Raw genomic sequence first — 144,179 nt, forward strand, 5'->3', positions numbered from 1 at the left:
ATGGTGAGAAGCTCAACCAGGGGCCCGGAAATTAACATGATGTCATGTGGACTTGTTTATGAGAAATAGAAGAGCAAAAGTGTTAGGCCATGCCTGAGAGTGGGCTCTGGGAAAGATCGAGGACACGGGCTGGAGGATTTTCAAAGAGAGAAGCCCACTGTCAGCAGGAGTCCACAGGTACCCTACAAGGGGAGATGGGATGGAAAAAGACAGAGGGCATGGCATGGTCAGAGGTGCTCAAGCATGAGTGAGGCCAGCCTGGAGTGTGTAAATCCACACATGTGTGTTGTCCAAAGCTATCATGCACAGGCTTCAAAATGTTCGCACCCCTATAATCGTTCTCTGAATTCTATTTTCCCTTTAGTTCCATGGGGTAGCCTCATATGGTGCTTAGCTTGTGTATGTGGCGGATCACAGCCACCCAACCAGGCAGGTACTGATACTTTCTCCATCCTAGAGGCTCACAGCAATGAAGCAAGTGGCCCAAGGTCACCTAGAGCCGGAATGTGAATAGGCAGCGGGGTCCCTTAGCCTGTCTCCACAACAATCCTGCCTCCATGAACATCACCAGGAAAGGGACTCAGTGTGTGAAGACCCTGATGTTTCCAACTGGGCACTTGCTGCCTTGGGGTGGAGGCACCAGGCCACTGGGGATGCTTTCTGGTGCTCATGATAGTGATGGCTACTGCCAAAGGCTCTGGAAGGAATCCTGGCTTGCAGAGGAACGAGGGGCCTTGGAAATAGACAGCTTTGTGTCCTTGGCTTTTGTCAGCTTCTGAGCTTGCCTCCAGGAGAAGGTGAAGTACAAACAGAAAGAGAAAGAAGAGAGAGAAAATGAGGACTGGGAGAAAGCAAGTCAGCTACACATCCTTTGCACTCCCCTGGCTAACACAAAGGCAGAAGTCTTTATAGCGAGCCAATCAATGGCCAGTCAGAGCACTTCTTTTCATCCAGAAAAAAATCGATCAGTCAGTCTGCACCAACAAAGAGAAGCAACAGGACAGCCTGGCTGATGAGTGCTTCTTCTGGGAAAGCTAGTCTGTGCAGTTATTCATTTAACCTTCACAGCAATGCCCGAGGCAGGTGCTGTAATTAAACCCATTTGGGGAATGTATTCTGCCTGGCCAGAGAGCCCGATATTTAAAATTAGCTATTGTTGACTGGGAACCCCGACCTATGACTCGCTGTTTCACGGCTTGGCTGCTAGTAAGAGTATGATGGAGCTCAGTATTCCCATCTGTAAAACGGAAAAAGAATCCCAAACACTCCTTTCTGCTTAGGGCTTAGAACCCAATGCCTTATCTTCTGCTGGGTTTCCTGGTCCCAGGCAGTCAGCTCAGCTGACTCTCCCAGCAGCCTGCAGCCTGGGACAGGCCCCGGGCTTTTGGCTACTGCTTATAGCCAACCTCCCACAGGATCTCTAAGTGAGCATGTGTCCTTGCTTCCTGCCTCTTGGCATAGTGTTAGGTGGAGGCGGGTAGAGCCCCTATGGTGCCTGGCTAAAGAAGAGGAGGGGAGCAGCAGATGGTGAGCAGAGGGCCCTGGCTCTACCCGCCCTGGTGCCTGTCACCTGCCTCTCTTCCCCTGGCTACCACCTGGTGCACTGACAGCCAAGCCCGCAGCCCAGCCAGACAGCCAGCAGCCTTAACAGACATGGTCTGCTGCTGCTCATAGCTTTTGGTTTTGAGTTGGTGTTTGTATTTTGCTGGATGGGGATGTTCACATCCTCTTGTGTCCCCTGCCCCATACTCGGGTGCTGAGTCAGAGGCCCTGGTGCACTGGGAGGGGGAGAGACCGGCTGTGCACCAGGGCAGCATCCACTCCAGAGAGGAGGCCAGACTCTGGGACTTCATGGAGGACTTGGGATGGATTAGTGACCTCCGGAGTGGGCCTTTCTGGACCTCAAACTCCTTCCTGTACTCTATGGTGATTCCAGCACAAGCCTCAGGGCCAGATCCAGCCAGCTGACTCTTTTTGCAAATCAAGTTTTAAAGGAACGCAGCCATGCCTATTTGTCAAAGCTGCCTCCTTGCTGCAGAAATGACCAGTGACAACAGAAATCATATGTGGCCCATAATATTTCCTATGTGTCCCTTTACAGATGAAGTCGCAGATGTTCTCGCAATTACAGGGTGATGGAGAGGCTTGCTGCCCACCTGCGAGCTCTAAGGACAATCTGACAGGTGTCTGGTAGCTGCGTGTGCTCAGAACTCCCGCAGGGTTTGATCTCCATAACAATGGACGGGTTACTGCATCTTCACCCGGCTGGGGCCAAGGACAGCAGGTCATAATCCAACACCCCATGTTCTTGTAGTGAATACAGAACTACCCTTACTGCTGCATGGGATGAATGATCCCATGAATGATCCTATCAGCTCAGGCCAGGTGCTACCACCACACCTGCACAGCTCATGTCAGCCACGGTTGCCCATAGTGAATTGCAAAATGATTCTTACAACTCCTAGCATCACAATGGCTGCAAAGGAACTATGAGGGTTAGTGGGTACTTGGTGGGTAGGGGAGGATGCAATTAACCTTGAAGTAGATTATGAAAAAAGACCTCCAGGAAGGCATATGGCTGGAGGCTAGCAGCTGATGGAGGGCAGACCCCAAACCTGAACCCCGTTTGCCTCAAAATCTAGTATCTGCCCTAAAGCAAGTTGCACATTTTCTCTGAGTTTCAGATTTTCATCTACACAAGGGATTATTTTTTTTAAATACCTTTCTTGGCATCATGCTGTTACATTTTGCTATGTGCATATCTGAACTCCTCTTTCTGCCCACTCACTAATCTTTTAGATAATCTAGACCAGAGGGCACAGATGTACACATATGTCACCCCCCACCCTGCCAATGGATGTGGCAGACATCAGTAATCAACCACTATACTGCATTCTGCCATGTTAGGCTTAAATGAGGCCTTGGGGTCTTCAGCACAATATTTCAGTTGGGATATGACCCCAACCTATATCCCTCATCAGGTTCCCCCCTTGATAGTGGAGCTAAGCTATGATCCCTGTAAGGTCAAGAACATTTAATTGAGCATTGGGGAAGGCCCTGTGCTAAGGGAATAGAGAGGGGAGTCACAGAAGTTTGACTCCAGTAGAATAAATAGCCTGCAGTGTGGGAAGTGGCATGCAGGTTCTGGATGACCTCTGCCTCCTCTGCACTGATGCCCGAGATATCTGTGTGTGAAAGAGAAGGAAAGAGATGGGCAGGGCCTAGAAAGAAAACATATAGAACAGTAGTTTCACGGTGATGGACATAGACAGTGATGGTCTAAGATAGCTGTCACTTTGGAGCCCATGGCTACTGTCACTGTGGAATGCCCTTACCAGGTGTAGCTAGGGGAGGCATGGGACATGGGCAAGTGTTGGGCTTGTACAGCTTCAACATCAGCACCAGAGAATACCAGCAACAACAAAGGGGCCTCCAGTGGAATCCACAATGCACCAGGTTTAGAAAGTGGCTCGTGTGGTTGCTGAAACTTTCATGAGTGGTAACGGAGCCCTCAGCACAGCAAGGCAGAGCAGGTGAGCAACTGAGGTCAGGTGCTGTGAGACCTGCACGTACAGGACCCCCACGACTAGCTGGGAGGAAACTTGAGGTGCCATAGGACTCACAGGAGACAGACACCTTTTAAAAACAGTATTGAGAGAGCTCCCCTCCAGCGCATCCTTGGCAACCCAGAAAACAGCAGAGTTAGTGTGGGATCTTGAGCCATCACACATCTCATATTATTTGTCGAGAAGTAATTTATATAAGTCAGTTCTGGCATTGTGCTACAATGAAATATGCATTTGGTCTCCAGAAGTGATAAGAATGTCTTTTGTATGCTAATGAGATGACTTGGTGTCTGACAGTGTCTGGCGGTGCCTGCGTGGCTCCAGGGTGGAGGATGGTCACCGCAAACTCCAAGGCATGATCAGGGAATTAGGGCTTAGAGCACCCATTGCTTGCCAACCTTTGAGGAAAGAAAAGAGGCCAAAGGATTATGAGGCTTTCATCAAAACCCTGAAGGACTGGCTTCCGGAAGTTTTCAGACAGCTAAGTTACCCCTGGAGGATAGCCGCAGAAGATATGCAAGTTCTACACGGCTTCTCTCCTTCCTCATCCTGTGTACCCATTCCATCTGGCATTCATCCATAACCTTCCAAACAATCCCTGGAAATAAGCAAACAAACATAAGTGAAGTGCTTTGCTGAGTTCTGTGAGCCACTCTAGCAATTTAACCAAACCCAAGGCAGGTGTCACCAGAATCCCAACTTACAGGCAGCAGAGCAGAAGCACAGGTCAAAGCCTGCACCCGAGACTGGCATGTGAACTGTGTAGGACTGACCCCTTGCCCTGTAGAAGCAGACACAATCTCCAAGAAGATAACATCAGAGTTGGACTGAATTCAAGGACACTGACCTTGTATCGGCTATAGACCCTATGCTTGGTATGTGGGGAAATACCCTAATACATGTGGGGTTACACTATGTTCTGGGTTGTGCAATGGTGACCAGACAGTAGGGAAATGAGCTTTTGTTTTTGCTCTATATCAAAGAGGTCTAGCCCTGACATTTAGTAGCTGGGTTCCACCTTCACTGTGTCCTTGCTGGTCTCCAGTTTAAGTTAGTGTAGTACTGTTCCTCATAAAAAGGCTACAGCAATGAATAAAGGAGTGAGTCAATGGAAAGATGGGTAAAGGGATAGATTGTTGAGAGGACAGATGGAAATATGTATGGATGGGCTGACTGATGGACAGATGAACGGATGGCTGGATAAATGGACAGAAAAATGGGTAGACAGATGGCTGGATCAACTGGCGGACAGGTGGGTGAGTGGATAGATGGATGGACAGAAGCACAGATGGATGAATGGACAGTCTTACAGATGGATGGATGGTTGGAGTACCATGCCTGGATGCCAGCAAGGACATTCTTTTGTGAGTAATCATCGTTTGCATGTGGCTTTCCTCCCACTCTTCTCTCTTTTACTTCCTTTCTCCCTTTGTTGTCTCCACTCCTGGCTTCGCCTCCATTGTGAACTTCCTTTCTCATAGTTTCACTGTCCCTGAGATCAGAATGAAAGGCTGGGTCAATTTTCCATTAATTCATTCATTAATTAATTGGGTCAATAACTGTTCATCGAGCTCCAGCTGTTCCTTTGTCCATTCCTGTGGTGCCGTGACAAGATGTTTATTGAGCACAGGCGGGGGTGTCTGATGCGGTGCCAAGAGCTAACTGAGGGGGAAGCACAATGGCCTAACCCACTTCCAGGCATCCAGCAAGCAAGACAATGACAAAGACCAGCCAGCCATGAGCTTGTGGGGGGCCCATGGGTCCCATCCTGATTGTTCCCTACATTCAGGTGGTGAAGATTGACATGCTCCCAGACCACAGTCATGTGAGTAATCCTACATGTACAAAGGCAGCCAGGCCCTCTTTCCTCGCTGACTCCATTTATCCCGCTTGTCCTAGCTTGCCAGGGACCTCCCCTTCAGTGGTTCCTGATCCTGCCTGGATCGGGGTCCTCAGCCCTCAGGGTCAGAGGCCATCTCCTAGTGCAGCTGGTACTCCAATGCCCATCATGGGAGCACCTGTTCAGTGCTCACTGTGCCCACACCTCCCACAGCAGCCTGCCCTCTCTGCTCCATGGGCGTCCTGCCCTGCCTCCACTAGTACAGATTCGTGTGGGCAGCTCTACTGGATGCACTTTGTCCACACTGCAGAAGTCAGAGCTGAGGGTGATTCTAATTCGTCTTGAGCCTCATCCTTTTGGTTATGCGAATCATAGCTTAAGTGTTCCTTCTCAGGAGGCACACTTCCTATAAATACAAATTCCAGTTCCTCAACTTCTCCAAATCCAGCTCTCACCACCCCATAGAGCTTTCTCTGAACAAGCTAGTTTCCCTATAGAATGGTTGATATGTCCCTAGTGTCTGCGCTGAATATTACAAAGAGGGCTGCTTAGCTGAGCTATGCCTGGCTTAAAGACTCTTTATATTCCTCCTGCAACACCCTAAGCTTGCATCAGCTATCTATATATTAGTGACCGAATTTATTACCTGCTGAAACTACCAGGCTTTCTGGATGCGAATAAAACGTAGTTGAGGGCCTGGTGTGATAGCCTACCGGCTAAAGTCCTCGCCTTGCACGCGCCCAAGAGCCCATATGGGCACCCGTTCATGTCCTGTGGCCCCGCTTCTCATCCAGCTCCCTGCTTGTGGCCTGGGAAAGCAGTTAAGGACAGCCCAAACACTTGAGACCCTGCACCCACATGGGAGACCAGGAAAGAAGCTCCTGGCTTCTGGTTTCAGATCAGCGCAGCTCCGGCCATTGCGACTGCTTGGGGAGTGAATCAACAGACGAAAGATCTTCCTCTCTGTCTCTCCTCCTCTCTATATATATATCTTTGCAATAAAATTAAATAATAATAAATTAATTAAATAATAACTGCAATAAAAATAAATAAAATCTTTTAAAAAAACATAATTGAGTTCTTTGTTAAGATTAAAATACACCAAAAGGAGCATCTCACAGACAATCGACTGGTGTTAACAGGAGGAAAGCTGAGGCCTAGGGAGGTTAAGATGCTATACAAAGGCTTGCAACTCCAACAGTGTCAGAGCCAGTGGAGGGGGGTGGGGAGAGGGACACAGCACTCCTCGACCTATTGTCTCGGGCTGACCTCCCGATGGGTGGCTTGCCTCCCGATGGGTGGCTGACCTCCCAGGACATGACTGCACCTTCTAACTTCAGCTCCATTTTACTCACTTGAACTGTGTTGTTGGATTTTTTAGTCCAAGCACAGCCCTGGGTGTAGAGCTTTTGGATTTCCTCTTACTCATGACATTCCATCTGTCGAGGTCATTTCCAGCCCTGCTCTTGCCAGGTTGGCTGTGGCAGGTGCTCCCTGCCTCGTCAGGCTGATGGGTGGAAGCGCCTTGGCTCCAGGGGCTTTCTGTGCTGTGGTCCCTGCCAGCTCCTTCCGCGACCTCATCAAGTGCTTCTGCCGCCCCTTCCCGGTTGTGTGGCTGTTGCCTTCCCAGGGAGATTCTGTCGTCCTAAGCTACCTTCCTGTCTGCTTACCAGAAGCCTACAAGTCCATTTCAGATCTTCTCAGAGTACGGAGTAGGGGCAAAACATAATGGAAGGGATGTTTAAAAGTTATTTACTTACTTATTTGAAAGGCATAGTTTACAGAGAGCCAGGATGGGGTCAGCCCAAAACCAGGATCCTCTTTATGGTCTTCCAGGTGTGTCCAGGGGCCACAGTACTTGGGCCATCCTCCTCTGCTTCCCGGGTGCATTAGCAGGGAGCTGGATCAGAAGCAGAGCATCTGGTACTCGAACCAGCACCCACATGAGATGCTAGCAACATAGGCAGTAGTTTTGCCCTCTATGCCACAACGCCAGTCACAACAAAAAGGATTTTGTTTTATTTTGAGAAATAGCCTTTTCTGGGAGTTTCATATTACACTGAGAAAAAATTCCTGGACTGGGCACAGCCAGCGATGGGACCCTCGCCCTTTATGGACTCACATTGTTTCATTCCCCTTAGTTTCCTCATCCATATAATGGAAGGAGATGGAAATCCACAGCTCATGAGCACCTGCCCTGCCCAGGCAGCTGTGCTGGAGGCTTGATTTACATTTGCCTTTTATGCCATCATCACCACAAGGTCATCCTCACTTTATAAAAAACAGAAAAAACTGGTGTCAGAGACGTTAATTTGGCCAGGTTTATCCAGCTAGTAAATGGCAGGCTTTCTTTATCCCTGCCCTCCCTTGTTGAGTTATTGTAAAAATTAGAAAAAAAAAATGTAGGCAAGAATGTGAAGCTGCTTGGAAAAGCATGAAGCCCTCTGCAAACACAGGGAGTGTGATTAAAATATCGAGCTCCCCCGCTTGCTCTCTCTCCCTCTCCTTTTCTATCTCCTCCCTGGAGTGTCAGCAGCTGCCTTTGGTCTAGACCTATCAAAGAAATGTCATAAAACCATTTTTCAAAATGTCAAATGCCTGTGTACTTTAGCCCAAAGTAATTAAGCCCTTTTATTTTCTCCGAGTCACAATGCAGAACCCTGGGAGCTTCCAGAACGTGCCCTTTCTCCTCCACCCTGAACTAATGGAAATCAAGGCTGAAGGCTGAGCTTGCTGGGGACTCCACGAGGGCCCTTGAGGGCCATGGAGGCCTGACCTGGCTGTGGCTGGTCTCCAACAATGACTGCAGCATGCTAAATAACACAGGGGGGAGTTCTTCACCCTGGGGCTGGTGCAAGGACTCACCATGGCATGACCCTCTCCTGGCACAGCCCCTAGCTCCTCAAGGCTCGGTGAGTGGGTTCCAGAGGGTAGGCAGTCCTGCCACCTTCCTTCCTTCCACAGGGGCACAGCACAACGGCCCTTGGGGGGGCAACTGACATCTCCTGCCCCATGGAGGCTATTAGCCCGAGTTGCATCTTGGTGCACCCATTTCCCCACCTCCTCCTCAAGGCAACCTTCTCCTTTTGTTTTTCCTGACAAACAAATTAAAGTTTATGTTCCAACAAAGGGCAAGGCTGGCACGAAAGCCTGGGCCTGGCATTTCTCTTAGGATTCCTTTTCCCTGGCATTTTTTTTTTTAATAGCACAGTGTGGGAATTCTAGATACTGCCAAGCCCCGCCTGGGGAAACAGTGAGTTCTTCAAAATGTCTAGGGCCCTTTATAACCTGGTCCCACCCCAGCTTCTTGTCATTCACCGTGGGGAGAGGGCTGAGGCCCAGGAATGTGTATTTTCAAGCCTCTGATGTGTGATGATCAATGATTTGGGAAACCACTATCTTTCCCAAACTTTCTGCTTAGTCCCGCTTCCAGTTCATCTCTCTTCTCATCCCTGAGGCTGCACACAGTCCCCCGGACTTCATCCAGCAGGGATTTTTCCACTTCCTCTCATTATTCTCTTCCCCCAGCTCACTTTGCATCATGTCTCTGAGGATTCTGACCGGCGCAGCTTCCAGGAATGCTTTGTCATTCGTATTCCATTAACACCTTTGGCTCTCAACTGACACATAAATTAGTTATGATGTGAGTGCAGAAGCTGTAGGAGAGACCCCAAAGGCCAGTTTGCCTGATTGAACACCCAGAAATATGCTACTGTCTTCTCTAGCCGTGCGGGACTCATCTGTCCTGTGTGGCTCCTGGGGCCAGGACCCAGGCTCCTGCTACCTTGCCACGCATCCCTAATGCCTCCGTGCTTTCATTCCAGGTGGCTCATTACCATGTCCACACTCAAGCCAGTGGCAGAAGGGACAGTGGGAAAATGAACAACCATGACAGGAATTACCTAGAACACCTGTGAGCACATTCCAACACCCAGAATGCCATCACAGAGGAGCAGACATTCGCCTAGTGGTAAAGACACCTGCACCCCACACCACAGTGCCTGGTTCAAATCCTGGCTCTGGTTCCCACTCTATCTTCATGCTAGTGAAATTCAGGGAAGCAGATGGTGATGGCTGATGCAACTGGGCCTGTCGTGCACCACATGGAGGAACTAGATTCAGTCTCCAGTCCCTGACTTTGGCCTTAGTCCAGCCCTGAGCACTGCAGATGTTAGAGGAATGAACCAGAAGATGGATCTCTCTCTCTTTCTCTCTCTCTCCAACACACACACATCCTCTCCCTTTCTGCCTCTCAAATAAATTTTTAAAATAATAATTAGTTACTATTCAAAAAAGAACCACATACCACCTTTAGCTGCAATCAGGGTGAGAGAGTTCACTTCATTCTGCATCACTGCATGCCTTGTTTCTAACACTGGGGGTTCTCATGCAGAGAATGGCATGGGGAATTATCTAGCAGATTTGGCTTCTACTTGGGTTTGTAATTTCCAGTTTGTATCTGTTCCCATCTAGACTATAGAAGTTCTTGCCAAGCATCTAACCTATGGAAAGCACTAGAAGAGTGCTACCATGCAGCAAACTAGACCAGAGTGGTTGACAAAGTCATTTTTGTCTTAGTTCTATTACACACCATTTAGGGATTACTTCTTAAGGGCTCCAGCCCATAAGGCCATTCCATTCCTTTTTAAGGTGTCTTAAATATTATTTAACCATAGCCTTCTCATTTTGTAATGAGGAAGCCAAAAACCAGAAAGGATCATGACTTGTTCAGGACACAAAGCTTTGTAAAAAAAGAAGAACCAGAGCCCAGGCCTACCCCAAGCCACACACAGCAGTAAGAGACATCTCTCATCTCTCCACAGTGGGAAACTGGCTACAAGAAATACTCTTCCAATCCAGAAACTCGATGCATAGCCATAGTCCAGTGTCCACCCCGCAATCACATCAAATACAGCACAGAGACAATGAAACTCATCCAAGCCTTGAACCACTGAATCTCATTGGATCTGGTTATATGCACTTCAACTGCTAAGATGATCATTCAAGAGATAGAGCAGCTAATGCTGTGGTACAGCAAGTAAAACCACCATCTGTGATGCCAGCATCCCATAAGGAGCACCAATTCAAATCCCAGCTGGTCTGCTTCTAGTCTAACTCCCTGATAATGGGTCTGGGAAAGCAACAGAAGATGGTCCAAGGACCTGGGACCTTGTCACAGACAAGGCAGAGCCAGCTGGAGTACCTGGCTCCTGGCCTAGCCCTGACTGCTGTAGCCATTTGGGGAATGAACTGGCAGGTAGAAGATCTCTTTCTGTCTTGACTTCTCTCTGTGTTAAATAAATATTTTTTTTTTTTTTAGAATGTAGGAGCATTCAGAGCCTTAGCATCTAGAACCGTGAAAGCAGCCAAACTAGGGGAAGGAAGCAAAGAAGAGAGACCTGGGTGGCCCTGTTACCTGATCACAAGTGGCAGGACTGCCTGCTAGCTTCTCAGAGAGCATCCTGGCCGAGATGCCTGGCTAGAGCAGCTGTCTTCGGGGAATTTGGAATCCTGGCCAGACACAGTTGAATAGCAGCAGAGGAGCACATCTGTAACATCAAACAGAAGAAATGTCACACGGCAAACGGGCCATAATCATAATAACAGCCTCCCTTTATTGCTCAATTGCAGTGTGCGCCCCACACTGTGAGAGGTATTTATTTTATAGGCTTGATCTCATTAAATTCTCACGACAAGCTTCTGGGATTACTGAAGGTCACGCGGCTGGTAAGTGGTGATTAATTGTCAGAGGCGCCGTGTGAAGAGCATAAATTACAGAGCCCTTGGAAAGAGAGAAGTGCTGGATGTGGTCTGGGGGGACTCTGCGGGGCAGGGAGGGGGGACCTGGCTTCCGGGGCTGCATGGGAGGGGATTCAGCAAAGGTAAACCCAGAATATGAGACTGTAGTATGGAAGTCTTTGATTTTAGATTCTATATGTCATATAAAGTCATGTGTATATATACATGACAGAAAAAAAACTAGAAGGAAAAATTTTTGGCATTATTACGATGTCTCTCATCACAAAAGAGGAACATGGGTAATTTGATATTTTTCTTTACGTACGTATTTACCAAGTTTCGTTCAGTGAGCACACATTTTATAGTCCTAAAAATGCTAATTTTTACTTTTTTAACTTAATATTTCCATACTCTAGCAGGGAGCACCATAATAAACATCTCACTGTGCCTTAAAATGCAGGTCATTATCTCTTTTTCCAGTTTGCAGACACCAATATTCCAACCAAAATCATTGTTCGGTACCGGTTGCATCCACAGACCTTTCTGGAAGTTTATTTAAACATGTCTTCTTGGTTCCTTGTGTACACACCCAGATCCACGGCTTCCACTTGTATCCAAAATACTGTCGCAGGTCTCTCATTCATGAAGTCTCCCATTAATGTTGTTTTTTTTTTTTTTAAGATTTATTTATTTATTGGAAAGTCAGATATACAGAGAGGAGAAGAGACAGAGAAGAAGATCTTCCATCCGATGATTCACTCCCCAAGTGAGTGTAACGACCAATGCTATGCCAATCCGAAGCCAGGAGCCAGGAACTTCTTCCGGGTATCCCACACAGGTGCAGGGCCCCAAAGCTTTAGGCCCTTCTCCACTGCTTTCCCAGGCCACAAGCAGGGAGCTGGATGGGAAGTGGAGCTGCTGGGATTAGAACCAGCTCCCATATGGGATCCTGGCGCGATCAAGGTGAGGACTTTAGCTGCTAGGCCATGCCGCCAGGCCCCCATTAATGTTCTTGATAGTCATTTAGATGAGGTGTCTTTCCTAGAGCTATACATCCTCAGGGAATGGCACCCTTTTTGGGGACCAGGCACCCAAGCCCCTTTCAATCTCACCAACGAACGCAAGTGTGACTTTCAGGGTGTCAGGACTCTCTTTTTGGTAGAGGAACATAACCAAATCTGATGGAACCAAAAATCTGGCCACCAGTCTGTGGGTCTTACCTTCCTCCCTCCTGACTGCCTGGTTTGGTTTGGGGGCGTTATTTCTTTCTCTTCCTTTTACTGCAATACTTGGAATGTTGGCTGTGTAAGAGAGGCAGTGCATTAAATAAAACTTGATCAGAATCCCAGCTTGTCATATCCCTTGCTGCAACAGGAGCAGCAGAAAGGTTAATAACTGCGAGAGACCCCACACACACCTAACCAGAGTGCAGCTCCCCATCACCAGGTGACAATGAGGGACCCTCCATGAATGCCAATGACCAGGGATGTACCGGAGCTCAGCTCTCCATCCGTCATGGGGCTGACAGCCCGCGGAGCTCCGTGAGGAGCACACAGCCTAGTCTTGCCATTTTATCCGACGATGTGATCTATGCAGCAGGTCTGAGTGGGAGAGGAGCAGGGGAGCGGAGGAGGGAGATGGGATCAGCTTGCGCTTGGCAGGCTTAGGCAACAGCTCTAAATGGCTGAGGCTGGAGGAGAGCTCTACTGCACAACGAACTTGTTTCTGCTTGCAACTTTCTGGCTCTCAGATATTGGAGGCAGCACGAGCACACGGAGCTAATGCATATCCAGATGTGTGATTTCTGGACCAGCTATGGTAGGTCTGTGTAGAGGCAGGCGTTAGATGAGAACTATGGCTTTCGGTCTCAGGGTGTTTAGGTTCCATAAAGGTGGCTCAGGGCCCAGCAACCAGGAGATGTGAGGTTAGTAAATACTAGACACAGCTGTTCTTTGTAAGTTTGGGGAAGTTTATTTGTAGACTACTTAAAAACCAGCAGAGCAGACTCTTCTGTATGAATCCCAATCACTTCCCGTAACTTGGTGGCACAGTCACCATGCAAATAGCCATCTGTTTCAGTCACTTTAGCAAACTTTGATGTCATTTCATGTTCATGGACGCCCGGGTGAGGAACTCAGACATGCACGGCAGGAAATCTTTTTCTCTGTCCCCTGAGATCTGGAACCTCAACTATGAAGAGTCAAAGGCCTGGGGACCCCAATATTTGGGACATCACTTGCTGCCTCCCCTGATCTTCACAGCAGGAAACTGGAGCGAGCAGGCAGAACTGAGAATCGAACCCCAGGCTCTCCAATACAGGATGAGGACCTCTTTATCTTGGTGTCTTAAACCCTACAGTGAATGCTCACCCCTAAGCTTTTGTTTTCTAAGGTGAAATAAACTTTCTGATGAAAAGTACCCCTCAACGAGAGAACACATTGGCTTTAGGCTACAGTGTCAGCCTTTGGATACAGTGTTAGTGACTTGTCTCAGACACTTTCCAGAGGAGGTCATAATTGTGGAGAGGTGGAGAAAAGCATCTCAGAAGGGGAAGCTCACAGAGAGGAAGTGACCAGGGATGCTACCAATACACCTTTACACTCTGGTCTCACTCACTTTTCCAGCATCTTTCTCTGAATGTCTGCCCACACTTCACACTCACCCTCCAACGCTGACATGGTGTCTGCCTTCCTCAAGACCTGCCAGGTCCTCTCATGCCTCCACGCCTGCCCCTGCTTTCCAACTCCACCGTCTACTGCGTTGCTCACACCTCCATGTCCAGGTTAAAGTCTTCTCCTTAGGGAAACTGGCAGGTCTCTCAGGTAGTGTCCATGGTTGCTTCCTGCATGTTCCACGGGCATTTTGTTCAGGCTTTTTTCCAGGACTGATTCTGCTGTGTGTCTTCTAGTCCATGGGGCCCTCCGGGTAAGGGACCATTGTTACCTTGTTGCTGGGTTCTGTGTCACTTTCCAATGGCTGCTGCATCAATGAAAAGTTTCCAGTGTGGAAATGATACTCTTACCCTATTTCCTATAGCCCTTGTACCTTTTTACCCTAATTAACTATGTAAATATTGTCAAAAATATAATTAAAAAAAAAGAAAAGTTTCCGACTTCACAAGGCTCCCCCAAAGACTAACTCTTGTCCCAGGCCTCACCCTGTGTCCCTGGCTCTCTTTTGACCTCTCAGCTCTCATTTTATTTTGTTGATAAATTAGAAAAGAAAACATCTAGGTGTTTTGAAAATGAATGAAGGGAAACGCCTTGTACGAAACATCCAAGCATCCAAGCAACATTTATATGGCTTTGACTTTGCAAAAGATCTAAAATCAAATGTTGATGCATAAAAGACAACAAAAAATGCCAATTGTTTCTTACATATCTGCTATATTCCTGGGTCGAGGCTGGAGCCTACAAAGAGACATGACAAGCTTTGCCTTTTACCTTGTATTTCAAGGAATCTCTACATGTTTCCCACCCCCATTTTCTGAGAATAGTTGAGTTGAAAATGTTCTACTCTGCTACCCACATGGGAGACCTGGAGTGGGGCTCTTGCTCCTGGCCCCAGACATGGGTCCATCTCTGTCCCGTGGCACATGTTTGGAGAACGAATAAGTGAATGGGAACTCTCAACCTGCATGTCTCATAAATAAATATATGAAAAGTAATGAATGTGTGAATTGGAAGACAGATGAAAGCCTCTGTCTCTCTTGCTTTGAAGAATGCTGTCTGTGTCCTGCCATAAGCTGATGAAATCCAAACCCAGAGGGAGAATATTGTGGGGGAACATCGCCCTCTTTGCAGTTAGAGACAGAATCCTGGATGGAAGTAACCATTTGTGCAGCACTGTGTGTCTGTACCATGCCTTGTCATCCCGGCCTCCCTCGGTCTCTGGGTGAGAGTTTAATTATCCCAAGAGCTGCTAACTACTTCTCCCAATAAAATACAGCCCATCCTGTAATGATCAACTCATTATAATCCCTGGCACTCTGATTCTTCATCCTCGGCAGGCCAACCTCCTAGGCATGTGGAAGAGTGTAAATGTTAACAGCCTCATTCTTCATTGCCTATAAAAACTCATCTGAGTATCTAAGTCACAGGCGATGGTCTAGTGCCTACAGCCAGAGTTGTCATTCCGGCTCCTGGTGGCTGAAGGAAGGAGCGGCGATTCTCTGTGTGAGAATGTGTGGCATGCAGAGCTGCATAGAGAAAGCCAGGCCTCACTAACACGTAGACATAGTTCATCCGCAATGCTGCAAGGGGAGAAGCGACATTCCCCTGACATGATTGGTTTCCTCTCCTGTTGATTGGTGTCAGGCACTGGCTGGTCTGATTCATCAGAATTGTTTCTAACTCTTCACTCCATTCTTGAAGTCTACCAGACCTGGTGTTCAAAGGCAATTCTTGCTGATTTTTCTGTTACTCCTCTGATCTCTTAGCTCCTGCCATCTTTTACCAGCTGCCTCCAGAGATGGCTTCCTGACTCTTGCCTGCTTTCCTGAGTTGTAGTTTCATGATTTGCTGTGCTGATTGCTTTGCCCTGTGCCTTGCTGTCCTCTGGCTGTGGTTGCCAAGGTGACTTTGTCTCCTCCCAGATGGGTATAACTTTCCCCAAACCATCCCTAGCACTGTTGCTCAGAGGATTGACACCGAGTTGGCCATGCTGAGGCTAAACATGCCTGTTCTTCTGACATGGTCCCTGGCTGAGGAGGAACTAATCTTGTCTGTTCACCTGTGGTCAAGCTTTTGTCTGTGCCAAGTCTACGTCTTATCCTTTGACCCGAATCTTTTTTAAAAAGTTTTGGCTGGGCTCCCAGCTTCAGATCAACTCGGCTCTGGCCATTGCAGCCATTTGGGGAGTGGACTGTCAGATGGAAGATCTTTCTTTCTTTTTCTCCTTTTCCCTGTAAACCTTATCTGCATTTCCAATTTAAAAAATACATATATATTTTTAAAGTTTTGGTTATTTCCTTCCAAATGGAGACCCTCCTAGAGGTTGGAGTCCAGTGGCGGCCTCAGACCTTGCATCCCCAAACTTCTTATTGTCCTGTTTAGTGCATGTTGGACTATGGCTGCCAACGCCATCATGGAGACCTTGACTTTCCACCTGGGCTCTGACTTTTCTCTGTCTATCACATTGCTGGCCACTCTATTTTCCTTCTTCCCTTACGGCCTTCCTGACGCTCTCTGTTGGAAGACCTGTCCAAAATCCTGCTGTACTGCCTCATTGACGTAGGGCAGATCAGCTGCTCTGACAAGCAATGCCAGACTCAGTAGTTTTAGCACACCAGTGTATTTCCCACTTCAGTACAAGTATTTAACAGTCTATGACAAAATGGTCAGAAGACCACCCTTTCCACCTAGTGGTCTTTCCTTAGAGGATCTTGGAATCCTGCATGGGTTTCTCTGCATCCAGCCAGCCAGTGGATGAGGGAGGCGAGATAGCAGAGGCCTGGCCAAGAAGTGGTATTCATCGCTTTTGCCTCTCATCACTGCCTAGAAACCTAGAAGAGAATGTCTTCCTGAGTGCCTGGAGCAAGCAGCAGTATCCTTGGGGCAAACAGTGGAGGGATCTGTCTCCCCCAAATCTAGTGCATCTCCCTTCCCCTAGTTGACTAGCTGTCCAAAGTCTGGAAACACCAGGGCTCCTGGTTCCTCTGAAGCAAAACAGGATGTGGTCCAAGGATGTGTCTTCCCATTACCTGAGCAGCAGGTGAAAGCTAGAAGGGAAGGTCCTCGCGGGACAACCTCAAACCGTACATCATCTTGCAAACCGGGTTCTTTTAGCAAATGACAGTCTTCCATTTCTTTCAAGAAATGCTCATTTTTCCCTCCCAGGGACTTGTTAAGAGAATAGATACTCAAGTGATAGGTACTTTACAAATATCTAGTTGGAGGGGGGCAGGAGGAACAATTTAGACAAAACAGTGTAGATCACCATAGAAACCATCTTAGCACACACTGGGGAGAAGGAATCATTGTTAGTATGGTTCACATCTTGCGGAGATAGCCAATCAACAGATCCAATTTTAGACCCTTCAATCATGCCGCCTTCAACACACTGTGGTTAGTGTGGCCACAGAGCACGCGCTGGTGTTCCAGAAGCCTTTCTCTTACCCATCTCATCATCTCTAATGAAGGTAGTACTTCAATTAAGGCAACTTACTATTTCCACGTCGGTTAATTTGAAATCAGTAAAAGGTCAAGCTACCATTAACATTGAGTTTACCAAGATATTCTAGAAGTCTGTTTTATTCTGGCAGCAGAGGCTCGTAAGATCATACATACTTAGCTATAATGTGCACAAGGAAAGCAGGGATGGAGAGAAAAAAGCCATTCTTCATTACCCAAAGGCAGTAGTTCTTGGACTTTTCTGTCCTAACGTATGTGAGAAAGTCTACAGGTGTGGATGACTGTTGGTCAATAGTAATGATTCAGTATGACTTGGTAAACAAAACCAATGGGAGTTGCTAATGAATAGCTGATTCCAGAGACTTCTAAAGAAGATATCAGCAGAGAGTAGGGGCTGTTGCAAGGCAGGTTTAAGAGTCACCACAGTCCCCATGCTGGCCTTTCATCTGGGAAAAGCAAGGTTTTTTCAGTTACCTATTTTTTTTTTAAAGATTTACTTAGTTTTTATTTGAGAGATTTACAAAGAGAAGGAATGATACAGAGAGCAGGTCTTCCAACCACTGATTCACTCCCCAAATGGCTGCAATGGCTAAGGCTGAGCTGATCTGAAACGAGGAGCCAGAAGCTTCCTCCAGGTGTCCCACACAGGTGCAGAGGCCCAAGGACAGTATACCCTGTACAGATTTACCAGGCTATAAGCAGGAAGCTTGATAAGAAGTGAAGCAGCCGTGATATGAACCAGTGCCCATATGGGATGTTGGTGCTTGCAGGTGGAGAATTACCCAATTAAACCATGGTGCTAGCCCCTTTCATCTGCTAGTCTCACAGGCCTCCATACCCACCCATTCTTCTGGTGCCTAGACTTCCTGGGGGAAAAAATGAATGCCTTTTTTATTGGACAGCAAAGCCATAGTCTAATCTTTTTTTTTTAAAAAAAGAATTATTTATTTTTATTGCAAACTCAGACACACAGAGAGGAAGATCTTCTGTACAATGATTCACTCCCCAAGTGACTGCAATGGCCAGGAGCCAGGAACTTCCTCCAGGTCTCCCATGTGGGTGCAGGGTCCCAAGGTTTTGGACCATCTCTGTCTGCCTTCACAGGCCACAAGCAGGGAGCTGGATGGGAAGTGGAGCTGCCAGGATTAGAACCAGCGTTCATATGGGATCCTGGTGCAATTTAAGGTGAGGACTTTAGCTGTTAGGCCATCGCGCCAGGCCTGCCATAGTCTAATCTTACAGTTCCCAAACCTCAGTTTATGAGCTATGTACACTGAAGATTTCTGAGAAATATATTTTCACACTGTTCTGCACTTTTCTTCCTAACGGTCTTCCTAATACAGCTGTCCCTGTGCATCATGGGAAATTGGTTCCAGGACCCCTTGCAGATATCAAATCAGTAAATACCTGAGTGCCTTATATAAATGGTCTACTGTTTGCACATAGCCTACATACACCCTTCCATATCTTGCAAGTCAGTTCTAGATTATTAGTATCTGATACAACGTACATGCTATCCTTGTTATTCTGTATTGTTTAGGGAATGACAACTTTCTTTCTGTCTTTCCTTCCTCTTTTTCTTTTTCTGCAGACACATGTTGAGCATATCCTGTGGGGACTAGGTAGTCCCTGGAGTAACCATAGTATTTCATCTGTGTGCCTCTTTCCCCCCTCCATAACTTCTCTTCTTCCTGCTGTAAGGATTAGCTTTCTTCCTGTCCTCCTTCTCTCTGTGATCTCAAAAACTGTTCTCAAGAAAGCACAGCCAGCAGTTATTTGCAATAAGATTGTTACTGTGTTCCTAGAAGAGATAGCGTGCAACATTTGATCTTTCATTATTGTATCCAGTGACTCTCTATTCAAAACTTTTAGACACCAGGTTTGCAAGCAAGGGAGATAATCTCAAAGCAGTTCTTCTGTAAAGACTTGACTTCCTACTTGGAATCTGCATGGATTTTGTTCTTTCTTAGGCTCCTTTTTGTGATCAAAGCAGAATGGAGTTGAGCACCTTCAGAAAAGCATAACATTGCTTTTAGGATGAAGTCCCAAATCTTTCTCATAGCACCTAAGAACATGCATAATCCTGCCTTCTTGCCAACTCTTAGATGTTCGGTAAAGGAAATCCATATAGGAATTTTGTCAGATCTTTGATAAAAAAAAAATTGAATCTTAGTCTGTTTTGACTTGGGGTGTTCAGTCCCTTTCCCACTCCAACTCCCACTCTTGCTTCCACCTCATCTTAAATGTTAACTCAGACATCCCCTGATACCTGATCTTATGGCACCTACTAATTCCCATAGCACCTGTCACGGCTATGCTCAGAAAGTGTACCTCAGAGGCTTCGGTCATCACAAGGGTTCTACCTGTTATTATATAACAGACATCTATCAGAGTTCTGGGCCTGTAGCCAACACTTGTGGAGTATACGTATGATCCATCATAAGTGCTGTGCTTCTAAAACCAAAACTTCTCCTAGAGTTCATTTACTATTTGGCAATAAAATAGGGCGTACTCTTGCCCTACTGAGTGGTCACCTGCTGTTGAGGTCATACCATTTGGGGCAGAATTTTCACCTAGCTTCTTCTCTCATATTTGGGGTTTTGTCACTTCAATCCAACCTGTGAGACCACATGGCCAATCTCTCCCAAACCTCAGTCTGACCAGGCCACTTCTCGATTGAATAGCTCACGATGGACTGGAGTTGGTGCCGTACAGGCTTGATCTGGTCCTCAAGTCCGTCTGTAATCTGATCCTTTCCATTAGTTCTGTACTAATTTACCCTCTGAGGTGAACTATTTGTCCCAACAGGTGTTTTTACACACGGACTTTGAGCTTGCTATTTACAGTAGATATTCCATCCAGAAATGCCCCCTTATCGAGCTCCTCCCCATATGGAGAGCGCTACTCAGAGTTCCCTTTCTCTGTCTACCAGGGTTAGGACGCATGTGATGAGACCAATCCCAAACTGATTTAAGTAAAACAGAGAACTTGCCATACATAAGTAATTTTTTTTTCTGATTCTCATCTAGTCCAATAACTTCTACCCACCCCTCAAAAAAGAAATGGTGGGGTGCTGTTACCCTAGCTTGTGGTAAGGACATCTGAGTTTCCCTTAAGGGAATCACCCAATTCATGTTGCATTCCTGCAGTCCTGTGAGGCTCACTTCACTCTTATGTTCCAGTAGGAGTTATTTTTTCCCTCTGTGGAAAGTCCTCTCTCCATCTGCTCCCTTCTTTCTGCTGCTTCTGGCAGAAACTGTGACTTATTCTGTATGTTCTGCACAACTTACACCTGCTAGCCATGCAGTGTGATAACTATGCTTGACAGTGAATGTGTGAGGGGAGGGCGGAGAACTCATCTTTCTAGGATCTTATGGTCCAAAGACTTAATGTTTCCCTCCATTGCAAAGGAAATAAAAGATCAATACATCTGCGTTATGATAATTGGAATCACGGAGACGCAAATATATCTCAAACGTATTTTTACACCTGTAAGTTATCACCTGGTCAACTTATTATTTATTTATAAGTATTTATTTACTTGGCAAAAATTATTTTTTCACTTAAAAGGAAGATTTACAGATAGACAAGGAGAGACAGAGAGAGATCTTCCATCTTACACTGGTTCACTCCCTAGTGTAGCCAGAGGCTTAATCTGCTACGCTGTGGCATTGGCTTCATTATTGAGCGCTTTGTATGCATGACCCATCTAAGTGATTCTGAGATATGTAAAATGGAGTTAGACAACATACTAACTGGTCTTCCTTCCATGTGAGTTTTCCTCCTTTCCATTTTAATAGAGAAACTGCTCTCTTGATGAGCCTTAATTTACCAAGTTAAACAGGCTTCAGCAATACAGCATTATATTCCGAGAGGATTTCAATATTCTTGCTGTCAAACACACCTTGTTCTCACATAGATATTTAATGCTGACAAGATGTCAATTTTACTTTGACAAGGCCCCAATGAATGGAGTTTTCAACTTTTTATTCTTAGTCAATATGAACTATAGCACCTTACAGCTACAAATCCCTTATTCTTTGCTCTTTCGTTAATGTAAGTGCCAATAATGAGCAGGAAATAGGTTTTTAGATTTTGGTCCAGGAGTAAGAAAAGATAGAACATTCTTACGTTAGCAATGTAGCGCTTCATAACAAATGATTGCAGAATGTATTGGATTCCAGCAGTATTATATCATCTCAGAGTTTTTATGTGGAATCCGGGGGAGGCACAGCTAGGTGGCCCATGAAATTATGCCAAGGTTTTTGAGCTGGGACCAAAGTCAGCAGAAGGCTAAGTCAGGCTAGACTGTAGGTTCTTAGAGGACTCACTCACATAGCTGTTTGGCTGGAGTTGCCTGCCATGTGAACTCTGCTTCAGTATCCTGACACCATGGACCTGGGTACCTCTAAAGGGCATGATCAAAGAGAGATGGAGGAAGAACCAGCAATGCCTCTTATAGCCTGGTCACATACAGTTACTTCTGCTATACTGTTTTTTTAGATGCAGTCCCTAGACCATTCACAGTGGGGAGCAAAGTCAGCCTCACCTCTCCTAAGGAGGTACATCAAAGCTTTCTGGACATAGCTCAGATCCTCATCCCCACCCTCACATCTCTTCATTCTCCCTCTTTTTTGCCTAGTTATCTGCCAACAAAGGAATCAAAGTCAGTAGTTCCATCTGGGGCTCACACATGGCCAAATGAACATCTAGCCCTCAACCCTGGGGGTGACTCACCCAGAATTTCTCCCTTCCAATTGAAGAAAAACAGTGTTCCCTAAAACTCTAAAAGGATGGAATAGTTGGGTCTGAGAGAACTAGATCCTTCTTGTAAAGTCTCCTGCTGCAACTGTCCTCCAGGCCCTTGTTAAGTATGCAGGAGAACTGGAGACAACTTTCCCAGGGGACAGTGAAGGAGGGAGGGAAAAATTGAATTTGGCTTGTGAACTGGAAGAGAATGCCTTGGTTGTCCTCACTTAGGCAAATGGTCAGAATGCAAGCAGTAAATGCTAAGACCTGAGAAGGAAGCTGGCTGATCTGTGTTCCACTGCCGATTGGCAAACACCAGTCACAGATGGTGACAATGAGGGCTACGAATGGCCCCCAACTTCTGGGATCAAGCAAGTGCCAAAGCTGCACACTAAATTCACCTGCAGCCCCACTCCCCACAGCCCCCGCCAGGAGAGATGTGCAAGATCCGGGGGCCCAACCCCAGGCTTGGACTGCTAATGCTGAGATGAGGGTCCTTTTGCCCCCACCCTGAGTGGCTCTTAAGTCTGCACTGTGTGTGGAGTGGTGCGCTTGGCACCAGATGGAGAGGTTGTGGGAACAAAGCGTGACTGTCAGGCCACAGAGTGATGGAGCATGCCACCAAGACAGATGGTGAGAGCAGTGGCCCCGTCTGTGGGGGCTTGCTGCTTTTTCAGCACTCCTGCTGCCTGCATACCCTTCAAACTGGCCTCTTCAGAGTGTCTGTTTCTAAAGTGCTTTTACTTAGAAGTCAAATGGAAATGTCCTAAGCTTCTCTTCAGGCTGAGAGCACCTCATGGTTTCTCTATCTTCTTGTATTTAGGGATACCCAACTCTCTGATGCACTCATTAATAGGACAATTATAAAAGGTGAATTGACAAAGCTGAGAACCAGAAGGAAAGTTCCATATCATGACTCAGAGCACAGAATAAAATTTTCTTTCCAGTCCATTTCTGCTAGGGAAATAGCTGTGTGGAAACAGAACGGATGGGACACATGGAAAACCCAGAGATTTATATTTTGACATAAACTTATGCTGCATGTCACGATCCTACTAAGAAACCCCACGACTCCACAGCTACCTGCTTTCCTAAAAAGGTTTTCTTTATGGGCCCAGTGTGGTAGCCTAGTGCCTAAGTCCTTACCTAAATCCACCTGGATCCCATGCAGGGATCCTAATCCTGGCTGCTCCACTTCCTATCCAGCTCCCTGCTTATGGCCTGGGAAAGCAGTTGAGGACAGCCCAAGGCCTTGGGACCCTGAACTCACTTGGGACAGCCAGAGGAAGCTCCTGGCTCAGATCGGCTCAGCTCTGGACATTGGGAAGCGAACCAGTGGATGGATGATCTTTCTCTTAGTGTCTCCTTCTCTGTATATCTGCCTTTCCTATTTAAAAAGTTCTTTAAAAGGCGGGGGGAGGGGACTTCATTATGTGTTTGAAAGGCAGAGTGCCAGAGAGAAATGGAAGACAGAGAAAACAGCCTTCCATCTCTTGGTTTATGCCACTAAGTGGTCACAATGATGGGCTGGGCAAGGCTGAAGCTAGGAGCTTCTCCGGGTTTTTCACATGGGTACAGGGGCCCTCGCACTTAGGGCATCTTCTGCTGGTTTCTCAGGCACATTAGTAGGAAGCTAGGCTGAAAGTGGAGCAAGTGGGATTTTTTTTTCTTATTGCGTGCTGGGTTAGCAAGAGACATCTTAACCTGTTATGCATTCTAGCTACCATCTTCAGATTCAGGCACAGGTGGCCTCCTAGCTGCTCCTGGTCCCATTTAATACAGAGTCAAGTTCAATCTACTCGGCTAATTTCTAAGACTGCTTCCTCTGTAAGCTCACCTCCTTCTGTAAGAATCTTCCAAACAGGTCAATGCACGGTCAGGTTTGCTACGCATCCTCCTCTGCGCTCTGATTCATCTTTTTTTTTCTCCTCAGTTTTTTTTTTTTCATATTTAGGAGTTTATTGATTCACTTGAAAGGGGGGAGAGAGAGAGAGAGAGAGAGAAAGAGAGAGATCTTCCATCCCCTGATTACTCCCTAAATGACCTTAATGGTTAGGGTTGGTCCAGGACTGACCCAGAAGTCTAGATCTCCTTCTAGGTCTCCCACATGGGTGGCAGGTCCTGGAGTTCCAATAGAGGATGCCAACATTGCAGGCAGAAGCTTAGTCCACAGTGGCACAACACCAGCCCCTGCTTTTCTCAGAAAACCTCCATTTCTACAATGGTTTATAAGGACCCACTGTATTCCCACCCAGCTGAAGCCTCATAGCCGCAGCCATGTCTCCTCTGCCCCAAGACTTCTAAGCTTTTTCCGAGTCACTTAACTGGCACTCAAAGTGTGCAACCATGTGTGGCCATTTTTTTTTATGAGGCACAAGGTGTGGCTGTAAGATAAGGAGACATCAATATGCAACAGTTATCAAACCAGGAAAAGAGACTGTAAAAAAAAAAAGTCTGTGGAGTAGCCAGGATGTAGTTAGGCAGGGTGGGAGTGGGGGCGGTCAGCATGATCAATAGTCTGTAGGCAGGTCTCTGGGGGGGAAAATGCACTGTCCCCCTGTCCCCCCAAAACAAACCACTCTTTCATTGGGCACAAGAACTCTTTTGTAACCAGCAAGAGGGCAGCGGATTATGTGAGCAAATGGAACAGGGTGGTGGGAAAAAGAAGAGATGAGCAACTGGAGACATCTTTCATGTTCCTCCAGAAGTGTGATCCTGAGAAGAAAAGGCATTGGCTGGCTTTGTTCTGCTCAAAGGATGGGAGAGGAAAGAGTTCGAGGGAGAAACTGGCATTGGAGAAAGCTGATGAAACAAAATCTGGGCATGGTTGCTATGGGGGGATACAGGTGCCAAGGCTTAACCCTGATGAGGAAAAAGAGCGCTTCTTGCTGTGACCAGGAAGCCAGGAGGGTAAAGGTGGGTGAGGGCTGCGAGAGAGGCGCAATAATGAAGAGGGTGGCTGGCTGTCACGACAGAGGAGACACGCTGGGAAAGCCACATTTCCTGGGGCATGGCCAGATTCCATGCACTTCATTATCTGCTTCCATCCCTTCCTTTCACACTGATTCAGCGCCCCGCCTGTGCCAAACCCCCAGAGCACTGGGTGCTGCAGCGATAGGACTTTTTGTGGGATTTGGGAATTTGCTATGCTGTTGATTGGAGCGACATCCACCTCCTTACTTACCTGGAAGGTTTTTTTTTTTTTAAGTATGAGGAATAAAGACATGAATCCGAAGACAGCCTTTTGTCAGAGTCAATGTCCCGGGCTGGGGAACATGAGCATCTTAACAATGGCGCCCTGTTGGAAGTGGAGAGAGCGGAGAGGCCGACGGGGGTGGGGTGGAGGGGCGGCGTTCTCCCAGCCTCGGACGCGCCCGGTGCACCTCAGGATGCGCTGTAACCAAGGGCAACGGAGCCTCAATTTGCAAAGGTGAGGGAGTCGGCTTCCCTCCTCAGGTCCACTGGATCCCTGTACGGCGGCCGAGCAGGAGCAGGCACTCGCCCAGCCACTTCCACCTCGCCAGCTCAGCGCGAGCGCCCGCGGCCTCGGACTACCTCAGGTCACTTGTACCTCTGCCGGTAAGGGCGGGGAAGGGGCGGGACGAAGCGCCCTCCGCCCTCTGCCATTGGCGGCAGTCGGCCCCGAGTCCCGCCTGTCGCGCCGCCGCCCACTGGCTGCCGGGGCCGTCGCTCGCCGCGGCTGGGATCTCGCGGGAAGAGCGGCGGGCACGGCGGCGGCTTGGTCTCCCGGCTGCGCGCGGAGCGGGAGGGCGCTCCTCACAGCGGCGCTTCCTTGCGAAGAGCGCGGAGCTGCGGCAGCGCAGGCCTGGGCCGTCGCGTCCCTGCCGCCCGCTCGCCGTCCTCAGGGCTCCCCGGTCCGCTCGCCCTCCGACGCTGCCCAGGTGAGGAACGGCCGGATCGCGTGTGTGTGTGGGGAGCCGGGACGCCGAGCCGCCAGCCGGGCGGGCTCCGGGCGGGCTCCCGACGGGGGCGGCTCCGGGGACTGCGCGGCGCTGTCTGGTGGGCGCGAAGCCCGGCGGAGCCGGGGAGCGCGGGGGTCGGGGAGGCGGTGCGGTGGGGCGGCTGCCAGGGCGCGCCCGTGGTGAGGGGGCGGTTTACTGGGGGTGGGATCCTGGGGTTCTTCCGGCGCGGGGTGTGGGTGGCGGCAAAGAGGGTCTTAGGAATCGAGGAAGATTTATAGGGGTTTGAGGTTCTTAGTGGTGGGTGGTAGCCGGATTCCGGGACAGGGGTTCATTTTGCAGAGGTCCCGGGCTCTTGGGGGAGAGGGAGGGCTACAAGATGCAGTTTACAGGGTTCCGGGTGTGAGTGGGGGTCTTGGGCTCCTTTGAGCCGAGGTGGGCTTCAGTTTCGCAGTCGTGCGCTGAAGAAGCGCAGCGGTGTCCCCGGGTTTCGGGCACAGGTTCTGTTTATCTAGGGGTGAGAGGGCGAGGTGTTGGTTCTGCAGGGCAGGGGCGGCTGGGGGCGGAGGCCGGCATCTTTTGGGGGGTATCTGCTCTGCTGCTGCCCCCTGAGCGGGGCTGTAACTTGGCCTTGTCTCTGGTCTTTTCTGGAGCGACTTAGCGAGGGACACTCCCAAGCGATCCCCTCGGGGTGGGTGGCGGCTCTATGGTCACTGGGCAGGGCTGGGGCATCCTGGAGCGGTTTGGGTCAGGTCTCTCTAAAAGAGGTGGACTCAGCGCTCAGTTGGAGGAGTGATCCTTGTTGTTGCCTAGCTGGAGAAAACAGTGAGTGGGTTTGTTCCTGCAGTTTTCTTTCCGCTGCCCCGGGATCCCTGTGGGGGCGCGCAGGGCTCGCTGGTGCTCTGGGAAGCCGAGAGTGGCGGCGCGGTGGGTGGACACGCGGTCTGTGCGTTGTGTAGGAGGTGGTGCCCGCAGGTGCAGCGTGGGCACAACTCCTGTGCAACTGGAAGCTGCTGAGGGCGGGGACGCTGTGCGGCTTGGACTTGCCTTCCTGGGTGAGCTGCTTTGCAGATCCAGCGTCCTCAGCTCCGTCCTGAAGTCTTGGAAAGTCCTGTAGCGCAGGCAGTGGGCTCGGGCTTCAATGCAGAGGCATGGCTCCAAGTACAGCCTCCCCTCCTTCCCCCAAAAGAAAAAAACTGGAATTTGTGAAGTCCCAAAGCAGAAACCTTATTGGCGACCTGTAGGCATGGCTCATGCGGTTCCACAGTGTTGCTGTAGAGGCATGTTAGTTAATCTTGAGTTCTTGGTCACTAGCTGGAACTTTCGTTGAATTTCGCAAGCTACCTGTGTGTGTTTGTGGTTTTGAAATACTGTGTGGGCCTGAAAGTCTGGGCTGCTCTTGTCTGACAGTTCTGTAACCTGCGGAAACACACAGATTTGGGTGTGCTAAAGCATAGAATTTTATCTGCCACAGTCTTTTTGTGTGTGTGACAGGTTTTTTTTTTTTAATGACATTTCCTTTGCTTTTAGAATCAAAGGGATTAGGAATACTGTACTTTATGATTTTGTGGTCATTTTTAAAAGCAAGGGGATGTCAGTATTTGACCCTTGGGGAGGGCTGTTTTTGTTGATGCTGTGCAAACCAAAATACCGCATTGGCCCTCTCAGCTGTCATAATTGATCAGTTGTGCAGGTAATTTGATTGGAATCTTCTGGTGGAATCTTCTCCCCTCCCCCACTCTTTTTAAGAGAAGTGATCAGCTAAATTCCTTTTAGACTTTTTTTTGCCCCCCCTTAAAAAAAAACAGCTTTCTTGATTTTTAATAAGTGTAAAATAATGAATCAGCTAGTGCTTACCTATTAGGTGCCTAGAGGCTGGAGGAATATGGTCCCAGCTCACATGTGACAGGTGCTTCAAGAGGGGGAGGAAGGCAAGTGTGAAGCCAATGCAGAGAAATTATGATGCCACGCAGGAAGAAATATCCAGGGCACGTGGAGTTTAACACTCTTATTTTATAATTCCCAAATGACAATATCTTTAAAGTTTGTTACAGTAACCAGAAACCGAGTAAGTTAGTACTCTGCCAGCCAAATTAAGGAAGCTTAAGCTATAGAGAGTTGAGTTTGGGTGTTAACTCTGTTTTGGCTCTGAAGAGGCTTGTGTGTAAGGATTCCCATTCCCGTTCTTTGGGTTGGGAAATCCTTCAGGAAGGATGCAGAGGAACAAGAGACAGCTGTGTGTGTGTGTGTGTGTGTGTACATACATATGTATTTAAAATATATTTTACTTGAGTCTACTTCAGTCCGCTGAGTGACTCAACTCTAAATAGAGGAGTCCAGAAATAATGCTTTGATCACTGTCGAAATTTGTGAAATGTATTAGTCAGGCTTTTTGACAGTATTGTCGCTTCCCCCCCCCATTGGAAAGTCAGATATACAGAGAGGAGGAGAGACAGAGGAAGATCTTGCATCTGCTGTTTCACTTCCCAAGTGGCAGCAACAGCCTGTACTGCGCTGATTCAAAGTCAGGAGCCAGGAACTTCCTCTGGGTCTCCCACATGGGTGCAGGGTCCCAAGGCTTTGGGCTGTCCTCAACTGCCTTCCCAGGCCACAGGCAGGGAGCTGGATGGGAAGTGGGTTCACTGGGACATGAACTGGCACTCCTATGGGATCCTGGCACGTGGGAGGCAAGGACTTTAGCCACTAGGCCACCTGGCTAGGCCAACAGTGTTGCCACTTCTACCTGTGTGTCCTAATAGAGGAGAAAGGTATTTCAAGTATCGAAAAGCTATAAGGACACAAAGTGGAGTGAGAAGTGCAATAATGTAAGAAAAGACAAAGACAACTCTTACAACATGCTAAGGATGAGGAGTATTTAATTACACAGAGATAATACAACTTACAACCCTGTGTGTGTGGAAAGCATGAGGAGTATTTATACAAAGATAATGTAACCTTACAACCCTAACTTTAGTGTGTGTGTGTGCTTGTGGTGGAGGAACAGGCATTCTTCAAGGAAACCTTCACATCTAATAGATATGTTTTTCTTGTGAGATACATGAACCATAAAACTAGTTTTATAGTTTCTTCATTACACTGCTGAAAATGATAGTACCAAAGTGTCCTTTGAATTATTATTCAGAATTCTAAACTCATAAATGTGATATACTAAAGCAATTTCTGAAAAGGAAGTCATAAGACATGGATTCCAGTCTTCATTTTGCTGCTCGTAGAGTGACCTTGAATTATCTACGAGTCTCTCATTTTCATTTTCCATATATACAATCAATACAAAACTAAAACAGAAGACACTCCTGGTAGTAATCAATACCAGCCCCTTACCCAAGTTTGTACTGTGTTGATTTTTATGTTGTAGACCTGCACTATCATATAAACATAAAGGTACAGATCACGGAAGCGTGGCTCCTTCTCAGGATTTACCTGACTAGTCCTAAGTAACTTTTACATATCACAGCTAATTTTAGAAACCTTTTTAAAAGATTCATGGGAAATATGCAGCTCTAGAATATATGTTTGTGAAGGTGAATAGTGTCCTTGAATAGTTTAGCTCTGTAATAATAACTTCTCATTATTCTTGTTGACTGTTGATCCCTGGTTGTGTCACGAGTATCTGCAGCATCATTCCGTGTCCTTATTGAACTTGGGATTCCGTGAGGTCTCTCGCAGCTGCCTCCGAACTTAACTCCTGCTCATCATCCTTGTACTACCATGAAGGTGATTTTTCGAAAATGTAGACCCATTTGTTGTTTCCTTCTTGAGACTCAGACTCCTTGCCTGCCTTTTTATCCATGCAAGATCTTCCATCCTCTTACTCATCTACTTCTTCCCCTCGGTGGGTGTGGGCCCCAGCGGGCACAGTGAGCATCCCTGCCGCCCGCTGTGGTGAGTCTGGGCCCCCCCGGGGCACAGTGAGCGTCCCTGCCGCCTGCCTCGGTGGGTGTGGGCCCCAGCGGGCACAGTGAGTGTCCCTGCCACCTGCCTCGGTGGGTGTGGGCCCCAGCGGGCACAGTGAGTGTCCCTGCCGCCTGCCTTGGAGGCTCTGCAGGTGTTCGGATGTCCTCCCTCCAGATGCCCTTCCTGCTCTCCCCTTGCCAGCAGCACCAGCAGCTTTGTAGCCGTGCGTGTCCTCTGATCCTCCCTCTCTTCTCCACCACAGGGCTCTCACCATATTGACTTCACTCATGTTGTGTTGATTATTTGTGTTCCTCCCTCTTGGGCTCAGAGGCAGGTTTATGTTGGCCTCACTACTTTTTTTTTTAAAGATTTATTTTTATTATTATTGTTTTTTTTTTTATTGGAAAGGCGGATATACAGAGAGGAGAGACAGAGAGGAAGATCCTCCGTCCGATGATTCACTCTCCAAGTGAGCCGCAACGGCCGATGCTATGCCGATCCGAAGCCAGGAGCCTCTTCCGGGTCTCCCACGCGGGTGCAGGGTCCTAAAGCTTTGGGCCGTCCCCAACTGCTTTCCTGGGCCACAGGCAGGGAGCTGGAAGGGAAGCGGGGCTGCCGGGATTAGAACCGGCGCCCATATGGGACCACTTGGGCCACCGCGCCGGGCCCGGCCTCACTACTTTTTGAATCTCCATTGCTTCCTTCGTTGTAATTGATCCTCATTCATGTCTGTACCAAGATTAATGTGTTTTAGTGTCTAAAGTGCATTAACCTCAAAGCTCAGTCACATGGTATTTTCCTAAAAATTTTAGAGTTTCTAAATTGTCTTACTCTTTGCCCCTGTGACCACAAGCGAATATTGTAGTTCTTGGCCTCATTTTTAAGAAATGAGACTTTCTGCCCTCTAGGAGTGAAGGGTTACTCTGTTGATAATGTTGAGGCAGCCGCTTATCCTCCTCCATCAGGTTGCTGGGAGGGTCTCAGGCATCGGTGGGCTGGTAGTTATTTGGGAAAGGATAGTTGTAATGTGTTCAGGTTTTTAAGTGCATTGCCTTTAATTTTTCCAGCAAGTCCTGAAATTATTAAGTTATTGATTTTCATCATTTGCTCGGGGTCAGGCTCCTTATTTTACTGCGTTGCGGCCCAAGATGGTGTGATAGACTCCGAGTCTTTATTTTTCCTAACCCACTGTTACCTGAGTGTGACCGCTTATTCACTGTTAAAGTTGTTAACATGTTTTAATTCATTTTCAGGTTGTAATGTTTGTGCTTTCAGTCCTTTTAAGAAAATCAAAAATGGAGAATTTGCGATTGATTGGACTTTAGGGATTGTTTAATCGAGGTCCTCATTTAGCAGTTGAGGCTGTCAGGTGCAAGAGTGACTCGATATCACAAGCTGGTTGGTCTGTGACTGCTAAAGTACTTGTAAACTGTAGCTGCCGTTGTGAATAGTAGCTACAAAGCTGCTGTTAGAAAGGAAGGCTAGGTGCCTGCTTTTACCCATAGGAAAAAAGTCATTGAAACACCGGAATGCCTTTTTAGAAAAGTGATGTTGAGGATCTGAGAGTGTTAAGGACATGATTCAGAGTCAGTCCTGACCTTGAATGACATGGACAGACTCCCCAGTGCCTTCAATCCTTTAGTTCCCTGATTCCCCCCCACTTTTTTTTTTAAGTTCCACAGTTTATTTGATCATATATTTGCTGAGTTAATATTAACTTAACCTATAATCATGCAAGTACCAATCGTGGATCAACTAATGCGAGTGGGTATATATGTGTATATGAAGCTGCTGTAAGTGAGCCAGCTAGAGTTGTGCAAGAGAAAATGAGCTTAAGTGCAGGATGGGCAGGTAGTTAGAGAAGCGCCTGTGTGGAAAGACTCAAGTTACATTTGTCTTTAAATGAAAGATTGGAGTGGTGTGGAAGGCGGGTGAGATCTCTGTCTCTGTTGTACTACACTTGATGGTTGCCCAAAGGCTGAGAAGCGATTCTGTCTCTCATTTAGCCTCACTTTGACTCTTTTACTTAGCTCATTCCTGCTCACTTCCTTTCAGGCAACAGTGACCTCCTCATTATGTCGAAATGTCTGGAACGTGTTTTTCCAGATACTCAGATTTCTCAGCCTTTTGCTTCTTTAGGGTTTTAGTTAAAGTCTCCCCCTTTCTGCTTGGCTTGTACTGTCCTTTTCCCCTTCACCTTCCGTCCCTCGTGCTTGCTTGTGTGCTTGCCTTGGGCACTTGTTTCTAGCCAACATACTCTACATTTTTATTTTCCACCCCTTCTAAAAAGCAGAAGAACTTACGAAAGCATAGGTTTTTACCCATTTTATTTGATAATGTATCTCTGACCTTCTGTCCCTTTCTTTTATAGAGTAGCTATTCGAATTTATGTTGAGTGAATGAAACAGTGGAACCTTAAAAAGAGCAGGAACTTAAAGGTCATCTGACCTAACCCTGTTAGCTTTTCTTTTCTTTCCTTTCTGGCAAGCACAGAATAGAAGAAACTTTCCATGGTAGGGTGTTTTGTTTGTTTTTTCATGTGTTTCTTGGCTAGGTACCTAAGAGTTAACTTCAAGTATCAGTCAACCTACTAGTTGCCGCTCGTCCCGCCACCCACATACACTGTAATTCACCGACAAGGACCTGAGCTCTCAGGCTGTGTCTGGGTCGGCAGACTGAAGGGGCTTAGGTGCTTGGAGCGTCATCAGCGTCATCTCCTCTGTGGTACAGAGGGTGGTTCACCTAGAAGGAGGCACTTCTCTTGAGGCCTTTGCTCATACATTTTCAGCCCCCAGCCCCTGATTTATAGGTTTGAAAGAAGAGACAGATTTCACATTGGAGCTCTCTGGAAAGATCTTTCATTTAGATGCCAATATTAAGTTAAAAAAAAAACAACAACTTTGTGATAGGCTAAAGATAAGCAAAAGGGCAGGCAGATGATCCTCATTTGTATTTCTTTGATTATAAATGAAGTTGAATGTTTTAAGTTATAGAAATACTAAAGTATCTACAACAAAATATCCTTAAAAGAATGTTTCATGCATTCAAGAGGACATATTTTAACTGAAGTTAATGTTACTCTGGTCTTTTTCTTTTAATAAATTAATATTTGAAGTTTTGCAAAGACATACCAAATTCAAAGACCCAAATCATTTTTTCAGATGCAAACCATTAGCATCAACTTCTTAGACCTATTTGTAAAGACACCATAGATCATGTCTGTACAGTCATCTGTTAGTACCCTCCAGGAGCTGGGTCCAGGATCCCCTGCTGATAAGAAGCTCTGCCTTAGCTAAAATGGCGTAGTATTTGCTTGTAACATACATACATCCTTTTTTATGTTGTAAATCATCCTTGATAGCTTATGATGATACAGGGCTGTATAAGCAGTCATTAGACTGTATCATTAAGGAAATAATGACAAGAATAAACTTCTGTACTTGGTCAGTACAGTTTTTCTTTTCCTGGATATTTTCAATTTGAGATTGAATCCATGGCTGTGGAACCAGCAGATACAGAGAGCCAGAAGTGTGTGTATACGTGTGTACAAGCGTGCGGCACGAATTATGGAGAACATTCATTAAAGCACTGTCTGGTTTAGATGTGGCGTTGTGCACCATCCCGTGTACTCAGAATTAGAAGGAGTCTGAGCATGATTAGTATCTGGCTCCTGGCCCAGAAGGACAAAAAGCAGGGTCTGGTGACATTTGGCAGTCGTTTTCCATAAGACAAGCGGCCTTAGCTCTTTGTATTATTGGATCAATTCTTTGACAATAGCACTTGTACTGCTTCTGTAGCACTGTTCCAAAAAGGAAAGCCAAGTTCTTGACAATTAAATAGTTAATACCTGAATTCTAAAATACAAAAGCTGTTGGGAGGTATTTTGGAACACATTTAAGGGAAAGATAACTTTATTTTAGGATTTCATTACTTGACAAATTCACTTTCAACAAAATTTTCATGACTTTTTGGCTCAATAAATGATCGTTCAAGCTTAAAAGAATTGCAAATAAAATTAATCGTTTTACTAAACTTTTATTTGCCTAACAGTTAGCCAGCCTTAATATAAACATGTCTTCAAAATATGTGTATTTTTGAAAGTCTTCTATGCTAGTAGTGTGGTAGTGCTTTGTCTCATTTTTCAGAAGTCTTTTGGAGCTTGACTTGAATGTGACTTAAATAAGTGGTTTCAGCAGAAGGAGCAGGGGTGTTAATTGGATTCTACAGAGCTCTAGTAATTTAAGGGAGAAGATATTTAGTTTCCAAAAGATTCATTTTAAGGCCCTTATACCCAAAAGTGAAATTTTGAGTTGAATATTGTTTACTGAATACCCCCTCATTGTGTGGCCTGGGATAAGTCGGGGGATTACTAGAGAGCTTACTGATTTCATGTCTTCTGTTTGAGATCGTTTTTAACTGAGTGAAGGTTGCTGAAACAATCTGTGTCTCATGGTGGTTGGTAGTACTTAAGGGAATTTGAAGAATCTGCCAGAGAAGAGATCATATGGATTTTCTTAAGAGAATTCCAGTGTGTCATTTATTAGACCCCTAAAGGTTAACAGCCTGTATAACCGTGATGTGGTAGTCAAAGCAAAGATATTTATCCTTATTTTCAAGAATGGAATTCAGTACACCTTTTTCTGAACATCTGTGTACTTTTATACATGATCTGTGTGTTTTAGCTATTTAAGCATGTATGGTGTTGGAGAACAAGTAAAGGTTGGAGATAATAGTAGACTGCTAAGCTGGATACCATTCCTGGAATGAATCCTCGGACCCTGTTCAGCACATTTCGGCTGGTTCTCATTTCAAAAAAGAAGAAAGGCACGTATCCGTAGGAGCTAGCATGAGTTCACAAAGAGCGAGTCGTTGTCCTTAGCGTCACTTCTTTTCTCGTAGGGTAAGCCGTTGGCAGCCTGAGTGATGCTCTGGCCATAATGGATATCTAGAGTTCAAGTTCCATTTGTTGGGTGTTTGATTATGTACTGGACGCTGGTTAAATGCTTTACCTAGATTGCTCATTTACCATTTCTTCTACAGGTGAGGAAAAGAACCCTCAAGGTTACACACAGAACATTTGACAACTGCTTGTGATATAGGTAGATACATGTGTAATTGATTAAAAGGCCGTATTAAAAGCTTGGTGTGAAGTGATATTAAACTGCAGTATATTCTTATTGGTGTGCCTTAAGATGCTATCTTCCCCATTGTCCTCTGTAAGATTTTTATCAGCGACTCTCAAAATGTTGTGGAAGTGCTGTTTAATTTACAGACTCAAGATCCTTACCCATCACTACTTCTTTATTTATAATGATCGAGCACCGGTTATATTTAAGAAAGCATGTGTTATAAGTATTTCATAATTGGAGCCCAGCATTGTGGCTCAGTGGTTAAATCCTTACTTTGCATGCACCAGGATCCCATATGGGTGCCAGTTTGTGTCCCAGCTGTTCCACTTCACATCCAGCTCCCTGTTTGTGGCCTGAGGAAGCAGTAGAAGACGGCCCAAAGCCTTGGGACCCTGCACCCATGTGGGAGACCTGGAAGAGGCTCCTGGCTCCTGACTTCAGATTGGCTCAGCTCCAGCCTTTGCACTTCTTGGGAAGTGAGCCAGCAGATGGAAAATCTTTTCTGTCTCTGTTAATCTGCCTTTCCAATAAAAATACATCTTTTTAAAAATTCATATTTGGTGTGTAGAGCAGGCCAACCTTGTAATGGACTGTGTTTTAAAGTCTCACGACTGCAGGGTGGAGGCTTGTCAAGCCAGCAGCAGGCAGGTGTGTCGTGCTTGGTTGGTTGACCTTTCTGTTACTGCAGAAAGAAGGTTGACCCTGCCTGAGTTGTACCCCCCTTACTTGAAGTTGGTCAGTTAGTAGTGCTATTACAGCTAACCAGAAGTGAGTGAGAACTCACTTAAATTGTGTTTTTTAAAGTATGTATTTGTTTGAAAGCTGAGAGGGAGGAAAGGGGCCAGTGCAGTGGTATAAGCAAGCTAACCTGAAGCATTGGCGTCTGGCCTCCCATGTGGGTAGCAGTTTGTTTTTCATTTTTCTGCTTCTGATGTAGCTCCCTGCTAATGACCTGGGAAGGCAGTGGGGGATGACCCAGGTCCCTGGGCTCCTGCATCCACATGAGAGACCCAGAAGAAGCTCCTGGCTTCAGATCAGCTATAGCTGTTGGGGCCATTTGGGAGAAAGAACCAACGATTGAAAGATCTGTGTCTCTTCTGTCTCTGTCTCTTTCTCTGTCTCACTAACACTTACTTTCTTGTAAAGTAAACATCTAGAGAGAGGACTCACTCGCACTCACTCTTCACTGGCTCACTCCCTAAATATTGCCGACAGCCAGAGCTAAGTCAGGCTGAGTGAAGGCAGGTGTCCCGAGTTTCATGCAGGTCTCCCATGAAATGGAAGGGATTTTTTCCCCAGGCCATTAGCAGGGAGCTGGATGGAATGTAGATAGTCTGGGACTCCAGCCAGTTTTACTTGCTGTGCTATAGCACTGCCCCTAAGTTACATTGTTTAGAAGCATTTTGTCCAAAAGACCAGGTGGTTTTTCTTTGCAGCTGTACTTGTAGGTTAGCAGGGTTTTTTGTTTTTATTATTGTTGTTCTGTTTGCCACATTTTATGGAAGACATTTAATGTACTCAGAGGGGACTATTCAGGATGAAGCAGTATCTTGAAACATACTTGCACAGTAATTGAAACATTTGAGGTTGTTCAGCTTGAAAGAGAGGACTTAAGTGGGCTGCATGGTAATACGTTTCCAATTGGCTACTTGAATTGTCTTAGGAATTCTTCCTGACTTAGACCTGGGATTCTGTGAAGCAAATGAAAGAGTGGCCTGTGAAAGAAAAATTAAACTTAGGCTGGAGCTAGGAACACATGGCGTTAGAAGAAGGGAAATGTGAATTCCCCTTGAGGTTGCTGGGAGGCAGCGGGTGATGGTTTGAGCAGTTAGGTCCCTGCCAACTTCCCGGAGACCTGGGGGATTTGGTGCTCCTGATTTTGTCCTGGCTGGGTCTTGGCTTTGTGGGTGTTTGAGGAGTGAACCAGCAGGTGGGGAAACCATTCTGCTCGCGGTTTCTTTTTCTCCCTGCCTCCCCCTTTCTTCTGTCTCTTCCCTTCTTCTCTCTCTCCCTCCTTCCATTTCCTTCTACTCCTTGACCTCATTTATGCTCTACCTTTCTAATAACAAGCACACAATAGCAGCAGCAGCTCAGTAAAGACACCTGTCTCGTGCATTGCAGCACCTCTGTTCAGTTCTGCGCACCAGCTCTTGATTCCCCTCTCCTGCTGGTGCAGACCCTAAGGAAGCCATGTTGCTGGCTCTGGTATTTGGGAGAGACCTGGATTGAGTCTCCCAGCTTTGACTTCAGCGGTTGCAAGCAATTTGATGGGAGCTCTGCCTGTTTGCCTCTCAAATAAACACATAAATAAACAAAATACATAAGAAATTCAAATACTTTGTGTATTTAATGTTTATCTCTCATGCATACTTCTTTAAAAATGTGTCAAAGGGTAGTTAAATGATTACACTCTTGAAATGCAAAGTGAAACAGGTTATTTCATTCACTGTCACTTAAACAAGACAGAGCTTTTTTTAAAAAAAAAATTTTATTTTTGATGATAATTACATGTTTGGTTAGGGTGGGAAGGATCAAGGATTAGGTAAAAGTGGGTGAAATCATTATTTCCAAATTTGCTATTTCTTCTTGACTCTGGGGGAAGGGGAGAGATAAAGGGAGAAGCCACATCCAGCCTCCCAGATGTCCCAGTACTCAGGGACGGGGAACCGCCACCTGGTATCAACCCAGGGCCCCGATGTGGTGCATGTTCTAAGGGTTCTGAGCAAATGGTTTGGATAGTTCTGAAATGCTGTCGATTTCACTGACTCGGGGATGAGGCAGCCCTCCCAGTGTCCACTGGCTGACATAGTCGACCTCAAGTCTCCATTCGCCCAGATTGTTGCTCTCACTGTTTGCTGGGGTAGTTGTCCAGTTTGCTCTGGTTCTCCTCTGCTGTGGTACCAACAGGACGGCAATATTCTCCATGTGCATCAGGATCTGTGCCCACTGCTCCGCCATTTTAACTTATAGGCAGGTCTAAGAACCAGGACTAGGCAACCCGAGCCCTACCGGATCCCCTGCCCCTGGGCTCATGAACCCGGCACCGGCACCCAGCACCCAGCACCCACCATGCAGGCAGGCCCCAGGACCTGGGCCAGTCAACGCCAGCTCCAACCAGGAGAGCTTTTTTAGGGAGAGGGTTTCACCTTTATATTAAGAGTACTACATTTTATTAAAAACATTTTGGTTTCGTTTTTGTTTGTTTTTACTTTTTTTTTTTTTTATTAACTTACAATACTTGTAGATCTTTAGGGCCTAGTCCCTTTAAAGCTCTTAGTACTTTCTCCCATCTCTTAAAGTCATTGCAGTTCCCTCTGTAACTGTTTTTCCCTGACTTTTTAAAAAGTTTGATGAGGGCCAGGCACAGTAGTAGCCTAGCAGCTAAAGTTCTCGCCTTGAACGCACCAGGATCCCATATGGGCACTGGTTCTAATCCAGCTCCCTGCTTGTGATCTGGGAAAGCAGTTGAGGATGGCCTAAAGCTTGGAACCCTGCACCTGAAAGAAGTTCTTGGTTCCTGCCTTCAGATTGACTTAGCTCCAGCCTTTGCGGTCACTTGGGGAGTAAATCAACGGACAGAAGAACTTCATCTCTGTCTCTCCTCCTCTCTGTGTATCAGCCTTTCCAATAAAAATAAATATATCTTTAAAAAAAAGTTTGATGTATTTGGAGCATCATACCATAGCCTGTTGTGAGTTTACTGATTGTTTTACAATATGGAATTCTCCCCCTCCCCCGCCAAAAGAGGACAGGATTATATGCCTCCTGAGGACTTGTGTGGGAGCTTGAGAAGTATTTATAGAGAGACGGCGGTTGGATGTCAGTTAGTAGCATAAAGTCTAGTGTAGAACTTCCAAGTGTTTTAGTTTCTGCTTCTGTCTCCAGTGTACTTTGTGTTTTGTCATCATGCAATATATTTATAAGATTTACAAATATTAGCAGTGTATCCACTTAAATTTGGAAAATAAACGAAAAAGTTTGATTTCATCCTGACATTGTTAACACTACCATGTCTGAATATCCCTTTTATTGCCTTTCTGTACATGGTCTGATTAGCTTTTTGATCAGCCTCCAAGGTAGCAGATATTTAGAATGTTTATTTCAAAAGAAAGTTTCTCATAAGAAATAAAAATCAAGTTATAAATTCCAGTAAATGCATTAACAGTGCCACTGGTATACTTTTTACTTCATCGTTTTAATATAAGCACAACAACTTTAGTGAAAAAAAAAATGTGCTTTAAAATGTTTGAGAAATATAGATGATGTCTAATTAAACCATGGATGAAATTAGCTTGCAGTCGCCAGCTGCCTCCTCTACGCTCTCTGTTCTCCATAGAGTCCTCGTCACACCCGCTGGGCGTCTGACTTAGCGTGTCTTCAGATCAAGCTGGCATTGTTGCGTCTTGTTTTGATTGGCTTTCACACTGGGGAAGCGTGGGCTCCTCTTGGAACCGTGTTTGCCTTCAGTGAAACCGATAACTTCAGTTGTGTTGATTTGGTTTCATTACTTCCTCATGTGGAGAATCTCCTCTATGTCAATTGCTGTTTTCTAATTTTTATTTTATTGAAAAATTTTTTAAAAGAATATTTCTGAAGAAATTTAGTAACTCTTGAATGGAAAAACGTGACAACTAGGAAGATGCATGTATTGGCTGTAAGTTTTTACCTTGAACTGTGTCAGATGATGTGTTTACTTGCTCATTTTTGTGTTTTTATTTCTTAAATGTTTCTTGCTTAGGGGACAGAGGAAGGGACAGACAGAGCTCTCATTCACTAGTTTAGTCCCTAAATGCTTACCGTGGCTGGGGCTGGCCAGGCCACAGTCGAGGTCTCCTGTGCGTCAGACGGCACTCAACCACTTCAGCTATCACCTGCTAACTCCCAGGGCGCACCTGAGCAAGGAAGCTGGAGTTGAGAATGGGAGCTGAACTTAAACCCTGGTATTCCAGTAACGGATGTTGCTACATCTCTTAAATATGTACTAATGGGAAATGAATCATTCAGTCACTCTTCAGTGCAGAGTGTGATTATTTTTGTCTGTCATGCCTTATGTTGTTAGGATCTGGTAGTTAGCCCTTTCAGAGTGAGTGATCTGGTCATTTCACACCTTCCCCCTTCTCACCACCATGCTGCATGGTACCACAATATAGAATATAAGTAAAAACTTTTTTATGTTTCTTAAAATATTTCTTTTGATTGGAACAGCAGATCTATAGAGAGAAAGAAAGGATCTTCCATCCTCTGCTTCACTCCCCAAATGACCACATTAGCTCAGCTCCAAAACCAGGAGCCAGAAGCTTCTTCCAGGTCTCTCACACAGGTACAGGGTCCCAAGGCTTCAGGCCATCCTCCACTGATTTCCCAGGTCACAGACAGGGAGCAAATGGGAAATGGAGCCAGGTGCACACAAATCAGCACCCATATGGGATGCCCACACTCTCAGGCAAAGAATTTAAGCCAGTTGAGCTATCGTGCTGGCCTCATAACCTTTTAACCTACAGAGTCAATCAGTGGTACTAAGGGTAGACTCTGAAATTGTATTTATCGTCAGCGTATTTTATTGCTTGCTGTTTAACTTCCAGCAATCTGACAGTGCATAGTAGATTCCAAGTGTATCGTGGTGATATAAGTGAGTGGATGCCTGGAGGCCCTTGTGAGTGTAGCCTCTCAGTCCCATCGTTGCACTTTTTCATTTTGTTTTGCTTGTATGATACTGCCCACAGCTGTAAAGCTGCCTTTGCTGGGCCTTAAGCCTCGCTTTGACAGAATACTGTTCGTCAAATTGAATTAAAACTTTAAAAAAGAAGCGGAAGACATTTCTTTAGAAGTTGAATCAATAACATTTCTTGTGTTCTTTTGTTATAAATGTGAATGAAGTTAAACAAGAGCACTACCATTTATTGATAATTTCTAAAGCCATAGTGTAATAGTCACTTGTCGATTGAGTACACTTGTATTTTAAAATAGCTTCATTGAGGTATAATTAACATATAATAAATTGTACATATTTCAAGTGTAATATAATAAGTTTTAACATAGATATATCCTTAGAAGCTATTTAGCATATTCAAGATAGTGAACATATCATTTCCAGAAATTTCTTTGTGATCTTCCCCTATGTCCCCTACATCCCTTTGCCTGGAAATAACCGTTGGTCTATGTTTTGTTACTGCTGGTTGTTTTGCATTTCCTAGAGTTTTATGTGAATAGAATTGTTTATGATTTATTTTTATTGCAAAGTCAGATATACATATATATATAAAGAGAGAGGAGGATAGACAGAGAGGAAGATCTTCATCCGATGATTTACTCCCCAAGTGACCACAACGGCCGGTGCTGCACTTCTCCGAAGCCATAAGCCAGGAACTTCCTCCAGGTCTCCCACATGGGTGCAGGATCCCAAGGTTTTGGGGTGTCTTTGACTGTTTTTCCAGGCCACAAGCAGGGAGCTGGATGGGAAATGAAGCTGCCAGGATTAGAACCAGCACCCATATGGGATCCTGGCACGTTCAAGGTGAGGACTTTAGCCGCTAGGCCAAGGTGCTGGGCCTGAATCATCGTTTTTGATGTGACTTCTGTCACCCAGGATAATCATTTTGATTTTCGTTTATTGTGTGTATTAATAATTTATTCATTTTTGTTTGTTGTGTACTAAATTCCATTTCTAGATATGCCAAAATTTGTTTATCATTCATTTATTCATTATTTACAGTTGTATTTATAAATGAAGCTACTATGAACATCAGTATATTAGTCCATCTGTGAACATGTGTTTTCATTTCTCTTGGGTAAATAATTTGGAATAGACTAGTTAGATCACGTGACAGGGCTAAGTTTTTCCCGAAAGGGCTTATAAAAAGAGACTATTGTCCTAATTCAGAAAGAGATTATACTAAACAATAAATATTAGATGAAATACCTAGTAGAAAAATTGGTAGAGGTCATAAACATACAGCTTCTACCAGAAGAAATACAACTGGCTTTATATGCGATGAAAGCGGCTTTCGGAGGCTAAACTCGGTGTTGTTTAAAATGTAGACCTGCTAAGAGCCTGCATGGTTTGGGTTTGCTTGTGGTCTCCTAAGCAGTGTAATCTTAAAGTTTCTGTGCTTCAGTTTCTCACCAGTAGAATGAGATAATGATATCTTCCTCAAAGGATTATTATGAGAATTAGGTAAGTTAATATATGTACAATTCTCAAAGTAATGCTCCATGAGAATTATTTTATTATTATAATAATGCAAGCTTAAACAGCATTTTTGCTTGCTTAATAGTAACAGATTAAAAAATTCAGTAATGCATGATAATGGCAAGCATTGTAGAAACACTTAGGCACTAAAAGCATAAATGTAAATTTGTACTGTAAATATCTGTGGAGGGCAAGTTGAGTTTATTAAAATGATAAATGTGAATACTTTTTGACTCAGTAATTTTAAAGAGTCTATCTTTGATCATCATAGTATTAACAACATTTCCAAAAGTCCTTAATAACCTTTAATATGGATCTGGTTAAATAAATGTTGTTACAGCCACACAATGACACTGCCATAAAAGGAAAGGAGAAAGCATATTTTTACATGAACTCATCTTGAAGACACATGATTGGGTGAAAATGTAAGTTGCAGAGCAGTGTTTACTCAGTACGATGAAATCAGTTGTGCAGCTATGGGTGTAAATTTGTGCACATTAGTAAACAATTGTCTCACGAAGAGTAGACACTTCTGGGGAAAAAAGATGGTTTGAACTTTTGGAAAAATAGAACTCATGAATTTTTTAAACCCCTCATGTCTGGTTTCACAGGATCTTTGGGTGCCATGATAAACTTGTGTATTCTGTTTTCTTTGAACGTTTTGAAATACACTTGGACATAAGAAAGAAAACAGTTGTTGATTCTGGAGAGGAGCTGGAAAGAAAGATCCTAGGGTATTACAGGTCTCAAGATCTTGGTGAGACTGGTTTGGTTTGGTTGTGTATAGTTTGATACTGCTTGATTTATTTTTTCCTATTTTTGGTCAAGAGTGTATTACCTTAGCTTCCTTTCGAGCTTGGGCCCTTACAAGATGGCTTGCACAAAGAATGGTGAGACGAAGGGCCATTCTGGCATCCTTGAACTGGTGACCCAAGGTACACATTCACAAGTGTGTCCGTGGGACGGGCCTCAAGAAGTGGGCTCCCTGGCACTCAAAGGATTCGAAATTTGTCAGGAAAGAGATGGACACTCTAGATGTGCATGGTGATATCAGACTCAACAGAGCTGTCAGGGTAAGATGCGTAAGGAACATCCCATCCCACCTCCATGTGAGATTGTCCAGAAAACGTAGTGAGGTGAACATTCCCAATGCTAGATTGTTGGTTTTATGTACTTTACTTTTTTAAATCTTGAAGTAATTACAGATTCATCACCACAATCAAGATACTGAACTGTTCAAACACAACGAAAATCTCCATATTATTCCTTTGTAGTCACATCTGTTGTCCTAACCAGCGGTCTTAAAGAGCACATACATAGTCTTATGAGGAGATAATATGCATTCCTATACAAAGAACAGTACCATGAAGGCCTTCAGTGAATGAATATGCAGACAAATGCAAAATATTTTGGGGCTAGATAACAAACACCAGCTCTTTGGGGCTGTAACATTTGAAAATGCTTATCCTTAACATGAAGAGCAGAGTGGTGGCGGATGAAGCCGGGAAATAGGGAGCGATGGTCTTGGCCAGATTAAGCAGGGGCTTGAAGGTCACTTGAAGGGCCTCAGCTTTAAATCTAAGTGATATGTAACATAGACATTAGATCATTTTGAGAGGAAAGTGATGTGGTTGGACTTGAAAGACTCATACTGACAGCTATGAGAACAGGCCGAAGAACAAAATTGAAGCAGTCATGCTAGTTAGGAGGCTGTTGCAATAATCCAGGGTACTGGCTTGGACCTCATGGCAGTAGTGGAGATGCTAAATAACTGGTGTTTTGGAGAACAGTAGGACTTGCTGGGAGAAGACAGAAAGGAGGAGAACAAGAGAGGCATGAGGATTGAGGGAAGAAGAAAGGCTAAGGACGAGAAAAAAATTCTCACCCTGAGCACCAGAAATAGTTACCATTTTATTACAATAAATGACTGTAAAGTAAACTATTTTGGAAGAGGTAAATTTCAGGTGAAGTAAATTAGAAATATGTATGGGGTATCTAAGTGAAAAGACCAAAATGTCTAGAGAAAAGTCATGGGCTAGAGATTTATATTTGAGAATTATCTATAAATGTATTTAAAGAAATAAGACCAGTTGATGGCACCAAGAGAACAAATGCAGAGAGGATATAGTTGAGATGTAGGGTCCCGCAATATTTAACGTTTGGGGAATGAGAAGCCAGCAGGGGAACCTTGGAGAAGCCATTGAAGCAGAAGGAAAATTAGAAGAAGAGCATGATGCTTGGAACCCACACAAAGAAGGTGTTACAGGAAAACTTCATGAAGCTCTAACCAATGCTGCTGGTAGTTCGTCTAAGAGATTGGTAATGCAAATTGCTTGTAGTTGACAGTGTGAAATTCATACATGATTCATACAAGAGCAGGTGTGAAGAAATCTGTAGTGGATGCAAGTGAAAAGGAAGTAAGAACCTGGAGACAGGCAGAAATAATTTTTTTTAAAAAGATGATTTTTTTTTTTTAATTGAAAAGCACATTTACGCAGAGGAGGAGTTACAGAGAGAAAGATCTTCCATCCAGTGGTTCACTCTCCAGATGGCTGCAGCAGCTGGAGCTGAATGGATCTGAAGGCAGGAGTGTCTTCTGGGTCTCGCACATGGGTGCAGGATCCCAAGGCTTTGAGCAGTCCTCATTTGTTTTCCCAGGCCACAAGTAGGGAGCTGGATGGGAAGTGAAGTAGCCAGGATTAGAACCAGTGCCTATGTGGGGTCCTGGTACATGCAAGGTAAGGATTAAGCCACTGACCATCGTGCCAGATCCAGAAAGAATCATTCTTAAAAGTTTTGCTGAATGAGCCAGTGCTGTCAAATAATTGGTTAGGGACACACTGCATCCTATGTGGGCATCCGTATGAGTTCTGACTGCTCCACTTCCAATCCCACTAACATACCTGGGAAAATCAGCAAAAGATGACTCAAATGCTTGGGCCCCTGTACGCATGTGGAAGACCCAGATGAAACTCCTGACCTCAGCCTGGCCCAGCCCTGGTTGGTATGGCCATTTGGCAAGTGGACTGAATGGGAAGATCTCTCTCACTTTGGCCGTCTCTTCTCTGTGTCTGTAACTCTGCCTTTCAAAAAGAGAAAAACCCTTTAAAAAACAAATGAGGATTGGGTGTGTTGGCTCAACTGACTAATCCTCCCTTTGCAGGAGCCAAGATCCCATATGGGTGCCAGTTCTTGTCCCAGCTGCTCCACTTCCCATCCCACTCCCTGCTTGTGGCCTGGGAGAGCAGTGGAAGATTACCCAAAGCTTTAGAACCCTGCATTCATGTGAGAAATTCAGAAGCTCCTGGCTCCTGGCTTCTGATAGGCTCAGCTTGGGCCATTGCAGCCATTTGGGGAGTGAAGTAGCAGATGGAAAATCTCTCTTCTTTTTATAATTCTGTTTTCCCAATGAAGATAAATAAATCATTTTGAAAATGAAAAAATTCGCTTTTAGAAAAAAGAAATGTGAGTGATGGCTTGAGGGAGATATGCAAGATTTTTGGTTCTTTGACTATAGATAGGGAAATTAGGAGACTGAGAAAGATCAAATGGAGAGTGAAGGTTTGATGGACAGGGCTAAGAGGTGCTGGTGGCTGATAGAGATCTAGTCCACAAGTAGAAAGGTGCAGCTTGCGTGGGACAGAGGCAGTTCTAGGAAAGAGAGAAAGCAGTATCGGCACAGACATAGTTAGGTACATGTTGCTGTGAGAATTTGTGGAAATTCAATCCTTATTGGTTCTATTTTTTCAGTAAAGTGGGACACAAAATCAGCAGATGGAAATGAGGAAGAGGTGGGGGCGGGAGCCGTGCTGTGGCATAGTAGATTAAGGTGCCATCTACAGTGCCAGCCTCAGATATAGGCGTCAGTTTGAGTCCCAGCTGCCACACTTCGATCCAGTTCCTTGCTCATGGCCTGGAAAAGCAGTGGGTACTTTGGCCTCCACACTCACACAGGAGACCCAGAAGAAGCTCCTGGCTCAGGCCTGCTCAGCCTTGGCTATATCGACCTCTGGGGAGTGAATTGGTAGATGGAAGATCTCTGCCTCTACCACTCTGTAATTCTGCCTTTGAAATAAATAATTTTTTTTCTTTTAAAGGAATGACTATTTGAAAATGATGGAAGATTGGAAAGTGAGAAGTGTGAAATAGTCATATAAGAAAATAGTAAATAAATCAGGAAAAAAAAAGTTAAGACAATATTAAGGACTCACTGAGGTCCCTGACCTTGAATTTAAAGTGTATCAGTTACCAGACGTAGTTTGCAGATCCATTCAGCCATATGACCTGGGTGATACAGCCCAGAAATTCAGTAGGAAGCAACATTAGCCAGGCAACATTGTCAGAATGAGAAGAAGGAAGGTAAGAAGTTTAGGATTAAGGGAGGGAGCGATTTAAGTGACTGAATATGAACTTAACCTGGGTGAGATGGGGAGTAAGGACACGGGAGGCTGAAGGAAAATGAGAGGATGGTACAGTTGATAAACTGCAGATCTGTTGGGTCAAAAGATTACTGGAGTTAGGATTTTACAGGGAATATTGTCAGTGTGATGCTTGGAAGGGATGGTGAGGAGGTGTGTTGATTAAAGATCGTCTGAGGTCTGAGTTGGGAAAGGATCATTGGAACTGATACATAAGGGTTTGGGAAGGTTGTAGGTGAGATCCACAACCATTATTGCAATAGCGGTGGAGATGGTGTGAGGAGAAAGAACGGAAGGAGTGGAAGTGATTATAGTTGGTTGACAAGAGATTGCAAGTGGAAGGTTTTTAAGGCAGGGTGAGAAATAATGGTGTGGAGTAGGCACTGAGAAGCAAAGAGGTACCCATCCCACCTCCAGGCCTTGTGATCTGTGAAATGGGGAGAAAACATGTAACAGTTGGGAAAACTAGAGGGCATGATAAGGAGAGGACCAGGGCAAGAATTACTTTCAGCAGTAGAGCTAGTGTTGAGCATCTCAGATACAGGGAAGGGCGTAAACAAAGGTAGAGGGCCCAGTGGCTAAATCCTTACCTTACACATGCCAGGATCCCAAAATGGGCACAGGTTCATGTTCCTGCAGCTCCACTTCCCATCCAGCTCCCCGCTTGTGGCCTGGGAAAGCAGTGGAGGACGGCCCAAAGCCTTGGGAACCCTGTACCCATGTGGGAGACCTGAAGGAAGTTCCTGGCTCCTGGGTTCGGATCGGCTCAGCTCCAGCCGTTGTGGTTACTTGGGGAGTGAATCATCGGACTGAAGATCTTCCTCTCTGTCTCTCCTCCTCTCTGTATATCTGACTTTCCAATAAAAATAATAACTAAAATCTTAAAAAGAAAAACAAAACCCAAAGGTATAGAAAGGAATTGTTGGTGATGGAGAATGGCAAAAATCTGTTGTGTAGTTTAGATGTCTGCATTGCTTTATCCCTTGTAGTGTCTCTTAAAATTTGTAGACATTCTGTCTATCTTAGCATCCAGAAGTTTTTCCTTAAAATGAATGTCCGCCTCGAGATTGAGCTCAGTTGGGCATGGTTTAATGTTTTCCAGCACTGATGGTGAAGCGTCAATAATGATTTTGTTACAGCTCTCCAGTGTCCTGCTCAGTTTATTTGTGGGTTTGGTCTTGTGGTAGGATCATTCCCAAAACGGCAAAGAGGAGGAGCCCCTCCTGGGAAGGGAATGTGACAGTTTCATCCTGTTTTCTTGTAACTCGCTTTTCTGTGACAGCTTCAACAGCTGCCTGTCAACAGCGTGCTGTCCTGGCAGCCAGTCTGTGTGCTGGGAATGTACTAGGTCTATTAAGGGGAACTAGTTAACATTATCAGTATCCAGTCTATGCCTGCACAACCTCATAGTAACCTTGTAACAATTAGAGCTGCTACCGTACAAGGAGGACAAGAGGCGGAGGTGTAGAAGCCAATGCTGCACTTTGGCTCTTTGTTGGGACTCAGACTTTGGGTGTGACCCCCGAGGTGTGCTCAGACTTTGGGGTGACCCCCGAGGTGTGCTCAGACTTTGGGTGTGACCCCCCCAGCTGCCGGGTCCTACGCAATGAAGTGTTTGCTGCTGAAAGCTCCATCTCCCTTGTCTGCTGGACAACTCCCACAGCACGCCCTCATGCGTCCTGCCTGCCACCAAGTCTTTCAGGAGTGACCAAACCAGAGAAAAGAATAATTATCAAAAGTAAGCAAAGTCCCATTTCTTTTCCAAAGTTCCTTCTGTAATTTGCTTCATCTGTTTTATATTGCTACATTTAGATTATTCAATAATAGGGAGACAGTGTTCTGAGTTTTTTTTAAATATCCAAAAGGGCATTTTGATTTGTAGGCACCTTTTATAGTCTTATCAGCTAGGTGTGCTATCTCGTAATACCTATTTCAGTTAGTTATCGAAAGCCCTATCAAGCCATTCATGATAAGGAAGTTTATTGACTTAGCACAACTGAAGTTGAGAAGAAGGGTAGACATCAGGATCTGTCAGCCGGTACCTTAATGAAAGAACCCAATGACCAAGGCTGGTTTAAGATAGTTGCCAGGAAGGAACCAAAGGAAGGACAGACGAATGTCCTGCTGCCTGCTGCCCCCTCCCTGTGTCCTGCTGCCTGCCACCCCCGCCTGTGCCCTGCTGCCCGCCACCCCCTGCCTGTGCCCTGCTGCCCGCCACCCCCTGCCTGTGCCCTGCTGCCTGCCACCCCTTTCCTGTGCCCTACTGCCTGCCCCTTCCCCGTGCCCTGCTGCCTGCCACCCCCTGCCTGTGCCCTGCTGCCTGCCCCTTCCCCGTGCTCTGCTGCCCGCCACCCCCTGCCTGTGCCCTGCTGCCTGCCACTTCTTGTCTGCTCCCTCCTTGCGCTCTGCAAGCCTCTTCTCGTTTCGGACTTGCATGGTTCCTCCGCATTCTGCAGTCAGCTTCTGGCAGTAAAGATAGACCTAGCCTTGAGCTGAAGTCAGTTCTCCAAGTTGCTGCCACTCTGGGTCATGGAATGTATTTTGGCAAAGTCAGTCAGTGTGTGTACTCTAACAGCTGCCTTGGTTATGCTCTAGTGTTCTGACGGACTTTTTTATCCTTAGTCTTTCTGCTATATTTTCATAATGAGTCAAATTTCCTTAGTCATATTTTACTGATTTAATTGCCATCTGAGCTTTCTGCCATGTAAAACAGTACATTTATTAAAAGCATTCCTGAAATGTCTGAAAAAATGTTGGTGTAAGTAAAAAGATTTGCAGTTCGTTGGCAAATTTGAACTTGTACCTTCCTGTAATCAGCAGTTCTTAACCTTCTCACCTCCAGATCAGTTACATGGAAATGTTTGCAGGGAGACAAGGGATTTGATTCTATCTCCCTTCTCCCTGTTGCCGTTGCCTGGAGCAGTGTGGTGAGGTCCCAGTGAGCAGGCTGTGATGCAGTTCCAATTCATCCAGACTCCGCTGCCTCCCAGGTGTGTGGGCAGTCACTGGGTCTCAGGCTAGAGAGAGCGCCTTGTGTATTTTCTGTTTCCCTTTGGAGTTTAAAACAAAAAATGCAGGGCCCGGCGCGGTGGCGCAAGTGGTTAAAGGTCCTCGCCTTGCACGCCCGGGATCCCATATGGGTGCTGGTTCTATCCCGGCAGCCCCGCTTCCCTTCCAGCTCCCTGCCTGTGGCCCAGGAAAGCAGTCGAGGACGGCCCAAGGCTTTGGGACCCTGCACCCGCGTGGGAGACCTGGAAGAGGCTCCTGGCTTCGGATTGGCATAGTATCGGCTGTTGCGCTCACTTGGGGAGTGAATCATCGGACGGAAGATCTTCCTCTCTGTCTCTCCTCTCTGTATATCCGCCTTTCCAATAAAAAAATAATAAAAATAAATCTTTAAAAAAAAATGCAGATGTGAAACAAGTTTGAAATGTGTCCCCTGGCACAGGCTTTAGACTGCCTTAATGACACTGTTAATTAAAAGAGCCTGAGTTACCTGGGCAGCTGTGGTTGTGGAAAAATATATGTTATGTTCTGATATCAAAGGTTTATACCCAGAAGCTAAGAATGTATAAAGGTTTTTTTCAAAGTAGATGCTTAATGAATGCAAAAGGGAGCTTTATCATAAGTCAGCTATTGGAATGTTTGTTATGCAAAAATGTTTTTACTTGATTTCAGTTTTTTGTCTCTTTTATTAAAGCTATTTTGAAAAAATATTGATTGTAGCACAAATGACAAGCTATAGTGTTCTACATGATGTGTAGGGTGTGATGGATACACTTATTCATTCCAGTTACAGACTTTTCTTATCTGCAGTCTTTTCTTGATATGTTATTCTTTTGAAGAATGCTCAGATTTCACAATAAAATGAGGCTGGAGTTTGGTAGTTATTATTATAGATGATCAGTTTCATGGCTCAGAGCTTTGAAGGACAAAACTTCATATTTGCAGTAGAGTGAAATTAAGACAACTATAAGGAACTTGACCTTTTATAGACTGTAAGAAACTTTACATTTTATAAACTGCTTAAAACATTCATTCATATCTTAGGTTACTTTCACGTTAAATCTGAATACCGTAGTAAACGGTAGAATATTATAGTTTCAGTATCATTGCTGTTGGCAAAACAAAGTGCTGCATGAATTAACAGCCTTGACCTTTGTGTTTTTAGCCGCTTGCTGTTAGTTGCTGTGTTGGATGTGCAGCAATACCTTCTTCCAATGCAGAATCAGTCTTAACCTCTTTCCGTAGCAGAGACAGCATACCTTGTATAGTAGACAGACAGGAGAGAGTAACTCACATGTTGGGTTTGTTATTTACAAGTGGGACAGGTGGTTGAGGTTTGTGTCGCTTCATTGTCCCTGCAATCTGAAGACTGTTAGAGTTCCCATTTTACAAAAGGAAACACTGGAATTTAGAGACTAAGTAAAGACAAAATTGCTTTTTAGTGGATTAATCTCACTCTTCTTCTTGCCCTTATTCCTACCCTTATTGGACATTTGTCTTAACTGTTTTCATCTAATTACTACAAATCTTCTTTGAGGAAAATGTTATTCTTTGTAAATGAAGAAACAAAACCTGAGTGTACAGTTTCAATACTAAGGAAATGTGTATACCATATAAAGGATGAGAGCTTCATACAAGTGTTGTGTATTTTTTTAAGTACTGATTGAGACAATATTGCTTTTTTTTTTTTCCAGATAAGCTCCACTTGATTATGATGTATTGTACTTTTCACAGGTTCTTGGTTTGATTTATGGAACTGTCCAGAATTTTTGCATTTATATATGGGAGGTTTGGTGTGTAGTTTTATTTAACATCTTTTTCTAGTTTTGATATTGGCTAGAACTGACCTTGAAGAATGAATGAGCTGAAAAGTGTTACTTCCTCTTGAATGTGCTTGAAGAATTTTTTAAAATAATTATTTACTTGAAAGGCAAAGTTACACAAAGTGGGAAGAAAGCAGCTCCTCCATCCGCTGGTTCACTCCCCAGATGACTAGTGGCCAAGGCTGAGCCAGGGCTGGGCCAGGTGGAGGGCAGAACCAGGGTCTCAGCGGGGCTTTCTCGTGGGTCCAGGGACCCGTGTGATGAATTGAATGATTTTTATGAATTGGTGTTATTGATGGGATTCACCCGTGAATCCAGTGGGATGTGGAATTTTCCTCATAGGAAGTTGCAACTACAATTTCAGTTCCTAAAATAAGGAGTATTTATATTATCTTTGTCTTGAGTGAGCCTCAGTATGTTTCATCCGAGTTATTAAATCCAATGTGCTAAAGTTGTTTGTCACATTCCCTTACTATGCTTTAATGTCTGTAATTTATCTCTTATTTATGATATTAGGGATGATTGATCTCTCTTTTCTGGTTAATCTAGCTAGTAATTAGTTTTATTTATCTCAAAGAACCAACTTTTGCTATCATTGGCTTTATCCAAATTTAGTAGCAGGCCAGTGCTGAGGTATAGTAGACTAAGCCTCCTACAGTGGCACTGACAGCACGTAAGAGTGCTGTTTCCGCTTCTGGCTTCTCCACTTGATGCTGCTCCCTGCTTGTGGCCTGGGAAAACAATGCAGGATGGCCCAAGTCCTTGGGCCCCTACACTCCCCTAGGAGACCCAGAGGAAGCTCCTGGCTCCTGGCTTTGCTGGAGCTGAGCCAATCAGGCAGTGAACCAACAGATGGAAGATCTTTATCTGTGTCTCTTCTTCTCTCCTTAACTCTACCATTCAAATAGTTTATTATTATTATGATTATTATTATTATTATTATTATTATTATTATTACTAGCTTTATTTTGGGGAGCAATTTTAGGTGCAAATTTGAGGAGCAAAATTTTTAGGAGCAAAATTGAATGGGAAATACAGAGTTTCCATATGCCTCCTGCCCTGTCCAACTTCCATTATTAGCATTCCACAACAGATACATTTTATAGATTTTGGAAAATGTATCTGCCACTGTTCTGTCTGGGAAACCTTGGCTCTCCCACCCTTTGGCAACCACAGCTCTTTTTGCTGTATTCATAATTTTGCCTTTTGCAAAATACTGTATGGTTTGAATCATAGCATTTGGCATTTGCAGATGGGCTTCTTCCACTTGGTGATGTGCATTTAAGAGTCTTCCGTGTCTTTTTGTGGCTTGATAGCTCGTTTCTCTTTAGCTCTGAATCACATTCCATTGTCTGTGTATTCCACAGTTGGTTCATCCGTTACCTACTAACCAACATCTTGGCTGCTTCCAAGTTTTGACATTTGCACATAAAGCTGCTATAAACATAAGGACCTATTTTCAAATCATTTGAGTCAAGACCGAGGAACATGATTTCTGGATTGTATGGTAACAGTAAACTTAGTTTTGTGAAAACAATTTGTTAAAATAGTTTTTACCACACTGTCTTCCAAGTAGGCTCTATTATATGCCTTTTACTGAGCTCAAAGAACTGGCTTTTGTTTTCACTGACATTTTCTGGGTGTTTTTTTTTTTTTTTTTTTTGTCCTTAAAGAAAAGAACATATTCTTTATCCTATATTGTCACTCCTTTCTTCAGCTTGCTTCTTTTATATGAGAATAGACTTTAGTTGCTTCTTAGGTTTAGTTTGCTCTTTTTCTATTATTACTATTATTTTTTAACTTACTGCTTGAAAAGTAGGCTGACAGAGAGGAGAGACAAATTTGAGAGTGAAAGACAGAGATCTTCCATCTACTAATTCATTCTTGAAATGGGCAAAACAACCAGGACTGGGCCAGGCCAGGCCAAAGGCAAGAACCTGGGTGGTGGGGCAAGTCCTTAGGCCATCATTTACTAATTTCCAGACACATTAGCAGAGAACTGGACTAGATGTGGAGCATCCAGGACTCAAGCTGGCACCTCGGAATGGGGTACTGGTGGCATAGGTGATGGCTCAACCTGCCGAAACACACTGTTGGCTTCCTTCCTTTCTTCCTGCCTGCCTGCCTTCCTACCTGCCTTTCTTTCTTCTTTCTGTCTTTCTTTTGATAATTTCTTAAGCTAAAACTTAGGTCATTTATTTGAGACTTTTCCCCCTAAGATTTAGCAATCTGTCATTTAGTTTTACAGATGTTTGGAAATTTCTTAGGTTATTTTCTGATTTTAATTTTTAATATAATTCTACTGTGTTCAGAGAATATGCTTTGTAGAATTTTAAAGCATTTGAAATGTGTTGAGAATAATTATGTGGCTCAGAATACAATCTGTCTCTTACAATGGTTTCTGATTGACTTGGATAGATGTGTATTTTGTTTTGGGGTGGCATTATTGTTGGATGAGTCAAGTCGGTTACCAGCATTCATGTCTGCTGAATCCTTGTTAATTTTCTATTAGTTCTATCAACTATTGAGAGAGAACTCCGAGTGTTTAAGTATTTGTCATTATGACAGTGAGTTAGGTCGCTGTCTGTGATGCCCACATAGTGTGAGTACTTGGGCCCCTGCCACCCACCTGGGAGAGACTTGGGTGGAGTCCCAGGCTCCTGACTTGTGCCCGGCCAATCTAAGCTCTTACAGCTGTTTGGGGAGTGAACCGTAAGATGGCAGATTCCTCTTTGTCTGACTGACATCCATTTGGGATGTGAGAGGCTTTACATGGAAAACCATGATGCCGGCTCTGCAGATGGCACATCTTCCTTTGCTCTCTGGTGGTTGTTGTGGGGTAAAATTCTGCATGTTTAATTTATCAGAATTTTCCTACAAATTGCTATTGTACCACTACACATGCATGAATTTGACCATGGTCTACTTTGGTTTTCCTTATCCCAACCTTTGTCAAAATGTTGCTCTCTGTTTTACTTGTATGTGTTACAATCCCCATGATAGGTTGTTACAGTTATTATAACCAGTTTTGTTTTAACCAATATTCTTTTAAAGGCTTTTCATAAAAGTTAGAAAAATTTTGTATTTATACTCCAATTTACTCATTTCAGTGTTCATTCCTTTATGTGGATCTGTTTTCTCTATCATTTTCTTCCACAAAAAAATTCCACATTTTTATTGTGCAAGTCTGTTAGCTGTATCAGAGTCTCCTCTACCTCCTGTAGGTGCTGGGAGGAGGACTCACGGGACTTACTGTGTGGTTGAACTCATGGGCAGGTTTATTACAGTTAAAGAATAAAGCAAATTAGAAAAGGGGGAAAGATCACATGTGAAGTCTAGTGTGACAAAAGAACAAGTTTCCTAGAATCTCCTACCAGTCGGTTGAGTGAGTGACATAGGATGCGTTTAATTCCTCCAGCAGTGGATGGTAATAGCACAAGTGAAATATTGTCTGTAGTGCCAGCACAATGACTCAACAGGCTAATCCTCTATCTTCAAGTGCCAGCATGCCATATGAGCACTGGTTCATATCCCAGCTGTTCCACTTCTCATCCAGTTCCCTGCTTATAGCCTGGGAAAACAGTAGAGGATAGCCCAAGTCTTTAGAATTCTGCACCTGCATGAGAGACTCGAAGAAGCTCCTGACTTCTGGCTTTGGATCAGCTCAGCTTTGGCCATTGTGGTTTTTTTAAGGCGTAAACCAGCAGATGGAACATTTTTCTTCTCCGTCTCCTCTCCATAACTCTACCAGAGTTAATGGGTAAGCAGGAGCTTTTTGGGTGAATATCCTCTGCCTGACATAAACCAAAATTTCAGCATCCCGAAAGGAAAGCCAGTAGACACAATAGTCCATTTGTATAGACCAATAGTAACAGTCTGCCAATCTTATTAGCAGATAATTAGGAACTGACCCAAAATCAAGTTCCTGGACAGCAGCCAAGTCCATACCTTTCTAAAGATAAGCAGTCATGAGCTTTCTGTGTTAGATTTCTTTGTGTGTGTGTTTTCTGTGAAGTTGTTTTATTTTTTCTATTTTCTATTTTAAAGATTTTACTTCGTGCTCTTTCGGTCTTTCGATCCGTTTGGAGAAGGGATCTGTGATGCTTGTCTGTGTTCTGTTGTGTGTAATAGACCTTATCACTGCTTTTAGCAGTGTGTTTATGATGTGTGTTAAGCGTGTATGGGAATGTGTCTTAGTTTATCTCTCTTGTTATTCTTTGACCACAGTGAACTATAAACTTAGAGTTTCAGCAAATTGAGAGTTTCTTTTTACCTGTTGTTTTTTCCCAGTGTTTCTCATCCTTTTCCCATGCTTCCTCTGGCTTTACAGCAGGCTGCCCACGCTGTCCTGCATTTGACAGAGACTCTTCACGTAGGGGGGTGTCTTTCTCACATTCAGGTTTTGTATTATTCCTGTCTTCAAGTTTATAAATATTTTCCTCTACATTCAGTAACCTATTATAAATCCCACTGAATTATGCTTTTATTGCAAGTGCTGCATTTTTTATATTTTATTGTATTGTTCCATATTTAAGTTTTATATCATTAAACAGACATATTTATTATAGCTGTATTAACATCCTATTTCCTCATTTGACCATGTCTTCCAGTTCTGGCTCTTTCAGTGTTGATTTTGGGAGGGGGGTGTATTTTATTGATTCTTTGTAGGTATGATAATTTTTGACCAGATGTTCAGATAATTTTTGACCAGAACTTTATGTTGTTTGCTGCATTTTGTTGTAATACTCTAAAAAATGTAGGATTTTTGTTTTTTTCTGGCACTAATCCTTGCAAGACTTATTGAAGCCATTTAATTTAAGCCATTTAATCCTTGCAAGGCTTACTTTAAAAGCAACTTCAAGGTGATCCAAAATATTCTTAGGACTAATTCAGTCCCGCTTGGAAGGCATGATCCTTCTAGAACCACTGTTGGGTACTCTGCTGTTCAGCAGGAGTCTCCCACTTTGAGTAGCAGAATTATGAATAATTTCTGGCTCTGTGAGCTCTGATGGTTGTTTACCTTACAGCTTTCTGCAAATTTTCTTTTCATGGAGGTTGGTTTAGTTTTACTGAACCTCTTGGAGTTTTACTCTCTTTGTAATAAATTGAATATAGCCAGTGACCCAATAGGCCCATTCGTGTTTTCTGTACCATCACCACTATTGCTGATTGCATGGTTTAGAAATTATTTTTAAATGAAGCTGGCATGCTGTCTCATCTGTTGCTTTTTTTGGTCAATCGTCTAGAATCCCAGTTTTGCTCTACCTTTTGTTTGGACCCAGTTTCTGCTTGTTTAGATAGACGGGTATTTCTTGACCTTCCCTCTGTCCAGTCCTTCATGTTTGGAAGCACAGCTCCATAAACACTGTAAACTCTTCTGTTTACCTTGTAAACTTCCTTTTTCTAAAGTAACTATCTCACATGAAAATGTTCAGATGCTCCGTCTGTTTTTCTTTTCCTGGAGGTGTTTAGAAGATAGTCAAATAAATGTGATCACAGCCTTAAACTTCCAGTTGATCCAGGCACCTGCTTTCTGTAGCCTCAGTCTTTGGCTGTGCCCGTGATGAGTATGTTCATTTCAGTGGGGATCAGGGCTCTGATTGGTGAGGCAACTACTTCACAGAGAGTATGTGATTTAAGGAAGCACTCCCTCTCAGCTGCCACTCCTGTATCTGAACTACTTAGAAAGTAAAAAAGTTGTGCCTGGCCTTGCCTGCCACATTTTAGTCCAGGCTTTATGGTGGCTATCCCAGACAAAGATCACTTTCTATACCTAGGTGTTGGTCCCAAACCACTAAGGAGGATACATACTTCCTTGTCATTAGTGATAACATATTTTTTTTTTTTAACCTTCCTAGTTAAATTGCTGCTTGTTCTCTTTAATCTTCTGTTTTCTTGAATGTGGTGTAATAAGGCCCGATATGACAAGTCAGTCAGTCTCTTACAATTGGCTAAAAAATGGAAGAAAGGAAAGAGATCACAAATAACATTCCACAAAGCAAAAACCACGCGGACTGAAACCCTGCTTCCCGCCTAGTCTGCCTTGGCCCTAATGGGCAGCTGTAGCCAGGCAGGCCAGATTCTGTTGATTCCATGTGGAGGTTCTTGCCCACTGGGCATGCAGCCATATTTGCAATTTGAAGTCCCAATTTAGCCTAACTAGGCTTCAGAAATGAATCTAGAATTTTATCGAGAGGAATTTTAATATTGATCAGGGACACGAAGTTGGGCTCTAATGATGGGAAAAACAAAGCTTTTAATCTCAGCAAAATCTACTGTTTCTGAGGCTTTTGGCTCTTGACCCATTTGGGGATGGCTTTAGGGTGTTCACGCTGCTGAAGTGGTGAAGAAATCTCTGCCTCTTGTTAGAATATTCAAGCACATCAGGAAGAAATCCAGATGAAATGAGCCGTGCAGCCGTGTGTTTATCTGAGCCTGAGCCTTCTCAGAGAAGGGCAAGAAGTCCTTGTTATTTTGAGCACAGATTACCAGGATTATGCAGCAAGGGGTCTGGGGATGAGCGCTGGCAGCAGTAAGGGTTTCACCTTGCAGGCCTCTTCCTCCAGCACTTGCGGAGACAGTAGCTTCTGACGGACAGTTGCACATTTCCAAAACTGATGCTGTGTGTGCAAAGTAACCATCAATCTCGTGTTACTGTCGTTTTGGATGATCAGTTTTTTTAATTGATTTCTTTGCCTTTTCTTATGATATTTGACACATTTGCCCAAAAATTACAGATCATTTTTATAATGGTTTTAGAATGTGAAAATACCTAAATTCCTGAAGGAAGGCTTAAGCTTAGGCAGTGGTACCTTTCTTTAATCACTGGGTGATGTCCTGTGTTGTAATAAAAAGCAGCTTGCTTGGAATAAACAAAGAAAAAAAAACTGAATTGTACTGTAGTTGAGCCCCTTGTGGCTTGGTGGCCTTCAGCAGGCCAGTTCATCTCTGAGCCTGAGTTTGTTCTGTCTGTGGAGTTTGTGAATGTGTGGTAGATGCCGCAGGATGTGGTCGCAGGATGCGTGCCGACATGAAGATAATGATGAAGATGTAAAAACACTGTGGAAAATGTGTGTCACTCGTCATTTAGAAGTTTGAAAACGAAGAGTAGACAGATTGGAAAGCAGAATAAAATATATTTTAGCAGAAGTTTTAAATTACTTGTGTTAGAGTTTTGAAAATGCATTTAGAGCTTTTGAAAATGTGTTTATATTTGAAAATTTTGCTTACCTTTTCTTGCACTCTTGGACTTTGAAAATCTCGGCAGTTATGACTTGTGATATGGTGCGTGAGCCTTCTTATTTTGATTATTTGTAGACAGTGGTTTTTGTTTGTTTTGTTTTTGTTTTAAAGACTTATTGGCCCAACGAAATAGACTAGTGACAAAAGTCCTTGCCATGCATGCACTGGAATTCCATATGGGCACCAGTTCATGTCCCAGCTGTTCCACTTCCCATCCAGTTCCCTGCTTTTGGCCTGGGAAAGCAGTCAAGGACGGCCCAAAACCTTGGGACCCTGCACCCGTGTGGGAGACCCAGTAGAAGCTCCTGGCTCCTGGCTTTAGAGCGGCTTGGCTCGGCTCCGGCCGTTGTGGCCACTTGGGGAGTAAACTAGTGGACAGAAGATCTTTATGTCTCCTTCCCTCTGTAAATCTGACTTTTCCAACTAAATAAATAAATCAATCTTTCAAGATTTATTTTATTGATAAGACAGATAATATTTACAAAGGGAAGAAAAGACAAAGAAAAGGGTTCTCCATCCACTGATTCACTCCCCAAATGGCCGCAATGGCCAGAGCTGAGCCAAATGCAGAGCCAGGAGCCAATAACTTCTTCAGGGTCTCCCACATGGGTGCAGGGTCCCAAGGCTTTGGCCCATCCTCTACTGCTTTCTGAGGCCACAAGCAGGGAGCCAGGTGGAAGCTGGAGCAGCTGGGACTAGAACCGGTGTCCACATGGGATCCCGGCACTTACAAGAAGATTTCACCATTGAGACATCACATTGTGCCCTGTAGACGCTGTTTTGTTTCCATTTGTTTTCTTAGAATATTCTGAATTAGTCTCTCTCTCCTAGTTAATATGTATCTAAGAGAATGCCAACTAATTTACTGTGACCCTGTAGGAGTACAATTAAGGTGTTAAGTCTGTCAGAACATAATCATAGTGATTGAAGTATGAATGTGATATTTTGGTACATTCAAAATTATTCAAATTACTCCCTTGCATTAGAGTAGATCAGTGAGAGAATAGGTTGCTTGTCTTGGTTATTCATTGAAAACATGCTACCACAGTGATTACTGCTGCCAGTGTGTTGCATACCACACTGACTCATGTGATGAACTCAACAGACAAAAGTTGCTGCTGAATGGATCTTACCTTCTCATGGAGGAAGAAAGGAAATATTAGGTAAAATGTATTTTGAGCCTGGCGCAACGGCTCAACTGGCTAGTCCTCTGCCTGCAAATTTTGGTGTCCTGTATGTGTGCTGACTCAAATCCTCCTAGTTACTCCACTTCCTATCCAGCTCCCTGCTTGTGGCCTGGGAGAGCAGTTGAGGATGGTCCAAGTCCTTGGGACCCTGCATTCACATGGGAGGCCTAGAAGAAGTTCATGGCTCCTGGCTTTGGATCAGCTCACCTCCAACCATTGTGGCCATGTGGGGAGTGAACCAGCAGATAGAAAATCTTTCTTTATTTTGTTCTCTCTGTAAATCTGTCTTTCCAGTTAATAATAAATAGTGTGTATTCTATTAGCAGTAAGTACTGTAGAAAAAAAAAAGATGAGGAAGCAAGTGGATGTTTTGGGAGGCATGGGAGCAGAAGGAGGAAGGTGTAAGAAAGGAAAGTAACATGTGAGGGCTGGTGCAGTAGCTTAGCCCTCTGATCCTCTGCCTGAGTGCTGGCATCCCATGTGGGTGCTGGTTCTAGTGTGGCTGCTTTACTTTTGATGCAGTTCCTTGCTTATGGTCTGAGAAAGCAGTGGAGGATGGCTCACATTCTTGATCCCCTACACCCGCATGAAGATCCCTGAAGAAGCTCCTGGCTTCAGATCAGCTCAGTTCCAGCACTTATAGCCATTTTGGGGGGTGAATCAATGGATGGAAGCTCTTTCTCACCTTCTCTCTCTAAGTTTTTTTATATTTTTCAAATTAAAAAAAGAAAAGTAACTTTTGTTTTTAAAGATTTATTTTTATTATTTTTTTATTGGAAAGGCAGATATACAGAGAGGAGAGACAGAGATGAAGTTCTTCTGTCCGATGATTCACTCCCCAAGTGAGCACAACGGCCGATACTATGCTGATCTGAAGCCAGGAGCCTCTTCTGGGTCTCCCCCGCAGGTGCAGGGTCCCAAAGCCTTGGGCCGTCCTTGACTGCTTTCCCAGGCCACAGGCGGGGAGCTGGAAGGGAAGCAGGGCTGCCGGGATAAAACCGGCGCCCATATGGGATCCCGGGCGTGCAAGGCGAGGACCTTAACCAGGCCCAAGAAAAGTAACTTTTGAGCAAAGACACGAGTGGTGGTCCATGGGGACGTCCCAGGGACGAGCGTTTCTGTTGAGGTGTGGCCTGTGTCGCAGCTGAAGGGCAGGTGCTCATGGAGCTAGGAGGACCCACATGGCTGGAGCACCAGGTCAGGAGAGAGCAGTGGGAGAGGTCAGAGTGGGAATCCAGCTCTGGGCAGTCGTTGCCTTTTAATCTGAGAAAAGGCCCCATTAGCAGAATTACATGCACAGTGGTTACATAACCCCCACTCCCTGCCTTTCTTTGTTCATCTCTGTTGGCAAAGGATTCAGGGTTTAGGGTAGAAATGTCATTAACAGTACTATTGAATGGGCCTGACAGTAGCCTAGTGCCTAAAGTCCTTGCCTAGCATGCACCAGGATCCCATATGGGCACTGGTTTGTGTCCCAGCTGTTCCACTTCCCTTCCAGCTCCCTGCTTGTGGCCTGGGAAAGTAGTTGAAGATGGCCTAAAGCCTTGATACCCACTTAGGAGACAGACTCGGAAAAAGCTCCTGGCTCTTGGCTTCAGATCAGATCAGCTCCCTTATAGCTGCTTGGGCACTGATTTAGAGGATGGATGATCTTTCTTGTAAATCTAACTTTCCAATAAAAATAAATAGTTTTTAAAAATACTATTGCAGTAATCCATGTGAACTTGGGAATGGAAAAGATGATGAAATCCATGCATATCAGAGGTTTTCGGAGTTCACAAAAAATGTGTTTTACAAAAGCTGTGTATTTCAAGAATGTTTTGCATCAAAACTAGTATTTCTGTTGTCCACGACGATTTGAAATATCTTTCTTTGTACATTTGAAAGAGACCTGGGAAGGAAGAAAGCCTAGCTTGAGACAGTCCATGTGACTCAGTATTCAGGGTTGTTTTAGCTCCTGTTCCTGATGTCCAAATAGCAATTTGTAAATAAATTAATATTAAGGAAAGCTTAGAATTATTCTGTATTTTTAGGAGCTAAATATAATCTTGGATGTTGCTAAAGAAAATCAGAATGCATGCAGTTCTTTGTAGAGGCTGCCTTGTGCTGCTGTAAATGAGGCCTGTTCAGATCCGGGCTGCTCTGCTTCCCACCCAGTTCCCTGCTAACACACCTGGGGGTGCAGCAGATGAAGAACTGGAACCCTTGCCACCATGTGGGACACCTGGATAGAATTATGGCCTCCAAGCTGCCACCTTGCACAGTCCTAGCCACCAAAGTCACTTTGAGTGTGAGTTGTTGGGTAGAAAGTTGTCTCTAGCTTTTTGGTCCACTTTTCCACTTTGGATAAACAGTTTTTAAAAATTCTGCAGTTGAAATGTGTATTTATTTATTTTTTTTCAGTTTAAATGTTGAGGCAGTTTTATTGTTTATACGAGAACTAAGGAAACTGGTGTTAGGTTCATCACACGTTAGAGCCAGAAGTTAACTTGCCTAACCTGGTCTTTTTACATGGAGCACTGTAACAAGCACCTAGAACAGTGCGCTCAGGTTTGCTGATAGTAGTCCTCCTGACGCTGTTCAGTGTACTGTGCCTGCAGCAGTTATAGTAATTCATTTTATTAGTAATTTAAAATATGCTTAGAGATCTTTAAAAACGCTGATGCATTCTGATTTTATTGGTGAGAGATGGAATTTGGGCACTGGGGTTTTTCAGTATTCTTCAAGTGATTGCAGTATGCAGCACCGCTTGGGAACCTCTGTGGCACAGGGAGTTAGTGTGCTTAGAAAGTTGGAACCAAAGTGAAATCGATAGTGCAGTCTTCTGTCTGTTCTGATTTCTTAATCACATATTTGGCTCGATTTTGCCAGGGTAGTAAGAAAAAGCTTTATACTGAAAAATAACCAAGATTTTTGCTGAGCAAGGACTTTCTTAATAAAATTGTCTTTTCTTTATTTTGTGTTTTGTAACCAAGATAGCCTGAGACAAAATTTTTCTCAATAATCATGACATTAGCAAACAGTTTTTTGACACTGACTAGGCCAGGAAAAAATCTGTCATCTGTACTTTGGTCTGTCCTGTTGTTTTAACTAGATAAAATTCTATGTGTTATTAAATAGATTGTTTAGGAAATTTTTAATATAGAACATATTATTAATTATTAATGTTACATATTAATAATTATATATATTATGAAGTATATATATAAAGTATATATATATAAAGTAAAAAGGCAGAGAAATTAGCCCAGATATAATACCAAAAGGCCTTTCCTTTGACATTATGTTAATCAGAATTTGACACTTTTCTATGTGTGTCTTTGATGTGCATAGTGCAGTGAATGTGAAATTTGCAGTTTAGTTGTAACTATTCTGTGACACTGTCATGTTCTCCTTGGCGTAATGCTGGCCAAGCACTGTAACTAGAAAATTCTACTTCGTGATTGGTGATCTCTTTTTGTCAAAATACCAATTCTTTTGAATACGATTTTTCCTTTGTCGTGACTGTTATTAGGAATATAAAGTGGATGAGTTGAGCCTAAGAAATAATGCAATCAGGTGTTTTATGGACGCATTGGCAGGGTGCTAAGGAGAAGCTCTTGGGTTGCTAGAGAGAGGTGACAGGAGTTTGTGTGTTGCTGCCATTGGAAACTACTACACACGAACTGCTTAACAGAAATGCTACCTCTACCTTACAGCTAGTGTGGGTCAGCAGGTGGACACGGTGAGCTCTGAAGGCCAGTGGGTGTTGGTATTGTTTGCTTGGCCTTCTCCTCCGCTTGCTTCTGAAGCAGTGTTTCGGGGAAATAGCCACTGGGGAGATAGCTGCTGACAAAGGCTTCCGTTGTTTTTCCTTTGCATTGATTTAGGACGCTGACTTTTACTTTACAACCACTTCGTTTCTGGTCCAGCAGTGGTAAGGAGTTCGAATGAGTTAGCAGATAAAACAGCATCTGTCTTGTCTCTTGTCTGTCTCTCTTGTTACCTTTCAAATAAATAAATAAAACTTAGTATTCAATAGTGAAGAATTGCCAACTCAGAAGCAGATTAAAATAAATTCAATGTGGCTTTTCTGTAGAAAGATGCACTTTTAAAATAATGGAGAAGATTGGTTATCTGTTGTTTACTACTGCTAGTGTGCCAGTCTTCCTTATCTACAATTCCCCATTGTGTTCCCAGTATATGCTGAATTCTATTTTTTGTGGAAAACTACAGGGTGTTTATCAGTGATTCAAAGCCGCCTTTTCTCAGTGATATTTGTGGTTTCGGTTCCCTCACAGGTCATCTCCCACAGCAGTTATACAGAACTTGAGTAATGATGGATTGGAGTAAGCAGAGATACGGGAGATTTGTAGATAATCTACCCAGGCATTGATTCAGACCGAGCTATCACAGAACTTTTCATCAGAGCTGTTAGCAGTCTTAGGATGCCTTCTTAGCTTCTGAACATACTAAACTCTCCATTCCAGGTCCCTTCTCCATTACTGGATGATTTAACACTGTATTTATGAACCTCTTCATTGTTACTCCTTATGTCCCTAAACAAATAACTTACGTATGTCTTATATAAAACTTCTCTCCCTAAGGAAGAATTTGAGGAGTAATGGGCATACAGTTCATTTGGTTTGCTAAATAGAGATGGTTTATTATGATAGTAAATGTGGATGTTATTAACTTTGGTGGAGTAAGGTGATAGCTACTGTGGTTTTGTAGAAGGGGATGGTTTAATGTAACATAATCTGTATTTCTTTTGAAAAGTAAAGAGAAAGACAGCTCACCTTTTGATCTAGTCCCCAGATGCCAGTGGACTGGGTACTCAGTCCATATCTCACTTGACTGTCAGGCAGTGCAGGCCCCTGATCCATTACCTGCTGGGAACTGGAACCCAGTCATTGGGGGGTGGGATGTGTATGGCCCAGACCGGGTCTCAGTCGAAACAAGAAACGCATGTCCTTGTATCTAGTGTTAATAGTGAATCTGATTTCTGTGACTTCTTTTAGTGTTTCATTCTCCAGAAATTTATAGCCTCCTGTTGGATTTGTTTCACATGTAAAAATTCATATTAAGTGCTTTGATAATAACTTTCACAATTATTTTATGAAAAGAAAACAGACCTCTTGTTATAAACTTTAAAATGTAGGAGTGACTTAACTACTCGTTTATGCAAAGTCAAGGAGACCCAGATGAATTTGACTGACTTAGTGAAAACTTCTGACAGGTACGTTGCATTTTTGGAAATCAGATTTGGATTTTTTTAATAGTAAATCTGGCACTAGTGCAGTGATTACATGGAGCAGTAAGCACACAGATTGACAATCTGTACCATTGTAATGGATGTTGAAACCAAACAGACCTTAGTGAACTATTATAGCTGCCACACACAAATGGCTTCAGTTAGAAAGGATATGTTAGCAGATGCAAGTCATATATTTTACAAAATGTGTTCCTGGGGAAAATAAACCTAAGTTCTTTGAAGCAGGCCATTTCATTTCTAATTGAATGTAATATTAGGAGAACAAAAGCCTTAAGGCAGAGACTGTTCTTAAAAAGGCTATTTATTTTCCATTTAAAATTAGTACAATTGCAGGTTGACTTTTTAAGATAATTTCTGACTCTTTTAAATAAAATATAGCTCTGGTGAAATGATTGTTAAATTTACTGGCACAATTGAGAACACTGGTATCCTTAAAAATAAGTAATGATTAGATTAGCTTAAATAATAATTGATGGCTGTTGTGATTTTTTTAAAATAATTTAGTTATTTTACTTGGAAGTCAGAGTTGAGAGAGCTCTTCCGTCCCCTAGATCACTCCCCAAAATGACTGCAACAGCCAGAGCTGGACCAGTCCTAAGCTGAGAGCAGGAGCTTCTTCCATGTCTCTCATGTGGGTGCAGGGACCCAAGACTTTGAGCTGTCTCTGACGCTTTCCCAGGCCATTAGGAGGAGGCTGGATTGAAAGTGGGGCAGCTGGGACTCGAGCCGGTGCCCATGTGAAACGCCAGCACCATAGCTGGAGGATCAGCCTCATGCCACCACACCAGCCCCTGATGCCGATTTTTTAAAGATTCATTTATTTATTTAAAAGGCAGGGTAACAGAGAAAGGAGACACACACAAAGAGAATATTTCAGCAGGTGGTTCAATTCCCAAGTGTCTACCCTATATGATGCTGGTATGTGATATCAGCGCTGTCGGCTGTGGCTTAAACTGTTATGTTGCAATGCCAGCCACTGTACTTAATTTTAAAAAAAATCAAGTCTTACAGAAGAATTAGAATTACTTTTCAGACACTGTGCTTCTGGTTTATGTCTTTGCTTCCCTCTCATTGTTCTTATTCCAATAAAGCAAAATTTTCCCAGATAATAAAGATGGAAATGATTATTTTACTTTTCCATCTTCCAGAAGCTCTCTATGCAATGATAATGGAATTAATCATATTTCTCTCCCACCCTATTTTCTACTGACTGTAAGTCAGTCTTCTTCAGACAACAGAAGCAACAACAACTTGAATGAAAGTTCTTTAGGGGGCCACCAAGCAGATACCAAGATTTCCTCCTCATGAGAAGACATTCTGATTGTTAGATGAGGTGTGCCTGCAGGGGAATATTTTGGCTGTTGATCCCCAAGTGATATTACATGTCAGGACTGAGCAGATAAACTTGTCACTTGGTCTTTTTTTTTTTTTTTAAGATTTAGTTATGTTTATTGGAAAGGCAGATTTACAGAGAGGAAAGACAGAAAGATCTTCTGTCTGCTGGTTCACTCCCCAGATGGCCCCAAAAGCCAGAGTTGATCTAATCCGAAAACACAGCCAGGAGCTTCTTCTAGGTCTCCCAGGCGCACCCCTACTTCTCAGTGTAAAGTAGGTAGATTAAATGAGGATTTGTACAGACTATAAAAATCCAAACTATATGTTCTGGAAAAGTATTGATGACCTTAAGATATTTTTATATAAGTATTATAAATTTTATTTTTTAATGATCATGCAGTAAAATTAATTTTTTTCTGTGTGTAGTAGGTAAATTCTGACATAAGAATAAATTAATATCATCGTCATCACAGTCAAAATCCAGAGCAGTTCCATTAACTCAAACTCCCCTGTGCTACTAGGGAGTCTCATCCACTCCCTACGTTCCAATTCCTGGCGACCTCTCTGTCGTTTTACATTTGTCTCCTCTGAAATGGTCATTAGATACAGTCACAACTGTAGCATTAGTGGAGTGCTACACATGTGCTTACTTAGCATAATAGCTGTTAGGATTCATACAAGGTGTTCTGCGTGTCGATATTTCATTTTTATTGCTGAGTAGTATTCATTTGTATGGATGTACCACTGTTTGTTTATCCAGTCATTAATGAAGGATGTTTGGATGGGTTGTTTCCAATTTTTATTCTGAATAGAGCTGCTGTAAACACATAAGCACAGGTTTTGTCTGAAAGTGAGTTTTGTCTTGGGCGAAAAATTATAGAAACAGGATTACTGAATGAAGTGATATGAGGTCATCTTTTGCCAAACTGTTCTCAGAATGGCTGTGTTATTGTACTGTTGTATCAGCAGCAGGTGCAGGTTCTAGGGACGCCGTAGATTTGCCAGTAGTTGCTGTGGTCAGTCTTTTCTATTTTAGCCATTCCAAAAAATCTGCAATGGGATTGTTCATGATTTTAACTTGCTTTTTCCTGATAGCTAATGATGTTGAACATCATGTACTTTTTTGTCCTGTATCCCTTCTGGTGAAGGCTCTGTTCTTTTAAACTTTTTTTTAAATAAGCTTTTTGTTGGAGATAATTTTAGGCTTATAGAAAAAGTGCAAAGATAGCACAGGAAATTCTTTTGTACTCCTCATAATTAATATTTTGTAAAAACCAAACACGCTTATCAGAATCCATAAACCACAATGTTTGCCAAATTCCAGATTTCTAGCTTAAGTTTTTGCCACAGTTTCCACTGATGTAGTTCTGTTCTGGAATCCAACATTGGATTCCATGTTGTATTTGTTCTATGGCTGTAGTCACCAACGATTGGTAGCAGTTTCTCTATCTGTCCTTGTTTTCCAGGACCTGCCCATTTTGAGTAGAATCTAGTCAAATATTTTGAAAAATGTCTGGAGATTTTCTTGTAATTAGACTGAGATTATGGATTTTAGCAAATAATCAAGGAGTGAGTGCGTGGTGACATCATTTGGTTCAGATGGTGTTTGCTAGATTTCCTCAGTATAAAATCACTTTTTTTCCCTATAAATTTGAAAGGTAGAATGAGAGAGAGTTCTTTTTTTTTTATTTTTTTAAAGATTTATTTTTATTATTATTTTTTTATTGGAAAGGCAGATATACAGAGAGGAGAGACAGAGAGGAAGATCTTCCGTCCGATGATTCACTCCCTAAGTGAGCGCAACGGCCAGTGCTATGCCGATCCGAAGCCAGGAGCCTCTTCTGGGTCTCCCACGCGGGTGCAGGGTCCCAAAGCTTTGGGCCGTCCTTGACTGCTTTCCGGGGCCACAGGCAGGGAGCTGGAAGGGAAGCGGGATCCCGGGCGTGCAAGGCGAGGACCTTAACCACTTGCGCCACCGCGCCGGGCCCGAGAGAGAGTTCTTAAATCCACTTGTTCACTCCCCAGGTGGCTACATTGGCAAGGGTTGGGCCAGGACAAAGCCAGGAGCTGAGTGCTGCTTCTGAGTCTCCCTCTTGGGTGCAGAGATCCAAGCACCTGGGCCACACATCCTCATTCCCAGGTGCGTCAGTAGGGAACTGGATAGGAACCAGCACCCCTGTGGGATGTGGCGTAACAGATGTCGACCCTCTCTGCCACATTGCTGGCGCTAAAGTCAGGTTACTCATTGGGAGCAAGTCCACACTCAAGGAAGGTGGGAAGTTGAAGTTTGATGTGGTAGGGCACACCCATGTGTTAGTAAGAGATTGGTCAGTAAGGAAGCTTCCCTTCTTCCATTGATTTATGTCACTGTGCTTACATTATACATTGTTTAAAGCTAATCCAGTTTAGGTGATTCCTAACTTAGAGTAATGTGGAAGCGTACTGACATTCTGTGTGTGTCTTTAGTGGAATAGTTGATAAATTACATGAGATATCCAACACTCAACCATCAGATAGGTTTTATGTTTGGTAATTTCCCCCAATTTTAAGACAATGTAGCTGCTTTGAACACATTAAAGGTTTGTTAGGTTAAACTGTAATGTTTGTTAAATTAGGTGTATTAAACACATTTTTCAATTTAAGCTACAGTTTACAATGATTAATAGGATATTACTGGGATATTAATAGGATAATCCCCCCATAGTCAAGGAAAATCTGCACTTTATTATTATTATTATTTTTTTTTTTGCTAAAATTGTTTCAGTATTAGCCTTTGTATGCCTTGGAATGTCTCTGTCCTTCTCTATCCTTTTATTTTGTGCATTTCTCTGATTTCTATCATATCACTGAACTCTTGTTGCTGGCATTTGATTGTCACAAATTTTTTAAAAAGCTCTCTCTTTAGTTGCAATACTTTTGTCTCTGTTGTTCATTTCTGTTAATCTGTAGTAAGTCACTGATGGTTTTTCCTTTGCCACCTTCCTGTTATTGAGCTTGTTGAGTGAGTTTTTAAATTTGGTTTTGGTGTTTCCACTTCTAAGACTTCCATGTGGTTCTTTGTATCTTCTGTTTCTTTTCTGAGCCTGTTTGTTTGTTTCAAGAGTGTTTGCTCCTAAATATGAAGTATTTTATAATAGTAGCTTTAGTGTTCTTAGTAGCTTCACCAGATAACCCTAAAGTCTGTATTTATTAGTGTTGGCATTTCCCCTACGCAAGTTGAGGTTTTCCTTGGGTCTTTGTAAACTTGGTAATGAGGACTGTATCCTGGACATTTGGTTGTTGTGTTATAGACCTTGGGTTCTGTTTGAATGTTGATCTGTTTGCTTTAGTAGACAGTCAACCTAGGTAGGTTCAACTGCAACTTCCTAAAGCAGTAGGTACAAGATCTACTTAATTTTCAGAGCCTTTGCTGTGCTATTTGGGTTTGTCTGGGGCATCCATTCATATGTATTGCCAATGAAATTCAGGGGATTCCTCCTCCCCTAACCTCCTAATAATACCTGGTTTCCCATCTCAGGCCAGCAGCCTTGCTACCCTATAAAGTTTACTTCTTGCATTTGTGCCTGTATTTGGGACCAGGAAACAGGAGGAAAGTTGGGGGGCGTTTAGGGTTGTGGGTGGGTGTAGCCATGGCCGAGGTTCATCACATCCTCTGGAAACCACAGTCCCCTGGCACCTGCCTGTGCCACTGGCTTTGAAAACTGAAACGATCTTGTCATTAGCACCCATGGGAACTTGGCAGTCTGAAGCTATTGATAGATCAACATTTTGCCTCAGTGAGTGACACACAGAGAATAGAAGAAAAAAAACGGGTATTTCCTCTTGAATTTTAGGGACCCGTTGTTTCTTCAGTGGTCCTTCAGATTCTTCTCACTCAGTTTGCCTGACACTGTTCACTTCTCAGAGTGCTCAAGGTGCTGCCTTGCGCATTCTCTGCATAAAACCTACAGGTCTTATGTCTGTATTCACTTTGAGACAAGTTCTCCACTATATGTAGACCTCAAAGGCTTTAATTTTGGTTATCAAGGAATTTAACAAGAAGCCAAGCTGTTGATTAGAATGTGCCTTAAACTTAAACCGGAAATGTGCTAGAGTTTAAATTATTTCACTTACTTGACACCATCAGTCCAATATAGTCATTACCCTTACTGTGTGTTTTCAGATTTACATTTTAATGTGTGCTTTGTTCACACATTTTGATTTTACAGTCTAACCCGAGAGTCTAACCTCAGACTATATTTTCCTGTTTTCTTTGCTGTTTAAATAGTTTGTGTTCCTTGTAACAAGACACAAAAGAAACACTGCTGAAGGTGTTTTTTGGCTGGAAATTAAATGTTTATGAGGAGCAGAAGGCAGCTAGTGCTCACAGTTTTATTGGAATGGCCACACCCATCCTTCACATCTTCTGGCTGCCTTAGTACTAAAGTGGCAGAATCCATTAGTTTTGTCTCAGTTTCTATATGCTCGCAAGCTTAAAATCTCTTCCTCTAAGAAAATTTGCTGACTTTTACCCTGAAAGAACCAAATCAGGTTCTTTATTGTACTGTACAGGAAAGTGTAGAGAGCCGATCTTGGTCATCAGAGCAGTCCTAAGAGCATGTTCCATTGGGGTGTGGGCTGGTGTGGGGGTTAGATGGCGCCTAGGATGCCCACATCCCGGATTAGCACGCTTGGTTCACATGCTGATCATCTGCTTCTGGCCCAGTTTCCTGCTAATGAGCGTGCTGAGAGGCAACGAGTCCTGGATCAGGTCCCTTGGTCCCTGCCACTTATGTGGGAGACCTGTGTTGATTTCTGGACTGCTGGCTTTGCCCTGGGCCAGTCCTGGCTTTGTGGGCTCTTGGAGCATCCAACAGTGCTGGAAGGGTTCTCTGTGTGTCTCTGCCTTTCAACTGAAGTCAAAGTAAATAAATAAAAATGTAAACAATAAAAGGATTATACCAAATACAGATATTTATGTGTGTACCTGCACTCAATCTAGCTTCTTGAAGTGAGAGTTTTATTCTTTTTCAGAGGAAATATTACTTTTCTGAAATTATTGACTTTTAACATAATGCACAATGCTGTGAGCAGTTAGATGCAAGTGGTTATTTATAACTAAAACTGGTTTAGATTTTTAAGTTTGCATGATAAGCATTCAGGCTTGTTCTTGCTTTAAATTCATACAAAGGTACATAAGTGAATTTTATCTTTCCTAGCACATGTAAACAGAATTTGTATTTTAAGTAATGATTATTTCAGTATCTTAGTCAGTGAAGTCTTAATGAAAACATTCCAATGTAAAGCAGTGTTTATAGTTGGAATTATATTTCTCTGAGTTGTAAGTTGAATGTTTATTCTGTCAGCCCTTTGTGTTAGTGGAGTCAGTTCATCTTGCAGTGAGAGTATTTGGGGTGGGGAGTGGAGCAGCCCGGGATGGGGGGCTGGGGAGTTCCAACTCCTCTCCCCCACTCAACTCAGCAAATAATTTTTCAAAAAATCATTGTATTTTTTTTTAAGTTGCTTGATTTGTGTTTCAGTTGAGATACTTGGAAGAAACTAAGAAATGGGAAAATAAGCCTGCTAGGATAAATTCATCTTTTCTTCCAGATAACATTGCATTAGTTAGATTTTTTTACATCAGTAAAAAGTATTTGATTTTTTTTTTAATTCAAATAGTGAAAATCAGACATATAGGTTAGTGGTTAAAATGCCCATGTCCACACCATGTGTCTGTAGGAAAAGAGCTTAAAAGAGGATGTCAGCTCCTCACTTTGGGGACTCCGCAGTGTCGTCATGTGGCTGTTAGCACAGGAAAGAAACTGATTTCAAAATAAACCTCTGAGGTTTGTCCTCATGAGAGAGAACATAAAAACAACTTGGCTGTAATTGACCACTGTGGGACTTTAATGTATCCTTCAAATAATACACAAGGCCTTCCAAAAGTTGTTGGAAATGTATGCTATTCAATGTATAGTATGAAAAAAAAAGTATCTCGAGATTTTTTTGCACCAAATTATTTTTTAATTTTACTTTTTTAATGAACTTTTTGAAAGACCCTGCGTAGTAGTTTACTGCCAACAAAGAAGTATCCACATTTGAAAGAGAAAAATAAAGGCCTGTTTTCTTCTATTTTAGAATAGTTTCAAGCCCACAGATACAAGACAGCAAAAAAGTTTACATATTCTTCACTCAGCATCCCTTGTTGTTAACATATCACATAACACTTCTCTGCTAAAGTTTTGGTGACTTTCTTGGAATGCCCTCCTGATAAGCAGATGTCATGTCCTCAGATAATCAATAAGTGAAATGCCTTCAGTATCCTAAGACACTGTTAGCAAGCTTGTGTTCAAACCTAAGATCCAATTGCCGTTCTTGGTAGCCCTTGCTTTGTTTGTGCTTTTCTTCAAGATTGGGAAAGTTAGGTTTTACCTCCTGTTAGCAGTTCTTGGAATGAATGCTTCAGAGTCTTGGTAACCCACTTGTTTAAAATTCCCACTGAAAGTTACGCTGTTTTCTGCAACAGATCTGGGGACAGCAGTTTTGGTGTTCATGAGGCTGAACATTAGCCCAACTTTGGTTTTTCAGTCAGAATTGCGGAAGGCGGCCCAGTGCAGTTGTCTCTGGCAGTTATTTCTGCTGTTAGTGGTTGGTTCTCTCCAGTGAGAGCATCAGCAAGGTTATTTTTTTTTCCTTATTAATCCATGAGTGTTGTCTGGCTGCCGATTTCATCTTCAGTATCATCTCATCCCTTCTTCAAACAAACTGACCCATTTGTAAACTGCCGACTTCTTTGGAACATTGACCCCATAAACTTTTCATTAACATCAGTGATGCATTATTTTTCCACTTAAAAACTTCACTATAAAGTTGACATTTATTCGTGCTTCAGTTTTACCAGAATTTATGCTGCTTTGATGGGGCTTATCTTCAAATTGTCATCTTACCCCTCTTAGTGCCTCAGATCCTGCTCAGACATGACTTACATCAGCATGAGTTTATTTTGGTGAAAAATTTGAAATCTGTATATAATTTACAACCCACATAACTATGTATATATACCTACACTCACTCTCTCTGTTTCCCCTCCCCCCCATATTTCTGTGCCTACTATATGTTTTAAATATTAGTTCAGTCTTGTACCACAGGGATTATTTCAGCATTCCCCTTTTGCTTATTTGTAACTGTTTCTCGGATGGTGAGGAACCTGACTCGGTATGTGGATGTGTTTATTATTATTGTGCATGTTTAGTAGTTTGGAAGTTGTTGACACAGACTCTTGTGAGAAGCAGATTCTTTGTGTTCTCACAGCTTCCAGGCAAAGCGCACTCTGCAGAAGTTGGTGAAGCCTTGCACTTCCCCCACATCCCTCTCATTCTGTCATGTTTTCCGTTTGTCCCGGAGTTGCCCTTCCATCTAGGGACTCCCTGGCATCCTGCTAGTTTCTTCCTAGTTTGTGTAAGATTACTTCACTCTTTGAGTTGTACATTTCTGTGGGTTTTGGGAAAAAATATGCAGTCATGTACCTCCCACCACACTGCCTGATGGCCCAGATGCCCTGGGCTGCGTGGAGTCATACTCTCCTCACTCACAGGCCCTGGTGGCCACTGATGCACTCTCCGTGCCTGTGGTCAGTGTTTTCTGACACCTCTTATAAGCAGAATCACTAGATTCTTTAGTCTAGTAAAGTGTGGCATAAGTCATTCATTTGTACTTTCCTGTTGCTGAATAGTATCCTCTTGAACGTACCACAGTTTGTTTATTCTCCTCCCTATTGAACACCTCTAGGTTGTTTCCAGTTACGGTCAATCACAAATGCAGCTTCTAGAAACCTTTACGTGAGGAATCCATGTGCTGTGTATATGTGTGTGGGGGTACAGTCATTTTAATTTCACATGAATAAATACCTAGAAGTGTGTTATGGACCTTATTATAAGTTTAGATTTAACTTTATAAGAAACTGCCAGACTTCCTTCTAGGTAGATTTGCACATCTGTATCCCTACCAGTGTGTGTGTGAGAGTTCCTGTCGCTCTATGTCCTGGTCGGCACTTGGTAGTGTTAGTTTGTAGTTAGCAGCCTTTTAGCTGCTCTCACATACCTGTAGTGGTATTGCGTGCTTTTGATTTGACTTCCTGGGTGGTTAATGATGCTGAGCACCATTGCAGAAGTTATCCATACATGGCTGTGAAAGAGAAACTGGTCCCTTTTTGTTTGTTTTCTGCTTTTATGATCCATCAGGCAGATGGAACCTTCCCAGCATCTTTGTGATTGAGTTAGTTACCATCATTTCTGGCTGTTTGGTTGCATCTTATAAAATACTCCCTTATATGAGTTTTGATGATTAGTACTGATCAAAGCTTAAGTTTTACATGGCAGAGTATTAGATAATATGGTCAAAAGCTAAATTGCTTCATAAACATCTGCTCAAAGATTGTATTTTGTAATAATACCAGATTTGAAAGGCAAGGTAGCAGTGTATGACTTCTGTTGCCCTGCCTGCTGTAGTGAGTTCCACTGTGCTGCACATTGACAGGTAACAAAGTCAGTGTTAGAAAAAGCAAGGTAGGGGCCAAGTGAGATCTTTGCCGTTTTGGCTATCAAATGACAAACAAATCTAATATATTCTCCTTGTGTTTGTTCTTGTGAAAGAAAATCAGGTATTACTGGGTGAAATCTTAAAAATGACTGTATTGTGGGCCAGTGAGTTAGACTGCACCAGCATTCTCCATGAGCACCAGTTTAGGTCCTGCTGCTCCACCTCTAATCTAGCTCCCTGCTGGTGCTCCTGGCAAAGCAGCAGAAGATGGCACAGTCCTTGGGCCCCTGAACCCACATGCCAGACTCAGAGCAAGCTCGTGGATTCAACCTGGCTCAGCCCTGGGTGCTGCAGCCGTTTGGAGAGTGAACCAGAAGATAGAAGATCTTCGTTGTCTTCCCCTTTTCTGTAACATTGCCTTTAAAATAAAGAAAATAAATCTTTTATTTAAAAAATGAACGTTTTTAAATACAGTTCACCTTTTACATCTATTTGAAAATGACAGCTCAGGGGCCAGTGCCATGGCATCCCATTTGATTGCTTATCAGCTGGGAAAGCAGTGAAGAATGGCTCAAGTCCTTGGACCTACACCCATGCAGGAGGCCTACAAGAAACTCCTAATCGGCTCAGCTCCAGTCATTGCAGCCATCTGAGGAGCAAACCAGCAGTTGGGAAACCTCTCTCTCCTGTCTGCAACTCTGCCTTTAAAATAGAAATTAAAAAAAAAAAAAACACCTTAAGAAAAAAGCAAATATCAGTTTGTTGCACTGAGCAAAGAAAAATATTTAAAACATTCATTCACCCACTTTCTTGCTTTTTAAAGGATGCAAAACCATTTATCACTGAATTTGCATTTAGTTGATGTTACAATAGAATAAAGACATCACAAACATTAGTGATTTTTGGCCCAATTGTTTGGTATTTTTACACAGATCTATGATTTGAGTACATTTGTCTCCCAGAGCAAGCACACAGATGTCATGTTTAGATTTTTCTGTTTGCTGTACACAAACAATATTAAGAATAGGGCTAGTATTGTGGCATAGTGGGAAAGCCAGCCTGTGAATGGAAATCTCTGACTCTACAACTCTGCCTTTCAAATAAACAAGTAAATCTTTAAGAATATGTTAACTGTCAGTCTAGTACACTGAGAATGTAATACATAAAATAGTAGTCTTAAATTGGAAAACTACTGTGTTCATTAGACTGTTCATTAAAGGATAACTTTCCTGTTTGGGGTAATTATGATTGATTCTGATATTTGGTCAGTTGAGTCATTCTCTTTCAATATAAGAAAGTCAACAAGAGCAGTATTGTATTTACATATTCATAAGTTCTGGAAATAGCATTCGAAGTCATAGCAAATAGGAAACATAACTTTCTTGTTTGCTTTAAAATAAGCTTATCTCTTCAAATGTTCTATATGATAAAAATACAAGAGGAGAACAGCCTCATGGCGTATCAGGCTAATCCTCTGCCTGCAGCACCAGCATCTCCTATGAACACCAGTTTGAATCCTGGCTGCTCCACTTGTAATCTGGCTCCCTCCTTCTGGCCTAGAAAAGCAGCAGTGCTTGGGTCCCTGCGCCCACAGATGCAGAGACCCCGAAGAAGCTCCCGGCTCTTGCCTTCAGATCAGCCCAGCTCTGGCTATTGTGGCCATTTGTTGCATAAACAGGCAGATGAAGATTCTCTCTCTCTGTCTCTCTGTGTTTGTTCTCTCTGTGTAATTTCAAATATATATATATATATACATATATATATATTTTAAATCTTTTTAAAATGTTGTGTTTGATAGTGTGATTTTGTTGATATTTCTATTGCTAAACCCTGCTAAACCCTCCTTTTATGATAATATTGCTGGAACCACAATCTTTGAGTTAGCATGTGCAGATGTTGTCTGGTGCCACAACTCCATGTCCCACCTTCTCAGGCCCCTCTAATAAATGCAGTGTGCGCGAGATGACAGTGTTTCCCAGCCTTGTAAATGGGAAAAATACCATATGCACACTGATGTGTATGCACATTTCTCTTCTCTCCTCCCTTTTCCTGAAAAGCAGGGGTGGGAAGTGGGAGTAGAAAAAGGATGTGGGTTTTTGTTTTTGAAATCCTCTATGGCAGCCTACTTCCTAATTCGTGGAAGACTGTGAAGATGAACTTGGTGATTTCAGTTGAGTATGCTTTCAAGCCTGAGCCTGATGAAGTTGCAGCTGCAAGCAGCTGTGTGTGCAGCAGTTGGCAGGGCCCGTTTTACCTTCCAGAATTGAAATCAGCATCTCTGCAAATGGTGAGCTGAAAAAAACAGGTTCTTTCATTCCCTTTCAGCAGCACTTCTTTGGTAAACTCTGACTGAAGCTCTTAGTTTTTTATATTACTTAATCCTCACAAATTATCCTACAAGGTAGGTTATGACTATCCACATTTCATAAATGAAGCAAAATTAATGCAAAGTGTCACAGCTAGTAGTGACAGAATCAGATTTTGAAACTTGGTCTTCTGACCTTAAACATAACATTGCTTCCTAGTAATCTACATTATTTCTCCTAAGATTAGGAAAGTAATAAAACATAATAGAAAATCTCTAAAAACCAATAAGCCTCTGGGAAGGAAAAAGGGATTTAGAAAAGACTGTCTCAGCTTTGTGTTTTGCTTCACCTTAAGAAAATTTGCTTTTAAAAAGCCTAATTTATACACATTGTCTGATAGAACCACCAGCATAATATTCATTACTGTGTTAATCATATGTCTAAATCTGCATTTGACACAGAAACAATTCTTTAAAGATGTTAGTGGTAATGATATTAGTGATAATCCATAGTCTTTGTGAAAATAAGTCATCTATGGACCAGATAAACAATATTCATGTCTGCATCAGAAAGCCTCAGCTCCAAAGTTGGTGGTTTATTGCGTAAAGCAGTTGCCCCTGAGGCCAGCATCCCAGACCCAGCTGCTCCATTTCCAGGCCACCTCTAACTCCAGGCCACTGCTAACACGGCTGAAAATGAAGCCAAAAGTGGTACAACTCCTTGGGCCCCTCCACCCACGTGGGAGACCCAGAAGGAACTTCTGCTCCTGGCTTCAGATCAGCCCAGCTCAGCTGTCGCAGCCATTTGAGGCGTGGACCAGTAGATCTCTTTCTCACTGCCTCACCTTCTCTCTCTCTCTCTCTGGAAATCTGCCTTTCAAATAAGCAAAATAAATCATTTTTAAAAAATGTTCAGTAACCTTTTGATAGTCTATTAAACTCTTAGAAGTGATCCTTAGTGTAATATTTGCAAAACAAAGTGTTGTATTGAAGTAATGCTGTATTTTGTCAATTAGCTCATTTTGTGGCCGATCAATAAATTCCATTTGCACAGTGATTAAAATGTCTATCTTAACGATGTTTTACCTCTTAGTGCTGTTATATTGTCAAGATTAATGACTTTATGTAGAGTTACCAATTTTTTGAGTTTTTCTTAAGATTTTTATCATACCATCGCTTCTTGGCCTTTTGGCTAAGATCAAGTGTAAGATTTTTATCATACTAGTATAAGTGTAAACTTTACTAAGTGTAAACTTAATGTAAATTTATCTGTATATTAGTTGTTCATTATTTAGCACTTCAAGCATATTAGCATTCTTAAGTCAATCAACCTAGAAAACATTTCAAGCATGACAAAATGCTATGGAATATTTTATAATATATATTGGTAGTCAAACTATAAAGGTTTTTTTAAGATTTACTTATTTTTATTGAAAAAGCAGATATATAGAGAGAAGGAGAGACAGAGAGGAAGATCTTCCATCCGCTGATTCATTCCCCAAGCAGCTGCAGTGGCTGGAGCTGCACCAATCTAAAGCCAGGAGCCAGGAGCTTCTTTCAGGGTTCCTCCGTGGGTGCAGGGTCCCAAGGCTTTGGGCTGTCCTCAGCTACTTTCCCAGGTCACAAGTAGGGAGCTGGATGGGAAGCTGGGCTGCTGGGATTTGAACCGACACCCATATGGAATCCTGGAATGTTAAAGGCGAGGACTTTAACCACTACGCTATTGCATTGGACCCTAGAGTTTTATTTTTAAGAGAGCACATGTCAGTTGATGCTCCGGCCAGCAGAGCTAGTAACATGGACACTGCGAGGGTCTGGGGATGAGGCACGGACAGGAGACCAGTGATGGTGAAAGTCTCTAGAAGCCTCCCTTTATTACTCCTTATATACTCTTTCCCCCAAGCCCTTTAACCAAACAATAGGAAGCCAATGAGTCCCATTAACCCAGGTGCTTTTAGCCGCAAGCCCATTTCCTGTAGTGCTCAGCTTAATCAATGCTAATCAACTCCTTAGCCCACAACAAGTAGACATTTAGTAAGGCAAAAGTCCCTTGATGTTTCTTTAGTAACAATCCAGAGTAAAGTGCTCAGACATTACAACTCTAAGAGGGATATTGTAAGAGCATTGCCCAAGTATGTGTGTCTATGTATTTTGATATTGTAGGTACATCAACAAAGGTAATAAATTACAATGTAAAGCACAGCTTCAATAACAATTAAGGGTTGAGTTCTAATGATGCCACAACCGAAACATTGGATAGATCATTGATCCCCAGTTGTCTGTATTTTCTGTGCGTGTGTAGGGGAGGTCTTCAAAACTTGATGGAAAATATATATTATGAAAATAACTCTTGGGCCCGGAGGCATGGCCTAGCGCCTAAAGTCCTCGCCTTGAACGCGCTGGGATCCCATATGGGCGCCGGTTCTATCCCGGCAGCCCCACTTCCCATCCAGCTCCCTGCTTGTGGCCTGGAAAAGCACTTGAGGACGGCCCAGTGCTTTGGGACCCTGCACCTGTGCGGGAGATCTGAAAGAGGTTTCTGGTTCCTGGCTTTTGATCGGCGCAGTGCGCAGTACCGGCCTTTGCGCTTATTGGGGAGTGAATCATCGGATGGAAGATCTTCCTCTCTGACTCTCCTTCTCTCTGTATATTTGACTGTGTAATGAAAATAAAATAAATCTTTTAAAAAAAAATAGGTCTTGTGTGGATTTCAAAAAATTTTTATATCTAACTCAGCTTATTTCATTTTTCTGTAAACTTTAAAAAATATTCATATATAAATTGTGGTTGAAATAATTTCCAAGATTTTTTCCCTATGATTATTGTTTTGTTTAAAAATTTATTTTACTTGAAGTTTGTTTGAGAGAGAGACTTCAGGGAGAACTCTCATCCTCTGGTTCAGTCCCCAAGAGCCCGCAGCAGCCGAGCAGCCCAGAACTCAGTTCAGGTCTCTTCATGTGGGCAGCAAGAGCCCAAGCACCCGTCACCTGATGCCTGCAGGGACTCCAGCATGGGGCACGGCGGCCTAACCCAGTAGGCCTGGGGAGTGGGCGTGTAGAGAAGTGTTGTCAAAGTTTGTTATGAAGTTTGTTGTCCACTCATAGTGCTATGCATCCATTGCCGCAACTGCATTTTTTTAATTTAAAACTGCACCTGTCAAACAGTAACCCCCCCCCCCCCCCGCTGTAATTCCTTTTATGTGGTATCATGAATTATATACTGTTCGCCTTTTTATGGCTGCCTTACTTCTCTTAATCTGAATGCCCTCAGGATCCAGCAATGTTATTGCATTTGTCAGAACTAACTTTTTTATATTTTTCAGAAGATGAAGTTCAAAGAGCTAACAGATACATGAAAAAATTCTCAGGTTCCCTAGCTGCCAAGGAAATGCAAATAAAAATCACAGTGAGGCTCTGCCTAACCCCAGTGAGAACGGCTTACATAAGATAATCAACAAACAGTAATTGCTGGTGAGGATGCCAGGGGCCAGCTGAGGGGGTCGGGAAACATGAGCCTAACCTAAACCGCTGTTGGTGGGAACGTTAGCTTGCAGCCACTATGGAAATCGGTGCAGAGACTCCTCAGACAGGTGAAAACAGATACACTGCATGACCCAGCCACCCCACTCCTGAGGCCTGCGTGTGGGAGACTTGCCTGTAACCCCATGTTTATAGCAGCACAGTTCATGATACCTAAGGCACGGAACCAGCCCAGTTGCCCAATAACGGATGATAAAGGAAATGTGGTGTGTTTATTCTATGAACTACTACTCAGTCGTAAAAAAGAGTGAAATCTTACCGTTTGCAACAAAATGGACTCAGCCGGACCTATACTACTAGTGAATTAAGTCAATCCCTTCTTGGATATTTGTATTCATGTCTTTCATCAAATATGAGGAGTTTGGGGGGCATTCTTTACTCAAATATCTAACCCTTTCTTTTCTTTGTGAAACTCCTGCAGTATGTACTATTGGTCTATCTGATTATGTCCCACAGTTCTCTTAGGCTCTGTTCACTTTTCTTCAGTCTTTTTTCTTGTTTCTCAACAAGTGAATTCTCATACAGTCAAGTGAGCTGAATTTTTCTTCTGCATCATCAGATGTATCTTTATATGCCTTGGAATCCCTCTGGTGAGTTTTTCACTCCAGTTATGATAGTTAACAGCACTAAGATTTCTGTGCTTGCTTTCTGAGCTTTAAGTTTCTTCATTGGTATTTCCATTTTGTTACACATTGTTGTCTTACTCCATGTCTTTCATTAGTTCTTTGAGCATCTCTCTTTTTTAAGATTTATTTATTCTTATTGCAAAATCAGTCATACAGAGAGGAGGAGAGACAGAGAGGAAGGTCTTCCATCCGATGATTCACTCCCCAAGTGAGCGCAACAGCCGGTGCTGGCCTCAACTGCTTTCCCAGGCCACAAGCAGGAAGCTGGATGGGAAGTGGAGCAGCCAGGATTAGAACCGGCGTCTGTATGGGATCCTGGTGCGTTCAAGGCAAGGACTTAGACTGCTAGGCCACCACGCTGGGTCCCCTTTGAGCATCTTTTGAGACAGTAGGTCTGCCAGCATCTCCTTTTCACCAACGATACTCTTAATTTTTTTCCATTTGTGTCCACCCTACTTTCCTACTTCTTTTGTATGCCATGAACTTGTTGTTAAAAATGGAACACTGGCGCTTAATAATGTAGTAACTCTGGAAATCAGATTTTCTGCTTTGTTCAGGCTTTTTTCGCTGTTGCAGGTTTGCTGCATTGACTGTTTTTATGTATTATCTGTTAGGATTGCTGTGGGCTCTCTCTGTGTCACAGATCAGCTTTGAGGTGTAAAGTGAAGGTATTCTCATGGTTTTTCAGGGCCAGAGCTTTTCCTTGAAGTACAACAACTTTGTGATTTTCCACGTGTTTGCAGCTATGTCTGACTCCCACACAGGGAAAACCTGAGACGTAAAGAAGGAAAAGGCCCCTGCCCTTCAAGCTCCCTGGGTCACCGTGGGGTGGTGGTTAGGGGGAGGGAGCCTCATGGCAGTAGGACGCAGTAGAGTGATTGACTTCACTCTTGTGATCGAAGGCACAAGAGCACACATCCACATGTTTGGAAGGTAACAGTCATTTTTGCCCAGCCTGGTTCCCATAAGCTGTGCTGTGAGCTGCTTGCCAGGGTCAGCTAAGAGTAGAAACTAACCAAAATGAACACATCTGCCATCCAGCCCTCACTTTGGAAGGTAGAAGCCTTCAGACGTCCCAGAGTTCCTCAGTAGTAACATCACACATTTCACCTGATGCCATCTACTCTGCCCTCCTCCCAGAACTCTCCTGTGATTTTGAACTCTGGGGAATGTCAGCAGTAAACCCAATGGAAATCATTTTCTCTTCTAGTTCTTAATTATTAAATAGAATTTTATCTTTAAACTGGCAAGTCCAAGGTTACCACACTGATGCTTTTAAGTGCTTGTACTACTCTTCCCGGACACTTCAGAAACTTCATGTAATTACAGGTAAGTTTACTTTTACACAGGAAACTTGGAATCCATGCATAGTTTCTTCATAATATGCATTTTCCCTGAGTTGATTAAAGATCCCTCATATATACCTGTGGTATATCCCTACACTAATAGAAGTGTCATAAAGTACATCTAAACGAGAGTCTAACGAGTCTAACAACACAGTAACCAAGTGTCTGTAAGCGTTTTGATTCAGGCAGGAGCTGGAGAGGCGGATAGACCCTCTGTAGGCGTGGCACGATGCAGGGAAGGCCCTCCGTTGTAACATTCTAGGCCTCCTTGCATCAGCTCCCACAGGAGTCCCTGTGGTACTGGGCACGACTGAGGTGGTCCTGTGCGTAGTTAGACATTTGGTGATACAGTTTAAATTCTAAATAATTTGTTAATAATGAGACAGTTCTGAAGGCAGTTATAACTCTTGTTTATGCACCCAGCCTAGTAGGTATTCAATGTTGATGTATTTTTTGGTGGAGTGTTGAAAATTTAGTAGGCAGTAGGCTGGAAGTATGTACAGCTTCCTGTAAAGTACACCTGACATTTTATAGTTTAACTTTGACTTAACTTTTTTTTTTTTTGCATTTATTTGTTTTAGTTGAAAGAATTACAGAAGGGAAGAAAGGAGGGAGGGAGGGAGAGAAAAAAAAAGAGAGAAAGAATATCTGTCTTCCATCCATGGGTTACCTCCCCAAAGGGCCACAATGACCAGAGCTGAGCTGGTACAAACCTAGGAGCCAGCAGCTTCTTCTGTGGGGACAGGGACCAAGCACTTGGGCTATCTCTGCTGCTTTCCAAGGCCATTAGCAGGGAGCTGGATCAGAAGTGGGAAGCCAGGACTCAGAGCAGCACCTGTTTGGGATGCCAGCACTGGATGTAGAGGATTCGGCTTCTGTACCACCACACCAGCCCCAACTTAACATTTTTAATTATTAAAAATCTGTTTGTTATTTTTAATGTTGTAATGGTAGTAACTGTGTGATATTGCCTAGCATTTATTGTGTACTTTCTATGTTCCTGGCATCTCACAGTGGTTTACATACATCAGTTCCTTTAGTCCTACCCTATAAAGTAGTTATTTTTTAAAGCGATATAGTGTATAAGAGATCTAAAATATGACAAAGTTAAATATTTCCTGAAGGATACAGTATTAATAAGCGATAATGCCAAAATTCAAACTCAGAAAGAATGACCAAAAGCCTGCTTTTTGACTACTGCTGCACTGTTTCCCAGTGTGGCATACATATGTGAGTTTTCAGACATTTTTTGGCTTGTGGCTCAGTAGCCATCAAACCTTATCCTCGTAAACACACAAGCCCATGTCTGTTTAAATCCTTTGTTAATCAGTGTAGTGATTAAATAATCTTGGCTGATGATATCTTTGATCATTAAAGCACTCATCTTCAAGTGAATTGATAAGAATCAGGTCTCTGGCATGAATATCTATCCTCTTCCAGATTATGAATATTTCAGAACTTTATTTCAGAGTAGCAGACATTTTGGCAAAGCTCCAAATAAAGGTGTTACTGGAAATGTTAAACTAGGTAGAATTCTGTTTTATTTTTTAAGATTTATTTATTTTTATAGGAAAGACAGATTTTTAAAGAGGAGATACAGAAAGAAAGGTCTTCTTTCTGCTGGTTCGCTCCCCAAGTGGTTTTAGTGGGTGTTGCTGAGCTGATCCAAAGCCAGGAGCCAGGTGCTTCTCCTCGGTCTCCCATGTGGTTCCAAGACCTTTGACTGTACTCTGCTGCTTTCCTGCTTTCCCAGACCACAAGCAGGGAGCTGGATGGGAAATGGAGCAGCCAGGATATGAACCAGTGAGAATTTAGAATGTCAACGTTTGTAAGGTGAGGGTTTAGCCACTGTGCCATCACGCCACACCCCACTGGGTAGAATTCTGAGCATTGTATTGAAATAAATAGATCCTGCAATGGCAATATTTCATGAAGATGTCATTAAACTCCTGATCTGTTTTTTAACTGTATCTGGGGACTAGCACTGTCAGTTAAGTTTATACTTGGGAACCTCAGTGCTCATATTCCAGTTCAGTCCTGTGAGAGAGCAGGATCAGCTCCCCTCTCAGACCTCAGCAGCTCAGGCTTGTCTCTCACTGTCTCTCCCTCTTATGCCAGCACTCTGCCTGTCAAATAAGGAAATGAAAAAAATTGTAAATGTCTGGCTTAAAATAACCCCTGTCTAACACATGCTCCGAAAGAGAAGCTAAGAAAATCTCCGGCAATGATATAATTCAGTCAGTTTTTAAAGGTGGCACTATTACTTTAATTATTATAAATCAGCATGGGAATAACAGAATCTTTAAAGTAAGGTTGATTTTTTTTCAATCAGCAAAGTTGATACTAAAATGGATCCCGACTCCTTCATATTGGAAGACATCATAAAGATGTCCTGTGCATACATGTTCATCTATAAATTAGGTCTTAGGTCTTAAAAAGCTCCAGCTCTTCCCCAGTAAAGCTAAGCCAGAGACAGAGCTCAAAAACTCTTAAAGGAAAATGAGACATCCATAGTAAGTGCTATGGTCTGAGTGCACTAAAATCCATGTTCAAACTTAAACCTTTTAGATGTTTATTTCCATCCACTTGAAAGGCACACTATGGGACCGAGGAGAAGGGGAGGGAGGAGAGAGCTCTTCTCCCTGCTCTTCACTCCCCAGTGGCTGCAAGGGCCAGGCCTGGGTCAGGCTGAGAGTCTGAGATGTGATCTAATCGATCCACCAGGCCGTGTCTCAGGCTTGGCCTCCTTAGGCACTTCCTGTGACTAAGGTGGAAAATGAGAAATCACCTCATTGCTTTTAGTTCATAAGTCTGCTTACCTGATTTCTGTGCTCAGATTTTGTAAATTTACACCAAGTAACTGATAGAAGAATTAAATTTCCAGTCTAAAGCAGACATCACTGATGTACCTGCCCCCCACCCCCCACCCCAGCCCAGGCAGTAATTTGCGGGGGGTGGAGAGGGGGTGGCATCTCTTAGTTTTCACCACATTTGAAAACTGAAACTTATGAAATGTGATTTGAAGGGCCTATTTTTTAAAAACCCGAGTCAGTGTGTGGCCTGTGTGGTAGGGTTTGCGGGGGGAGAAAGCACAGCTCTAGTCATGCATGTGAAATACGTGACACGCATACATAAATGGAGGAAAGGACTCTGATTGGGGAAAAATATAAAAACACAATTTCATCTTTGCCAAATATTTATGATTCAGGCTTTGTCTTTTTAAGTAATTCAGTGCCAGATCTTAGACTTCTAATAAATATCAGTGAAAACTTAGTTTTTAACCCTTAGAAAGTACACAGGCCATGTTTTCTATACATGAATAAATATTCTTTTGGGTAAAATTTTATTTCTACTTCAGTCACCTTGTGGGGTAAGTGGAGTTTATTTAAGATTTATTTGAAAGAGTTACAGTACAGAGAGAGAAAAAGGGAGAAACAGAGAGATCTTCCATCCACTGGTTCACTCTCCAGAGAGCTGCAACAGCCAGACGGGGCAACTGAAGCCGGGAACCAGGAGCTTCCTCCAAGTCCTGCGTGTGGTTTCCAGGGCCCAAGGCCTTGGATCATCCTCCAGTACTTTCCCAGGCCGTGAGCAAAAAACTGCATCAGAAGCAGAGCAGCTGGGATTGAACCAGTGCTCATGTGGGATGCTGACACTGCAGACAGAGGATTAGCCTGTGCACCACAGTACTAGCCCCAAATTTGTACTCACTTTAAGTTTAAAAGCCAACAGAAAATCTCCCTACCCTTTGCACGGCATGTAATGAGGTCATAAGTAGCAGATAAGTGAAAGTTCCTGCAGTGCTGAAGTTAATTCAGTTTGGTAACCTATTTGCCTAGAAGATTGTACATCTGGGAAATCTTAGCTTAAATATTATTTGATTCACATTTATTGCTGATAAAATTTATGTTCCTTACCAACAAACCCTTCTGTGGAAAGGCAGAGTCTATTTGTTGCTTGATTGGTATTCTTACCAACTTTTATGAGATAATAAAAATTATAGAAGCTTAGAGAAAGGTGTTCTATTTCAGGAAACTTGTACTTCATTTTTGCAGACTGCTTACTTGGGAAAACCCTCATGTAACTTTAGTAGCTGTTTAGTAAATGTTTGAATAATGGGACACATATACAAAGGCAGAGATTGCTACTTTTTCACTGGCTTAGGAAAAAGATACAACTTCATCCATAAACAAATTTCTTTGCCCATCATAAGTGTATACTGTGTTACAGGCACTAAGTTAATTATTCATTAAATCTTGCAGCTACTCTATGAAGTAGAAAGTTTGAGTTTTGCCTCACGTATGATTATGTAACTGCCCGCACAGCAGTCCGGCCTGCGGACACTTCTGATGCTCCCAGAGCCCTTCGGGTCCTGTCAGTCCCTTCCCGCCGGTACCGGCTCAGCTTGATCCCTATAATTTTGTTTTCTGCAGAATGTCACATACATGGAATCATATAGTAAGCAGGCTTTTGTGTCTTGCTTCTTAGGAAAATACTTCTGAGATTTGTCCATGTTGATTGTGGGTATCAGCACCCAGTCAGACACTGGTCGTTTCCAGTTTAGGATTATATCAAGAAATTGCTGTAAACATTCATGTTCATAGTCATTTTCATTTTAGGATTTCTGGTTAGTGTGGCATTTTCCTGAATGACTAGCTCACTGAATTTTTAAAATTTTGGATAACTCATATAAGGGCGCCTCGGTGAAGGTTCCAAATTCTGAATTGAAGATGCAGCACTTGTTGACCTGCAGGGTGGCATACGACTTGTGGAATATACTTAAAGAATTAGCATGCTATACAAATAGAAAGATCAATGAAACAAATAAAGTGCGATGAAAATGGGTCATAATGACAAAAACGCTGTTAGAAAACTGGGTTTGGGCCTATAATCTGACTTTAGTTTCTAGCTGTATCTGTTGGGGTTCAAAGGAATCTTGTGAGACTACAAGGCGAGTGAAATGATCTTAATGTCTGGTTGGGTGGCCACTGCTTGCCATGCATAAGAAGTGTGTTGGACAGAGTAAATGTCTGTGAGAAAGTCAATAGCTATATGACATTGGGTAAATACATAATGTTATTTTGTGACATAGAGCAGAAAGCAGGTAAAAATTTTACAGTGTTTAGGATTCTGATCCAGTTACTTCAATAAAGATTTACAATGCATAAGCTTAGGATTCCGATCCCGTCACTTTGATGTAGGCAGCATACAGCATGTCTCCAAGGCAACTGTTCTTCCTGGGAATTCTAGAAACTCCTAGATCATTCCTGTCTCCTGTCTTGCTTCCTGGTGTTCCAAGAAGTAGGATTTTCCCATAAACAGGGTACAGGTGTTTCTCAGGAGATTCCAAAGTTTTAGGAATAAATTCACCTTCATAATTAGCCCTGTCACATATCTCTTATTATGAGTTTGAACAAGTAAGTAAGAAAAATGGAACTCACAATTCCACACTCTTTAGACATAAGAGTAGTTCCAAAAGTCTGTGGTAAAAGGAATTAAAGTACATTTTTTGGCACATACACACACACAAATACTGCAGTCCATGAGGAGTCTTCACAAAGTTAATGAAAAATACATTTCAAAAAAACTATACATGTGTTTCAAAATCTTTGCACCAAATACACATATCTTTTGACTCTTTTCCATGACATTCTTGACGTGTCCTGGCACATTTCCTTCATATTATCTTACCTAGTGTTCAGGACACCCATGAAGGTAAATACTGGTTCTAGTTTCCTGATGAGGAAACTGCAGCTCAGAAGTCCAGTCACTGTCAGGAGCGACAAAGCCACAGCTGATTCCATATCCATTTCTACATCACTAGCCTTGTCCTGTCAGCTCCTCGCTAATTCTTTAGAGAAGTTTAAGTCACAAAATATACAGTTCAGAAGGCGGGCATGTTAGACATTTGCTTTTATCGTAAATATGTGAAAAACATGAAGTTGAATAGTGGGTAGAAATCATAGTATAGTCTAACAACCTGGAAGATTATTCTCATATGATTCCTGTGTGTATATACTGTCTTTTTTTTTAAGATTTATGTTTTATTGTTTTTATTGGAAAGGCGGATATACAGAGAGGAGGAGAGACAGAGAGGAAGATCTTCTTTCCGATGATTCACTCCCCAAGTGAGCGCAACGGCTGGTGCTATGCCAATCCGAAGCCAGGAGCCTCTTCCGGGTCTCCCCCGCAGGTGTAGAGTCCCAAAGCTTTGGGCCGTCCTCGACTGCTTTCCCGGGCCACAGGCAGGGAGCTGGAATGGAAGTCGGGCCGCTGGGATGAGAACCAGCGCCCATATGGGATCCCGGGCGTGCAAGGCGAGGACTTTAACCACTACACCATCGTGCCAGGCCCTATACTGTCTTTTAAAAAAAAAAAAATTTGTTTGCTTGTTTGAAAGGCAGAGTTACACTGAGAAAGAGTGAGAAAATGGATCTTCCACCGTCTGGGTCACTGCTGAGATGGCCACAAGGGCTGAAGGCAGGAGCTGGGAACCCCCACACAGGTCTCCCACATGAGTGCAGTGTTCCAAGTACTTGGATCATCTTTATTTTCTTCTTCCGGATGCCTTAGCAGGGAGCTGGTTCTGAAATAGAGTATCCCAAATACCAGCCAGCCCTCCCATGTGGTGTGCAGGTGTCCCAGGCAGTGGTTTAACCCACTGCACTTCAGTGATAGTTCTGTCCATATGTTCTTTTTCTGATTGGATGCTTTCAAAATTGTTTCTGTGAAGCAATTAAAACTACATTCTTTTACTTTTATATCATAAACTGACCCAACAGTAGGTTGAATTCTGTCACTTTGTGCTGTGATATCCGCATATGCATGAGCTTTGCAGAGTAAACACATTAGGTTTTCTTTTCCTTGGCTTTCCTAATGAGCAGAGAAATATATATCCAGCTGGAGGAGCCCGGGATTCCTTTCCAAGCTGATTTATTTACATAGGGAATGCTTAGTTTGACACATTGCTTACAAGTCAGCAGAGAGCTTTTTTAGTTAAATACTATTCAGTACTTCAAAGGACATTGTAGCTACATCATGATTGTTCAGCTTTCCTGGATACAAAGCAATTCTTTGCTCTTGAAAAGAAAAAAAAGATTTTTGTCCTAGCTCTTTGTATTATTGCTCCAGTACTGGAGAAAATTAAGCTGAATGTACTTAAAACCTGTTTTCAAAAACATTTTAGTTTCAGAAACTGATGCGTATTGCTAGCAGTTTGAGACTGTATGTGCTTAACCCAATGGCAGATCATTTGGCTCCTGCCTCGTTGGGGAGAGCTTGTTATTATCTGCCAGAAAAAACTTACACTTCACCAGCAGAATCTAGCTTTAAATCCTACTGTGTGCTGGCCATAATGATTTATCTTCAGCAGGGTTAAAAGCTGCTCGGTTTCCTCAACTCTAAAGGGATGTTGGTAATGCTACCCAAGCTTTAGAGTTGGATTCTATTAGCAAAATGTATCTAATGCTTGGCATGTAGTAAACCACTTACTAAATTTTTCCTTTTTCTGTAGCTTTCCCCTTCCCCCTGCCAAAAGAAAAAAAAAAAAAGGAAAGAAAAGAACAATTCCCTTTTTCGTTCAACTGAAATTAACAGGGAAAGTAAGAACAAACCATGGAGTTAAGAGGGCAGTTGAGAACAGCAGGGTTAATGGCCCCTGGGGTGCAAATGGCTTCGGCACTGACTCTGGGTAGCCACGCAGGGAGCACGATCCCATAGATTAATTGAAGAACACCCATGACTGTAAACACTGGGACCAGATTTGTGCCTGCAGTGTGAGAAAGCACATTTCAGTTTAATATGTGTGCAGTGTCTGTGATGTGTTTCACTTGTGACAGGTGTGGATCGAGGGGAATATGTGAATAAAATACACCCTGTACTTGTGAAGCACTCCCATCGAGAGAGGAGTACCAAGAGTCTTAGTTGTAAACCAGACCCCAGGAATCTGAGCAAGTGAGTGCAGGCCCGCCTGGGGAGAGAGTGAATGTGTGCGGGGAGATGCCGCCACAGACACTGCTGCCTTCCTCACAGTATCGGTTTCTCAGATGTGATGCTTGAACCCTGGCTCTTCACTTGGCACGCTAGAACCAAAGGTGTCTCCCAGGTCGCCTTTCAGCTAGAGGTGGCCCGAGACAGATGTGGCTAATGGGGAGCCAGGATGCTGTGTGAGACTTCAGGAAGGGCTCCTCAAAGCGAGTTGATTTCACGTAGAGAGGGGCTCTTTGCCCTTCAGCCTTTACTCTGTCTGGACTGCTGCAGGGTTGTAATGCAGAGGTTTGTCACATTCTGGGGTCATAGAGAAATGTGGACAGCTAGAAAGTGCCCAGGCTCCTGACAAATATATAGCTTCATTCATCACTCCTGACTACCCACCTCTGAGTTTCTTTTCTATATGGGGGGGAGGGGAAGTAACATGGCTGGCATTTATAGGAGTTTGTTTATTTCTTTTAGTGTGTGTATTTTTCTGGCAGCAAAACATTCCCGGGTGGCATGTGGTATAGGCACTGACTCTAGCCCCACCTCTGGTCACCACTGAAATGACTATAGATGTATCTAAAAAGAATACATCAGGACTGGATACAGAAATATTCATCTACCTGAAAACAAAAGCCTCAGAAATTTCTGTTAGACACACTTTAGATGTTTCCCCTAAGAGGTGCTAGGATTCTGAAGAATGTTTGAGGTTTTTGGCAGTAATGATACATGATAAGCCTGGACAGCTAATCATATGAGATGGCAACAGAGCTATCAAGATAATTTGGCTTATGTCTAAAGGACATAGGCTCCATCTTGAAGAGATTTGCACTAGTAATAGGATAACTTTACCATCAAAAAGTAAGAACTGTAGTACACTGGAAAAATAAATCATGAGTTCATGGTACTTTATAAGGTCATTATTTATTTTTGGAGGTCATTAGTGAGCCAGTTCATTGTTCTGAAAAGTTGTGATTCAGACATTAATTCTGCCTTTCATATACTAAACTACATACTTCACAGCAACTAAAAGTTGGTAAGGATCAGATGACCCAAAGCCTTGGGACCCCACACACACGGGAGACCCAGAAGAGGCTCCAGGGTCCTGCCTTCGGATTGGCACAGCTCCAACCCTTGCAGTCACTTGGGGAGTGAACCAGCGGACAGAAGATCTTCCTCTCTGTCTCTCCTCCTCTCTGTATATCTGACTTTAAGATAAAAATAAAATAAACTAAAATTCTTTTTCTTTTTAGTAGCATTCTGATACATTAAGAAGAATTGATAGATTTAGGACCAACCATCGTTATTTTTCAGCACTGAAACAATCAATGGATACTGAAAACTATGAGATGAATTGCTCATGGAGAGATTAATAGTTGAGAGTGCCTGAGCATACAGATTAATCTTAATGGCACAGAAAGGGAGGCAGAGAAATGCTAGACTTCCTGCTGAGAGAACACAGATGTGTATCTGAGGAACTAAGCCGTGCAGTAGACGTACAGGTGGGATGGGATCTGAGCCAAGATTCGGCATTACTGCAGAACAAAAGGAACCTAGCACCCAGTACAGGGAAAATAATATACTTTTGATATAAAAGTTTATTTCAGTAATAAAAACATTTTAGAAAACATTGTGTGTGCTGGAAGATTTAAAGAACTGTGAAGTCCTTGCTATGTAATGTATGCAAATGAGTTTGCAAGACAGTAGGCTGAGATAAAGCGGGTTGAGCTAAAGGAGAGACATTAAATAAAAGAAGTTGGATAAGACGAGACAAACTAACATGGAAGCTAGAAGTGCAGTATCCAAAAAGAAACAATAAGAAAAAAAAAGAGATCCAATGTATTTGTAGAACGGCAGTCTAGAAAAGTCTGAACTGAATAGGAACAATTATTGAAAACACACTATAGGAAAAACTCTGGGAGAAGAAGACCTCAATCTTGTGCCGAGTGCCAGAGAATTTAGTGAAAAGAAATTAACAGCCCGGCCTATCCTTCAGCTTTCCCTTATTTTAATGGTCATCATCATCAACAGGCAAGGAGAAAATATAATCTAGATAAAAACATGGTCAGGAGGGAGAGAAGGCAGAAGTAGTCTTGTTGCTGTTCAACATCAGGGGACAGTGAAGAGTGTCTTCAGTTTTTAGACAATTCAAACTTCCGAAACTTTTTTGTAAGGTGTATTTATTTTTATTAGAAAGTCAGATTTTCTGAAGAGAAAGACATAGAGAAAGAGCTTCCATCTATTGGTTCACTCCTCAGATGGCCCCTAGAGATGGAGCTGAGCCAATCTGAAGCCAGGAGCCTGGAGCCTGGAGCCACATGGGTACAGGGTACCAAGGGTTTGGGCCGTCCTCAACTGTTTTTCCAGGACACAGGCAGGGAGCTGGTTGGGAAGTGGAACAGCCGGGAATAGAACCAGCGCTTATATGGGCTCCTGGCGCATGCAGGGTAAGGACTTTAGCCACTAGGCTACCGCACAGATCCCCTCCAAAACTCTGTAAAGCAATTTGTTAGACTAAGAAGCAACACATGTTCTCAATTCTAGCATAATTCTAGAATAGTAGTAGAATAAGGGAATCTATTTTCAGTTCTGCAAAACTGCAAACCATACCACCTACCTATCTTTCCATAAGAATTTCCCAAAGCGTACTGTGGCTGGCTGAGGATTCTTCAGCATGCAGGCAAAAGCCAGATCTGATCTTACAACCCGCCCCTACCCACCCTCCACACGTATGACTTTAGCTTAGGGTTTAGCTAGGTTTTGAATAATATTTTAATTTTAAGAAGCGGGAACTTTGGAAGTCATTTTCGCTGCAATATGGATTAATTGTTCTGTAAAAATCAGTTTGCTTGATGACCTGCATCTCCATAACTACAAAAGATGTTTCTGAGCTTGGGCAGCTTGCATAGCACTTGTTTCCACTTGCAGATACTCAGGTTCCTACTAGTAAATAAAAGACATTTGGCATTCTACAAATTCTCCAAGTGCGGACTGCTGACAGGCATAGATTTCACCTGGAACTTGTTAGAAAAGCTCAGTGAGGGCTTTACCCATATTTAGTCCATCGGAAACCCCCGGGGCGGGGAAGTGGGATGTGGTTGGTACGGTTGAGCAAACTTTGCAGATAATACCAATAAAATCTAAGAAGCACTGGTGGAAGTGCATTGGTCCCCAGCCCAAATTAACAGTCACAGTAGCTTTCCTCAGGCCAGATGACACTTGATCTTCTAGATGCGGAAATCACTGGTCTGATAAAGATTTAAATGAAAAGACCTAGGTCTCTGTGCCTGGCTCACTTCCGCAGCACAGGTGAGCCTTGTCATTCTCTGCTGTAAAACTTTCCTGCTTGTTTCATAGTGCTGGAATTAAGTGAAAGAACTGAACATGAAAGAACTTTACATCATGGCTAAGAAAATCTGTCGCTATAAGAATATGAAGGTACTTTGGAAAGTTTGTGAAAATGGAGTTAAAATAACAAATTTACCTGTGCAAAAGAATTTTGAAATTCATATGAGGGGGTCTTTAAAAAGTCTATAAAATTATGTGCTAGGACAAGACTGTGCATGCATTTTAGAAAGTTTTTGCACCAAAATAAATCATCTTTTGAGTGAGGGGGTTGGGTTTTGTTTTGTTTAGTTTTGGTGGTGATGTGTGTGTGTGTGAGCTTTTTAAGGTATCCTTTCATTTTCCTGTGTTTGAAGAGTCATAATGGTTTCCGGCGTTCTTTGGACATGATTATGTACCGTCTATTTGGCTTTAGTAAGTCTGATCAAGCAGTGTTTGCTAGAAGCTTTCTCTTCCCTGAATACTGACACATTGCTTTTTATTTGATTTGCCAGTTCTGTAAGTGAATTTACCATCTTTTGAATATAAATTTTTGTGTATTGGTAAAGGGCTTTTATTGTCACTTAGATGAGTCTGCTCACAGAGCTGTGCCTCTCATTGTGTGTGAAGGTAGCTGGTCTGATAGCGATGGACATCTGAACTGCATTGCTTCAAACTGTTCAGCACAAGCTCCGTCATGTTCCTGGTTCTGCCTCGTTCCTGATTGCCACGCTTATGCAACCTGGAATTGCGTGGTGTTAACAGTAAGATTTCCTGTAAAAGCTTTTGGGGTGATGGGTTCCAGTAGGCATGTGAGGTGGGCTTGGCACATCCTGGGCTAATAGGGGCCACCAGGTGGCCTGGGAGCCACTTACCACACGCATGTAATTGTCCCACGTGCTGTTTGCAGTTTTTAGTATTCTTCATCAGATGATTCTCCTCGATAGTGTTGACATTTTGTAATCTCTTTTTTTTCCCCCTTGTGTGTCAATAGATATATTTCTAGAAAACTAGCAGAGAAAGCAAAAGCATTGGCTTTAGTTGATTCAGAGCAAATTTGTGAGGCTGGCGTTTGGCACGGGAGTTTGGGCAGCACGTGGAAGATGTGCGTCTCCAGTCAGGGTGCCTGCTGGCATGTTCCGCTTCAGCTCCTGCTGCTGGGCAGCAGCTGGGGATTGCTGATGTACGTGGGTCCCTGCCACCCTTGTGGGAAGCCTTGATCGATCTGATCTGGCTCCTGGCTTCAGCCTGGGCCGACCCAGGGGCGGTGGGCATTTGGGAAGTAAGCCAGTGAATGGAAAACCTTTCTCTCTCTCTCTCCCTGTTTCTGTTCTGCCTTTCAAATAAAATGAAAATTTGTTTTTTAATTCAAAAGCAAAAAGATTTGTGTTGACGTGTGAGCTTAGGTATCCCTGGTTATTCTCACTTGAGGATAATTACATGTAATCCTATATTCAAGAGTATGTGTCCTTGCCAGAAATTAAACCAAAAAATTCAAGCATTTATTGCTCCCCATTTGCTTTTTTTTTTTTGCTGTGATTACTAAAAAGATAATAATGCAATAAAAATATTAAAAATTTTTATACCCTAACTTTGTACACTAATGTTACTCTCATATATACTGCCGTCATGGGGCTTGAAAGGTACCAGTGTATTATTCTCAAGGCCTAAATTAGCAGGAACTGATGAAATTTCAAGACTCCATGTCTTTCTCTAGGGTAAGTTCTGCTTCAGCAAGCTATACCGGAAAATCATAATCATTATTAAGAGGCGTGAAGGGCTATAATTCATTTGAAAGCTGTTGCAAAACGTGTAGAAGCAGTGGGGATCCTGCCTCTGAGGCCCTGATCACTCTCATCTGCCTGAAGACCAGAGAGCCTTGTTAGATTCGTGAATAAGAACTCATAATTATGACTCGCTGTTCTGCTATCATACCAGGTCCCTAGATCTCTTTCTAAAATTCTGTTTTGTTTATTGGGTTTGTTTAAGATTTTTTGTTTTTTTATTGGTAGACATATAGAGAAATATAGACATATAGAGACATATAGAGAGAAGGAGAGACATGTCGCGCCCACGTGTCTTATTGTCCCGCAATAAGACGCAGACGCGAGTGAAGTCTTCTGCGGTAAAATTTATTGCGCGCACAAAGATGAGGAAGAGGAAGGGGCGACCCCGGCAGGCTTTCTGCTCTTATGTGCTGACTGGCCCCGCCTCCGCCGATGATAGGTCGGCGTCATGATCACGCAGGGTCCTGGGCGACCGGATTCGTCAGTCCCCAGTGTTCACGTGCCGGCCACGCCGCAGCTCACTGCGCATGCGCTAGGCGCCTGCGCAGTACCGCGAAGGCTACGTGACTTCCACCACGCACGAAGGTGTGGCTTCTCCGGCCGGCGCCATTTTAGGCACAGCATGTGGCCAGTGCATACAGATGCGGCTTGCAACAGAGACAAAGGTTTTCCATCCGCTGGTACACTCCCCAAGCAGCTGCAACAGCCAGGGCTGAGCTCATCCAAAGCCAAGAACTTCTTCCAGGTCTCCCATGTGGGTGCAAGGTCCCAAGGCATTGGGCTGTCCTCCACTGCTTTCCCAAGCCACAAGCAGGGAGCTGGAAGGGAAGAGGAGTAGCCAGTATATGAACTGAGGCCCATGAGGGATCCGACGTATTCAAAGTGAGGATTTAAGCATGAGGATACCGGATACCGTGCCAAGCTGTCCCTGTCTGTGTGAGCTATTGGTTCAAAGTCAAAATGCAACTGTATCTAAAACAAGATCTGTTTTAGTCTGAGTTCAGTTTGTAATCTGGTAGCCTGTTGTGAATTAGAATGTTTTCTGGGCAGGGTAAAGGATGCAACTCCACAAATACAGTAATTATGTCTCTGTTGAAGTTGCTGGGTGGCGCCTCAGGCACCAAGTCAGCTCTCAAGTCAGGCCAACAAATTAAAGTCAGACCCCCTTTGAACGCTGTATGAACCATTGTGTAGTCGCATGACTCTAAGTAAATTCTTTGGCATCAGAGAGCCTGTTTGTCATCTGTGAAATAGAGGATTTGTAAAAACAAATATTCTTATCATGTTTAAATTCTCATCTTGGCTTTGCCTTTGTGCTCTTCCTAATTCTTTTTGTGGCTTGTTAAGTCTGAGTCTTTTCATTTATATATTCCTACTCTATCTTTGGGATATCTTCCTAGAAATATTGACATACTGTGAGCTCTTGTATCACAGGTAATTGTAAGCTTGTTACCTAAATAAATAAATAAATAAACAAACAAATAAATAAATAAATAAGAATAGTTGCCAAAGAAATGTACTTTGTGTTACTGGGAGAGTCCTGACCACAAAAAATATTTTGGCAGTTCTCCTGTGGGTTAGATCCTCCACTAGATAGTTAACCATTTGCATAATTTAGATCTTAGTCTGACTAGCAGCAAGCAGATGGAACATTGCTAACAGCAGCAATTAAACAGTAAATCTGTTTTAAGGAGTTGGCCAGAATCCAGCATCACAGTCCATGTTCTCTTTTGTCAATTATGTTTAGTGTCTTTTGAATTTTGATTTCCAAATGTCCGAATATGAGAAGGAGAACAAAGGTTGGTTGTTTTTGCAGTGGCTTGCTTCCCAGTGTTCATTCTCCTGACACATTGCTGAAACCCTGCTAAAACCATGCACGTAGTTGGGAATACAGCAGTGATTAGAAGAAACAGAGAATTCCATTTCTGAAGAGCTGTAAATGCAAATGAACTAGAGATGAATAATGATCAAAATAGTACTAGATCAAATAGAAGAAGTAGTGCATCAGGTTAAGCCACAGTGTGGGACACCCACATCCCATAATAGCATGCCTCGTTCGAGTGGCTGCTCTGCTTCTAGTCAAGCTTCCTGCTGTTTACGTGCCTGATGGTCAGAGGCAGTGGCCCAAGAGGGTGGGTCTCTTGCTTCCCAGCTAGAACATCCAGGTGGATTTCCAGGCCCCTGACTTTGGCCTTCCTAAGCATTTGGGGAGTGAACCAGCGGACGGAATAGGCACTTCTGTTCTTTTCATTTACTCAGTCCCAAGGAATTTTAAGAAAATAAGTTGTTAGGAAAATAAAGTGAGTAAGAGAAGTATGAATTGTTAGGCTTATAAATGAATAATGATCAGGCAAATCTTAGTCTTAAGAATAAAGAAAAAGTAAATAGTAATTCCCTTGAATAAATTATTTAAATTACTTTAAAGGCATTTTCTCAATAAAACATAGCCTGCATATTTTGACAACTGAATGGTAAACACAGTTTCTGACTGAATTTAACAGTTCACATACTTGGGGAAAATGAATCTGAAAAGTCATATATCACAGAAACACCTCTTTGGCTTAAAATTATTTTAGAATGTAAACATTCAGTTTCCCAAAAGAAAACTGGAAGTTAATTTTTACTTTCCTAATCTGTAGCTATTTCTGTCAAATTTTTTTTCTAGTTTATGATTCTTACTGAATACTATTTTTTTTAAGATGTATTTATTTTTATTGCAAAGTCAGATTACAAAGAAGAGGAGAGATGGAGAGAAGATCTTCTGTCCGCTGAATCACTTCTCGAGTGGCCACAACGGCCAGAGCTGCGCTAATCCGAAGCCAGGGGCCTGGAGCTTTTTCCAGGTCTCCCATGTGGGTGCAGGGTCCCAAGGCTTTGGGCCGTCCTCGGCTGCTTTCCCAGGCCACAAGCAGGAAGCTGGATGGGAAGCAGGGCTGCCAGGACACGAACCAGCAAGGACTTTAACCATTAGACTACTGAGCCAGGCCCTGAACGCTATTTCCCATTTAAGCCTCCAAAGTTACTAAACCAATCCATAAAAGTCTGTGTTTCAAGTGGAGTAAGTGTTTATAGTCAACAGCAAGTGAGATTTTAAAGATGATGTATGGAGTTGTTGATTTTAAAGCCTAAAATGCTTTTCTAGTTCATGGGTATGGAGGTTTTAAAAATTAAGGAGGGCCCAGCGTAGAGGTTAAAGTCCTCGCTTTTAACATGCCAGATGCCATATGGGCGCCGGTTCAAATCCCGGCGGCCCCGCTTCCCTTCCAGCTCCCTGCCTGTGGCCTGGGAGAGCAGTCGAGGACGGCCCAAAGCTTTGGGAACCTGCACCCACGTGGGAGACCCGGAAGAGGCTCCTGGCTTCGGATTGGCATAGTATCGGCCCGTTGCGCTCACTTGGGGAGTGAATCATCGGACGGAAGATCTTCCTCTCTGTCTCTCCTCTCTGTATATCCGCCTTTTCAATAAAAAAATAATAAAAATAAATCTTTAAAAAAAGTGGTTAAGGTCCTCGCCTTGCACACCCGGGATCCCATATGGGCGCCGGTTCTATCCCGGCAGCCCCGCTTCCCTTCCAGCTTCCCTTCCAGCTCCCTGCCTGTGGCCCAGGAAAGCAGTCAAGGACGGCCCAAAGCTTTGGGACCCTGCACCCACGTGGGAGACCTGGAAGAGGCTCCTGGCTTCGGATTGGCATAGTATCGGCTGTTGCGCTCACTTGGGGAGTGAATCATCGGAAAGAAGATCTTCCTCTCTGTCTCTCCTCCTCTCTGTATATCTGACTTTCCAATAAATAAATAAAAGTAATAAAAATTAAAAAAAAAAAAAAAGAACCGTAATGTATGGAGATCCACCAACATACTGCGACCATTAAGTGCTGGAAGTCCTGAGTTTGAAAGACGTGAGCTTGAAAGGGCATTCCCAGTGCTGAAACAGGAAGAAGCAAGCCTCCCATAGCCCACCCTCCCGTGAGTGCCCGTTCCTGGTCAGCAGACCAGGGTGACGTGACACACACAATGACAGATTAAGACCGGAATCCATACTCTCCAGGACTGTACAGGGTTGCCTGTAGCACTTTGGAAGGAAAGTGTGTGCTGCCCAGGATTCCAAATCCCATCAAACTGCCAACAAGGGGAAGATCAGAATGAAAATCTCAGACATCCAGGGACTCCGAGTTTACCTTTTCTTGAAATCGAAAGAAAGGAATGAATTATACATTCATATTCACTGTGAATTTTCTTGAGATATAGAAATTCAACTTCCAATTTTTTCATCAAAACTTTTCATTAATCTCATTGCTGCCAAAAGGTTTTGTTGTGGGATAATGAGGAGAGATTATAAACAGTGAAGCTAGCAGTCATGGTTTATGCCGTACAAAGCTACTGTGGCAAACAGTAATGAGCTTGCTCCCTTTACTCTCAGCAGGCTGTGTGTTGCAGGTCTGATTGGCCCCAAATTGTTCGTATCTCAGCGATTCCAGTGGAAGCAACCCAGGACTGCTTGCATTGCAGTCGACAGCTGAGCGGTACACCAGCGGGCAGCAGGGCCAGCAGCATCCAGTCACTCTCCTATCAGCCAGATGACATGATCTGACTTCAGTTGTAAAGGGTGGTTCTAGATGCAGTGTTGAAAATAAGTTTGAGGGGCTAAAGTCCTCACCTTGAGTGCGCCGGGATCCCATATGGGTGCCGGTTCTAATCCCGGCAGCTCCACTTCCCATCCAGCTCCCTGCTTGTAGCCTGTGAAGGCAGTCGAAGACAGCCCAAAGCCTTGGGACCCTGCACCTGTGTGGGATACCCGGAAGAAGTTCCTGGCTCCTGGCTTCGGATCAGCATAGCATCGGCTATTACACTCACTTGGGGAATGAATCATTGGACGGAAGATCTTCCTCTCTGTCTCTCCTCCTCTCTGTATATCTGACTTTCCAATAAATAAATAAATCTTAAAAAAAAAAAAAAAGAAAGAAAGAAAAGTTTGAGGGTGGAGTGGCAGGACAAAGGTCTAAGAAACAGAGACCAGTTGGGGTATGACTGCAGCGTTCTGGCTGAGTGCTGTTAGTGGAGGTGGTGAAAAGAAGTCAGAGGCCAAGGATAATCTGAAGGGAGAGCCAGTAGGACTCCCTGTCCGATCAGATGTGGAACGAGCAAGTGAGGATTCGAGATGTTTAGTCAGAGCACTAGGAAGGGACGGACAGGCTGAAGGAAAAGATCAGGCGTGTTTTCGGTATTAAATTACCAATAAAATGCCATTTACTTGGATTGGCACATGAAAATGGAATTAAATGGTAAGTTTATTGTGGTACAAAAAATTCTTAAATACAGGTCTAGTTTCTTCATAATGGACATTTTTTCCTTGACCTTTTGGAGACCCTTCCTAGGTAGCTTGCATTTCTGAAGGAAGATTTGGGACACGATTTGGGAGTAGTCAGCATACAAACCGAGCATAGAGGCCTGAGACTGGTGAGGCCACTTAGGAAGGACTGGACATGAAGAGTCTGAGCACTGGGGCCTTAAGGATCACAGAGATGAAGAGGAAGGCTGCCCGTGAGAGAGAGGGAGAGCCAGGAGAGAATGGTACCCTAGAGACCACAGGAAGAACACGAACAGGGCGTCTCTGCCAAGAGACCAAGAGTCACGGTTGGATTGGGCAGCACGGACGCCACTGTGTTCCTGGAAAGGGTCTGTTTCTCAGGTTCCTCGCACGCTACAGAGGTCCTCAGCTCCAAGTTGTGTGGACCTGAGGACTCGGTCAGTGCGGCTGGTGGGGGGTCATTTCACCCTAAGGGTATTGTGAGAAATTACTGAGACGCCCAAGAAGGACAAAAAATAAGAAGCTTCTGGCATCTCTGTTTGGGAAGGTTATACTAACAGGGACTGTGAATATTGAGGCAGCTGCCTTCTTGTTTGTGCTGGAAAGTTTGAGTTAGTAATTTTAAGTCTGATTAGAGTATGTACAGGCAACTTTATCCTGTGAAATGTCCGTGATACATCTCTGTGTGCGTTTTTCTTCTTGCCTCCCTAGGTATGGTCTGAATATGCGTTGCCTGGCAGCTCGGGTCAGCTATAAGACTTTGATTATCATCTGCGCACTCTTCACTCTGATCACAGTGCTTCTGTGGAATAAGTGTTCCAGTGACAAGACGATCCAGTTTCCACGGCACCTGAGCAGTGGCTTCAGAGTGGACGGACTCGAGAAGAGGGCAGTGGCGTCTGAGAGTGACAGCTACGTGAAGCACCTGGCCCGACAGCAGTCCGAGGAGGCCTTCCCTCCCGAGCAGCAGAAAGCTCCCCCTGTCGTGGGAAACAAGGTGTTGGGGCTCAAGTATGAAGAAATCGACTGTCTCATAAATGATGAACACACAATTAAAGGGAGACGAGAGGGGAATGAAGTCTTTCTTCCATTCACTTGGGTGGAGAAATATTTCGATGTTTATGGGAAGGTGGTTCAGTACGATGGCTACGATCGGTTTGAGTTCTCCCACAGCTACTCCAAGGTTTATGCACAGAGAGCCCCTTACCACCCCGATGGCGTGTTCATGTCCTTCGAAGGCTACAACGTGGAAGTCCGGGATAGAGTCAAGTGCATCAGTGGGGTTGAAGGTTGGTATCTGCCCCACTTGCATGTTCTGTCCCGGTTATGTTGGGGGCAAAGAGATTATAGATGCTGAAACAGCAGATGTCTCCCTCCCTGTCAGGGTGCCTTCCACTGCTCTGACATTGCAGGGAGGAAACAGTCCAGTCTGATCCTGGGGTGACTCACAGGCTGCAATTAAGATCAGACGTAAACAAGCAGTACTGTTCCATTAACCTGCCTCAGGATCTAAAGTTCTTCCCCCAGAAAGGTCAAGGTGTGGTGTGTCCGTGAGGGGAGATAGGAAAGGAGCAAGACCGTCCACTGGCCCTGTCAGTATCCACATGTGGCTTGGTACCTCATCAGCTAGGGATCATCAATGAAAATGACAGGCAGTGCACGGACCTTGAGTTCTCTGTGTCCTGAACCCCTGGAGCCCGCCACATGCTGCTTTGACTGCCTGTAAACCTGGGGCACTTGAGCTCCCTTCTGGGTATAATTAGGACATTTTAGAATCTGCTTGTCACGCTTCTGATTGACTAGAAAGCCATCATTTGTAAGTAGAGAGATGTGAACTTAATCTGTTTTGATACTGTTTGACTTCACATCTTCATTTTGATAGAAAATGCTTTTACTGTTTTAATCTTTTAAAAGCTATGATGTAAACAAGACTTCACTTGATATATTTTCACTTCAGAAAGAAGTGTGTGCTAACTCGGTGACCCTGGGAAGGTTATCAGACTCCCTCAGTCAAGGGCCTCCAGCACACCCTCATCCAGAGCTAATGATGTGCCTGTTCCTCCTGTCGGGAGTGCACGTCTGCTCCTCTGTCTTCAATGTCTGTGTCACTTAAGTTTTAACAGTAGAGGAGTCAGACTGAGTAATATTCTTACCATGTAAGATAACTGTTGCCACTTCTGTATATTTTCCAGTCTTGCTATGCTCAGTCTTTGTTCTGAGACATGCTTAACACAGTTGTGTTGGTATTGTAAAGGGATTCGGAAAGATAACACTGTTACAGATTCAGAGCTGCTCTGCTGTCTCCCCCTAACGTCCTGTGATCACAGGATCCCCCTTTGGCTAATGACTGAGATTTCTTACATATCATGATGTTTGCAATATATGGGACTAGTCTCTAGAGTGTGACAGATTGCTTTTAGGGTTGTTTTGGTTTGGTTTGGTTTTGGTTTTTTAGATTTATTTATTTTTGCTGGAAAAGCAGGTTTAGAGAGAGAAGAGGAGACAGAGTGAGAAAGATCTTCCATTGCTAGTTCACTCCTAAAATGACCACAACAGCTAGAGCTGAACTTGTCCAAGCGAAAGAGCCTCTTCTGAGTCTCCCACGCAGGTGCAGGATCCAAATGGCATTTAACCATCCTCAGGCCATGAGCTGGCAGGTGAGTGGGAAGTGCAGTAGCTGGGATACAAACCGGTGCCCATAGGCACACTACACTTGCAGGTACAGGATTAGCCAATTGAGCCATCATGCCACCCTGTTTTTTTGGTTTTTTGTTTTTATTTTTTTTTACCAGTATAAATGATGTTGTAGCTATTCACTGTTAATCTTTATTTGCTATTTTAATACTGTGTTGAGAGCTACTGAACGTTTCTAGTAGCACGGTATAGAGTTCACTGTTCTTACCCAACTCTTGCCATCATGGAACATTGTGTTTAAATCTCTGATTTACAAAATAATCTCATAATTTGTCTTCTACAACAACTAGTAAGGACAAATATCCTTTTGGAGGAGAATTTTTAGTCACTTTTTTTTTGTTTGAAACAGAGATCTTCCATCCATTGGTTCACTCCCCAGATGCCTGTGACAGCCAGGACTGGACCAGGCTGAGACTGAGTTCAGGAGCTCAGTCCAGGTCTGAACGGCTGAGGTTGAGCCCTTGAGCCACCATCTGCTGCCATCCCAGGAGGCTGGACTGGGCACCGCAGGATGGGATGCAGGTGTCCCAGGAATCTCTTCACTGGGTGCAAGGCCTGCTTTTGGAGTATGTCTTTGCTAGTTTCACCTTTTGGTATTTAACCTTGTATGCATACTCTTTACTAATGTGACTAGCATTTTTCTTGCACATATTTGCATTTATTCTTATTTAAATAGTGATAATACCAGTGCTGTGACATTTGTTAAAAACACTTTCTTTGATTTGGTTATCTTTTAATTCTGCTTTTTATTTATTTTAGAAGTTTTTAGTTTTTATAAATATTTTGGACCTTGGCTTTTTTGTGTTAAAATTTTTGTTGTTGTTTAGAAACAGTTACAGAAAGAGATCTTCTATCAGCTGGTTCACTCCGCAGAAGGGCCAGGCCAAAGCTGGGAACCAGGAGCTTCAGCCAGGTCTCCCGTATGGGTGGCAAGGGCCCAGACACTGGAGCCTTCCTGCACTGCTTCTCCCAGGCCGTCAGCAGGCAACTGGGTCAGGGGGTAAGCCAGCACCCATATAGGAAGCTGGCATCACAGGTGGCAGCGTTACCCGCCAAGCCAGGAGCCAACCCCTGCTTCTTCATTGTATGCTTAGAAAGGCACACCAAACATTTGGAAAATGTTTCATAGAGCTTTATAATGTGTCATCTATTTGTGAATTATTTTAAGAATCTATGGCTAAATAGACAGCTTTAATTCAATAATAAAAACACTCCTTTCTTTTAGCAGTTCCATTTTTGACAGGAAGGATGGAAGGAAAGTACTCCAAGCTGTGATTATTATGTTATTATTGCCTAGTCACAACTGTCTTACGAAGCACATAAAGTGCTTTAACTGTGAGATGATAGACTGAACTATTAGACCATTCCTTGCTTGACACTGGAGAGGGGAGGAGAGTTGGTAGTTAGCATGCTTGTTAGGTAAAAATGTCTACAAGTTCAGGGTTAATATTTAGACTCTAACTGTGGTGACATTATCTTGCATGCATCTAAAACTGTGCAAAAATTGAATATGTGAAAGATGGTGTCTGTAGCTGTGAACAGTAGACATTAAAACACTGACCTTGAGAGGCAAGAGCGAGACAAGTGATGGTGCTGCATCGCTGTCCTGCAACAGCCGATGATGCCGATGATGCTGATGCTGCGGATGAGTGCTGAGTGTTGTTTGTTACTTGGTCTCCAGCAGTCCTGAAAGCAGTGTAACAAGGAGGCACCGTGGTTGCTGATAACCCGGTGACAGTCCCCAGAAGTGGAATAGTGAGGAGGGATGCTCTGAGCAGGGTGGCCATGGTCATTCACTGTGTTTCTCTTCTGTGCAGGTGTGCCCTTGTCTACACAGTGGGGACCACAAGGCTATTTCTACCCAATCCAGATTGCACAGTACGGGCTGAGTCATTACAGCAAGAATCTGACCGAGAAGCCGCCACACATAGAGGTCTATGAGACAGCAGAGGACAGGGACAAGGGCAGCAAGGCTAGCGACTGGGCCGTGCCCAAGGGCTGCTTTATGGCTAGTGTGGCTGACAAGGCCAGATTCACCAATGTGAAGCAGTTCATTGCTCCAGGTAAGTCGTTCCCTGTAGGTGCCTGCTAATCTTCTGTTGGTTTGTGGCACCCCGTAGTGCCTTAACGTTTTAATGATTTGGAAAAACAACAGTAGCAGGCCTTTTATGTTTCATATATAAATGTGTGATGTCACCTGAGTGAAAGCCCTAAAGAACAACTGGAAAAAAAAATCAAGATTGTAAAAAGAAAAGTGTTTCCTGTGTGAAGAGATGAGCTCCAGACGAGGTGCAGCTTACCCACGGGTGGAGTGCGCTCCAGAGGCCCGGGGCTGGGAACGGTGAAGTTCCTCATTGTACTTCAGTGTGTGATGATAGCCAATTCTTAAACAATTTTTGCATTAGGTAGAGTTTTTTTTTGCAGCTAGTATTTCCTTTGCCTTTTCCTTGCCAGTGGCTTTTTTACTTTCTCACATATTTCAAGAACATATTTCAAGCACATATTCCAAGAAAATATTACCAAACAGAGGCCCAGCATGGTAACCTAGAGGCTAAAGTTACTGCATTGCATGCACTGGGATCCCATGTGGACACTAGTTCATATCCAGGCTGTTCCACTTCCCTTCCAGCTTCCTGCTTATGACCTGAGAAAGCAGTTGAGGATGGCCCAAAGCCTTGGGACCCTGTGCCTGCATAGGAGACCCAGAAGAGTCTTCTGGCTCCTAGTTTCAGATCAGCTCAGCTCCACCCTGGCCGTTGCAGCCACTTGGGGAGTGAACCAGTAAACAGAAGATCTTTCTCGCTGTCTCTCCGTCTCTATAAATCTGACTTTCCAATAAAAATAAATAAATCTAAAGAAAATATTACCAAATAAGCATGCTTCTCCTATTGAATTTTGTTAATGTACTAAATAATCTCAAACTTCATATAAAGCCACTTTCATTAATAAAATCAAATCGACTTTATGCAACATTTCCCCTGTACTAAGGCAGTCTCATTAATTAGGAGGTAATGTGTTTTTTCTGCTCTGATCAATATCGGTGAGGACTAACGAGCCCACTACTCTAATGAGACAGGGAGATGATTTTAGTAGCTGCACCTCAGGCTTCATTCTCTGTAGGGATACGTTGTCAGGAGCGGAAGAGGTGCCCTGTTCCCGCCAACCCTGCAGGTGATAAATAAAGAGAAGAAAGGCTGAGAGACCTTGTGTATTCTCTGTTTGTGGCTGCAACTCACAGACCTCGAAAGCCGCAGCAGACCTGCTGGCTCTGGCTGGCCGGAAGTGATGGATTTCAGAGTGCTTAATGCAGTGCAAGTGATGATGACCGTTGTTTTTGTTCTGTGACTAGAACCTCTTCACGTGGCGCTCAGTGATAGCCCAGCTTCAAGAGCATCTTGGTGATTGTGAAACAGCAGGTCTGGCGGAGTGAGAAGGAACGAGGAAGCATCTAGCAGTATTTAGTCATGTTATTAAGGAAGGAAATGGTTAGACAAAGGAAAGGACATTGGACTTTGGGTGGACCCATGGGAGCTCATTTTTACACTCACTGCTTCATCCAGATCTCCCACATAGGTGGCAAGGGCCCAGCTAAACACATGGGCCATCTTACGCCACTCTTCTCAGGCCGGTGTACCAGGGAGCTGGGTCAGATTAGGGTAGGAGGGTGCAGCCCTCATCTGGAGGGCCTCAGGTATCTGTGAGGTTTTTCTAGAATAATCTTTTGAATTCAAGCCTGTTTAGAGGAACAGATTTCACTGTACAGTTTGGGGTAAAATGGCTAATGAAACAAAGTTAAGTACCCACATCCTTAGCCAGCTTCCCTCCAGCCAGGAGCTGCAGGAAAGCTCCTTCCGGAGGGGATTGTAAGCTTGTGCTCAGGAGCACTCAGGCAGCGGGACACAGCCACTCGAGCCGGCACTGTGTGCTTGGACGAGTGCTAGCTGGCAGTGGAGTGTAGGCTCTGGTATCTTACACATGCCTCTAGGACAAGAATACAAGGCGAGAAATGGATGGGGGTTACTTGGGAGTTACTGCTCAGCTCAGAGAGAAGAATCAAAAAGTGAGAAGTTTCATGAAGTGGAAGAGACGAGTACCGGCCCCGTGAGAGGTAAAGGCAGAGAAAATACGTGGAAGAATGATTGGGACCTTAGAGTCCAAGCCCTCACGTCCAGGTCCCAGTGAGGCCGGAAGGACCCAGACAGCCAGGGGCTGCATTGCATGCCGTCAGCCTATTATTTTTCTCGTTCTTGGCCTCGAATTTGTTTTTCGCTGAAGGGAAACAAAATCCTCTATGGTGAAGAACTGTAAAATGACTCTGCTGCATATTTTTATTGTTTCATTGATGAATCATGTTTTGTTCCTCTTCTAGTTTTAAAATTAAATGAATAGAAACTTTATGCCTGTCCTGCTCCATTAAATTAAGTTAGCTGTCCCTTTCCCAAAGCGCTCTTCGTTTCGTTCCCTGACCTCACTTGGTTCTGTCTCGGTAGCCGTTCTTCCCTAGGCTTCCTGTGAACTCTCCTCACACTGGCGCTCATCTCATTGTCTCTCATGTTCTGAGCAGGGCCTCCGCTCACTCGCTGTAAGACACTTGTGGATTAAATGAATCAGTGAAGAGTTTGTGTGTCTCAAAATGCTGATTTATTTTTTTTTTAAGATTGATTTTTATTATTTTTTCATTGGAAAGGCGGATATACAGAGAGGAGAGACAGAGAGGAAGATCTTCTGTCTGATGATTCACTCCCCAAGTGAGCACAACGGTCGATGCTATGCCGATCCAAAGCCAGGAGCCTCTTCCAGGTCTCCCATGCGGGTACAGGGTCCCAAGGCTTTGGGCCGTCCTCGACTGCTTTCCCAGGCCACAGGCAGGGAGCTGGATGGGAAGCGGGGCTGCCGGGTTAGAACCGGCGCCCATATGGGATCCCGGGCGTGCAAGGCGAGGACCTTAACCACTGCGCCATCGCGCCGGGCCCAAAATGCTGATTTAAACAATATTCTTTTTGTCCAGCTTTACACAGTAACAAGTAACATCATATGTGTATGTACTTAAGGTGTTTAAGGTGATGCTGGGGTATATCAAGTGCAGGTGTATCTTGTTCTGAGAAGTGAATACTGTAGTCAGGTTAGCACATCTGTTACCTCACAACGCTGTCGTGTGTGTGTGTGTGTGTGTGTGTGTGTGTGTGTGTGTGTGTGTGTGTGTGTTGATGAGAACACCGACAAGTCACTCTCAAGTTCAACATTGTTAGTTTCCATAGAAAAGTGACATCATACAGTGTATTTTTGTCTGTCTGATGTACCTCACTTAGCATTATGCACTCATGTTTCATCTGTGTTGTCACAGCAGGCACTTATGCTTCTTGTTGACCAAATAAAATCCACTGGGTATGGATGCCACGTTTTCCTAATCCCTTCACCATGGGTTCTGTCTGTCTGGGTTTTTGTGAACAATGGAGCAGTGTCCGTGGGAATGCAGAGATCTCCTTTGAGATACTAATTTCATTTTAGGGGATTGCTGGATCACACATGGTACTTCTATTTTTCATTTTGTAAGATGCCTCCATGTTATTTTCCATAATGGATGGTCCAATTTACATTCCTATCCAAAATACATAAGGGTTTCCTTTTCTTCATTTTTTCCTCCCCCAACAAGATGTATCTATTTGTTTAAAGTCACAGGTACACAAAGAGAAAGAAATTTTTTTTAAGATTTATTTATTTTTATTACAAAGTCAGATATACAGAGAGGAGGAGAGATAGAGAGGAAGGTCTTCCGTCTGATGAATCACTCCCCAAGTGAGGGCAATGGCTGGAGCTCTCATCACGTCTTCCTGCCTGATGCAGCAGACAACTTCCTTCCCCTAGGAAGTGGGAGCTCGAATGCCTGAGTCAGGGTTGCTGAGAGGATGGTGATGGGTAGCTGACTTCTCTCTGACTCAGGAGCCCCCTCTGCTGGTGGTAAGGTGTTAGGAACACCCAGGGTGGGTTTGTTTTAGAGGTTACTGCTCTTAATTCGTTTCTGAGTTAGTGGGACTAATCTGTTTATAGGACATAAGTGATTGAACTGTATCATTTCATTAAATTTGTATAAAGTGAAAATTAGAATGGGATTGTGGCAGGAAATAGGCACACCTTCAGCTTTCTCCTATTGGGACTTCTAAAGCTGGGCCATTGTTATCTAGTTTGGCCTGAATGTCATCGTAGTTGATATGATTGTCTGATAAATGAGGCATTTCCCCACAATGAGAAAATAAGTAGCACTCAAGGCAGTCTGTTTTGCTGAATGTAATTTAATCTTGAATGATTCCTAAGTCAATTCAGAATCCAGGGATTCAGGGGTGTTGCTCTGCCCCCCCAAATCCCATGTCACTTTCCCATGTAGTTAGGAGACAGTACGTGTTGACATTTTGCCAGCTAAAATGGGTTTTTGCTGTATTCGAAGTGCACTTTGAAATCAGTTTTTTTAAGTCATTCAGAGCATTAAGTCTCTCAAAGTGGCCCCATTCTTGACGTACTTCCATAACTGTCCGTTCCGTCAGTGAGCCACATAGGGTGATACTGGTGGAGTCCACTGCGGCCTAAGTCAGATGGTCAGCCCAGCCTGCTGGTCACAGCGGGCACACCATCTCAAGTTCACGTTTCTGATCTTTGCCTCTGGCAGCATGCACAGAGCTCCTTACGGCCCCCACAGCAGATTGATTTCTGTGCCTGTGTCCTAGAAAAATAGATACTTCCATTGATTATTCCCAGCAGGATGTCATTTCCAGGAGCATCTGCCTTTTACATAGACTTTTAACTTGATCCAAGAAATGTGGATTCTAGTTCCTGCTTAGCAATAATTAGCTTTGGCCTTGGACAACGTTTAACCTTGCAGGGCTTGCTTATCTTCATCTTTAAAGGGAATGATAGTCCCTTTCCCACAAACCTCGAAAGATTATTGTAAAGGTCAAATGAGATAAATACATAGGATTTATGTTTGGAAATCACAAGAATATTAGTATGTTCAGTTTCCCTTCTTGGTAGGTCCGGATGAACAATATTCAGGAAATCATCTTTCTAATAATTAGTAATTATTATGTGCAAGAGAAATTTCCTATTAATTTTTAAGCTAAAGCAGTGTGTACTGTTTCATTAGCATCAGATAATTAGTAACTAACTACTGTCATTGATTCCTTGTCTTTTTTCTTCCTTAAAATTACCCTGCAAAGTCACCTTATCTCTGACGTGTGAAGGAATTGAGGCTTGAAGAGGTGTATCTTGGAAGACTTCTTAAAATTAGTAGAGCAAGAGTTCAGGTGTAAGGGTTTTTCTTTTTTAAGATTAATTTATTTTTATTGGAAAGTCAGATATACAGAAAGGAGGAGAGAGAGAGAGAGAGAGAGCGAGAGAGAGAGAGAAGAGATCTTCCTTCCAGTGATTCACTTCCCAAGTGGCTGCAGTGGTCAGAGCTGAGCTGATCCAAAGCCAGGAGCCAGGAATCTCTTCCGGGTCTCCCACACAGGTTCAGGGTCCCAAGGCTTTGGGCCGTCCTTGACTGCTTTTCCAGGCCACAAGCAGGGAGCTGGATGGGAAGCGGGGCCACCAAGATTAGAACCGGCGCCCATATGGGATCCTGGCATGTTCAAGGTGAGGACTTTAGCCGCTAGGCTACCGCGCCCAAGTGTAAGGTTTTTAACTCCAGAGTCCATGCTTGTTTTCCTCCTTGCCACCCTGACTTTGTGTTCTACATGAACTTAGTTAATTTCCAAAAATTTTGTTCACAATCCCAGTGAATATCTGAAAACAAACCTGCCTTCTTAGCATCAAATTACAATATTTAGGAAAATAACCTATTGTAATTGTTCAGAGGGTTATCTGAGTAAATAGATGTACGTAAAGTGCAAAGAACATAGTAAAATATATCAATGTACAGTTAATGTAACTAGAATGTAAGGGGCCAGTATTGTAGCATGGTGAGCTAAGGTCCCACCTGCAGTGCCAGCATTCTGTATAGGCACTGACTGAGACCCAGCAACTACCTAGCAGAGGACTGGGCGGGTGGAGAAGATGGCCCAGGTGCTTGGCCCCTGCCCTCACGTGGGAAGCCAGAGGATGCTCCAGGCTCCCGGTGTCAGCCTGGTCCAGCCCTGGCCATTGCAGCTGGTTGGGGAATGAACCAGTGGATGGAGGTTTTACTTCTCACCCCTCCGCAACTCTGTTTTTCAAATAAATAATCCTTTTTTTAAAAAAATTAGCTTTGCATGTAACTGTTTTCCCCTGCCCTCTTTTGGCAATGTTATGTGCTAATTTGGAGGTACTTTTACTTTTTGCAGGATGTGTGTACTAGAGTCATCATTGATTGTTTACCAGCTAGCAGGAGCTCAGAGAAGGCAGTACGATCAACCATACCTTAACCATTGTTGTTGTTTCTAAGATGGGGTTTTTTGAAAGGCACAGTTACAGAGAAAGGAGAGACAGAGAGGGCTTTCAGCTGATAACCCACAAAGACTGAGGCCAGGCTGAAGCCAAAACCCTGGAGCGCCAACTGGATCTCCCAAGCACTTAGGCCATCCTCCACTGCTTCCCCGGGTGCATTAGGGAGTTAGGTCAGAAGAGAAACATCTGGAACTCAAACTGGTACCTCTGTGGAATGTGGACATGATAAGTAATGGCTTAACCCACTGTGCCACACTGCCAGTCTCAGTCGCTTGTACTTAATCCCTAATGTAAACCAAATGCCAAAAGCCAAGAAGTTTCATCTGTTTGTCACCAGATCATCATGAACTCATCATCACCAGTTTTGTATTAGTTGGTAGTTAATTTGTTTTAAAAAAAAAAAAAAGTTAAGGGCCAGTGCAATAGCTTAATGGATAAAATCCTTGTCTTGAAAGTACTGTGATCCCATGGGGGCACCAGTTCATGTCCCGGCTGCTCCACTTCCCATCCAGCTCTCTGCTGTGGCCTGCGAAAGCAGTTGAGGACTTCTTAAGTACCTGGCCCCTGCACTCGTGTGGGACACCTGAAAAAGGCTCCTGGCTCCTTGGTTCAGATTGGCTCAGCTCCGGCCATTGTGGCCGCTTGGGGAGTGAACCAGCAGATAGAAAATCTGTCTCTCCTTCTCTCTTTAAATCTGACTTTTGAATAAAAACGATAAATCCTAAAAAAAAAAAAAAAGTTAAAATAGTGATTCAGAGCACAGCATATTTAAGTGTTAATTTTGTGTGATGGTGGTTGTCAAGGGTGCATTGTGCAGTTTCAAATACAGAAGGACCCGTGTTCTCACGCCCTGTGCTGGTGTCTCACCCTCTGCAGAAACCAGTGAAGGCGTGTCCTTGCCACTGGGAAACACAAGAGACTTTATCATCTCATTTGACCTCAAGTTCTTGACAAACGGGAGCGTGTCCGTGGTTCTCGAGACAACGGAAAAGAACCAGCTCTTCACCGTGCACTACGTCTCCAATACCCAGCTGATTGCTCTTAAAGACAGAGACGTTTACTACGGCATCGGGCCCAGGACCTCGTGGAGTACAGTCACCAGGGACCTGGTCACGGACCTCAGGAAAGGAGTGGGTCTTTCCAACACAAAAGCCGTCAAGCCAACCAAAATCATGCCCAAAAAGGTGGTTAGGTTGATCGCCAAAGGGAAGGGCTTCCTCGACAACATCACCATCTCCACCACAGCGCACATGGCCGCCTTCTTCGCCGCGAGTGACTGGCTGGTGAGGAACCAGGACGAGAGAGGCGGCTGGCCGATAATGGTGACCCGCAAGTTAGGGGAAGGGTTCAAGTCTTTAGAGCCGGGGTGGTACTCTGCCATGGCCCAAGGACAAGCCATTTCTACGCTCGTCAGGGCCTATCTGTTAACGAAAGACCACATCTTCCTCAATTCAGCTTTAAGGGCGACAGCCCCTTACAAGTACCTGTCGGAGCAGCACGGGGTGAAAGCCGTTTTCATGAATAAACACGACTGGTATGAAGAATACCCAACCACACCCAGCTCCTTCGTCCTGAACGGCTTTATGTATTCTTTAATTGGGCTGTACGACTTAAAAGAAACTGCAGGGGAAAAACTCGGCCAAGAAGCGAGGTCCTTGTACGAGCGCGGCATGGAGTCCCTGAAAGCCATGCTCCCGCTCTATGACACCGGCTCAGGCACCATCTACGACCTCCGACACTTCATGCTCGGCATCGCGCCCAACCTGGCCCGCTGGGACTACCACACCACCCACATCAACCAGCTGCAGCTGCTCAGCACCATCGATGAGTCACCCGTCTTCAAGGAGTTCGTGAAGAGGTGGAAGAGCTACCTGAAGGGCAGCAGGGCCAAGCACAACTAGGGCTGCCAGCCAGAAGCCCGCGCCAGCCTCTGCTGCCCACCGGAGCCCCGGGCTCCAGCCCGGCAGGCCGTGGGCACGTTTTAAAAGGCTGTGCGCCGGCTGTTTGCGGATGACATCAGAGCCATCGGTGACTCTTCAAGGCAGCCTTCTGAAGCACCTGCGTTCCACGAGCTGGCGTTTTAACTCAGGAAGTGGCCTTGAACGGAGAGTGTTTAGTCAGCGGGCCATAACAATGCCCTGGCCTGTCGCCACGTCCAGTTCCCCGGATGGTCCAGACGTGCTGAGCTTGGCCCAGGCCAGCTTGGGACAAAACTCTTTTAAAATGTGATTATTTATATTTATATTGAAAGCAGACTTTGAAAACGAAGCGTGTGCTGTCATTCCGTAACTGTGTCCTCGTAGCCTGGATGGTGGGTCGTGTTCAGCTTCTCTCTGTAGCCTAATTTCCTGGGAGTCAGTGAGCTCTTGTTGCATTTGTTCAATTTGCTATATATGTGGAGAATATTTTGGATTACGATTTTCTTCAAAACGTGCAAATCAAAAACACACCCACAGTGTTCAGGCGTCACAGTTCTATAACGTAAGCACAACTAAAACAAAGCGTGTTGACTGCACAAGGGATTACACAACGTTTCCTGTTTTATGAAACTTGACCTACAATCAGTAAGAGTTTGATAATCAGTGTGTCCTTCCTGCACGCCATGGTCTCTGTGTGGAACCCTGTCCTCTCTGACTACACTTGAGAGTCCTGTCCATCTTGCGGACATGATTTGGGATGTTTATTACGAACCTGAGTCTGGGAAGGGGCTGGTGATTTCAAGTCCACTGCCACTCCCTCTTAGGTCTCGTTCCCCCCTGTGAGGACAGACACCCGCTCAGAGATGACAGGAGAGAGTCATGGAGTCGAGCATCCCTTAGCAAACCACGGGTTCTGTGTGCTGGTGTTGGGACGGCCGGCTGTCACAAGGGGTGCTGCCAAGAGTGCTAGCTGTGGGCGATCGGGTCTTTCTTTAGGGGTTCAGCCCCTGCCGTACCTCACCTCGGGGGCTTCAGGCAGCGAGTTTATACGAAGCGGGTGGTTCTGCCCTGACTCTGGTGGTCCTGCATGGCAGTGCGCTGAGTCAGTGCTGTCCCTTGCCCAATGGAGACCAGGAGGCCTGCGTGTTCCTTCAGGGGACAGAGTTGACCAGCACAGCACAGCTTCTCTGGGCCTGGGGTGCACACTGAAGAGATGGCTGGGTTAACTTGCCTACACACCGTCTTCATTGAGTTTGGCCTACCAAGCACTGCTTAGAAACAGGAAAACAGATCACATGTTTATGTATATAGTTTATAAGATGTAGCATCAAAGGGGGCAGGAGTGAAGAAGGCGAAGAGCTGCCCGGAATATTAAACCAGCCATAAAAAAGCGAGCGTAAGCTTCCGCTTTGTGTGACCACAATTCTTCATTTTCCCCACAACCAAAAGAGTTGTAGGTGAATATGCTTTCTCCCAGCCTTGGGCCTTTTACAAGCTGTCTCAGCAACGTTTAGACTGCATCTTCTCTGTCTCAGCAATAAAAATGAGGACTGCCTCATTTTTATTTTGGGTGATGCTTTTCAAAAATAAACTTTCTGCCCTCTGGGAGCCCCCTTTTCTTTATCCTAGTGTTGGGATTTACGGTGGGCCAGACTTGCGCTCTGAGTTCGCTTGACAGTCTTGAGATGTAGGGAGTCCGTGAGGACAGCATGGTACCGCCTCTGCGGCAGACACCAGTGCCTTAACCGTGCGGCTGTCCTCTTCCCGGAGGGAGGCGAGGCTTCCCCCGCCCCGAGTGGCAGTGCCCTGCCATTCCTGGTGGGTCACGCCGCCTTCCACGTGGCAGCAGCAGCAGCCTGGTCAGTGGTGTGATCTCAGCCTGCTCTGAGAGCGCGAGGGGAACCTGTAGCCACGTTGTCAGTGCAGACTGGTGCACCGGCTGCCTCGCCGCTGCCTGGGAGCCGGCTGGGATGCAGGCCCTGCGGAGCTGGGAAGCCCGCCTCTGAGGCAGAGCGGTCTGCATCTTGAGCAAGCCTGCAGGCCAGCCAGGGCTGTGTGGGGAGCACAGCACAGATGATCCATGTCATTGTTGTCCACAAAGAGATGTGGCTTTTTGTAAGGTTTTAAATCACGTAAAATGTTTACTTATTCTGAGCTTAGAAAGACTAGGGGGAGGGCATTTGACCTTTTAATCTTGTTTATTTTGGGAAAATGTTATAATAGGTGTTGGGTTTTGTTTGGTTTTTTTTGTTTGGTTTTTTTTTTGCTTATCTTGAGTTCGCTTGGATGGTACATCTATTGCCATTTCAGTCTTAAAAACAGCCACATGTTTCTGGATGAAGGTCAAGTTCGATGACTCATCCAGGACCTGCACTGTCCGCGGTGGCCTCACCCAGGATCTACCCAGGGTACCAGAAATGGCACACAAGCACAATTCTCCAGATGCGACCCTCCCTGTCCTTTGTCAGCGTGAAAGCATCACTGACAGCTGCTATCCCCGCCCCCTCTGTCGTCCGTGTGGGTTTGACACCATGTGTTAAATATGCAATAAAGTGTTTACCGGATGCCCTCCTGCTGGGGGTCTTTTGTAAGGCTGTACAGATTTTGCCGTTTAAGCACAATGTGCACCTGTTAGTTTTCTATACAGCAAAACTTGATTTTTTTGCAAATGGAAAGGTATTTTGTTTCTATACAGAGTAAATGGATTGTTTGTGCTTAATGTAAAACTGCTTTATAAAATTGTAAAATAAAGTTTTCATCTTAAAAGGAACACATCTGGATGTCTCTTAGTTATTCTGACCATTTGAACCCAGCAAGCAGATTCCTGGCTGTCATTTCCTGTTCTGCTCATGACGGCTATGCAGGCAACAGATGCCCTTGGGGGGCACGCGGGCCTCTGTCAGACCTGAGGAACTGGGGTCTACAGGGGGAGCCAAGCAAGCAAGATGGCTGAGTGTGAATCAGGGAGGGCATAGGGGTGGAGGTGCCCGCACCGCTGTGTGGAGGCCGGTTCCCATTCTAATGCAGACCAGGCAGCTACATTTCCGCAGCTCTGTGCCTCCTGCATGTTCTACATCGGCCCATGTTCTCTTCCCAATGAGAAGCTCCTTTTAGTGCTTTTTTCACTTCCCAAATACTTGTCCATAATGCTACAAACCAGTATAGCTTCGCCTTAGTTTCGCTGCACAGCTTTCTGGTTTATAAGCAGTCTGCATTCCTCTTGATCACCACCACACTGTTTTCCAATTGGTGAGCACACAGCTTTGGACAAGCTACTAACCAGCCTTTTGGGCAGCTGTTTCCTTCAGACTGTGTTCTGACCTGGGAAATAACCGTGTGGTTGCAAACAGTCTCCAGCCAGGCCGGCCTTGCTTTGGTTTTGCTCAACATGGCCAAAGTGTCAGCAGCCCGCCCCCCTGCCCGTGCGCCCTGGCCGGTCTCTTACAGGTTCCTCATTGAGAGGAACCTCCCACCTGTCCACTGCGATCAGACGGGCACTGACCACTCTTCCCCAGGAATCCAAGCTTGGAATTGATTACAGTGATGTCATGTGAGAAACAGATGAAAAGTAGCATTCCCGGTGTTCCAGCCCTGGACCCTGTGCATTTCTGATGTCAGCTGCACTCCATTCAGCATCTGTAACATACCACTCTACCCTTAGAATAAATTCCCTGAAGTTGGCTGGATTTGGTTACTGTTGCTTGCGACAAATGAATCATTCTTAACAATATAGCATCTGTTGGGGCCACCGAAACAAAAACAGAGGAGGATGGCTTCGTGAACAGAAATCAATCCTCCTGCCATTCTGGAGGCTGTAGCCCAGGCACCCGCACGCCACACGCCTGCTCTCTTCCAGGCCTCCCTTAGCCTGCAGATGGCAGCTTCTTGCAGTTGGTCTGGTGTGGTCACTTCCATATCGTCTGTGTCCTGTGTCTTCCACTTAAGAGGACTGGTCAGGCTGAGAGCGGGTCCCTGTGATGGCACTGAAAATCTTAGTTTCAAATACATGGCTACATGTGAAAATGTGTAGCAAAATAGGATTTAAGCATTGTTTTTTGTGCAAAAGAAAAGGAAATCCATAACATTTTCCATGAACTTTTGGAAGATGACTTGAAAGTGCGTGACCATATTCCAGTTGCGTCTGGTAGAGAAGGAAAAACCTGCCAATGTTGCTGAGAAGATTGTGGAGAATCGGGCCGGGCCCATTCCGTGGTCCTTGGAGCAGACCCATTCCGTGGTCGCTGGGGGCACAGTTCAACTCCCGACAGCCACTCTCCCTTCTAAGTGCTCCTAGGTGGAACCAGCCTAGACTGTCATTTAACTTGCTGGAAGCCAGTACAGGGGGTGTTCACTGAACAGAAATCTAGACTCAGGTCTCCCTGGCATCAAAATTGACTCTCACGCTTGGGCTGCACTGCCACTCAGTACAGTCCAATAACCAGAGAAGTCAGTGGTCTTAGATTTCTGTTGTAAACTAACAAATGGCCATATGCGTTAGCAGCCATTCGGAATGTGGAGCTCTCAGATGTGGAAGGGCAGAAAACGGATAGATGCAAAGCCCGTACAAATTGCGAGTTTTGTTTGATGATTTTTTTTTTTCTCAATTCCCATCGACATTACTGTAACTTAAAAGATAGTCAGCAATAGCAGGATAAAATACTGATTTTCATTATACCAACTCGTTAAGGATGCCAAATGGAAAATGGATGCGAATCTAAATGCAGTGTTGGTGAGGAATCTGAATGTTTGCTGCTCGATTTCTAGTGAAAAGAGATATGTTTACCATCTGGGAAGAGCGCTAGATAACTTGTGTGTGCACCCTGCATCTCCTGCATGCTAAACAGCGCCAACCCTGTGATTTGGCTAATCCTGTTCCAGGAGGAGAAGGAATTTGCTGAACGACAGGACTGCAGTGCGAGTGGTTAACGAGCTGTAGCAGAGAGAACAGCTCGGAAGTGGAGTAGGGCTGAAGCTGATCTTAGACACAGAGAGGATACCATTATACAGCCTGAAGCTCCTCCGGTCTAAAGCTTAATTTACATCAGGAAGTAACCAGGGGCTGCTGGGGAATTTGCCATGGTCTCAAAGGCACCTGTAGAGAAAACCGAGAGGTGAAAATGGCAGCTGTGCGAGTAAGAGCGCTCGCTTGTGGCTGGGAGCGGAATAGGAAGTGACTCCCCGGGGCGGAGTGGGGATGAGTCCTTGTTATAAGGAGACACACCTTTCTATCAGTGCCCAGTGCTCCTCCGTCTTTCCTTTGTCACACAGCCGTAACTGGATATCTGCAGCACTGCTGGATACAGTGGGAAGTCCCAACATCAGTCCCCCAGGCCCCTTAGGAGCTTGGCAAGGGGAACTGCAACAGAGTGTGTGCCGCCTCAGCTCCTGCAGGTGTGCAAGCTCCGTTCCCTGGGCAGACGTCCTGCCCAGGAGATGGCCCCGGGCACTGAGGGCTGGGCACTCAGCACAGCAGGTGGGATGCTGCTTGTAAGCCTGCAGCCCACACCAGCTGGGCGTCCTGCCTTCACTTCTGGTCTCAGCTTACTGCTGACATGCAGGGTACAGCAAGCAATGATGGCTCGAGGACATGGGAGACCCCAGCTGAGTGCCCAACTTCTGATTCTGGCCTGGTCCCAGCCCATGGCTGTTGGAAGGCATTTGGGGTGAAAATCAGAAAACAGATTTCCCTCTCTCCTTCTCCTCCTTTCCAATAAGATGAAATTTAAAAAAAAAAAATTTTAATCACACTTTTAAAATATGCTCAGTTCTTAGTGTGTTGATAAGCAGACTCTGGGTCAATCTCATTTACTGGTGAATGGGCGTGCGCCCCTTTGAGTTCTTCCTAAGCCAAATCCCGCTCAGAGCAGCTCACCACCACTCTGGAGGTGTGGCTGACAGTCAACAAATAAACCAAGCAGCTTGCTCAGGGTCGTGCCAAAACTGCCACCACTAAGCATTAAGTGAACACCTGCCTACCAGTCACTCACTCACAAACCACAACCGGGGCACTGCCCACTGGCTGGGACCACCCACGCCGTGGTAAGCGTTGGCAGCCTCCCCTTGCAGAGTCAGAAGCAAAGCCAGGGTAGGCACCATACCTGCTGATGCACGCCGGCGGGCGTGGGCTCTGGCATAAGGATACCAGGGGCATTTTCTCTCCATTGGGAGAAAGGATTATGTTAAACTTCACAGTTGAACAAAGGAACCTGGAGAAGACTGCCTACCAGAAGTCATCCATTCTTTGACAAACCAAGATCTGACCTCCAGTTCTGTACTCTGAGCCGTTCTCCCCAAGCAGTAGCAATGATCACCTCTCTCTCGACCTCACCTCTACTCTGTGGCCTTACACAGTGGGCTCAGCTAGGGATGCAGACCCCACAGCCCTACTGCCCCACTGCCCCACTGCTCCACAGCCCCACTGCCTTGCTGCCCCAAAGCCCCACTGTCCTGCTGCCCCACAGCCCTACAGCCCCAATGCCCCACTGTCCCACTGCCCCACAGCCCAGCAGCCCAGCTGCCCCCCTGCACTCCTGCCCCACAGCCCTACAGCCTCGCTACCGCACAGCCCGACAGCCCCGCAGTCCCACTGCCCCACAGCCCCACAGCCCCGCAGCCCCACTACCTTGCAGCACCCCCCACTGCCCCGCAGCCCTGCTGCCCCAGTGCCCCACAGCCCTACTACCTTGCAGCACCCCCCCCCACTGGCCCGCTGCCCCCTGCCCCACAGCCCCAACCCTCTCCTGCATTCGCTGAGTGGAATCTGTGTGACACCTGCCGGGGCTGATACCTGATCCCCTGAATGACAGTGCCCAGGCCTGTCATTTTGAGTGACAGAGCCTCCACAGGGTGCTGGACTTTCCTTCCACTCCACTTGACATTAAGTTTCAAAGTCACATTCCAGCACCTGCCAGCCACTGGCTGTCTTTCCCCAGGGGCTTTGAACAAGCTCCCTGAGTGGAGATATGAGTGGAGGACAGTTTAGTGCATACAGACACACGCACACACGCACACATGCGTGCACGCATGGTGCATGGCTACAGAGCACTCTGCCGTCTGCAAGTGGTGCTGTTCATAGTAAACATGGCAGCCCCTGCCTTCTTTGCTCACGAAGCAGTGGACTGGGGAGAGGGTGCACATGTTTTGTTCTTCACTATTACAAACCATGTTCCGTGCAGATTTCCAAGTGAAGAGTCTGGATTGATGAGCTCCTAATGCATCTTTGTATATTACATTGGTCCGAGTCCTTTGGTCATTTATTTTATCCTCACAGTGGACCTCCATTTTGGATGGGAGAGCAGAAGCTCCTAGGCGTGGCACCCATCAGGAGTCAGGTGAACAGGCACCACATGGGCAGCACCATCCTGGCTCCATCCCCAACCCGCAGAGCAGGAATCGATCTTGCCTATTGCCCCTGGGTCCCCGGGGTGCCCGTCAGAGGTTCAGCAGCACTTCCCCATGCATGGAGTCTCAAGCCTAGGAGTCACCTAGACATGGCTGAGCCCCATCGCTGCCCCCCAACCTGGACCTCTGCTCTCTCCTGTTCTCCCTGCAGCCCCACCCCAGCTGATTGTAACAGGTGCCCAGGTGGAGTAGTAGCTAGTGCCTTGTGTTGATCCTGTTGGGATGCAGAGAGCCAACTCAAGCATTGGCTGGGGTGAAGGAAGGAAGGGAAGGGGAGGGAAGTGGGCCCTGGCTTCCTGCCCCTCACGCCCTGCAGTGGGCATGGTGCTCATTTGCGCTTCTGCTGTGTCTGGGTGCCTTGTTCCTGGTCCCTAAGGTGCTCTCTGCCAGTTTCCTGCTTCTCAAGGAAACCTCTGAAGCGAAGGCTCTGTCTCCATCATCAGACTAGGACTGGATCCCATCAGAATAGGAGTGCCCACTGCCACTTCTCACTTCCCTATCTTCCCCCAAAATGAGCCTGTTCCCAGAATATGCTGTCCAGGTGTGTGCTCAGCTGAGGATGTAGATCTCAGTCAGGGTGAGCCCCAGACCCTGGAAACCCACAGCCCTACCCAGCAAACTCTGGGGTGGAGGCTGTAGGGGGTGGCGAGGGGTAAGACAATCGCCACCCACCACCACCTTGCTGGACGTGGCAGAGGAGACCTGCATGAGACCATGCCAGCTTGGCCCAATGGCCTCCCTGGCTGACGCCCACCACCCACCTGCTGAGCTGTACTCAGAGTCAGCCCTAGCAGAGGACATCACTAACTGAAGGCGTCCCCTAGGCTCAGGTTACTCCCTTCGCAGGCAGGGGGCCAGCCCTCCACTGACAACTGCAGCATCCAGCTGCACTCTGAGCAGAAGCCACAGAGCTGGGACCCAGCATCCAGGCCGGCTGCCTGCAGGGACGAAGGGGGATGCTCTGAGGAGATGCTCGGGGACTCTGAGCTTCATCCCAGGATCTGGAAATACATACACACACAGACACCCAAGCTTTCAGAAAGGTGGGTGGAAAAGCATTGTAAGTGAAGAACAGCATGGCACAGTGTGGTTGAAATGAGCCCTTCAAAATGAGCTCAAAAGTCACACACTTAGCAGATAGATCAAACCAAATAAATACATGTTCAGGTGAGAGTCAACTCCCAGACAGCTTGCCTGGGCAGCTCCCCTCCAGCTGGTTACCAGAGGCACCTCCTTTCCCCCGCCCCACAGGTTCCCACAGGGCCTGCATCTTCTCCCTGACAGCCTGTCACTGGACAAGAATTCTCTAGATTCTCTGCCTCCATGTTGCTGCTCAGCTCCCTGGCTCCCGTAGACACATCTGACAGCCCCACGCCCACAGCCTGCCCCATCCCTCGCCCCTTGCAGGTGCCACCCCAGTGGGGTACTGGACTGCTGTGTGTTCCCTGGGTCTCTGACTCGGTTGTCATGGCCACTTCCTGTCCCAGTGGTTCTGCATGGAGCTGGTTTGTGTGGAGTGGGGACATTTGGCAATGTCCAGAGGCGCATTGCATAGTCACAACTTGGTGAGAGGGGATACTACTCTATCTAGTGGGGAGAAGCCAGAGACGCTGCTAAGCTGCTCACGACACACAGGACAGCACCACCTCAGAGAACTACCCCACCCCAAGGCCATTGACGCCCTGAGCTGGCCCTGGAGGGACTCCCTGTGGGCTGAGATACAGGCTGAGCATGCAGTGGGCATGCGACATGAGCAGCTGGATGGGGGTTACTGGCAGAGAAGACCCCCTTCCTGCTGCCTCCGATTGGCTCACAGCTGAGAGTGCAGACCCGGACCTGCAGAGGAGCAGCCCAGATGGGGAGAAGGGGACAGGAAGAGCCTGAGGCTAGACCCTTGCCTGGGCACCTTCCATGCCAGGACGCAGAGAATGCCCACCTGCCCCACCCCACCCGCGGGGTCAGCCCCACCTTCCTCTTCCCTGTGCCCTGGGGACAGTAAGCACAGGTCCTGAGGCCCACAACAGTGTTTGCGGACCTTCAAATATGTTTCAATTTCTTTTCAGATCAGAAGAAAAGAAAAAAAAAAAGAATATGAGAATAATATACATCACAGCCTGGATCCTCCTGCTTTCATATATCTGGGGGAAGGGGCAGGCAGTGCAAGTATGTTGCCTTGACATCCAGGCCTCTGGACGCCTGGGGACAGCCCCCAGCAAGGCCAGGCCTCCTGGCTTCCCAGGAGAAATGCCAGCGCCCCCAGCAAGCCACTGGTTGCCAGCTGTAACTCACAAGGACTCCGACGTTGATGGATTTTCCTTGGGAAAGGGTTTTCCGGAATGGACTGCATTAAGTCAATTTAATTCCTTGATCAATTTTCTATGAAACTCGACTAAGCTATTTCCGATCCTTTCACTCCTTCATTTCCGATTGAGTGAAACTAGTTTCATTAGGATGAAATTCTTTGCCACTTAAGTTTTATCCCAGAAATTTAGTTCATAGATCAAATTTTTTGTCAATATCCAGTTTACCCAATGATAGCTTCTACCATTTTTGAGGATTTTTTTTTTCTTGTGGACTTTTTTTTCCTCTACGGCCTCTGTCTTAGGATATCAAATTTTGCTCAGAATTTCCTCGAGGATGTTTGATTCTTTCATGAATTCCAGTAGGTAACAACCTATCCGATGGAGCCTCTGGGTTTTGCTGTACACGGGAGCAAAGCATTCAAAACACGCAACTGCTTTTCAGGCTTACATCACAAAACGGTGACCGGGAAACGCGTTCCCCGGATGCAAGGAGAGGGGAAGTGGGCAGAGGGCGGAGTTGCTGAGCGTACCTGGAGCTCCCAGGGGTGGGGATGGGAGCAGGACAAAGTGCCTCTTTCTGTGCAGTTTCATGCCATGGGTCCCTTAACCCCCTTGGATCAATTGTGAGCAAGGAAGAGGAGTCTTGAGCCATAAAATACGCCTGCCTGCCTGGAGTGCCACTGAACCCAGCTGGCGGAGCCAGGGCTGCTGACAGGGCACGGGAAGCCTCTGGACCCGGAGTCTAGTGGGGAGGGGAGCGCAGGAAGAGGAGCTGCCGTTGGTCCATCCTTGACAGCTGGACATGCTGCCTCTGCAGTTTCCCAACAGTACTGGGGGGCGGGATATTTTTTAAATATTTATTTTTAAAGATTTATTTAATTTTGTAGAAAGGCAGATTTACAGAGAGAGGAGAGAGAGAGATCTTCTCTGCTGGTTCACTCCCCAAGTGGCCATGGCCAGAGCTGAGTTGATCGGGAGCCAGGAGCTTCTTCCGGATCTCACAGGTTGCTGGATGGGAAGTGGTGCCACTAGCACCCATAAGGGATCCCGGCGGGGTGGGGGGTGGAGGGATGCCAGGCAAGGATTTAACCACTAGACTGTTACCCCAGGCCCCTTGAAAGGGAGGGTGACACAGAGGGACACAGAGAGGAAAGGATGGAGAGACAGAAAGATCTCCCATATGCTGGTTTACTTCTCAAATGGTTACAGGGCTGGTCCAGGACAAAGCCAGGAACCTGGTACTCTGTCTAGGTTTTCCCCAGGGGGTGGGGAGGTGTCCAAACACTTGGGCCACCCTTCTCTGCCTTCTGAGGTGCCTTACAGGGAGTTGGATCAGAGGCTGACCAGCTGGGACTAGAACTGGCCCTCACCTGGCATGCTGGCATCCCAGGCAGTGGCTGAACTAGCTGCACCCCAAGGCCACTCCCTCTGGATGGTTTTAGACTGCCGCCTGAGACATCTTCTTGTTCCAGACCAAGTGAGTTTGCTGCCATGCCTCATTGCCTCTCAAAAGCAGGGGAGGAGCAGTGTGCATTGCGCCTTCCTATTGGGAGCTGGTGCAGACACGCCTAACCCTGCTGGCACCCCTGGCAAGAATATAGAGCCCTTCTCCTGGCCACCCGTGTGTCTCAGGACTCAACCCAGCAGTCCACCTTCTGTGAAACGCCCTGTTACTCCTTGGCTGCATCTGCACTTCCCACATTCCCATATCACTCATTGCAGCCTAACTCACAACAATTAAAATGGAAACAACCTAGGGTCCACCCACCCACAGGACAGTGTGTGGGGTGGCCCGGGGGGGGGGGCATCCTAGTCAGCCCCAAATGAAGCCATGGACCCCTGTGTCCAGGACAACGGGCGCAGAAGTGCAGGCACAGGAAGGCAAACATCATGGAATGTCCCTTGCAAGCTCTCAGAATGACTGACCCGCACCGCCCCCCGGGCCTGGGGTGTGGGTGGCAGGGCATAGGGGCTGCGAGACTGAAGGCACTTGGCAAGATCTTGGTTGAAGAACACTAAATCTCACAAAATCTCAGACAGGCAGAGTCTAAGACCACCTGAACAGCAAGAGCACTTCAAAAGGCTGCAGGAAAGCAGAATTAAAAGTATGTATCCTGGGCCTGGTGCAATAGCGTAGCCTAGTGGCTAAAGTCCTCACCTTGCATGCACTAGGATCCCATATGGGCATTGGTTCTAATCCTCGCAGCCCCGCTTACCACCCAGCTCCCTGCTTATGGCCTGGGAAAGCGATAGAGGATGGCCCAAAGCCTTGGAACCCTGCACCCACATGGAAAACCCGGAAGAGCTCCAGGCTCCTGGCTTTGGATCAGCTCAGCTCTAACCACTGCGGCCACTTGGGAAGTGAGTCATTGGACGAAAGATTTTCCTCTCTCTCTCTCCTCCTCTCTGTATATCTGCCTTTTCAAGAAAAAGAAATAAATAATAATTTAAAAAATAGTATGTGTGTCTTTCGTGCAAAACCATGTGCTTTACAATGTCTGGAAGAGATAAATTATAAAACAGTTGTACATGGAGTTCTGAACTTTTTTTTCTGTATCAAGACAAATTATCTTTTAATTTGATTTTCTGTGAATCTTTAGCAATAACCTAATTTTTTTCAAAACATGTTGTTGTGGTGTTAAGATATATGCATACAGTTTTATCTGTCATTGTGCAAAATTAAGTTTTAAAAATACATAAATAATGAAAAGCTGTGTATCAAGGGCTGAGATTGTGCTACTGCCCATGACACTGGCATCCGTATGAGCAAGGGTTCCAATCCCGGCAGCTCCACTTCCCTTCCAGCTCCCTGCCTGTGGCCTGGGAAAGCAATCAAGGACGGCCCAAAGCTTTGGGTACCTGCACCCGCGTGGGAGACCCGGAAGTGCCTGGCATCTGGCTTCAGGCTAGACCAGGCCCAGTTACTGCCATCTGAGTGCTGGGCCACAAGATGGGAATTCAACTCTCTCTCTCTTTCTACTATCTATATGTATATCTTTGCCTTTCAACTAAATAAATCTTTTAAAAATAATAAAAACTGTCATTCAGTCTCACAAGCTCTTTGGTTTGTCCCCTCCTCCTTTGACAAATACACCTTCTTAATGCAAAATTGCAAAGCCGTTTGTTCTTGTGATGGAGAGCTGGTTGTTGTGACGGCGAGTTAGCGGAGTGTCCTTGGTGGCTGACTGTAGCTCCTGGGTATCTCTGCCGTGGTGTTGGTCCCTCAGCAGTCCTTCGAAACCAGAGGCTGCGGCTGAGAGATGTTTAATCCTTAAGTTACGATGATTACCACTTACAGAAGATGTAAAAGCTCCTGAATTTTGACCTTTTTTTGTAGTTTAAAATACACACACACACACACACACACACAAAGTCATTCACTATGGCTTTTGTTCCTGATACGCAAACCTGAGCAAGGTTTGCTATAACAGAACAGAACTGTATTTCACCTCTCTCTCTCTCTACCCTCTGGCCTCTCACCCCCCCCCCCCCCACACACCCATGAATTCTATATCCTAAAAGAAAAAGTCCACCTTGCTGGTCCAGCTATTTCAGTAGTACCATGCAAAGTCATTTCTACTGAAACTCTCTCTCTCTCTCTTTTTTTAAAGATATATTCCTTTTCATTTGAATGGCAGTTTTACAGAGAGAAGGAGAAACAGAGAAAGATCTTCCATCTTCACTCTGCAAATGGCCACAGCAGCCGAAGCTGAGCTGAACCGAAGCCAGGAGCCAGGAGCTTCATCCAGGTCTCCCACATGGATGCAGGGTTCCAAGGCTTTGGACCATCCTTGGCTGCTTTCCCAGGCCACAAACAGGGAGCTGGAGGGAAAGTGGAGCAGCCAGGACATGAAGTGGTGCCCATAGACAATGTTAGCATTAGCAGGCAGAGGGTCAGCCTGTTGAGTTGCAGCGCCAGCCCCGTTACTATGTTTCTTAAAGCGGAATGCTGAGCGCATCCCACAGGTAAAGCCGGTGCTGGCTGAGCGCAGGCCTGCGATGCTGTTCTCTGAGAAGTGTGTGCCCACATCTGGTCTCCTCAGCTTTATCTCCACACCTGTGGCTGTTCTGTCCCTTTTGTCTGTTCCCCGTAGTTACACCGCTGTGTTGGGAGCCTGCAGGTGAAATCTGTGCAAAGTCTTGGCAGCTTTAAACATGCTAAGCAGATTCCCATTCCAGGATTTGCTAGTTCCTGTCAGCCTCTTTCCCTGCTCTGAGCTCCACTCTCACAGTCATTGTTTCTGTGGTGGCCGTGACAAGCCAGGGGATGAGACAATAAAATGGATCCGACTCACAGTACAACATTGGGATTTATATTTATTATAAAAATAGAAATGAAATGGCCAGAAAGTGATAAGTAATAAATATAAAAAATACATTAACCTGAGATTCTCAACTTTTAGATACCAGAAGTGAACCTGGCTAAATACTGTCTAAAAATCAAACCACATGGATCACAGCGTGCAGGGCACCCTGATTTTCTCTTTGCTGAGTGGCAGTAACTGCTGACCCTCATCAAGGGCTTGCTCTTCCTTCTAACAGCCCATGAACTGGGTAGGGAAACGCCCAGTGCTCCGCCGCAGCGTCTCTGACCAGCAAGGCGGTGGCACCAGGCTTGGACCCAGCTTTTCGGTTGCCCTCCTGGGAGAGGCGCTCAGGTGGACGGCTTCTGCCTGGCTGTGGCAGGTGGGCGGCTCCAAAGCCAGGTTTTGCACGCCCAAGCGACTTCTAGTCCCTTCCGACCCTGCGGCCTTGGGTTCCAGCAACCCTGCTGGACTCGCCCCTGGGACTGCACTCCAGTGGCCGCATCCGGAGCCCCGAGCCTAGGCACCACCTGCAGAGTGGCATGGACCTCCTGGTGGCACAGGCTAGCCAGGGGCAGCCCGGTGGAGCCCCTCGCTGCACCCCCCAATACACACCCTTGCACGTGTTCCCCAGCGGAGGGGACACAGGCCCGGACACGCACGGGGAGTGACGGTCCCTCCAGCCGTGACCCTAAGTCACGCCTGCCCCTGTGCTTGTGGAGTCTTCAGACTTCTGCTGCCACTCACACCTCCGGAGCCCTCGCAAGGATGCAGCAAGGTCTGGGCGGTCGCCATGGGGCTTCAGGGAGGAGAAGGGGAAGCTGGGGAGCTGGGAGGAGAATGGATGCGCTCCCGGGGTGAGTCCGGCTGTGGACAGCAGCGGTCTCCAGACCCTGGCCTTAACTGCCTCTTGCCATACGTTGGGGTCCTGGCCAGAAGGGAGCCCCTGAGGTTGCTGAGGTGTCACCTCTGCAGCAGGGAAGCCTCTTGAGAATTTTATGGTTCCTCCACAAGTTCCAGGTGAAGTTCAGCATCAGTGTTCTCATGGCATCTCCCTGCCAGGTCCCAGAATCTTGGGGTCCCAATGTACACACTATGCCGCTGTCTCTGACCTGTGAGCTTGAAGTGGTTACTGGTGCCACCTGTGCCCGCTGGGTTCTTGCTCCCATGAAGAGAGAAATCGGTTGTGGATGCTGAAAGTGGCCGGTGAGGCAGGGGCTCTGGCCTGACAGGCTTGAGCATGAATTCCAACTTAGATCCTCCATGGCCCTGGCCCTTTGTGGGATTTGCAGATCAGAGACAGAAGGGTCTTGGAGCCTTTGGGCCAGAAGACATTCAGCATACGGGTGAGAAAACCTGGGGACTCCTTGCTTCCGGTTCTCCACCTGGGAGCAGGGACGTGCTTGGCAGGTGAGTGGGCAGGACGTGGCAGGGTGGGGTGTGAGTGCAGGTGACAGGAAGGGACTGTGATGGGCGTGGGTGTGAGCCCAAAGGAGGGCTTCTGTCCTCAGGGTAGAATGTTGCGATAAGGGTGTTAATAAGGACGGTAATACTCTGTAATTAGGGGAGACGCAAGGGGCTGGCTTGCATGCTCACCCCACCTGTGTTATCTTCTGCCTCCTCCGCAGGCAGCTGAAATGTTTAGCAGGGTTTTCAGGAGCGTCCACCAGCAGGTTTCTGAGAAACGAACACTGCTTTCAGCAGCTGCCCAGGGCAGTGGCGGCTCTCCTGGGAGGTCAGGATACATGAGAGAAAGACCTGCTGCCCTCAAAGGGATTCTTCAGGATAATGGTCAGAAACTACGACCGAAGTAGTTGTTGCAGTGTTTGTGAGGAGGAAGTCATGGGCAGCAGGGCAGGCAGCAACTGACATGAACTTGACCCTTTAAAAGAAACTATTTTTATTTGAAGGACAGAATGTAACAAAAAAGGGAGGGAGAAGGAGGGAAGAAGGGAGAGAGAAAGAGAGAGAGAGATGGAGAGAGGGAGAATTTCCCATCCACTGGTTCACTCCCCAGATGGCCACAATGGCTAAAACTGGACCAGGAGCAAGGAACTTCTTCCCGGTCTCCCACGTGTGTGCAGGGGCCCAAGGACCTGGGTCATCTTCTGCTGCTTTCCCAGGCACATCAGTGGGGAGCTGGATTAGAAGTGGAGCAGCTGGGACTTGAGCTGGCACCAATATGGGGTGCTGGTATTACAGGTGGAAGTTTAGCTTACTGCACCACAGTGCTCGCCCCATGACCTTTAATTCATGGAATGACCTCTTTTAGGAGCTTAATGTTAGAACAGCTAACAAAGTCTGTGGTTTCTCCTGGCTTGGTATGCAAAAAGATATCAAAAAAATTCATGGGCAGATAGAATTAGAGGATGAATTTATTTATTTGCATGCAAAATCAGAGATCTTTCATCTGCTGACTGACTTGTCACATCCTCAGAATAGCTAGGACTGGGCCAGAGTAAAGCTGGTAGTCTAAAGTTCCATCCAGGTCTCCCATGGGGGCAGAGGGGCAGGCATGCAAAGCCCTGCTGGAAGCTGGAGTGGGGAGCTGGGACTGCAGTGCAAAGCCAGACACCCTGATACACACTGCAGGTATCTGACACAGCAGCTGTGCTCAGCGTTGGCCCCCATACATTTAATTTTTGTCCCTTCTGGTGACTGAGTCAAGCCTGTGGCCGTGCAGTTGAGAGCACAGCCTGGAGCTGGCTGGAGTGAGTCCCACAGTCATGGCCTCGACTCTCCCATCTGTGAAGCTGGGTAGTGCCAGATGCACAGGCTGGGAGCACAAGTTGAGCTGTGGTGCCCATCACACCCTGGGTGCCTGGCCCACCGGCTCTAAACCTTCTGGCTGACTTCCAGGCTGTGAGCTGACTGGGGACAGCGCAGGGCCAAGGGCGACTCGAGGCAGCTGCGGCACGGCCCTTCCGTCCCCGCTTTCTCAGCTCCTGAGTTGGGTGTGACAGAGAACACGGCGCGGCTTCCTCCAGTCCTTCCTGAGAGCACAACTTCAAAGTGTCTGCACCCAGACTCTCACAGAGCCCCAGGCCTGGCGCCAGCCCCTGCCCTGCTGAGCTCGGCATCCTGTCCCTGCACTATTTCTAGAAGTCTCTATGTCCATCCAGCCTGCTGCCGAGGAAGCTCGGGGTATCACCCGTCACCTCTGACCTCCCCCACCCCTGTGCAAGAACCAGAAGCAGAGGAGAGAAGACAAGGGGCTTGCCTGAGACCATCTGGGTCCCTATCCCAGCCCCGCCTGCACCAACTGATCTGTGGGACTTCCATGCCCTTCCCACCCCTCTGTGTGTTCCCTTCTGGACACACAGTATCGATAGGGAATAAAATTATATCCCAAGAATTGGGCTCCCTGGAAGTCCTATTCCAACATGCCTGCCGTTTCCCCCTGCTGGTCCCGAAGGAGCAGCCATTGAGCTAAGAAGATGGGCAGGGGCAACCTGGGGGGATGGCCAAGAGAACTGCAGCAGGGTTGGGGGACCTCTGCATGCAGTGTTCTCTCCTGCTGCTCCGGACTGCATTACTGTCAATCTGAAGCTCACGGCTCCTCGTTCTCTAGGGCAGACTGCAGACAGCCAGAGGCAGCACAACATAGGCTTGGCACACCTTAAACAGAGGGTTCATCATCACAATTATGATTGCATATACACCTTAAATACCCATCATACAAACAATATTGCAACACCAGATACAAAAGAAATGGCGATCCCCAGACCTCTAAATGCAAATTTGGCTCTTTGATTCCGTCCTGTTGCCCTCCAGCCCTCGTACCTGCACACCGAGGCTTCTTCCCAGCTGGGCTCCGCTCCAATGCCATTTTGTACTCACTCCACATCATCAGGACTTTTCCATGTTGCAATGGAGTCTTCCCAATTAGCTTTTAAGATGGGCATGCTGTGGCTTCTGTGGGTCGGAGTGCTGGGTTGGTAGCATGCTTTGAGTTTCCGGTAATTAGGTATAATGACCAAACCGGGTGCAAACACCTTTTGGAATTCTTTTAAGGATTCTTTCCTCAGTCTGCACTGTCAAGGGCGTGATTGCTGGATGATGAGGGATGAGTAACTCAAAAGGGAGTCAAATGCAGGCTTTGCTGAGGGCTTGTAGACAGCTGGCACCTGTGACCTGAGGCTGGCCTGGGGTCAGAAATGGGTTTTTGGGTTCCCTAGGGGTAGTTAAGGGTTTTCCTGTAGCCATGAGAGAGAGGCAGTGGGTTCAGGCTGAGGGCAGACAGCCATGGTTGTTTTCCAGAAGGGGGTTCAGCCTACTGTAGTGTGCATGCGCCTGGAGGATTGGAGGTGGGAGGTGGGAAGATGAGAGACCCAGAGAGGCAGCAAGCTGCCTCTGACAGGTGTAACAGGAGCAGGAAGTGCGACTCTGGTCCCTGCTGGGACCTGCCCTACGCCTTGGAGCGGTCAGAGAACAGACCACATGTCCTGCGTGTACGTTAGGGTACATGGATGCTTGCTATGTGCCAGGTCCACTCTGTGATGATAAGAGGATGGAGAAGCAGAGATGGTCCTATCTCTCCCTGAGGACACAAGAAGCAAGCAGGTTGAGGTGCTTGGAGCATCTGAGCATGTGACCTCCCTGGCTGCAGAATCCCCTGCTGACCCGGCCCCCACCTCCAGGGATCTGGGTTAAATCAATGTCTGATGCAGACAGTTAGGGAAGACTGGGAACACTAAATTGGATGCTTTCTTATGAGGCCTGTATTTTCTTATGATGGTCTCACATGTAATGAGTGTGGCAAGGTACTGGCTGGTGACAACCTGTAAGAGGTGATCGGGTCACTGGGCAGGAGGTGAGGGTGGGTGTTTCCTGTAGTTCTATAGATTGCTGGTTAGATCCTGTAGGAGTGGGCTGTTTACACAGTTACACTTGTTACACAGCTGCCTGAAAGGTTCCATGCTTTCCGTGACACAGTGTTTGGAGCTGAGAATTGCCCAAGGCCAGGTCTCCAGGTTGGTGATGTGGGAGATACTGGAACCTGTGGGGACTTGGGGACCCTGTGGGAGGGCCCTGGCTTACCTTGAGCCTGGCGAAGGGAGCTCTTGATCCTTGCCACACCCCGGTGCCCTCCATCCTGGCCTGACATGGGACCCTTGGCCCAGACTCAGCCATCTGCCACGAAGCCTCTGCCAGAGCAAAGGGGGGCTAACAAGAACACTGTGGGCTGGGAGATCCTCACAGGAGCATCAGTAGATGGGGCCACCTGCTCATGGACCTTTGTCCTTCAAACCGGTGACAACCGGGGCACATATTTCTTAGCTGGGGTGACTCTGAAGGCCAGTCCAGGTGCTTTGGTCCCTATTGGGTCCTGCTCCTGAGGAGTCCTTCTGTTCTGGGGCCACGGGGACCTGGTAAGTTAAGCTCCAGTATTACCTCCCTGGGGAGGCCAGAACACAACCCACATAGTCATTCAAGACCAGCTTCCCTGCTCCACCCTTCTCAAAGATCCCTGCTGGAGGAGGAGGGACTGCCAACGCTGTGTGCCAGGGTTCCGCCATGCCTGGCAGAAGAGGGTCCAGGGGCAAGAGTGATTGAGCAGGCACGATGGCTGCTTTCTTGAGTCCCATAGCAGGGTGCCCATCACGTGAGCAGATGGGAGAAGGTGCCTGGGAGACGATCCGGGCAGGTGACTGAGACAGGGGTGAAAACCTGAGGACAGGAAGGAGGAAAGCAGGAGACGAGGCTAGCTGGACCAAGCTGAGGGCACTGCGACAAGCTCCATCTTGTCCCTGAGAGCCTGGAAGATCTGCCCACACCCTCAGCCCCATCACCCGGGACTACAACCTGACTTGGAGAATTGCAAACACAGCTCAGTTAGAGATCTCACAAGGAGGCCAGCCAGGCAACAAGGGTCCTGATACAACTCCGACAGGACATGGAGAGACACAGGGAGGGGGCCAGGTGGAAGCAGGGAGTGCCGCCGTGGCAATGCAGGGAGATCCTAGAAGCAGAGGCAGGTGAAAGGGACCGACCTGCCTTCTGCAGATATTTGGGGAGTGGGGGTACGTGCGTACAGTATACTGACTCCTCCATTTGGGAGCTGCTCTTCCCGCAGCCCTGGGAGACAGGTCCCAAGTGGGAGCGCCCTGTGTAGGGCTGCTGCCTGCCCTGTCATGTCCCTCTGCTCCTTTCCTTTCTGCCAAGGGAGCCTCATCCTGCCTGCCCCGCCACCTGGCAGCTGGGAAGGCTTGGGTCAGCAGCGCAATGCCAACACGATAGGCAGGGTGGCTGTGTCAGGTCTGAGGCCACCAGGCAAGTCCCAGCCTCAGCTGAGGCATCTGCAAGGTGGGCTGCTAAGCCCTGCTCTGGTGGCTGCAATGCAGGGGAGACCAGAGGAGGGAGTGGGGTAGGTGGGACAGGGTGGGACTGACTGGGGGAGGGTGGAGGACAGGTGGGAGGTACATCAACCTTGGGTGTTGATCTCTGACACCCTTCCAGCTGTTGGACATGGCTCCTTGAACAAGTACAGAGAGTGCAGAGTGCCCAGGACTGCCCAGATCCAACGGGGACGAGGCACCCTGTACAGACAAAGGAAGGGGTGGGCGGCTTCCGGTCCCATACATTGGAGTGGAACTCTGCTCTTACAGCAGGTGTGCTGGGATGCTGGGTCGCGCTGTGAAGGGGTCAAGGGAGACTCAGTCCTCACGGGCAGGTCCCGCGACCTGCTACATTGGCCTGCCGTGACCACTGAGGTCACTGATGGTCCATTGAGGTCCATCGCCCCACTGCCACGAACAGACTCAAGTGTTCACTGTAACATGGGTCAGGTGAATGCTCTTGCAAAAACAACAACAACAACAACAACAACAAACTCTTAGTATTCTGTGGTCCCAACAACGCTGGAAAGGAAGATTCTTGCTCCCCACGGCATAGATAGTGAAGCTGAGGGTGAGAGAGGAACCAGCGTGGGCGGGGCCCCACGCAGGCAGGTCGCTTGGCTCTGGGGCGTCTCCTGAGAGGCATTGGATGCCTTCCTGGCAGGCCACCCGCTGTCTCGCCGGGCAGTTTTGGGCCTGTGTCTCTCCAGGAAGGTCCCATAGCACAAGCTTTCCAGCAGGCAAGCACTTACACGCTTCCACATTCTGCAGTTCTCGCCTGGCTTTCTGGCTCCATGTCAATCCCTCCTTCTAGATCTCGCCTGGGACTTCTGCTCCCTCGCTTGCTGTCCAGAATCCCTACTGCTGTTCCCAGCTCAGCTCCGCTTCCTTGCTGCAAGACTTATCCCAGTCTATCCCAAGTTCAAGTCCCCCTGAGCTGCACAGGGGTCCCGAGTCCAGCAGGCCCAGAAGTCCTGGATCCAAACTGCAGCTCTTTCACGAACTTCCTGCAGCTGTCTGGCCTTCACGTCCCTGCTCTGTGGCAGTCTACTTCCTCTCTTTGGAGCAGAGTGATCAGGGCTGGTGTGGTGGCACAGTAGCCTAAGCCTCTGTCTGCAGTGTCAGCATCCCATATGGGAGCTGGTTTGAGTCCTGGCTGCTCCACTTTTGATCCAGCTCTCTGCTTGTGGCCTAGGAGAGCAAGCAGAGGATGGCCCAAAGCCTTAGAACCCTACACCCATGAGGGAGACCCAGAAGAAGTTCCTGTCTCTTGGTTTCAGATTGGTCCAGCTCTGGCCTTTGTGACCACTTGGGGTGTGAGTCAGAAGATGGAAGCTCTCTCTCAATTCTTTCAAGTAAGACAGATAAAACTTACATAACAACAACAAAGAAATGGAAAGTGATCTAAATTCTGCCCCCTAGGGGCCGGCACTGGGAGTTAAACTATAGCTTTCCTTACCAGTATCCCATAGGAATGCCTCAGATGAGAACTGGCTGCTCTGCCTCCTCTTCAGCTCCCCTCTAATGCGTCTGGGAAAATGGCAGAAGAGGGCCCAGGTGTTTGGGCTCCTGCCACTCCTATGGGGGAACCAGATGGAATTTCTGGCTCCTGACTTTGCCTGGCCCAGCCCTAGCCATTGAGGCCGTTTGGGGAGTGAACCAGCAGATGGAAGATCTCTCTCCCTGCCCATCATCCTACTGTTCAAATGAACGCACACGTCCTTCTTCCCTTTCCCCTGCTCGGATGTCTACCCCTCTCTACCGCACACCTTTCTTCAGGCTTTTCCAGGCCCTGACAGCATGGGCGGGTGTGCAACCTGCTAGCTGGGGCTCTGGCTAGACTTGCTGGTGAACTTATCTGCCGGTAATCTGCTGACCACCTCCACTGAGCTGTGAGCCTCCTGGACCCCCTCCTGTAGTTTTCCTGAGGTGTATACAATGCCTACAGAACAGGTACCGAGCACGCATGTCTGTTGGGCTAGGGTGTGTGTGTGCACGCGCCACCGCTTCTGCGTGGCAGCTGGGACCAGTAACATCTATTTTGCCCAGGGCCAGCAGCCTGTCCAGGGCTCTGAACCAGAGCTGGGACCTGGACGCACTGCCACTGTCCCAGTCACAGGTGTCAAGCCCCACTCTGCAGCAGATCCCTCCCTGCCTCGCTGGTGGCCTCGACTGCTTGTCCTTTACCAACTAAGGTCTGACCACAGCACACAGTTGCACACGTAGGCTTGGGCTGCCAGGTGCATAACCATAGAAAGGACCGAACAGAACCGAGTGCCTTGTGCCACCATATAGGACCCAAACAGGGCCCTGAGGACACCAGCTCCCATCCACACCCCACCACCCAGAGACTTATTCCCTCTCACCCCCCCAAACCTCTGGACTCCATTCCAGTGCTCCTGTTCCTGTCTGTACCCTACACACCCACAAGGTGAGGGTGCAGCAGCAGGGGCCCGAAGAGGAAGGAGGGCAGGAAAGAGTCCCCCCAGCTTCCGGCCTCTGCCTGAGCCTCTGGTCCAGGGGGTGGATGTTCTAGACTTCTGGTCACTTGGCTGGGGGCAGAGGCACCGGCAGGAAGCGGCTGCAGCTTACTTCTTCAGCACCTGGGAGGAGCCAGGGAGGGCCGGTTCCTGCAGTCCCATGTTGTTGCTTTGTTTCTTATCTCTCATCACCCGCTGTGTCCACCCGGTGGCACAGCCCTGGCCCAGCACCTTCCAGCCCCAGTCTGAGATCCAGGAAACGGAGTCTTTGCGGTGAAGGGAGAGCCAGCCAGGGATCCGGAGGGAGTGCGTGGTGTGTGTGTTGGGGGGGCCTCTGGCACAGCACCCTCTTCCCCAACATATGTCTTCTCCCCTTCCCCAGGCTGTACCCACGAAGTTTATGGCGACGGCTCTGCCCTCATGGAAGCCTCCAGCCTTCCATACCGCCCGCACACCCAGGACCGAGGAGAGCCAGGGGAACGGAGGTTGGGGGGGGGCCTGATGGGATAGGAGACTAAGCGCACCCGGACTGTCTCTGGGCGTCCCGCTGCGGTTACCCCTCAGGCTGCAAGGATGAGGGCGAGCCCTTGGAGGTCACTGAGTCCGGGGTCAGGCGCAGGCCGCGGCAGGGAGGGGTCCCTGGCCCTCGGCTCCTCCCCCGGGGCCGCCCCGCCCAGCGCTGGGAGGCGCGTCGGACCGGCCAGGCCAGGTGCAGTGCCCACGAACCAGGGTTGCCGCGACAGGAGCCCTGTCCCTCCGCCAGCCTGCCTGCTCCGCCCGCGCCCTGGCTGCAGAAAGCCGCGGACCTTCGGAACCCAGGTAACCGACTCCGGCACTCCCCGTCAGTGCTGCTCACAAGACCCCAGCAGCACGCGGCCCGCGCGCCTCCCTGTCCATGCTCACCTTCTCCGCTGTCACCGCGGTGCCCCCCGCGCGTCTCGGAAAAGTTTGCGCCTCGGCGGCTGCAATGCACCGAGCGGCGGTGGCACGCGGGAGCCGGGCGAAGGTAGGGCAGCCGTGCCCGAGCAGAGGGCTCCCCTGCGGGAATCGGTTGGCTCTGGCCTTTCCCTCTTTTTCACTCCCTTCGGGGCAGTGTGACCCCTTTCCCACCGCCCGCCCCCCGCCCCGAAACCCCGGTTCTCCATCTCCCTGGGATGGGAACTGCGCAGCTGGCGGTTCCTTCTGGGATGTTTACATGTTTTACATGGGATGTTTCCCGCCTCCTCCGGCCCCCAGGCTCGACAGGAGCCCGGCGGGAGCGGCCAGCGCGCGCGTCAGGAGGCCGCCCGGTGCGCACCCGGCGCCGCCTAGGCGGGATGAAAGCCGTGCCACAACACTGGGAGCTTCGGACTCCGATTGTGTCCTGAGCCTCTCACTGGCAGCGGCCAAAGCTGGACTAAGTGCCTACCGCCTCGCCTGCCCCAGGAGACTCAGGTCCCAGTTGGATAAGCCCAGGAGGTGGGGGAGGAGAATGCCACAGCCCCGTGACGCCTGATGATGGGGACAGAGTGGGCTTGCTCAACTTCGCACTTCAGCGCGGGAAGGGGCTGAAGACGTCGCTGGCAGAGATTGAGGACAGGGATGGGTAGCCACCCTTGGTGGGTCTCAGAGGAGCTGACCTGGTTTGGATGCACCTGCCAGTGAGCATGGGGTAGGAAACAAGAAGGAGGCTGGAGATTTGAAGGACTTGGCTAAAGAAAGCTGTGGCTTTTTCTGCACTGTAGAGTGCTGGCCTCGGATCACAGCCTTCTAGGAGTAGTAGTGGCCTCTACTTTTTTTTTTTTTTTAATTGGAAAGTCATATATACAGAGAGGAGGAGAGATAAAGACCTTCCATCCCATGGTTCATCCCCCAAGTGGCCGCAATGGCAGAAGCTGAGTTTATACGAAGCCAGGAGCCAGGAGCTTTCTCTGGATCTCCCACATAGATGCAGGGTCCCAAGGCTTTGGGCTGTCCTCCACTGCTTTCCCAGGTCACAAGCAGTGAGCTAGATGGGTTATGGGGCCACCGGGATTAGAAACGTCACCCATATGGGATCCTGGCACATTCGAAGTGAGGACTTTAGCCACTAGACCACCTTGCTGGACCCGGCCTCTAGATTCCTGATGCGCCCGGTCTGAGTAGGGGTCCACTGCTTGGCTCCCTTCCTATGAGTATCTGAAACAGGGTCTGAACAGGAGCTACCCTCCAGGCAGGAAGGAAAACTGTCGGTGGGCCTCTGAGCTCTCTGCCAGCCCTGGGAACCTCAGGCAAGAGGGCAGGTGCTCCCGCCCTGGGAGTGGACCCTACCAGAACAGGAAGGGCTGATGTGGCCACTTTGGAAGGTGGCAGTGGACAGGAGCCGGCATGCTCGCTCTCTTCACTGCAGTCCTTGACACACAGCCCCTCTCGTGACCACTTGGGTGCACTCCTAATCCTGTGTGCTTTTCCCAAAGGATGCAAGGCTTGAGCTGGCTCCTGCCATTCACTGGTCAGGCCTGGGCGAGGCAGAGGGAATGGGGTGAAATGCCCTGATGGTTGCCCTGGGTTGGCGGCAGAGAGAGAGCCTGTCCCCTCTCCTTGGCCTTCGCATCCATCCCCAGATCTTATCTGGAAACTTCAGTGGTCATCGCCTCCCATTGTGCGGCAACCAGGCCTTGCTCTCCCACTCTGTTACGGGGACTGTGGGATCTACATGATTTTCTGGGTCCATGCCGAGTAAGCCGCAGAACACACAGTAAGAGACTGTGGTTTGCATGTGTGTTAGTTCCTCTGAGCAGTGACCCCGCATCCTGAGCAAGTCTCACTCTGAGAGCACAGTGGGTTCGCCCTGAGCACACGCAATGGGTGAGCAGGAAGTTGTCATGGATCAGAAGTAATCTCCAGGGCAAGAGAAATCACCCAGAGGCGTGAGGAATGGGGAGCTTGGGGCTGTTCTTCTTGCCTGCCGGAACCACCACTGCAGATTCCAGGAAGAGGGTGGGAGGGGTTGGAGATCCCCTCTCCCCCGCCCAGGTGGAGGAGGCCACTGGCTTGTTCACATAAGCCGTGAGCCAACTGGGGTGGCAGAAGACTTCGTGTTTCTGGGAGAATGTGGGGAGCTCACCAGCACCCCTGCACTGCCGCAGGTACCTGCCTTTGGCTGCAATGCCAGAGCTACTCAGGGCTGGCTGCCTGGGAGGAGGAGGCTATTGAGAGAGCATCGGGGCTCAGGCCCCTGCAACGACCTCCCCCCATCACCTCTGCAAGCCAGCCCTGTGCCCACACAGCCCCGCTTGGTCCTTCCTGCCGGTTCTTGGCCCTTAGCTCAGCAGAGGACCCACCAAGCTGTCAAGGTCACTCCCTCCACCCCGCAGTACCCGGGGGCCTGGCTCATGTACCATAGGGCCCTTACTGGCCAGCCTCCCTCTCCAGAGCACTGTCCTATGGTGCTTACTTGTTCACTGCTGTGTCCCCAGGGATCAAGGCATTGCCTGATGTGCAGCAGGTGTTGAGTTAGTAATTGAAGGATCATCAGGATGTTCATAGAAAATGTGCACTGTGAAGAAACCATGCAGGGAGTGGAAAATTTACATGAAATTGGCATATCCATACATATGAAAGGCAAAGAGAGAGAGAAAAAGAGAGAGAGAAAAAGAGAGAGAGAGAGAGATCTTCCATCCACTGGTCTACTCCCCAAATGGCTGAAGTGTCTGGGCTAGGCCAAAGCCAGGAACCAGGAACTCCCTTTGTATCTACCTCATTGGGGTCAAGGGTCCATCTTTACCAAGAGCATTTGCAGAGCACTGAATCAGAAGTCAAGCAGGAGACCCGGCGCAGTGGCCTAGTGGCTAAAGTCCTTGTCTTGAACGCCCGGGATCCCATATCGGCACCGGTTCTAATCCCGGCAGCTCCATTTCCCATCCAGCTCCCTGCATGTGGCCTGGGAGGACAGTTGAGGATGGCCCAAAGCTTTGGGACCCTGCACCCGTGTGGGAGACACAGAAGAAATTCCTGGCTCCTGGCTTCAGATCGGTGCAGCACCGGCCGTTGTGGTCACGGGACTTGAACTCTGCACAGCATCATGGGATGCTGGCAGTGAGTTGCGTCTTGACCCCCTGTGCCACAACACTGGTCCCCCTATGATGCATTAATCTTAGCCTCGTTTTTCATGCACTTTTGCATGCCATGGCTTCCCCCCCACTTTTGTTTTCAGTGAGCAGAAGCGGAAGCTGAGGCACAGAGGCCAGAAGTGTTTTGGCGGCAGAGCTGGAGCATGTCTTGATGGGGCTGGAGGTAGTCCACAGCTGTGTCCTGCATTAGGTTCCTGGGGATCGGAGGGCACTTAGGCACACCTTGGCCCATTGCCTGCAGAGGTCCCCTGGGGGGAGGTACTCTGGGGGGCTGGCTCCTGGACTAATCACATGGTGACCGCATGGGGCAGGCAGTTGGAGGGTCCTGGGTGGGGCAGTGAGTCCCACTAATTCCATGTCCTCAAAAGGCACCTCCTTGAGCCACTCTCAGAGTCAGCCGGCTTCCAGGCTGGCCTGCTAGAAGTCCCCAGGGCACTGAAGAGCTCAAGAGGACGAGGGCCAGGCTGCTGGCAGCCCTGGTGAATGGGTGCACACCCAGATGGCAGGGCATCGGGTAGCAAGCTTGTCTGCAGTGCAGCTGCAGTGCTGGGGAAGACTAGGCAGCAGGCTGCGGGTCCCCACCTGGACCACAACGGTCTGCACTCCCTCTGAGAGCTGGACCTGGGTAGCCCAGTGAGCACCTTGCCAGCTGTGACTTTCGCCAATGCTCTACTTTTTTTTTTTAGATTTATTTTATAGGACTGCACGATAGCCCAACTGGCTAAATCCTCACCTTGCAAGCACTGCCAGAATCCCATGTAGGTGCCAGTTCATGTCCCGGCTGTCCCACTTCCCATGGCACAAAACCTTGAGACCTAGTACCCTAGGGGGAGACCCAGAAGAAGCTCCTGACTTCAAATCGGTTCAGCTTCGGCCATTGCAGCCATTTGGGGAGTGAACCAGCAGATGGACGATCTTTCTCCCTGTCTCTCCTTTTTCTCTGTAAATCTGCCTTTCCAGATTTTGTTTGTTTGAAGGGCAGAGATATACAGAAAGAGAGAGATCTTCCATCTGCTGGTTTACTCCTCAAGTGGCTAAATTGGCCAGGGTTGGGCTAGACCAAAGCCAGGAGTGGAATGCATGCCCGCGTGGGCCTCTGATTAGGGTGTGGAAGTTCAGATATGGAGGAATATGGGTTCATGTTTCCGTTTTGTTTTTATCTCTCCTGTGCCTGGTGCAGAGAAGGGACAGGAGGCTGCTCCTTGCTGTCAAACTACATCAGCACCAGGGATGGGGGACAACGGCTGTTTCTGCTACCAGTGTGGTTTGCCAGGGCAAGAGCTGGAGTGCACCTGAGCCTTCAGGGTGTAGGAGGGACTCCAGGAACCTGGGCCTCGAAGGATGTATAGGAGTTTTCCCATGTTGGAGGGGGACAGGGAGGGTGGCGTTAGTGACACCTGCCTGAAATGGCATCTGTATGGTGCCATTGTAAGCCTCTCTCATCTCTGCCTCCAGCCATCCTGCAGGACTCCTTTCTCTCGTGGAGGGGGTGCAGGCCTTGGCCTGAGAAATAGCATTCCCTCCACCTTCTCTATCACTGTCATTGCTGCTAGTCGGGTCGCTTCCAGACACAGAGGATGGAAAAGTACGCCCGTTGCGACATCGTGTGAGTCATTTGGTCGTAAATTGTAGGGCCACCCTATCGGCTCCAATGCCCCAGAGCCTGGCCCACGTTGGGGAGCTTGTTGCTGGCTCCTTGGGCAAAAGGGTGAAGGTGGCTCCACGTGCTGTTTGGAAATTAAACAGGATGGCAGCAAGGAGCCCGTGGGTGTCGGAGATACAGTCAGGATGAGCGCAGGCACCCAGAGAGGTACCCTAAGGAGCACTTCTTGCCCACGCCCTGGTCTCCAAACCGGGTTGTACCTTGTGTGTTTCTGCCCCGTTTTTGACCTTGACGTCAGGCCAGGTTCACCTGCAGAAGCTGCAGGTGCTGGGGACTTGAGGGTTGAGTTCCGAGCAACAGGCAAGGGCATCTTCTGATGACCTACTGCTGCAATGGTCCGGGCGTCCTGTCGCCAAGGTGACCTTGGCCAGATCCTCCGAGCCTGCCAGAGGTACGGTCATCATAGCAGCTGGATCCTAGGGTCCCACTGTCATGCCGGCCACAGATCAGTGGCTGTCCTCCCTCCTGGGAGCCGCAGGCAGATGTGGCCCTAACTCCGACGTGGACCTTGTCACCTCTCTGTAAAAGGCAGCAGGCATTTGGTGGGGTGCATCGGGTTCAGGGTAGTTGGCAGTTTGGATGGAGGATTCATTTGGGACAGGGGGTCTGAGCGCTGCACGACCTTCAGTGGTGACCTTGGCCTTACCCACTGGGTGGGCGGTGTAGCATCACCCTTGAGGACAGTCTGGGGAATCTTGTGACAGTTACCGGGGAGGAGGGTTCACCCTGGGCCTGTGGATGTCACCAGGTGAGAGGGATTACCAGGCAGGGGCCGGCCTGAGGCTTCTTGCTGAAAGTCAAGGCTAAGTTCTCTTTGCCTTCTGACTTTGAGTTACGTAAGAAAGTGGAGGCAGGGTGGCAGGCCTGTGGCCTTGCAGCACGAGGCAGCCTGGTGACTAATCAACTACCAGTGCCTTGAGGACTTGGGTAGCTCGCTTTCCCCGGTCTGCTGTCTGGGTTGGGACACAGGAAGCAAATCCGCCCACCGCCGGGTGTGTGCGCCAGCACCTCTTGGCTGCCCTGACCTGCCCCTGGTTGATTTTGTTTATTCCTCCCCAGTGAGCTGTTTATTAACTTCCTTGTGGTGGAAGCCCCTTCTGACCTTGTCACTTAATGAAAGGTCACATTGGCCTCCTAGTGAGTGGGGGTGGGTGGCAGGGTTTGCCCTGGGGTCTGGCTTACTCACTGTTGGAATCCTTCTTTGAGGAGGCTGCTCAAGTGAGCCTGGGGCATGGGAGGCAGACCCGCACGGCTGCCTAGGGCATGGGGCATGGGAGGCAGACCCGCACGGCTGCAGGAGGGATGACTGGGTACTAGAGTGGTGAGAGGGCATGTAGGGGGTTGGCCTGCCTTGCCCAGGGGTGCAGCGGGGAGTACTGGTGCAAGCTGGAATCCATGGGGGGTGA

General features: G+C 45.9%; 1 protein-coding gene across 2 annotated transcripts; it reads left to right on the forward strand.

Moving 5' to 3' along the window:
• The first annotated feature begins 25,774 nt into the window (after positions 1-25,774).
• GLCE (glucuronic acid epimerase) lies at positions 25,775-116,963 on the forward strand. Of its 2 annotated transcripts, none has more exons than XM_040970170.1 (4): positions 25,775-25,927; positions 101,877-102,454; positions 105,677-105,922; positions 113,151-116,963. In XM_040970170.1, exons 2-4 carry the CDS (start codon positions 101,890-101,892, stop codon positions 114,173-114,175), a joined length of 1,836 nt encoding a protein of 611 aa, XP_040826104.1. In that variant the 5' UTR covers positions 25,775-25,927; positions 101,877-101,889; the 3' UTR covers positions 114,176-116,963. The 2 variants fall into 2 exon arrangements, with proteins under 2 accessions (XP_040826104.1, XP_040826105.1); XM_040970171.1 differs by lacking the exon at positions 25,775-25,927 and adding an exon at positions 94,684-94,838.
• Positions 116,964-144,179: the final 27,216 nt, after the last annotated feature.

This window comes from Ochotona curzoniae, unplaced genomic scaffold (assembly GCF_017591425.1).
Source record: "Ochotona curzoniae isolate NIBS_2020 unplaced genomic scaffold, NIBS_Ocur_1.0 scaffold_4701, whole genome shotgun sequence".
Taxonomy (NCBI): domain Eukaryota; kingdom Metazoa; phylum Chordata; class Mammalia; order Lagomorpha; family Ochotonidae; genus Ochotona; species Ochotona curzoniae.

Coding starts and splice junctions, on each gene's coding strand:
- GLCE (XM_040970170.1), top strand. CDS start 101,890: ATGCGTTGCCTGGCAGCTCGGGTCAGCTATAAGACTTTGATTATCATC. Junction 102,455..105,676: donor GTGCATCAGTGGGGTTGAAG/GTTGGTATCTGC, acceptor TCTTCTGTGCAG/GTGTGCCCTTGTCTACACAG. Junction 105,923..113,150: donor GAAGCAGTTCATTGCTCCAG/GTAAGTCGTTCC, acceptor CACCCTCTGCAG/AAACCAGTGAAGGCGTGTCC.